This window comes from Heteronotia binoei, chromosome 1 (genome assembly GCF_032191835.1).
Source record: "Heteronotia binoei isolate CCM8104 ecotype False Entrance Well chromosome 1, APGP_CSIRO_Hbin_v1, whole genome shotgun sequence".
Classification (NCBI taxonomy): domain Eukaryota; kingdom Metazoa; phylum Chordata; class Lepidosauria; order Squamata; family Gekkonidae; genus Heteronotia; species Heteronotia binoei.
This window is the reverse complement of record NC_083223.1, coordinates 97,770,281-97,882,122: the sequence shown is the minus strand read 5'-3', so window position 1 is coordinate 97,882,122 and position 111,842 is coordinate 97,770,281. Positions and strand designations below refer to the sequence as shown.

At 44.0% G+C, this 111,842-nt stretch overlaps 3 protein-coding genes across 7 annotated transcripts; 2 read left to right on the top strand and 1 right to left on the bottom strand.

Moving 5' to 3' along the window:
- The first annotated feature begins 958 nt into the window (after positions 1 to 958).
- BEND3 (BEN domain containing 3) lies at positions 959 to 11,696 on the top strand. The gene is made up of 4 exons (XM_060237773.1): positions 959 to 1,250; positions 5,067 to 5,120; positions 8,409 to 8,614; positions 9,234 to 11,696. The coding sequence occupies exons 2-4, from the start codon at positions 5,078 to 5,080 to the stop codon at positions 11,481 to 11,483; spliced, it is 2,499 nt and encodes an 832-aa protein (XP_060093756.1). The 5' UTR covers positions 959 to 1,250; positions 5,067 to 5,077; the 3' UTR covers positions 11,484 to 11,696.
- A 6,580-nt stretch (positions 11,697 to 18,276) lies between these two features.
- MTRES1 (mitochondrial transcription rescue factor 1) lies at positions 18,277 to 72,150 on the bottom strand. Of its 5 annotated transcripts, none has more exons than XM_060237739.1 (4): positions 72,024 to 72,150; positions 27,639 to 28,073; positions 22,397 to 22,469; positions 18,277 to 18,526 (listed from the first exon to the last, which is right to left on the bottom strand). In XM_060237739.1, exons 2-4 carry the CDS (start codon positions 28,064 to 28,066, stop codon positions 18,350 to 18,352), a joined length of 678 nt encoding a protein of 225 aa, XP_060093722.1. In that variant the 5' UTR covers positions 28,067 to 28,073; positions 72,024 to 72,150; the 3' UTR covers positions 18,277 to 18,349. The 5 variants fall into 5 exon arrangements, with proteins under 5 accessions (XP_060093722.1, XP_060093730.1, XP_060093714.1 ...); XM_060237747.1 differs by lacking the exon at positions 72,024 to 72,150 and adding an exon at positions 71,394 to 71,416; XM_060237731.1 differs by lacking the exon at positions 72,024 to 72,150 and adding an exon at positions 65,531 to 65,611.
- A 66-nt stretch (positions 72,151 to 72,216) lies between these two features.
- On the top strand, positions 72,217 to 78,714 carry CD24 (CD24 molecule). Its single transcript, XM_060237760.1, has 2 exons — positions 72,217 to 72,389; positions 77,197 to 78,714. Exons 1-2 carry the CDS (start codon positions 72,228 to 72,230, stop codon positions 77,374 to 77,376), a joined length of 342 nt encoding a protein of 113 aa, XP_060093743.1. The 5' UTR covers positions 72,217 to 72,227; the 3' UTR covers positions 77,377 to 78,714.
- Positions 78,715 to 111,842: the final 33,128 nt, after the last annotated feature.

The following is a 111,842-nucleotide window of genomic DNA, read 5'->3' as shown; positions in this document are numbered from 1 at the left end:
CTGGTGCAGAGTGTGCAGCTGGAGACTTCTTGGGCCACCAACACGATGAAAGAGACAGACTTTGGGGTTAACAGGCTATGAAGGAGGGGAAAGTTAATTGTTTGGGCTTTAAAGATCACTGCTCTGAAGGTCTTGAATTCAGCGGGAGCTCACAGAAGCGCAGCTCCTGAACCTTTCTGATAGTTCCCCTTCCTCCTACCTACCTAGTCCATTGAATAGTAGGTGCAGCTGCATGACAATCCCTGGATGAGCTCCACCACCTATTTTTCTACAAAACGATCCCTGCTGCTCTGTTATGTTACTCAGATCTATGTTTGTGTTACCTATGAAGTGAAAAGTATTCCCTTTAAATTATTTCAAGATGCATTCCAAGTTCTGCCCTACAAAACCCACCAGTGAAGTTAGGCTAGCATACTAAGGTACACTGCCTCTGTTAACGGAATTAAATTATTACGGAGGAAGCGACTGAGAGATTTATTCTTGCGCTGTCTTAAATAGGTTGCCCTACAGGCGTGGAGACGTGCTTGTGGAAAGCATCATCGTCGGAAAGCGTGGCGACCGAGCACTAGTGGCAGGGTTGAACTTTTGACAGTCCGCCCATGTGCCGTGCCGGGGGTGGGGAGGCAACCGAGCCCTGGCTGACTCTCTCGAATCCGCATCCCAGGTTGAAAGCCGCATCCAGGGGCAGGCACGGACTCCGCATAGGACGAAAAATAAACAGTTGCACTGTTACGCGCGCCTTCTCTTCCCTCCCTCACGGAAATTCCGCCCTGCAGCCTCTCGACTCGTGCGGCCCAGCCGCCTCTCGAGGGGCCTGTGGGCGTGGGGAGAAGGCGAGGATGAAGGGGCGCAAGGCTCGCCCTATCGGGTTCACCAGGTATTGCCACGAGGAGGGGGCGGGGCTTACAGGGGGCGAGGGAAGGGGGGGGGTTGTGCGTGTGAAAAGGAGAGGCCGACACATTCGCGCGCGCTGTGGCGCCTCGACAGCCATCAGCCCGCCTCTCTCCCCCCCTCCCCATTCCCTGTCCCGGGTGGCCGCAGTGGTTCCTCAGGGCTCAGTGTCCTTGTGCGGAAATGACACACGGTCCCGTCACGTCACGCGAGAGCGCAGCGCGCGGACCCTCGCACACACAAAGAGCTAGGGGGAGGGGAGGACACGGGCGCAAGCCGCCGCAGCCGCGCGAAAAAATCACCCACCCGAGAATAGGTTCCACCACCCTCCTTTTCCACAGTGCCTAAGAAGGACCCAGGTAAGCGCACCCGCCCCCAAGTTCGTCTAGCTAGGGAATTCGGGCCCGGATATGCGGTCTGCGGCGATGATTCTCCCCACGTACTTTGGGGGTCGCCCTGCCTGTCTTCTTTTTCCCCTTTGTAGGCCCCTGTCCCTGGAGCCTGACGTCTGTTGGAACCGTTGCTGTGGTGCAGCTCGCGCGGAAGGGAGTGGAACGGATCGTTCTCTCACGGGCCCCCTTTTACCATCTGCCACATAGACTGGGGGAGGGGGGGAGAGATCCGGAAGATGCAGCTGCGACGGGCTCCTGGATTTCGCTACGAAACAAGGGTTTAGATCGTAACTCGTGCTGGCGCTTCAGTGGGCAGCAGCTGAGCCACGGCAGCCTTTCCTTCCTCGCAACACTTCACCACCTCCCCTCGTCTTTTCTTTCCTCCAAGCTCTTGTTGCCTAGAGACTGCTCTGGTTGCAACAGATTGGCATTTCGATTGTGGCGCGTCTCAGTCCCAGCATAGTTATTTCTTTAAACGACGGAGGAGCTGGCTTTTTAGTTCCTTTCCGCACCTGGCAAGTTACAATTCAGGCGTGAGTGGTGGCGGAGCGGGGGGAAGAATGAAGCGACCCCCACCCCGGTCCATTCTATTCTGGGGACAGCCGAGTGTGGCCACGTGATCCTGCGAATCAGAGTTGCCTCGAGCTGTTAGGAGCGGACTCAGTTCCCGCGCGCCCAGTGTCTTTCTCACCATGTTGGTCAATTCCGTGGCGTGGTTGCCTGCCTGACAAAGGTGAAGGGTGACGCTGCCGCTTTCAACTGGCCTGGGTCATCGGGCTGGGAAGGGGAGATTCCAAGTTAATCATCACGAAGTTCGTTTTTTCTTCCTTGGTGCATTCATATAGGCTTAGTGGTATAATCATTACTGTTAATTATTTCTAACGATGAAAACAAAATAGTTTAAATTGTGGTGACCGTTACCCATGAGCACATGCCACTGATACCTTAGTATTTCTTCACATCCATCCAAAACCATGCCCTATAAAACATTTACATCATTTTATCTTTGTTTTCAGTCATTGAGACTTATCTTGTTTGGAAGGTAGGTTGTGGACTTGATTGATTCTTACAAATGATTAGGGACAGTCATATTCTGCTGAGGCATGCACACAGCCAGCTAGTTGCTGTCAAACAAAAAGCTGTCACAGTGGTGCACTGTGTTTTTACAGCAAAGTAACAGTGCAGCAGCTCTTGTGGTTCTATTTGATAGCTGCAAGACAGAAAGGAGACTGGGCATGGAAGTACAACACTGCTATGTGACAGCTCTTGTGTCTAAGTGGCATTAATACACAGATTTTTTAGTGCATTTATCATTACTGGATATGTCAAGTCCCCAGATTTTGATTCTTGCATCTCTTATATGTAGACAAGAAACTTTCAGATTTTGTTTCAGAATTATGATGAAATCCAGGATATTATGAAGTGTATAACCTAGTATTTTTTTTTAACATGCAGTCTAAAATGGTGCCTACATGCCATGCTTACCATACCTTTAGGAAAGTTTTTTAGTACTCTCCGTGTTCCATGACAAATCTACTCTGGCCAAATGCTAAACTGATATTAGAAGTCATTGATTTGCTCTACATACCATAGATTTTGCTTTTTTATTTTTTCCCCATTTTGAAAGCTAGAACATACTACGCAAAGACTTCTAGAATAATGTTATGAATACCAATGCCAGATATCCACATTATCAAAAAAGCTTCCTGTTCTTAAAACTGCACCCTGGAACAGGAGTCCCCAACCTGCAGGCCCCTTTGGAATTCGGTCACAGGATGGTGGATGCAGTCACAACATGACTGCTTCAGGAAGCACATCCAGCCACTAAATAGCTGCCCTAGGAGGCATATCCACATCCAGAGAAGAAGCCCAAGTACACTCAGAGCAGTGAGAGAATAAAACCAACACTGTAGTGGTGGCTGCCACTGAAACAGTGTTACTGTAGTTTACACAGTCAATCAGATCTTCGCAGGCAGAGCAGAAGCCTACCTGGGCAAGAACTCCTGGCCCCACCCACTTTCAAAAAACACTTGACCCCAAGAAAAGTGTTGATGGGTACCATGGTGCCACAGGCACATTGGGAACCCCTGTTCTAAAGCACAAGAGTAGTGCTGGATCACGCTATCATTGTCTATTATCTGTCCAATGTTGACATATATCAGTTAGATCACTATACAGTACAGAGTTGTGTCCTTTACATGGACAATGACTATACCAAGTTTGGTCCTCAGAAAGGAGTATGTTTTACTAAGGCTGTACATACAATGTATAAATCAGGCAAAGCTGCACATATCGCAAAATGAGAATCTGTAATAGGCTCTAAAATTCCAGTGTCTGAAATAATTAGGAAGCTAATACAGGATTGTAGATTAAGTTCATAATTTGTTTATAGTGCTAAAAGATTTGTATTGGAGACCAGATGTTCCATTCTTGTTAACAAATTCTGCTACCTGACTATCCAGCTCCTTGATATGTGGGTGGCATTTGGATTGGGTAAGAATTTGCTGCTTTTGTCACATCCATCACTTATGTGCCACCCTTGAAGAACCAATATCAATTGCCTTGCTTGCATTTTACATATATATTCTGTTACCTGCCAAGGAGGGGAAAGGGACTGAAATAGTGTGAAAATAACCTATTTCTGAAGTTTTTCCTAATGCCACAGTTATAAATAAAAATTAATGATACTGAAGGCCTTCAGATTGTCAGATCATCTCTAAGAAATTATAAATATCGCATGATATGCAGTGTTAGTTCTTGACTACATAGGTTTATGCAGGAAGTATATTTTCAGGTGTACCTGGATAGCCCTGGGCAGTCCAATCTTATCAGATCTTAAAAGCTAAGCATGATCTGGGAGACTGCCAAGGAAGTCCAAGGTTGCTGCACAAAGGCAGGCAATGGTAAACCAGTCTGAACATCTCTTGCCTTGAAAACTGTATGAGGTCACCGTAAGTCAGCTGTGACTTGATGGCACTTTCCACCACCATATTTTCATGTAGAAATTTGAAGTTTGACAAATGGGAGAGCTTTGAATGAGAATCCTAATTTATTTCAGTAAGAGGACATATTTAGCAAGAACAAAATATGTGCTGTACATTTAAATGGTCAAAGTGCATCTTTGTAAAAGCAACAGGACTGTAATTAGTGCTTAAATTATGTCTACCCTGCTCTTATTGTCTTCAACTTTTTAAATCCTATTTTCTACATTGTTTATGTTGTATCATGTCTGATGCATTTTTCTTTTGCATTATTTTTCTAATTTAGTAATCCTAGTACTATTGCATTGTTTATATTGTGACCCATCTTAATTTTCAGTGAGAAATATGACTATAAATATCATAAATATTGTGCTGAAGGTCAACTTTTTTTTAAAGAACAAATGTGGGGTCAGGAACAGCCACTGTTCACTAGTTCACAAATTCTTTTGTAATTAGAATTTTGTATTATGTGAAAATTTTACATATTATTGTTGCTGATCCTAGAAAGATTTCAAACTATCACAATGCATTTTTTCAAACAGCCTATGATGTTTTCTGTCCCCTTAAGAAAACCAGTACTAGACTCAGATTACTGATTTCAATAAGTTTACTCCGGGGGAAGGAAGAGTAGAGGTGTACCTGTATTCAGACCCATTCCCAACATGGAAGTAAATGTGCTGCATCCCGTGTTTTTTAGCCCGTGTACCAGAGATACATTTGGGCAAGTGGCTACATAGTAACATTTGAGACCCATATCTTCTGCTTAGGCTTATTTTCCTTTTTCTCCTTTCTTTTAATGTAGGAGAACAGAATATGAATTCAGCTGAATTATTTGATGTTGAAAACAATGATGAAGGTAATGTTTCACTATAAAACAGCATTTCTGATGAGACCGAAAGATTTATTAATACAGTCTCTATACAGTCTATAACAGGGGTGTCAAACTCATGAGGGCAGAATCTGACATAAATGAGACCATGTTGGGCCGGGCCATGTGTGTACCTATTTAAGATTTGGTAGCAGAAATGTAAACTTTATAAAGAACACAGACAAACACAATTACAGATTTTTTAAAAAACTTATAACATTAGCACTTGTTGGTCTTAAAGGTGCTTTCTTTGTATTTTTCCCATGAGATCCTGGGAGCTAGGCAAAGGATGTTCTGGCTCTTTTCTTCCTTCCATGGGGGACCAGGAGGAGGAGGAGCCTCAGCTCATAGAAGGAAGAGAGGCTTGGCTCAGCTCTGCTGTGCGATTGAGAGAGCCTGGCAAAGCAAGCTCTCCCTCACCCCTTCCTCCCTAAGGGAGGAGCCTCAGCCAATGGAGAAAATAGAAGTTTTGCTCTGTAGCTCCTGTGTGATTGAGCAAGCCTCGCAAAGCAAGCTATTACATAGAAGGAAGCAAGAGAGAAGGAAAAGGAAGCCCCTGGGGGGGACTACATTAGGTCTGACCTGCTTAAAGAGCATCGGGATTGGTGGGCTCCAACGTTGGCTTCCCTTTTCTCATATATCGACGAGACAGCAAACATGCCAGCCGACTGGGGCTGGGCAATTATTGTGCCCATTTACAAAAGAGGGGGTCATGAACTCCCCGCGAACTATAGGCCAATTAGTTTGCTTAGTGCTATTAGCAAACTGTATGCCTTACATCTGAGGGACAAACTTACGGCCTGGATGGATTCACAAGGCATTATTGCCGATGTTCAGGCTGCCTTCTGCCCTGGAAGATCCCACCTTGACCAGACTTTGGTGCTGCAATTTCTGGTTGATAAATATTTGGCCACAAAGGGCTCCAGACTCTTTGCAGCCTTTGTCGACTTTAAGGCTGCCTTTGATCTGATACCCAGATCCAGGTTATGGGACAAGCTTGCAGCTTCGTCTATTGACAGACGGCTGTTGTTGCTAATGGTTAGCCTTTATAGCAACTCGGGCATCAGGATAAGATGCTCATCTCAAGGCCATCTAACCCAACCAATTTTAGTGAACAAGGGTGTCAGACAGGGTTGTGTGCTCGCCCCCTTGCTTTTCAATTTCTACATAAACTCACTTCTAACCTCCTTTAATGATTTGGCTTTACATCCTCCCAAGCTCGCCGATCGGCATATTCCAGTTTTAGCGTATGCTGACGATGTGCTTATACTATCCAGGACGCAGATTGGTATGCGAAGGGCCCTTCGCCATCTAACCCAGACCAGTCTGCAGGAAAAGTTGGAAATTAATCTAGATAAAACCAAGGTTTTAGTCTTCACCAAACGTTTCAAGGCTCATTGCTGGTTTCTAAATGGTAAACCCATTGAGCAAGTTAAAATTATTAAATACCTGGGGGTGATTTTTCATTATCAGGGAAAGCGTGTGGCTCATAAGAACTATGTTGCACAATCTGCGCAAAGAACAGCTGATGCCATCTACCGTTTTTACATCTCTAAAGGGGCCAAATTCTTGCCTGCAGCACTAAGGCTGCATACTGCAAAGACCAGGGTCCAGTTGCTCTATGGCGCTGAAATTGGCCCTTATTCAACCACCAAGCCGTTGGAGATAGTACAAACCAAACTCTTGCGCAAGCTTCTGTCCGTTCCCAGTTGTGTGCCAAACACTGCCATCAGGTTGGAATCTGGCGTCCCAAGCATCGAGACGTCTATGTGGTTAAACACCCTTTGTTACTTTTTGAGGGTTCTCTCAAAGCCAGGTGGCCTTCCCCATCTGATTTTCTTCGACTCTTTTGTGGGAACTTGGGAGAAAAGGTGTCTAGATTATTTTAGACTCTGTGATCTCTCCCCTGAGTCCCTAGCAATGATGGAACTGAGGGATGCGAAAGAACTTTTGCGCCTGAGGTTGGTTGAGCTGGAACTGAGATCTGCTAGAGCTAGTCTTTCTGCGCACATTTTCTTAGGGAAGCAAGCTGAAGTACTGTCCCCAGCCAGGTATCTTTTCAACATCACTATCCCAAAATATCGGATAGCTTTCTCAAAAGCACGACTTAACGCACTTTTCTCTTCGGTGCTTTTGGGACGTTACGCTGGGTACCCATATCTGGAAAGATTGTGCCCCTGTAATTGCAATGAGGTCGAAACAACTCTCCACATCGTTTTGCGGTGTCCAAATTACAATGACTTGAGGGCAAGATTAATCTCTCCAATTCTCGGGCCCTTGGCGGGCAGGCCGGAGGATGAGCAGATTGCCTTCCTCCTGTCTGACACTCACTCTGATGTTTCAACTAAGATTGCCCGTTTCTGTTATGTTGCTCAGTTGGAAAGGAGGGAAATTGAGAATGTAAATCTTGGCTATGATTTTTAACAATATGTGTAATAGTTGGCGTAAGGAACTTTGTGTAAGAGGTGATGGGTTTGTTTTTATGATTTTGTTTCTGTTTATATTAAGCTGGTCGGATGACCGTGAATAAAGTACTACTAAGGAAAAGGAAGCAGTTGACAGCCAGTTGCTTGGGGGCCTGATAGGAGCCCTCCAGGGGCCTGATTTGGCCCCCAGGCAGCATGTTTGACACCCCTGGTCTATAACGATATATTTTGATAAACGTATTGTAACAAATACAAAAAGGTTTGGACATAATTATATGTATATACATCATTGTCCACTCATTTCTGGTCTGTATGTTAAATCTGATTGTGTCTTGTTATCTTCCTGGTGCAAGAACAGTACAGTACAACCATTTAGTTCTCACTATAGAGAACTACAGGTCAGCATTTTAGTAAGTGAGGATGGGTTTATTTAGGCATAGAGAAACTGCAGTATTGAGTAGTTAGTTTTGCTAGGATCACACCTTGTCCTAATCTTTGGCACTTGATTTTGATTCCTTAGTGAACAGTATATATGATACATGTAACAAGGTATATAATATGATTATGTAACAAGGTAATATAAGAATATCTATATGGCAGCAAACCAACGTGGTGTAATGTCAGACTAGAATTTGAGAGATCCAAGTTTGAATCCCCACTCGCAGTGGAAGCTTTCTGGGTGACCATGGGCCAATTATACACACTAATTTACTTCAGTGTTGTGAAGATAAAATGGAGAAGCAGAGAAAGTTGCATGCCACATTGGGGAGAAGGTGGGGTTTAAATTAACTGAAATAAATAGCCTAATATATTGATTTATTAACTTTTGTTCTCACTTTTCTTTTATCAGTTATTAAAAATATCATGAAAGTAGAAGCAGACAAAGAAGATGAAGTTTTAGATTGTTCTGTGATCTCAAGATCTGAAAAAAACTCACTAGATGGTTTAGTGTCCTGCCTACAAGAAACCAACAAACGAAAACGAACTTCATTTGGTTGTGATGGTTCAGTAAGCCAAGAAACTTTAACTGTGAAGAAAAGAGGCCTTACACAAGAGGTGATTCCATTACATTCAGTATTTTACTTACATTTGTGTATTTTGCCCTCAAGATGGCTAGCAAATATAATTATTCTGACCTAGTTAATCATTGCTGTGAAATATTCCATTCCTACTAGTTTTGGAAGGCAGCATTTTAGTGATGAATATATGATGGAGAATAGACAGTGGACATACTCAAATAAGTATAAAAATTGCATGATGACATCTCCAAAAAAACACAGAGAATCATTATTGTGGTGATTACAATCCTATTTATGTTGTATTAATGAACAAGATGATTTCAGATTCAGTCAAGGAATTGTACAGTAATTACAGGGAATTGAAGGAAGAGCCAGATGTGACACTCAGTTTTCTTGAAAAACTTAATGAACAATCTCCTTCCATACATACATTTAAGGCTGTAATTAAACCTGTTGAGAAAATTTTGCTACATAGTAAGAAACCAAAATTGCTGTTGAAATAATGCTCTAATATCAATACGTTGAATTTGATCAATGCATCTATTATTTATTCACTGCTCAAAATCAGGTAATTCATGTTTTGTAATTCCATTATAGCAAATAAGCAACTTGTTTAAAAATTAACTACCATATCAATGCTTTTTTTTCATTGAAAGGGGCTTCTTTCAAGCATGAAGACTAGAGATGGGTCACCTACTCAGGAAGATGTTGAGCAGCCAAACAAAAATAATACTCCTAATGTAACATGGCTTTGTGAAGAAGCTGCCTCAAATAATACAGTCATGCCATCATATAAAAAACCTCTTTATGGGATATCTCACAAAATTACAGAGAAGAAGAATTTGCCTGGAACAGAACAGTTCATTTCCTATGAGATGTTTGAAAAAGTTAATCCTAGCAGTCCATCCAATCTTCGGACTTTGAACGAGCAACGAAAAAGAGAGAGTAATTCTATTACAGCTGCTCCGTCAGAGTCTGATCCAAACATATATGCTTTGATACAAAAAATGTTCTACACACTGAATACCTTAAATTCCAACATGACTCAACTTCACAGCAAAGTAGACTTGTTATCATTAGAAGTCAGTAGAATTAAAAAGCATGTCAGCCCCACAGACACTGTAGCAGAATTCAGGCCACCTCCTGAGTATCAGCTGACTGCCTCAGAACTCAAGCAAATCATGGATCAGAGTACATCTGCTGGAGATTTGGCTTGTCGTTTACTAGTGCAGCTTTTCCCAGAACTCTTCAGTGAGGATGAGTTAAATAGGATCTGTAGTACCTGTGGATGTCTTAACAAAAAGAAACTTGAGTCACTACATCTGCAACTTATCCAAAATTATGTAGAAGTTTGTTATCCTTCTGTGAATAATCCTGTTGTTTGGCAGGCAGAGTGCTTGCCTCAGGTCAATGACTTTTTCAATAGTTTTTGGGCTCAAAGGGACATGGAAAATAGTCAGTCCTCTGGTTTTTATGATACTGATCAGGTTACTGATGGCAAGGAGGAGGAAGAAGTTCTACCTGTGGACAGAAGTAGTTCCATTGCCTCAGAATGGGTTTTTGATGCTCAGGACCTAAATGAATTTTTAGATGAAGCTTCTTCTCCTGGAGAATTCTGTGTATTTTTGCTACACAGATTGTTCCCTGAACTCTTTGATCACAGAAAGTTGGCTGAGAGGTACAGTTGTTATGGAGAAAGTGGGAAACAAGAGCTTGACCCTCAACGACTGCAAGTAATCCGCAGGTACACAGAAATTTACTTTCCTTCTATGCAGGAGAGGAAAGCCTGGTTACAGCATTGTGTTCAACGAATAAATGATGAACTTGAAAGCATGTCCATGGATGACAGTGAGAGTGAACAGATGAGAGATGGTTGCTATGATTCTTATAGTTTGCCTGATGATGTTTCTGTTATAAAAGTGGAAGATAATTTTGAGTATGAAAGGCCAGGTAGAAGGTCAAAAAAGATTTGGCTTGTGCCTATAGACTTTGATAAACTTGACATCCCTCTCCCTGATTTTGATGTTTCTATCCCAGACTATCTGTTAAGCAAAGAACAGCTTAAGAATATATATGAAAGCAGCTTGTCTATAGGCAATTTTGCTTCTCGATTACTTGTTCATTTATTTCCTGAATTGTTTACTCATGAAAATTTAAGGAAGCAATATAATTGTAGTGGATCTTTGGGCAAGAAACAACTTGACCCAGTTAGGATTAAATTAATTCGACACTATGTGCAAATGCTATACCCAAGAGCTAAAAATGACAGAGTGTGGACACTGGAATTTGTTGGGAAACTTGATGAGAGATGTCGTCGCAGAGATACTGAGCAGAGGCGTTCATACCAATTGCAGCGAAAAGTTCACATGCCAGGACCTGAAAGGAGAGAATTTCTGACCTATGCAATAAACCCAGAAAGATTTAAAGAAGAATTTGAAGGACCGCCATTGCCTCCAGAAAGAAGCAACAAAGATTTTTGCAAGATACCACTTGAGGAACTTGTTGTTCCTCCTCCAGACTTTCCTGTGCCTTCTTTATATCTGCTGTCTGATAAAGAAGTAAGAGAGATAGTACAGCAGAGCCTTTCAGTTGGTAACTTTGCTGCCAGACTTCTAGTAAGGCTTTTTCCAGAGCTTTTTACTTCAGATAATCTCAGACTGCAATACAACCATTCAGGGGCTTGTAATAAAAAGCAGCTCGATCCAGTCAGGCTGAGACTAATCCGTCATTATGTTGAAGCTGTTTATCCTGTTGAGAAAATGGATGAAGTGTGGCATTATGAATGTATACCGAGTATCGATGAAAGATGCAGACGTCCCAATAGAAAAAAGTGTGACATACTGAAAAAAGCCAAGAAAGCAAAAAGTAATGGGATTGTTAAAGTTTCCAAAGATGTTGACCACTGATTTTTAAAAAACAAGTCTTTTGTTGTTGTTTGAGAGGCCAATGTTATGTTTTAGATCCAACACTTCTCAGTATATTCGCTTAACAGTACGGCAGTTGACAACTAAGATTGTTACATATATTGGAAAGGGCAGTGCAGTAGCTTCATTGGGAGAAAAGAGGTAAGGTACAATCCTGTGGAAATGTCTGCTAAATTAATGACTATTGTGCGAGAACACATTGTGTTCATTGCAATAGTACCGTTATTTTCTTCTTGCATTGTATGCAGATAAAATGATTAAATGGATGCATCAATTAAATGATTTTCATCAGTGGAAATAATCATAGCTATAATACCACTTTTAAATTTTATAATTGATTTTATCATGTCTTGTGTTCTTTGGCAGTTTACAGCACCTGTTAAATCAGTTATTTGAAATTAATTTTTATAGTCTTTCAAACTTGTAATCTTTGAAGTACCAGTTTGAAAAAAGTGGTATATCAGAGTTTGTGACAATGATAACTTCCTTGAATTTGTTTGAACAATGAGAGTGAAAATATTACAAAATCAATGAACAGAAGAATTATACTTTTGACAGTTTTCTATGTTGTAGATGAATTACTGTAAAAAGACTATGACCATGGACTTATTTAATGTGCGTTTATGTTAAAATTGTAGTACTGATACTTCAGGTTTTATTCATAAATTATTTCATTGTCTCAGTGTGACCTCTTGCTATAAGTACTACTGGTATGAGTCGAGATTGTAAAACAGAATCCTGCCCTGTATCAGTAGAGCTATGGTGCTATTACTTGTTACCATCACTACTTATAAAAATACTTGAATCAAGGAATGTAGAAACACATTTAACCCCATATTTTTGTTAGTAATATGACTGCTGCCTTTCAAAGGTTTAAAATATTAAATATGACATGTATCTATATTGATTTCTTTTGAATATATAGCAAGAATTTAATCCATTTTATGTACATTTATATTTATATCTTCAAATACAATGCATCCCATATTATATTATGGAAAATATTGATATTTCTTTAATCATTGTAATTAATAACTGAGGTTAAGGTGACTGAAATGCCATCAATCATGGTACATCTTTAATTACATCCAAACTCCATAATCCTTTTTCTGAATTTCCTTGAAAAGCATTGCATCTCATCAAGGTTTCATTTTCTTAAGTAATCATGAGATTGTTATTAAAGAGGAATAACATTGATCTGTCCTAAACCAGTGTTTTTCACAGGCACTGAGTTTTTGATATGCTCATGGAGCTTTCCCCTGCTGAGATGTCCTTATTCAGATCAGTAGAAGGCAGCCAGTAGATGGACCAGTGGTCTCCTCCATTATAGACTTACAGATATGCAGTAGCTCCACTAAGTAATGAGCATTTGAGCAAGATGACTAGGTCACTTTACCCAAGACACCACTCATTCCTAGTTTGACTTTATTTCAATATATATTAGTAACCGAAACACTGAGAGCATTTTAATGTATATTTGTTGAATATACAGCATCTTTACATAGATATCCCTCCTTTCTGTTCCAAGAAGCCAGGTTCTGTTAAGACTGACAGTAGATCATAACACTCATTTTTCCTCATGTGTTAGGAGCATTTTGCAAGAATGCAGAATTCATGAATGTACTACCTGCATCCTAATCAGCTCCAAGAGAGTATTTTACCAAAGAAACTGAACATGTCTGAATGTCCCCCTTTAATTTTAATGTACAGTTAGTAAAATGAATGTATCAACTGAATGATTATACTTGTTCTAACAGTCAAAGTACAATACAACATATGTAAGTTTGTAGTTTGCTTTGTCTCTGAATGAGTAGCTATCAAGAATATAATACTTGAATTTTTATCCATGTTTTCTAAGAAGCTCAGTAGGAAAGAAAAGGACTTTTAAAAGAAGACAATTTTGTTTACGGTCCCTTCACCAGGGTTTGTGAAATGCTGCAATAAAAAGTTCTGTAATGAAACTTGGTTGTGAAAAAGCTACAAGTTTAGTACTTTCAGTATGTGGTAATATTAGTTCTATTCCGAAGTTCATATTTGAAACAAATTTTTATTTTCTGCCAAAGAAAGTATGCAAAAAGGTGCATGTTTTGCAAAAAAATATCCAAAAAGATGACAAAGTGGACAGTTGAAAAAGGGTACTAATAGAACAAGATTTTTGCTTCGTTTTTAACCCTTCTTCTCTTCCCAATGAAGATCCAAAGTGGTTTGCACATTCTCTCCTCCATTTTATCCTCGCAACAATCCTGTTGGTTATCCTGAATAAGTCACTTCTCCAAAGTTACCCAGCAAGCTTTTGTGTTAGACTGGAATTCAAACTTGGATCTTCTGGATTCTAGTTTGACACCCTAACCACTATACCAAGTTGACTCGTGCATGTTTCAGTTTAGCACTGTCAGGCAGTATTTAATCATTCACTTGAATATGGGGAGACACTATATACTAGCAGTGGCTAAATTTGCTTAATGTAAGAGCCACATAGAATAAACATCAGATGTTTGAGAGCTGCAATATATGAACAAATATTACACACACGTCTTTATTAAAACTTAATACTTTCTATGGACAGGAAGATAACTATATATGTATGCACTTTACAACATGACCATACTAGAAGGAGACTTCTTAAAAAATAAAAGCTTGAAATAAGTCACCATAAGACTTATAGCATAGCGAAAGGTTAGGCAATTTTTTTTGCAGCAGAACTAAACACACATGTACCATATAAATCATTGAATTCTGCACCATCTTCTTTAATTCCATCACCTCTTCCAGTGGCTCCCTCAGCTCTTGAGCTCTCTTTCCCAGCTCTAGGTGACCTCTGTGGTAGAGGAGGAGAACTTGCAAGCCTGCCTATTTTCCCCTCCTTCCCCACTTCACACACAGCAGAAATAGTTGCCTGCCTATGAGTCAGCACACAGAGGTTTACTGAGGTCCTGATGCTACTTGAGAATAAGCCTGCATTAAATTTCTCCTTGACTTCCAGGAGCCACACAATGTGTGTGAAAGAGCCATGTGACTCTCGAGCTGCATTTTGGCCACCCCTGCTATTTACATACATCCTTTTGTACACATTGATCTGTTGAAGTTTACAGAGAGTGCTGCAAGTTGTATATATGCATCTGGGAGCCAGTTCACAGTCCACATAGTTTTTATGTCTCTCACAACTATATAACCTGGCTCCCTGGCTACAGTCAGTTTCCCAGAAGGGATTTCCCTGTGTAGCAACTGTAACAGTGAAATCACCACTAGTAAGTTCTAACTGTATCCAAACCATGACATAATATTCTGTGTCCTTCATGTGACTGTGGCATGCATGAGGCTTAAAGACAGTTTGCATGACCCTATGTTGAGCTCTTCAGCCACTTTGATGCTGCCAGAAATCTCCTGCCTGTAGCAACCAAGTTTTATATTATTATATGCTTCATGTTTTTTATTTCTTTGCTTTTCTCCCTAATCAGGACCAAAAACAGATAATCATATTTTCCCCCCTTCTCCACTTTATAACCATTTTGTGAGGTAGAGTAAGCAGATTTTCATATTTCTTTTGTTGTACACTTACATAAAGCTTAATCAGTGTTAACCATCAATAAGTATAAGAAAAGCCCTGGTAGATCAGACCAGTAGTTTATAGTTCAGTATCCTATTTGCCACATTGGCCATCTGATACAGCTCCGTTTGGTGGTTTGTAATAAACAGCCACAGTACTATCATGACTACCCACTTGAATTTTTGTGCAGAGGTACATATTTTTGTCATACGCAGCATGTGTTCTTCTGGAACTACTTACATATAATCCTTCAATAGCTACATTCTAGTCACTGGAATTGTGTCTGTCACCAGGACGCACCTGTGAGGGGGCAGTACTTTAAACAGTCATTTGGAAATTAAAAATTCTTTGATGAAATTAAAGCAACACAATAACACTAAAAGTTTTACTTGGTTCCTCACAGGGCACAGCCTTCATTCTCTAGTCTAATGGATATATTGAGGTTAATTTATTTGTTACAGGCTCAGAGTGAAATGTATTTCCCAACCAATAAAGGGCAAAACATTAAACGTTTATTTCAAAATAACCTGATAACTCTAGATCTGATTGAATAGATACACAGAATGTTGACATATCCCACAGAAATCAATCCTGTTTAAGCATACATGTAATTGTCATTCCTATTTAACCTAAGCTGACCTTAAGAAAAAGTTAAATTCAAAGTTTCTTACCCAGAGCTTTGCCTGTTAAGGGGAAATTCCACTGAGAGATTCTGGGGCCATAGGGTGTGACCAGCTTACAAAGCTGCTATTACATAGATCAACACATGACTTTACTGAACCTTTTGATTCATGCTTTCTAAAGGTATGATATGATGTTCCTCTGAGCATACTCCAATAGACACTCTTTTCACGATAGCATTTTTTCACTAAACAACTGTGGCATTGTTCCTTGTGCTGAAAACTAGTTTGGCAAATCAGCCTTTTGCAACTCATTCTAACAATGAGCAAATACATCCTTCATTTTGGGTTGGTTGTTCAAGTCTGAAGAAAAGTGTAGCTTTTAAAGGAAACATGAAAATTTCTCTAAGCAAGACACAGTCAAGACTTGCAGGTCTTAACATATCTATAAATTCTGGATATGAACTGTATAACATACATGATTAATATTAATACTTTTCACTGGTTTTTTTCTGTAATATTATGAGGGTGTTTCTGGGAGCTTATTTGCTCCAATATGTCACAAACACAGGCGTTTTTCTTCCCTAGCATTACTTATCAGGAATGGTAGGAGTGCTTATTTGCATACAAAGGCAGTTTCATTTATTAAAGAATCCCTTGGATATGCTGGCTGTTGCTTCAGCAGCTCAGTGACCAGGCAACATGTGAAGAGATAGCTTCCTCAAAGCAATTGCTGAGTAAATTCACTATAATATGCCAAAATTACCTCAACACTTTTATTCAAAAAGACAAAAAAGACTATCCCCCTCAGATCCAATTGACAATGACTGAAAAAAGGACATAATAAAGAAAATCAAAATATGTAATTCATTACTTTAGATATTAAATACTACTTACTTTCAGGATCTTATTCTACATCCCCCCGCAAAAGCAAATTGTGTTCTGGGGCAACCAGGGATGATCAGTAAGAAAATTATACATGAAAAGTGTATTTCTGTGTAAGACTGTTTGCTCCCCGTTTACCTTGCAATGCACATATGAAGGGGAGAGCTGGGTGTTCTCTGAGGTGTATTCTCAATTTACATGGGATCATGGAGAGAAGTCTCACAGAACAAACCAACATCTTGCACAAAAACAGAGTACATATTCTATATGTCTCGGAATCACTAACCACACTGAAATTCAATGACAGATGTCATAGGGATAATCAGCAGATAAATGTGTGGAAAGCATTTACTAAATCTTAACTGTAATTTGACTCTGGCTCACAGTTTCCTGATATTTTTAGATGATGACCCTGTATTAAACTCAGGATTCTAATAGTAAAATAGTAACAGTTAAAATAAATCTCTTATTGTGTCTATCATTATCAGAAACGTTTTTTTTTTAAATGAGCAGCTTTCTAGCCATAAAATCACAAATCTTTGATGGAGGATCCATTTGTATTTGAAACAGTTTAGCTAGGTTTTATTAAATTAGTATTAATACAGAGATTTCATTAGTACAAGGCAACATGTCATCTGAAGTCACGGTTTTATTGATGAAAGTTCCTATTACTACAAACCAAAGTTCATATTTTCATGATGACAAACAACACTTACCTTTAAAACTGGGATTTATTTTGTTTCCCTAAGCTTAAGCGTTATTTGTCCTTTTCATGCTAACTGGTTGCCAAGCTTACACTTCTTATGGAAGCACAGAGGACTCTACAGAGGTTTTCTTAAGCTGCATGTTGAAATTAGTGCATGACAGATAACAAGTTGTCAACGTATGACTGCAGTGGTTTTGGATTTAGCAGGACAAAAGCAATGCACTCCGATACAGAGCTTTGTGCGTATTCCAATAAGCACAAACATTTCTGTGCATATGAGCAGCTGTACTTCTATGGAGATCATTACTCCATGCGTGTAAGGATGTGTAAGCAAAACTGCTTTTTTTGTTGCTGAATAGGGTAAATTCACACACGAGTTTCATGTTCCTAGTGGAACACACATATACAGGGTTCTAAACCAAGGTGCATGTCTTCAAAATTTTTAATACAGGGTGCCACTAAGCTAAATTTTGTCTTGCGCTTTGGAGTTTCTGAAGCAAATAATTTGCCTGTGGCAGTATGTTTTCTCCCTTCTTTCTCAATTTTACCATACAAGCAAAGGAACAGCAGTGGCCACAGACTCAGTTCCATTTCACCTTAATATCTCACAACGTGTACAAGGAAATTCAGTGGAGAAACCAGCACTATAAATCAAAGACGTACAAATGGAAAAATGTAATGTCAAGCCACCTCGTACTTTCTCTTTTTAGGGACCAGCCTTCTGAAGCAACTAACTACAAGATAGCACACAAAAAACAGGGGTAAGAAAGGTCAGATTTTTCCCTATGAAAATTAAGATTAGCTTTTGTTATTTAAATAATATCAAAGACTGCTTCTAAAATTAACTTACCCTTCTGTTTCATATATTTTCTCATTTTGGGACAGCCACCTAAGAACAGTGCTTTGCCACCTTGGCATGACACAAAAACAACATGAAGTGAGATATACAGTAAAGAAGATTGCATACCATCACAGACCCATTTTTTTTAAAGTTAAAAAAAACGCACACAATCTTGCTTAACCAAATTTCATCATATATTATAAAACAAATATGGTTGTTCATAAAGTTCTTCTTCATGCAAATCTTAGTTCATTTAAATACATCCTGCTTGGGCACCTTTAAGTTTCGCCAGCGCCTCAATATCACTTTGTATTTTTCATTGTCATTCTTTTCTGAGGCTTTTCTTAAGACAACTCTCATAACTACTGCAGTTTCTGTTTCCTTGTCCTCTCCAATTATGAGGTCTAGTGTGTCACCAACTTTTACCTAATGAAAGAGAGGGGGGGAAATGAAACAATCAGCTATATTTCTCATAAGACATAACTTCTGGTTCCCAGTCCTCCTCCCCTGTTATTGTTGTACTTTGGAACAGAAGCTCTCAGTACAGCTGCATAACATCTGCCATGACTGGAATGCTGCAACCACAGCTCTTACCATGGAAGCATACACAGACGTGGTGGGCATGTCTTGTTGAAAGTTCATCTAGCAAGGGCAGCCAGTGAAATATCTGAATTAGACTCGTAAACTTAGTGACCCAAAATTCTGCGGAACCTTCAAGGTAACAAGCACTTTTATTCTGGCCACAGGATTTTGTAGGCCTAGAGCTCACTTTGTCAAATAGCTCTAGTTTGCCAAAGTGTTTATTATAATAAAAGTGTTACCTTGCGTCTGCACAGTGCTGGATATTGTGCTATTACCATGTTACAGAAACCTTTGCAACTGAATTTACTTGTCCATATAGGAAACCAAGGTAGATTGTGAAGACTTCTAGGACAATTTCAATAAATTAAGTAAGAAACAATATGGCAAATGACATTCAATGTAGGTAAGTGTAAGGTGATGCAAACTAGAACAAAAATTCTTAACTTTAAATATATGCTGACAGAGCCCGAACTGACTAAGACTGAAACAGATCTTGGAGTTGTAGCACACAGCTTGATGAAAATGTTGACCAAGTCTGCAGCAGCAGGGGGAAAGGCAAACACCGTGCTGGGGATATTAGGAAAGTAATTGAAAATAAAAAGGCAATACTGTAATATTCCTGAAGACCTGTATAGATATATGATGCAACCTCATTTGACCACACCATCAGGGCTTCCTTTGTAGAAAAAGCCCAGCAGGAGCTTATTTGCATATTAGGCCACACCCTGACGTTAGCATGGCTTGGTCCTGCGAGCCCAGCCAGTGAGCTGCAGGCTTGGTACACTTCTACTTCGATTAGCATAAACTCTACTGTAGCTATTTGTAGGACTGCAGCCCAGTCATTACTGTAATTATTGAATCTTGCCCAACTCCTTAATAACAGAACAACAGAACATCAGCAAGTTTACTTCTCTAGGTTAATAACTGATCATCAAAGTAGGAAGCAGGCATGCAATATACCAAGGATAGGTGTTTCACCTCACACACAGGGGAAACACACATTTGAAATAAAACAGCTTGCAATTCTATGCACAGTTTCCAGGGAATAAAACCCAAACACAAGTGAGACTTATTTCTGAGCAAGCACACTAGGGGGCTACATAAAGGTTTATGACCTTTCAACACAAGAACCAGTCCTGCTGCAAAAGGTTCAACACCCTGGACTCATTTCGACTACTCACATGGCTAGGCAAAGACTAGGTACCCTTGCGCACCTCTCTCCCTCATACCTGTTCCAGAGGCGGCAGGCGCAGCTAAGAGCAAGATGAGGCACTCCCCTCAGGCCTTCCCTAATGCCTGACCCAGGCAAAGAGGAAAGGGGAGGGGACCGTCCAGGAGAAGAACCCTATCCTCGTTTCTCCTCATTGGGCCCTTAGAACTTACTCCTTTTGGTCACGTCGAAGACTTTGCCATTGACCCCCTGCTTCATACAGAGCAGGGAAGAAGTCTGGCTTGCTGCACACCCCTCCCCTTTCACTCAGTTTGCCCCAGTGCCTATGGAGCTGACAGGCTGCCAATACCACAAGCGCCACCAGCGTCATGATCAATAGCATGCCACTTCCCCAGAGCCAGCCTTCCCCTCCTCCTCACTCAGTCCTTAGCTTCCCATCCCCATTGTCCACCATCACTGCCCAGTCAGCACCTGCTTGAAGTCCGCCCCAGTGAGCCAGGCTTCAGGAGGCCGCTGTCACAGTGCGGCTCGGCCCCGTGAGCCCAGCTGGTGAGCTGGGCTCCAGGACGCTACCACCACAGCACAGCTCAGCCTGCTATGTGTTGCTGGCCTGGGAGCACATGGCTGCCTTCTTCTGCTGGAGCCCTGGCCATCCCAGGCAGAGCTGAACGCTCGTGGGCTCCAGCACAAAAAAAGCCCTGCACACCACACTGTGTACAGTACTGGTCACCAAATCTTGAAAAGCATACTGCAGAGCTGGAAAAAGTACAGAAGAGGGCAACCAAAATGATTAAAGGACTGGAGCACTTTCTCTATGAGGAAAGGGTAAAAGAGTCTTGGGCCTTACAGTTTAGAAAAGAAACAACTAAGGGAGGCAGCATAAAAGGGGTGATAAAATTATTCATAGGATGTGGCTTCAGAGATATTTTTCTCCCTGTCCCAAAATACTAGAACTCAATGGACCCGGTGAAGCTGATGGACAATACATTCAGAACAGAAGAAAGGATAGTTTTAAAGGGCTAGATAGGGGTATCAAGTGTGCAGTCCGAGGGCCAAATCAGGCCCCCAGTGGGTTTCTATCAGGCCCAGGAGCAACTCACTATCATTTGCTTTCTTCTGCATCACAGCTTACTTTGCCAGGCTTGCTCAATCTATGTTCTCTATTGCTTACCAGCACATGAAGCAACATGTACAAAAGCTTGCAATGCCCAGCCATTTAATGTTTTCCCCTGGGCCTTAGTCTCAAAGCATTGACCATGGGATTTCTGTAATGAATGTCAATCAATCAAAAGTAGGTTTGCAAGTATGGCACAGGAGTGGTAATTTTTGTTTATTTTATGTTCTTCTATTTTCTTTAACTTCTTATTAGGCTCTCTTATCTCTATTTCTGGCTTCCTGTATTTCTACTGTATTTCTATGGTGCTTAATGATTGCAATGAGTCTCTGTTTTATATCTTATCTAATTCCTTTCCATAGGTCTGTTAACTGTATAGCAGTATTAGATCATTCTCTTTTTTTGTGAGACTATTTAACTTAATTTATTGATATTTGCTTTGTTACTTACATAATATCCATCTGCACATTTCCAAAATTTGACTTATTCAGTTTGTTGTAAACCTTTGAAATTTCAATAAACTTTTAAATTTTTTAAAAGGTTTGCAACTTACAGACACACACCTGAACAACACTTTAAAAGTATACTCAAGCACAGACACTGTCTCCAGATTTTGATGCAATAATTCACAGAAAGAGGTGTCAGTTATCAGAAACTGTTAAATAAAATACTTTAAGAATGCTAATCTTTTAAGCGTATTTTAAGTTTTTTAAAAAAATCTTTAATTTTGTTTGTCTGTGTCCTTTATAAAGTTTTTATCTCTGCTACCTGGCATTGCATTTTATAACATACATGGCCTGGCCCAACAAGGTCTCATTTATGTCAGATCTGGCCCTCATAACAATTAAGTTTGACACCCCTGAGTTAGACAGTATCACAGGCCAAGATGAATAAAGGGAACTTTCATAATACAGTCAAGTTTTGAATAACAGTGTTTGAAGGCAACATCAGAAGGCCTCAGCCTCTATGTCTTTCTGCTGGCCCTCAGGGGAACCAGTTGGTCACTGTGTGGAAGAGAATGCTGGATTACATGGACCACATGTCTGATCCAGCAAGGCTCTTATGTTCTTATGAAAATCCAGTTGTAAATAACTGATGCAGCACAGTGATATCCAAAGATGTGTGGGTGCAATTTTATATCTTGATCGTGTTTCAAGACTATTGTTGTTTGCTACAAAACACAAATGCAGCTACCAACTGGAATTTGTTATGCTTGACTAAGTTATCTTGCATGACAAAAGCTGTAGGGGGCCAGTAAAATCTGTCATCCTGAAAATTATGCTTCTTATGCAATGTTATTATTCTCTTGATGTAAGTAGTATGTATTTATTTGGGCACAAATCTTTGCAATTTCAAGAAAGTGAGATCATCCCAAAGATTTAAGATGCAAAATAATTTAAGATGCAAAATATATTTCTCAAGAACCTACCGCTCTGCTTTTCTTCCACAGCTTCTCTCCATTTAGTCTTAGTTCACCATTGTAGAATGCATCTTCCACTTTGCTTTGGGGGAAAAATAATTCTTTTCATATATACATATATGCCTTACATAATATTACTATTCCTATCTATATAAGCAAGAAGACAGGCAGCTAGTAAAACATCCCACCATCTAAACATATGCATATGAAACATGTATCTAGGTTGGTATTCCTGGCATACTAAGATCCTACTGCTGTTCTGTGATCTAATATCCATTGGTGTTGTACATGAACAACTACAATAATAGTTTCACACAGGAGGCGCATTTCTTAAGCAAAGTAAGGCTTCAGTCCTCTGCACTTACTTTAGATTTAGTCCTGCTGACTTACTTCTGAGTACCACGTTAACCTCTACACCCCAGGATCCAGCTGTTATACTTACTACAGTATTTAATTAAACAGTTCGCTTTACCAAATAAATAAATGGAACACAAACATGTTCTTAAGACTAATCATAAAATTAATTTCACAATTATGGTTAAAAATTAAACAATTTTATAGCAGGTTTTCATATATAATTCTACAGATAAATAAAAAATAAAATCCTGACAATTTCAGTTTATGACTATTTCAGTATTCTTTGCAAGCATAACAGCAGGATAGCACTAAAACTATGAACCCTGATCCAGCTGTCCCTTGAACACATGAAAGTTCCCATGCGCACAAGGACTCTCCCATTCACTTTAATGAAAGGGGAAAACTCACTATGCACACAAAGTACTACAGGAACTTAATGGAGACACATGCTCATGTAAGAAATCACTGTATTTATCAGACTGCCTGCAAAGTTTAGCCTGAAGTTACAGCAGCTGAAAGCTGAGCACCGTGAAATTCTTCACTGAGTTCTGCAATGCAGAGTTTGTTTTTAAAAATATCTTCTATCTAATGCAAATAAGCCTGTTTATATTTTGTTTTTTTACTAATGCGGGTATATCATTCTTTTCCCTGGGCCAAGAGCCAAAAATTGACATATTGGTGTCAGGTAAGGTGGCAAAACTTCGTTTTTCTGAAAGTTATATATCTATATATTATCTTTTGATGAGATAGGTAGCTTACCACATTTGTATAAGGTTTAATGCATTTGGTACATTCCTGTCAACTGCCAAACTGGTCACGCCTACCTATGAACTTACTTGTACTTTGCAGTTAAACCTCACTACTCAGAAGGTTATTTCAGTGATGATGAACATAGGCCCGGTGCTAGGGATCCCTGCGCCCCTAGGCCGGACTGCGATCATCTGCCCCCCTCTGTTATTTTAGCGTGCACAAAACGCGCGCACCGGTGACATCACAATGATGTCACTGTCACCCCCCTCAACTTTGCCGAGGACTTCCGAGCCTCAGGAGACCCCAGCAAAGTCTGGAAGGGCAGCGGGCTCTGCCCCCCCTCCAGTGGGGGAGGGCCCCCAGTGCCGAATCTCAGGCAGGGGAAAGAGCTGGCTCAGGGCCTCCTCTTCACTCTCGGACTGCCTTTCCTGCAGGGAAGGCAGCCCAAGAGTGAAGCTGAGCTGCCTCTTTCCTCCACCCAAGTCTCGAGCGGGGGAAAGAGCTGGTACAGGGGCTTGTCCTCACTCTCGGGCTGTCTTCCTTGCAGGAGAGGCAGCCCAGAAGCGAAGCCGAACTGCCTCTTTCCTCTGCCCAAGTTTTGGGAGGGGGAAAGAGGCAGAGCTGCTGGCATGTGGGGAGAGGGCACCTTGCAGCACCATGAAGGCCATGCGGCGCCCGAGGCGACCGCCTACATGGCCTACTCCCATGCACCGGGCCTGGATGAACAATAAAATGGCTTGGAAATATACTAGACTAGCAATAAGGCCCATGGGAGCGGCAGAGGGGGCGCTACTGGAGGGGGGGCGCCAAATTGGGTATGGAGTCCATTCTATTCTATGGGTCCATAAAATAGAATGGGTCCAGAAGGGGGCATCATTTTTTAATTTCCCAAACCACGCCCCCCAAACAGCATTTAGCATATGCATGAGCTTGTGACATGATCTGGGTTTTTCACCTGGCAAGGTTGCATGATGGTATACCACAGAGTATGCACCTCAAGGCAGTCATCTTCTGTAGGGGGATTTATGACATCAGCTTTCTATCTTCTCTCCCTCTCTGCAGCCACTACCTAGGAAAAGTACACTCTTTCTCCAGCGTGGAGCAAAGCAGGAAAGAAGCAACCTCAGAGGGTATAATGACACACTCTGCAAAGCAGCCATTTTCCCCAAAGGAAGCACTGTAGTAATGGAATGTAAACAAAAAATCCGTAATAATTACAAAGAATCTTGCTATTGTCCCAGGTAAATCTGATTCCCAGTGCCTGGGGTGCTCAGTTCTGAGGAGCTGTTTGAAATATCCAATAGGTTGTGCCAAGGAAAATAACAGGAGCTCCTCCCTAGACTGAAGTTGGGAACAGAAGCGAAGTAGTGATGCTTATCTAGCATCAATTTCCTCAATTCTTTCCAGTAGCAGCTCCAAAAAGTAGGTGGGTAAGGTGCTGGTTGGACTGAAGCACTCGTATGCATTCTACTTCATTCAGTCTCATCTTCATGCTCCAGGCTTTACTGTAGAATTACAGCCTGATGAAGGGTCGAAATGGATTTTTACCTGGGACATCCATTGCTGTGATTTTTGCTGCATGTTTAAATCCAAGTTTTGTAGTTCAGCATTGTATACGCATGTACTGCATGCTTTAACAACAACAATAACAGCAAGGTTCTTTGTAATTATTAGTGGATTTTTGTTTACACTTCATTACTAGTGCTTTTTCAGTATTTACATACTATTTAACACTGTGTAGCCATTTATTTGTTATACATTTTCTCCAGAGGAGCTGATCTCTGCCATCTGGAGAGCAGTTGTAATTCTGAGCGATTCCTGAGCCCTTACCTGGAGATTGGCAACATTGGTTCCCCAAGAGGAAATGGAAGAGTGTGGAGTCTATGGCATTGTAGTTGTCTGAGGTCCCACCACTCCTCAAACTCTACCTTCTCCAGGCTCCACCCTTCAAATCTCCAGGAATTTCCCAACCTGGAGTTAGCAAACCTATCTCCTCAGCCAACCATCAGCCTAACTTTATCTGTCCCTCTGACTTCAGCTATCCATTTCCTCCAGTTTGGCGTAGTGGTTAAGTGTGCGGACTCTTATCTGGGAAAACCAGGTTTGATTCCCCACTCCTTCATACGTACCTGCTGATGTGATCCTGGATCAGCCACAAGTTTTCTCAGAAGTGTTCTGCTCAAGAGCAGTTCTGGGAGAGCTCTCTCAGCCTCACCTACCTCACAGGGTGTCTGTTGTGGGGATGGGAATGGAAAGGAGATTGTAAGTTGCTCTGAGACTCCTTTGGGTAGTGAAGGGTGGAGTATAAATCCAATCTCTTCTTCCCTCCTCCCTGCAGTCTCTACCTAGGAAAAGGACAGTCTTTCTCCACAGTGAGAGCCAAAGTATCTGACATCATTTTCCTCTCCCCTTTTTGATCTGCACAACAACCCTGTGAGGTAAGTTAGGCTGGAAGTCTGTGACTAGTCTGAAATCACCCAGTAAGCTTCCACAGCAAGAACCTGGGTCTGGCAGACCCTGCTCTGAAGCACTAACTCCTATGCCACACTGGCTGTCATAGGGGGGCTGCTGCTGAACAGGTCTAGGGTAACCAACCTCCAGGTGGGACCTGAAGATCTCCTGGGATCATAACTGAACTCCAGACAACAGATCTCTCTCCCCCTGGAGAAAATAACTGCTTTGGAGGATGGTCTCTATGACATACTATTCAGCTGAGGCCTCTCCCTTTACTGAGAGAAGCAAGCTTGGTTGCCTAGCAACAGCCACTGCCTAGAAGCTTCCCCAGTGGCCCAATCCTCATCTGTCCTGGCGTGAGGCTGAGGGGAGGAGCGAGTGACAGGAAAGAAGCAGCTGCCATGGCCTTGTCTGGCTTTAATTTCTGATTGTATGAATGTATGCCTACTTTTGTATGCTGTTCATTATATGACACAATACAATATACTTAATTTTGTATAAACTATTCAAGAGTGTGTGTCTTGCACAATATTTTTTATATTTTTGTACAGAAAGTGGGTAGGCAACAGCAGGTAGAAGAAAGCAGTGCACTCAACCAATGGAACACAACGGAACTTGGGTGGTGGCTGATAAGCCTATGGCTGATGGAATGTGAACCACAGCCGATGGGAGAGCTGGAAAATGCTAATATGCTTGGAAATATATATATATATGATGTTAGCAGTTGTGAAATAATGATGTCAGATTTTAAAATAAAACATATGCATACTGAACAGATGTGGAACACATAAAATTTACAGGTGATTCTTTTCAGGACCAAAAAATTATCTATTATCCAGTTACATTGGATAATAATTATCAAAATAACATAAAACATGGATCTGTTCTCATGAACCTAACTGAGGCACAGCAAAAATAATTTCTTCATGCTGTGGATCGTTAAGGGAAAAGAATAAACTACACTTATCTAATATACTTTAAGGGACTATCCGGATTAGATCAAGTGCCATATGCCATTAACCTTATTAAAATGTATCAGACTTTTTCTTATGGTAATGTATAGTCATGTATAGTCATTATTAGTATTATTTATGTAAAGGTAATGTATAGTCATTATTAGTATTATTTATTTGCAGCGGAATTTATTAGTTTTCCAACAGAACTACAAAATTTGAAATTGGTCACTTGGTTAATGAGTTACGGCTCAAATTAGGAAAGGTAGGAAAAACCTGCTTAGGCCATCTTGATGACATTATAAAAAGTGTAAGCTACCAATCAGAATGGGTTATCACATCAAAATATAACAAACAGGCATACGCCTTTCAGAAAAACATAAAGGAGTTTTGCACCTTACCTGACACCAACATCCAGCCAGGCCCACAGATTATTTAACCAATCAGTCAAGTTTGGTAGGGATTTTTTCTTTAAATCATTAAATCAAGTTAAATTCTATAATTTCAGATTCTAATTAATTCTATAAATTCAGAATGCTGCCTAAAATGACAATCATAATTGTTATGGAATCCAAAACAAGCAGAATAAAATATGCACAATCTATATATCAATTTCCCAAGTGTGGCCTCATCTGCAGATACCCATTACCCCAAACAGATTTTTCTGCAAACTTGGTTGACACCCCCCCCACCCCGTTTGCAGAAAAATTTGAAATCTTTTAAAAGTTTATACTTACTTTCTTGCAATATCTAGACCAGCTTTCATGATTACATCAAATCTAAATGACGTTACTACTTTCTCAAGATCTTTGTAGTCCTTCACTTTAGTGGGATCATCTTCAAACTCATCCTCTGAATCACTTCTCTCATCTTCATCCTCATCCTCCTCTTGTTCAGTTTGTTTCATATTCTTCTGAGAACTTTTGTCACTTTTGAATCGTACAGAAATTCTTGGTGTACATATGAATAATGGTATAAAAAACGCATGGCGTTTAATGGGAGAAACAAATAAATGTTTTGGGATGATTGCTGTAACTGGTTGATAGCTTGCAGAGTAGATACATCTCTTCCATGGTGCACATAATTTATAAGGTGAACGATCCAAGAGCCCAAGCCAAGCCTTTAGATTTCTAAAAGTGCAAAGGGGCAGCCTGCAACCCGTCATAATGCACCTGTAACAAAAGATAATATACTGTGTTAGGCTCAACAGTGAACAGTAATTTTCTCAGTTAACTAAAAGTAGCATCACTGTGCAGCTGACAACACTACTAGAAGTAAGATCTCCTCACGTACACAGATGAATTTAAGACTGTCAAAAAAATAATGCCAAGGGATGTGTTACCATCAACATTACAGCTATCAACCACAGAGCACCATCCACAGGATGCAAGCAGTTTTCAAAATTAATGAGATTTGAAAGCACTTATCTTTTACTGAATTATGCTCAACGGTATGACTTCTGCACTGACTCCTATGATTGGTTTTCATCTGAAAATGGTTAGTGCACAAGTCTCATCCACACAAATTGCTCGCAGACATGTCATGGCTGTCCAGAGGTCAGCCAATGCAGCCCATTCTCAACACTGATGTTTCTCTTTCACAGGCCAGTGTTTATAGACAGCCTAAAAACCCCATAACAGCTTCTTATCAACACCAGTGGGCCACCTAACAGATGTACAAACCCGGGGGTCAGACTCCACAGCAGACTAAGCTTCCAGCTTGGTTCCCACATACAATCAGACAAGGTTTGGATATATACCCCACCCTTCATTCTGAGTCTCAGAGCGGCTTACAATCTCCTTCCCTTCTCTCTCCACAACAAACACCCTGTTAAGTAGGTGGGGCTGAGAGAGCTCTGAGAGAACTGCTCTTGAGCAGAACAGCTCTGAGAACTGTGACTGGCCCAAGGTCACCCAGCTGACTACACATGGAGGAGTGGGGAATCTTAACTACTATAAACTGGCTAATAACCTAATAACATCAGCTATACCCCTTTAGATTAATCTACTCGCTCATCTTTCAGCGTGATATATACCATTACCTGTCAACACAGCCATTCTGCTCTCTACACAGGCCAAACAGAATAAATAGACTCAAATCTCACATTAAGCATCACAATATTCCAAAGCCAGTGGGAAAACATTCCTATTGCCAGACCACTCTACTGCTGTGCTGACCTGACAGTCACTACCCAGCAAAAAAATAACTTCAAAAGGAGAATCCAGGTAAAATTGCTGAATTGATAACCAAGAGGTTTCATACTAGCCCTTCCCCCAACAAAAGAATCTGGGATTTTTCTTTCACTTACAGGTGTTGACTATCTTAACAAATAATGGACTTGCCACTCACTATAGGTGTTGTGTAGCATAACTAGTGAATGGGCTCTTTATTTATCTTGATTAGATTATCAATTCTACAGTTATATTTCATCCTGTATTTTCATAGCCCTTGCTGTTTGTTTTTATTTATACCTTATAATTAAATTGCTGCATACTCGTGGCATATGAAGCAGGTACTAACTCACAAAAACTCATGCTGGAATAAATTTGTAGGTACCACACAGAGATGCCAGTCTCCTGGTGACCCCCCAGACCTGGTGACCCCCCCAGAATTACACATTATCTCCAGACTACAGAAATGCGATCCCCTGGAGAAAATGGGTGCTTTGAAGGGTGGACTCTATGGCATTGTACCCCACTGAGACCTCTGCCTCTCCAGGTTCCACCCCCAAATTTCCAGGAGATGGCAGCCCTTACTTCCTGCCTTCCCACCAGCGGTGACCAGGCAACCGTATTCTACCAGATGGCTCTTATGTTTCCTTCCTCCTAGTTCTACCCAAAACTAGATTATGCTGCAGTTTTGTGCCACCATAAATCGAGATTGGCATTGCAAGGGTTAAAGTGATGTGTTAGTGCGTTAAATGTTGTATTTTTCTATATTGCGCTGTTCGATTTTAATGGAGGCAGATGTAGATATACCTAATACTGGGGGTTTACTGTTCAATCCTATGCATGCAAAGTCCCACTGGATTCCTACAAATCTGAAACACGCCTATAAAGGACTATCTGAGACAGCTCCACGAAGCCCAGCATTATTTATTCCTAGTATGTAGGCCCGTACGAATCCATGGGGAAGGGGCTGTCATTAAGCTGAATATAATATACTCACGAGTAAATGCGCCTAGATTAGAATAACAGGCAAACTCGTGTAATTTGTTAACATAGGAGACTATAAACTGCTACACGCTAAGCAACCCCAGGTACGCAGAAGTCTCTAAGATGAAACGTGGTTTGGATCCGTTGGCCGGGTAAACGCTGCAGAACGTGCAGGGGGTGAGCGATCCCCTCCCCCGTCGCAGCTCTACCGGCGCCAGAAGTGGCAGGCCCTCCTCGCGACCCCAGCCTCTTTCCTCAGGCAGCGAAAGCGTTTCGGTGAGCACCTGGTCCCTGCTCGCGCCTTGCGCCCACCCTGCACAGCGCACCACGCTACCTTCCTCGGCTCGGCGCTCCCAACCCCGGCCTTGCTCTGCACCCTGATCCGGGCCTGTCCTTTCCACCTTCCTCGTAGCCTAGTGGCAAGGAGTAGTGGAGGCGGAGCCGCGTTCCTCTGCCGAAACCAGCCCCCTCTGCTGGGGAAAAGCGACCTGGAGGACTCTGTAGCATAGTCTTGAACAGCTTCTCTGATGCCTGAATTGCAGAGGCACACTTACTTGAGCAATTCCTCAGTTAAGGGGGGACCAATACAAGCACAAACAGATCCGGATGGTAGGCAATCCTAAACATTCTAAGAGCCGGTAAGCTGCAGTGATTTAAGTACTGGATCAAGCCGACAACTGTGTTGTGCAGAGAAAAGTTAGCCTTGAAGACTGACACAAGCTGCAAAGCCTGAGCTTCCTTTTAATTCCTTCCTTTCCCCCGTCTCTGTGTTGTGCAAACTGCAAAGCCTGAGCTCCATTTCCCTTCCTTTCTCCCCCCCATCTCTGTGTTATGCAGATAAAAGCTAGGCTTGAAGACTGGCACAGGCTGCAAAGCTGCCTCTGTGTTGTGCAGAGAGGAGCTGGGCTGCCTCTCCTTCCTTCTCCCCCTCCCTCCCAGTGTTTGAGAAAAAAACTGGAGTTTGCTGGCATTTTAGACCCATGAAATGTTCTTCAAGGTATGAGCTTTCATGTGCCTTGCGTTATGTTCTTTTGGGGAGATTTCCCCGGGAGGCCTAGGCAGCAATGAAGGGGGGGGGGATATTTTTTTCAGCCAGGAGGGGCAGGGAATGGGCATTCCAGTAGCTTTTTTTTTTTTTAACCAAACAACCCCTTGGCAAAATTGTTGCTGGCTGCAGCCATCTGATGGAAAGGCTTTTGTCCCTCTTTCTTTCTTTCTTTCTTTCTTTCTTTCTTTCTTTCTTTCTTTCTTTCTTTCTTTCTTTCTTTCTTTCTTTCTTTCTTTCTTTCTTTCTTTCTTTCCCTGCAAGTGATGCTCTGTCTGTGTTCTTGGTGCTGGGGAGCGGGGAAAAGCAACAGTGGGAGGGCTTCCAGTGTCCTGGCCCCACTGGTGGCATTCTGGTGCTTTTGGGGCATTGTGTGAGAGAATTTCGGACTGGATAGTCCACTGGCCTGATCCAACATGGCTTCTCTTATGTTCTTTCTTTCCATGTCTTTCTTTTCCTTTCCTTCCATTTCATTCTTTCCCTTTCTCTCTCTCTCTTTCTTTCTTTCTTTCTTTCTTTCTTTCTTTCTTTCTTTCTTTCTTTCTTTCTTTCTTTCTTTCTTTCTTTCCTTCCTTCCTTCCATTTTTACTGGATGAAACTTTTCTGTTCATCATACTGTTGTTGCAGACATAGGAGCTCTGCCAATGAAAAGTTGGCACCCCCAGTTGTAGCCAGCTAACTTTTCTATGAGATTTCTGTGTGAATGAGTAAGAGTGAGAGATGTGGGGCAGAAAGAGATTATTGCTGCTGTATATCTCAACAGCACTGGAAGTGATGGTACAATGAACTTGGCACCATTTTACTGGTCCTGCTTTTAACAGCTGTCTGACACCAAAATTAAACTTCTCCTGTAGATATTAAAAAGGTTGAAGGAAGTTCACTGGCTAAATATCTGCACAACAGGTTGCTTTTAAAGACAGGGGAAATACAGCCAGTAAAAAGCTGCAAGCCCCTCATAAATATCCTTTTTGGGATAACTGCAGAAAAGCTTGTGTGAACTTCATATAACTTGAAATTAATTCATTAATTGCAGCACAATTCTCTGCTACCTTTCACAGCAATTTCCCACTGTTTCAGCCAAGGAAAAGTATAAAAAATAGCTGTCAAAAGATTTTCTTGAAACCAAGCAAGCTTGCTTGTAACTTGAGGCAGGGTTCCAGTAGTAGCAGCTGAAGGAAGGGCCTACTAAATGCATCAGGGTGGCATTGAGCTGCCAGGGCCCACTGTCTAAATACGTCAGGGTGGCATTGAGCTGCCAGGGCCCAGTGTGGGTGGTACACAGTGCTACCATTCCTGATGGCAATGGCAACAGCACTCCCAACTGCATACACTGGCCAGTGCTGTTGAGGAAGGGGTGTGTAGGTGGTGCAGGCAATTGAACATGAGCAGTAGGAGTGCTTGCAAGCTGGAGAAGAACACACAAACAGATAGGTGCATGCAGGTGAGAGGGTGGAAAGAGAGGCCTCTGGGAATGTATGAAAAAGTTGCAGACCGCCCACTTTCCACCCCCATTTTGGCTCAGCATGAGTTTCAGAGAGATTTTTCTGAAAATGAAGTTACTTCAGAAGAAGAGGCAGGTTTGGAAGTGATATCACAGGAAGAGGTGGAGTTTTGGTTCAGTGTGCCCCGGAAGTGACATCACTTGGCCCTTGACCTGGAAGTGACACCACAGGAAATGACATGATTCCTGTCTCCCAGCTCCACCCCCAAAGTCTCCTGGCCCCACCCCCGAATTTTAGTGGGCCATGAAGGAAAAGTGTAAAAATAACTGGGCCACGGAGGGAAAAAGTTTGAGAAACCCTGGTCTACAAAACTATAGTCTTCCCCTGAGAAATAACTATAACTCCAATGAGGTAGTGCAAGAATAGAGACAGCCATTATAGTGGTCAGTATTAACCTACTTATATAGAAAGCCTAGGTGAATATCCCCATTCTACAAAGAAAATGTGCTGGGTGAACTTGGTCTGAACACACGCTTTCAGCTTAATCCACCTCATGGGCTTATTGTTATTCCTCATCTAAATAATTTATATTGCTTTCCTACTGAGAAAGACTGGATCATGAAGGCATGGATACAGTGAAAAGGAGGAGGCAAACTCAGTTGCGCCCTAGAGATCCCTGGTATAATGAGCCAACAAAACTCTCTCTCTCATGAAGCAAAAAGCTCATACCTTGAATAAAACTTTGTTAAAAGTGTTTTCTTTGTATATGATTGAGGGAACTAGGCAAAGGAAGCTCTGGCTCTTTTCCTCTCTCCCCAGGGAACAAGGAGGGGGAAGAGCCTCAGCCAATAGAAGGAAGAGAAGCTTGGCTCAGTAGCTTTGCTTTGCAATTGAGAGCCTGGCAAAGTAAGATCTCTCTCTCTTCCTGCGCAAGGGAAGAGCCTCAGCCAGTGGAGAAAATAGAGGCTTTGCTATGTAGCTCCTGTGTGATTGAGCAAGCTTGGCAAAGCAAGCTGTGACACAGAAGGAAGCAAGAGAGAGGGAGAAAGAAGCAGACTTGCTTGTAGGCCTGATAGGAGCCCTTTGGGGGCCTGATTTGGCTCCCAGGCTGCAGGTTTGACACCCCTGCCTAACAGGGTTGGTGTGAGGAAAAAGTAGAAAGAACCAAATCATCTATGCCATCCTGGTCTTAGACCATTTGATATATAGCCTATGAGTATGCAGGGTCACAGCTTCTCTGTTTCATGCACAAACCAGTTATGACAAAGCAACTGAAAGCCAGGTCAGCAAAATAACAAAATAACTCAGTGTAGATTATGTCCTAAAGCATGCATACTTGGCAGTTAGCAGTAGTTTGTATTCAAGTCTGTAGACTGATTGTCACATGCATCTATACTGTACACCACTGTTACTGCGTCCCCACAAACACCTGAACATTATATTCAAATTAATATGGAGAATTAGCTTGCATGTTTGTGTATGGTGCAGATACCCAGCATCTTTTACCTAGAGAGGTGGTTGTGAGTCGCAAGTTTTTCCATAGGAAAAGGATGGCAGAGACCTGACTTAAATGGAATAGAGCAGGGGTGGCCAACGGTAGCTCTCCAGATGTTTGTTGCCTACAACTCCCATCAGCCCCAGCCATTGGCCATGCTGGCTGGGGCTGATGGGAGTTGTAGGCAACAAACATCTGGAGAGCTACCGTTGGCCATCCCTTGGATAGAGTTTATTGGGGGAGTTGATATAATAATGTCTGGGGGGGAAATCAAATACTACCAATATTAAATCAAAACACAAACACATTCCTTATACTAATTTACATAGCAGCAACAACCAAACACTCAGCAGAGCTATTCCAAACTGGAGCAGAAATTACTATTTGAGCTGTAGTTTGGAAAGTAAAGGGGAAAATAGATGGCGTGGGAGAGCAAAGATTACCTGCCCTATTCTGTGAAGAAATCAGATGGAAAGACAGTAAGTGTGTGTTGGAAATCTGTTGCAGTTCCAGTGGTATCAAGGATCAAACTCCAATTACTGATTCTAAAGCCAAGCCAGTTATTTTATTTTTGGCCCATAGCATAAAAATGGGTCCTTTTTAAGAAACAAAAGATTATGACAGAGGATAAAGGAATACTTGAGAGGTAAGCAACTAATCAGGAGAAAACTATAGAACTGACTAAACAGCACCAGGGAAGAGTAACAGGAAGGGAAGTTTTTGATTGAATTATAATTCAGGATTACGAAACTGAATACATGAAGCTGAGCCATATATTCTGTAGGGGCTTTGGGGAGAATGGGAAGATTTGAATAGGAGGCTCCAGGCTGTCACAAGGCACTTAGCATTTGAATTGTGCGTGTTAATGGCCTGTAACTGCATATCATGTGGGCGTGGAGCAGGCGTCCCTGGGGATGTATGTGTGGGGGGAGGTATTTGTGAACTGCCTGTATTGTGTAGGGGGTAAGAAAAGATGATCCTGGAGATCCCTTCCAACTCCATGATTCTGTGTAAAAGACAATACAAAAAGAAGGATCTTTATCTTCTAGCCTGGCATGGCTTAATTGCTGCATTTCTTTTGGCACTCCCTGAATTCTTCCAGAAAGTCTTCCTTGAAAGACTTTGCTGTGGTCATCCCAAGATCCTCTGCTGTGTTCACAGCCACAAGGTTCTCTGTGAGACACAAAATGTGGCAGTTGCTCTCCCATGTTCTTTGTGTGCCTTATAGGACTTGCTCACAATGTTACAAGCTAGGAGGGAAGGGTGCAGATGAAAGAGAGGGGCTGGCAATGCAACCACATCTCTCACCCACTTAATGACACAACAGTGATGACTCTGGGCCAAATATATGAACTGCCTCCATTAAAAAGTACTGTTTCTGAGCAATTTAAAATGTGATTTGCTATATTTTTATTTACAACAAAAATGGCATTAAGGTTAAGTATATGTAAAATAAAGTACCTAAGACAAAGGTCAGGCACACATCTGGATGCTCACACAACCATGGTGGAAATAACTTTCTCCTGATCTCTATCCCAGGCTAGCAATTGGTGGAATGTGTCTAAACTTTGAGGTTTACACTTACCTATTACAGCAGCTGAAAATATAGTTCTAGTGCCAGCTTATACTGCATCATAATATATAGGGGGGATGCAGATGTGCCCTAGACAGTGTTCCCTCGCAGCTGAGTTAGTGTGAGCTAGCTCACAGTTTTTTAGCCTCCAGCTCACACATTTTTGTCTTAAAAAGGTAAAGGTAAAGGTAGTTCCTTGTGCAAGCACCAGTCGTTTCCGACTTTGGGGTGATGTCGCATCACAACATTTTTATGGCAGACTTTTTACGAGGTGGTTTGCCATTGCCTTCCCCAGTCATCTACACTTTCCCCCCAGCAAGCTGGGTACTCATTTTACCATCCTCGGAAGGATGGAAGGCTGAGTCAACCTTGAGCCGGCTATATGAACCCAGCTTCCGCCAGGATCGAACTCAGGTTGTGAGCAGAGCTTGGACTGCAGTACTGCTGTTTACCACTCCGCGCCATGGGGCTCTTTGTCTTCATTCAGGAAAAATGTCCCCAAGAGCCAACTAATTTATGCAGTAGCTCATAACTTTAATGCCAGTAGCTCACAAAGTATAATTTTTGCTCACAAGACACAGCTTAGAGGGAGTATTGGCCCTAAACTCACCTCCAAGTGGTTGCTGGCAGGCCTGGTCCCTATGAGTCCTCCCTCAAAGGCCAGAAGAGTTTTGGAAAGAGCCCTGCCCCTTCCCCATGCTTTTTGCTGGCAGAAACTGTGATTTGAAGGCTGGCAATATTGCTGTGATTACTTAGCAATGGCCATTGAGGGCATTTGTCTCTTAAAGCTCTAAGTGCTGCTTCTATTATTTTGGATGTCTGGGGTTGTTTGTTTGTTTTAACCATGTGTTTTTGGTTTAAAATTTTCAGATTTTTCTGCAAATCTGGGGCTTTTTAAAATTTGCAAAAAGATCTGTCTTGGCTGTTCATGGCTCCAGTCTCCAGATTTAAGTATGCATGGCCATGTTGAGAATTAAATATATTAATGATGATATCAGCCTCCAAGTTTTTTAGAAAATTTGAACAGGACTTTGTACAATTGGCTGCAGAGCAGTCATCTGACTTCCTGAACTATAAAGTGAGAAGCTTGCATAAACCAAGTGCCCTGCTTATTAAAACTGTTCACATTAAATTAAATCAGGAGGGATAATTTTCCCACAGTGACTCGCAAATGATTTTTATGACCTACTTCATTATCTGGCAGTGAAGATTCAGAAGATTTTTAATATTAGTTGTTACTGACAAATGCCTTTCAGTATGTACCAATTTTTCCATGTTTTTATAGCTAGCTAGTGCTGTATTGTGTGTCTTCCTATTCAGAAAATTTCCAGATCCTATTACAAAGATCAAAAATGTAACTCAAAATGGATATACTTCAGAATTTCCATTTTTGAAATACAAACATTGATCCCTGATTGTTTTGGGGAGGGTTATTAAATTCATATTGTTAAAAAGTTGAAGCAATTGGAAAATCTACAGTAATCTGTTACAAAGGCATTTCCTAAATGGTTAACTGTAACCCGTTTTATATTCATTTAATTATCATCACATCCCCTCAAAAATCCGGTAATTGACATTTTGTAATGATTCTGAGAACTGTAAAATCTGCACATCTGAATGTCCTTGGACAATAAAAAATATACAGCTGAAGTACAGGTGTATAAGAGCCCCCTACTTCTCTATTGTTACCTAGAAACGCAGTAGAAATGAAGAAATGCATGGTTCAAGTAGGGCTGGCATGTGGGAGTTAGCCAGGTAGGTGGCTGCCTAGGTGCCATCTGGCCTACAGGGATACTGCTGGGTGTCCCCTCCCCCCACCCCGAAGCTCTCGGTGCAGACCTGGGAAGGTGAGAATGGTCAGATGGTGTGTCGGTGAGTGCTCTCCTCCAAGCCTGCCTTCCCTTGCAAGGGAAGGCAGGCACCCTGCCTGGCCACTCTTGCTGTGAAGGTGAAAGCGGATGAGTCGGACATCAGCATGTGCACACTTCCGAGCCCACCTTCCCTCACAAGCGAAGGTAGGCTCAGAGGAGTATAAACACCAATACCTTGCCCGGCTGCTTTCGCCTTCAAGGTGAGAGTAACCAGGTGGGGTGTCAGTGTGTGTGCTCCTCTGAGCCTGCCTTTGAGAGCATGCCCTGCCCTGCCTCTTTTGTCTTTGAAGCCCCCCGGCCCCACCCTTGCCTTCCTGGGTCTGCCCGGGGTGGGGGCAGCAGCAGGGCCTAGGGTGCCAGGAAGTCTGTAGCCAACCCTAGATTCAAGTTTTGTTTAAGTTATAGATAAGCCTGGAATGCTGATACAATCTTCTGTCTTGCCAGTCAGACCTAGCTGTGTGTTAACCCTTAAAGATGTTACTTCAGCGTACGTCTGGCTTTCTCAACTAAATCTGTGTCCCACAGAATCGTATGTAAGAGACACTTTTTCAGAACTACATTTCTGTGGATTCCTTGTTTGGGATTCATGACAGTGAAATATACTTGAAAATGATATAAACTGGGAGGGTGGATATGCTATTTAAGAAAATAAAACCCCAGATGGATTGGACCTTTCTGAGGTTGACTAGGTAGATGCCCAGAAGGCTCAAATGGAGAGAGACACAGAAACCATAGCCTCCCCATTGTCTCCAGCAACTGACATTCAGAAGTAATCTACTAGTACAGAGATTGGTTTGGAGTTTCTGGCTGCAGTGCATATGAAGCTGCTGGATTGTGCTTCAGATTTGACAGATCGCTCCCTGTACCTGTCACCCCACCTCCCGTGGCTATTCTCATGCTGCTCATCTTTGTTTCTTTTTCCTCATTTAGTATGACAGAAGGGTGCCTGCCTACCATTTCTGTTCATCTGCTGCCTGCTAGATTTTCTAACTGCATATGAACATGCTGGCCCAGCATTCATGTCAGTCTAGACAGTGAACAGCCCAGATTTCTGGCCACCCTTGATTTAACTAGCTAATGTTTCAAAGATAGACATTTCAGTACCACTGAAGTGTCATTTTTCTGGATCACGAGGCAAAAAGAACATCTAAATTGTTGTGAATGGTTTTTGTTTTAAACAAAATACCAACCACAGATGCATTCTGCAACCTATCCCATCTCCACAGAAGTTGGTACAAAGAGTGCATCAGTTAATGCAGCTGTTTTTGAATGTAGTCAGTGAAGCAAGCAAATATTAAATAATATCTAATGTGCCATTAAAGAACAGAGACCTTTAAAAGATCACAAGTAACAGCCTTGTTAATTTCTGTGAGCCAAAATCACATTAAATTCATCCACTTATTTATTTTTTTTTAATTTCAGTCTCTGAATTATTCAACCTTCTTGAGAAATGGTTTGCATATTCTTTATTTGCTTGGCTTACTTTTCCTACATTTAAGACAACTTTTTCCTCTCCATTTTCCAGCAGAATGTTTTATTAATCACTTTTTTCTTGTAATAGGCTAAAGTATTTCATAACTGCCACAGACAGTTGTTCCTGTGTGCTTTGCCTTTGATGTCTTGCCCTGGGGGCTTATCTTGCTAACATTAAGCAGGTGGTGAATGCAGAGGAAAAAAGGAAATAGCAATCAAATTAACTGCTAGTTATTTTTAATATCCTTATTAGCTATGACAGATACACATTCCATCAGCAAATGTTAATTAGTTTGAATTATTTGCTTACTTTTGTATTCTCCAGAGTTTTGCTTCTGATTAATTGCTTTATTACTTGGAGGAGGATGTTCCTATGCCAAATTAACAGTGCCTAATTTTGTAGATATATACTAGAGTAGACTAATGTGATTAGTTTCCAAGGGAAAAGAATAGGGGTGCTTCCCCCCCACACCATCTGTATGTTCAAGAACTGTTGTTTAGGTGTAATGTAATGCAAATATTCCTGTATAAAAGACCTACTGAACACAGTGGGACTTACTCTTAAGTATGTATAAGATCAGGCAGAGCATGTTAATATTTATATGAATTTTACTCTTAAGTTTATTGCTGTTTTGTTGTTGTCTTCATTTATCCCTTGTCTTTTTCTCCAATGAGGACCAAATGGTCTGGAGACCAATCCCTATGAGGACATGGGAATGTTCAGTTTGGAGAAGAGGAGGTTGAGGGGGGGACATGATTGCACTCTTGAAGTATTTGAAGGGCTGTCACTTAGAGGAGGGAAGGGAACCGTTCCTGTTAGCAGGAGACTAGAGGATTCACAATAATGGGTTTAAATTAGGGGTGGGAAGATACCAACTGGATATCAGGAAAACCATTTTTACAGTAAGAGTTGTTCAATAGTGGAATCAGCTGCTGAGAGAGGTGGTGAGCTCCCCCTCACTGGCAGACTTTAAGCAACAGCCAGACAAACACTTGTCAGGGATGCTCTAGGGGCTGATCCTGCATTGATTAGGGGGTTGGACTAAATGGCCTGAACTCTGTGGTACTATGATTCCATGACAAAGGTCACCCAGTAGATGTTGCTTACATAGACTTCCAGAAAGTTTTTTTTATAAAGTTCCTCATCGAAGGCTTCTAAGTAAACTCAGCAGTCATGGGATAAGAAGAGAAGTCCTCTTGTGGATCAAACACTGGTTAATTAACAGGAAACAGAGTGAATATAAATGGGAAATTTTCACAGTGGAAGGTGATAAGCAGTGGGGTACCAAAGGGCACTAGGTGTAGTGCTTTTTAACTTGTTCATTAATGCTTTGGAGTTGGGAGTAAGCAGTGAAGTGGCTAAGTTTGCAGTTCAGGGCAGTGAGGATCAGGGAGGACAGTGAGGTGCTCCAAAAGGATTTCTCAAGGCTGGGCAAGTGGGCATCAATGTGGCAAATGAGGTTTAACGTGGGCAAGTGCCAAGTAATACGCATTGGAGAAAAAAAATTCTAATTATAAATATACATTGATGGGGTCCAAACTGGCAGTAACTGACCAGGAGAGAGATCTTGAAGTCATAGTGGATAACTCACTGAACACTGTCGATTCCGTATGTGACTGCATTTTTTTTTTTTTAAAGGCAAATGCTATGCTGGGTATTATTAGGAAAGGGACTGAAAACAAATCAGGCAGTATCATAATGCCCCAGTATAAATCTATGGTGCAGCCTCATTTGGAATTCCGGTCACCACACCTCAAAAAAGATATTATAGAGTTGGGAAAAGTGCAGAAAAGGGCAATTAAAATAATTAAGAGGATGGAACACCTTCCCTATGAATAAAAGTTAAAGCGGTTATGGCTTTTTAGCTTGGAGAAACAATGTTTGAGGGATGACATGATAGAGGTTTACAAAATTATGCATGAGATAGAGAAGGTAGAAAGAAGTACTTTTCTTTCTTTCTTACAATACAAGAACTTGTGGACACTCAATGAAATTAATGAGCAATAGGCTTAGAACAGATCAAAGGAAGTACTTCTTCATTCAAAGAGTAATTAACACATGTATTCACTGCTGCAGGAGGGACTGGATAAACATATTGGGTAGAGGTCCATGAGCAGCTATTAGCCACAATGTACAGATGGAACACTTATGTCAGGGGCAGTGATGCTCTGTATTCTTGACGTTTGAGGGGCAGCAGCGGGAGGGCTCCTGGAATTCTGGCCCTGCTGGTGGACCTTGAAATAAAGTGAGTTCAGCCAGCTCTGAATCCTGAAGCCTGGAAGAACTAGCCAATCAGTATGCTAGGCATGTAACAACTTGTAACAAAGGATGCAAATGAAGGATTCTGGAATGAGCCATAGGAGTAACTGCAGCTTACTAAAGGGGGTGTGAAATGTAGATGTTCCAAAGCTCTGCTCCTGTGAGCTCCTACCCAAAATGAGGCCTGAGTCCAGGTATATAATGTGTATCTGGTCACCATTGTCTACATGTTGGTTCACTTTCTCCAAGTACTCCAGAAGGCTGGTGATGCAAGACTTCCCTTTGCATAAGCCGTGCTGATTTTCCCTCAGCAGGCTTTGTCCCTCTATGTGCCTAAAATTCTCTCTTTGATTACAATTTCTACTAATTCGCCTGGGACAGTTGTTAGGCTGACTGGCCTGTATGTCCTAGTTCCCCTCTAGATTTCTTATGTTTCTTTGTTCTTGAATTTGTATGCTTTATACCAGGAGTCCCCAACCCCCGGGCCGGTACCGGTCCATGGCCCATCAGTAACCGGGCCTCCAGCCTTGCTGTCCCCCCCCCCCCGTGGCGCCTCCTCCTCCCTCCGTTTTTACGATGTTAAGCTGGGGAAAGCGCCTTTCAGGCTCTTTAAAAGCTCACTCCCTTCCCTGGCAGCAGCTGCAAGCAACCACTGAACAAGCAGCATTACCCTTGCCTCTGGAGTGCCACTTGTTCAGCAGGTCACTAGCCACCGCAATTTACCCCACAGATCAGCTGATTGGTGGTGTGTATGTAAGCTTTTGAAGAGCCCAGAAGGCACTTTCCCCAGCTTAACATCGTACAAACTGAGGGAGGAGAAGGTGCCGTGGGGGGGGGGGGCGGCGAGGCTGTGCAGTGCATGGCGAAGGAGAGGCCAAATTCAGCTCCTCCACCATGCTGACCCTGGGGCAGCGGTGGGTGGGCAGGCCGATTTCTGGTGCCAAAAATGTTGGGGACCACTGCTTTATACCACAGACCAGGATATAAGGGTCGATAGTGAGCTTTGACTCACAGAAGATTATACCCTAGAAAATTGTGTTGGTCTTTAAGGCATAACTTGTCTTGAATTTTTACTTCTGCAGACTATCCACAGCTACCCACTAGCCACAGGCTCTAAAATCTGTGAGTTTTACTTCCACAGATGCCATAGTCCTTAAAGAACAATGCTCTCCCCATTCCCTTTCACATCCCAGCTTTAGTAGTGCCTGAGGTGGTAGGGCAAGAACATCCCATGTTGATATGGTGTATGGAAATACACAAAGCAAGCAATGTGTCATGCCTGCCCCTGCTGACTCGGAGCAGGCGCCTGCTTCAGACCCAGCCCCTGCTGTGCAGATGCCTTTACCAACATCGGACGTAAGTCCCGAAGGAGCAAGCCAGCAGCAGGGGCCACCTGGAACCGATCAGGCTACACCAAGCACTAGCTCATCCCCTCCTGAATCACCACCACCTGGAGACCGGCTACGCGAGAGGAGACGGCTGGAGTTCAGGAACAGGCGTAGAGAGGCACGCAGGCGTGCTAGGAGGGATCTGAGCCCAGAATACTAACAAGCTAATTAGCCAGCACAGTATATCTGGAATCCTGGCCTCAGTACAAACTGTGCTGGCAACAAATGATCACCCTCGGACGTGACCGCGCCCTGCACCCTCTTGCCTGCTGAGCAAACCTGTCTGTTCCCGACCCAGCTTGACTTTTGGACTGGACACTGGACCCTGCTTTGACTCTGCGACTTGGCTAAGTACTTTGGATATATTCGGCTTGCTTTCCCCGGTTATTGGCCCTTTGCATTCCTGACACCGTGCTTTGCTACTCCCTTCGGCTGGACTGATTTATGGTGAAGACCAATTAGGACTGTTAAGATAACGCTTGAGCTCCCTTTGCAAGCACTACAGACGGCAGCCCGCGTCTTGGCCGATTGCCAGGGCAACAGAAGCTGCCCGTCGCTGCCTGCAGGTCTGGGTCGTGACAGCTTGCCAGCACCCAAAACTCACCAGGCACACCCATGACTGACCCAGCGGCAGGAGGCGCGGACCCCCTGCCGGGGCTCCTAGACCAGGTGCAGCAGCTGACACAGGCTGTAATTACCCTCCAGCAACAGACTGCGTCCAATGCCATGGCCTTGGCTGCTGCCGCCGCTCCCCGCTCTCGCTGCCCGGTGAGCGTCCCTGAGAAATTTGCTGGAAGCCTGGAGGAGTTCCCTGCCTTCCTCGCCCAGTGTGAACTGTACATGGAGATAAGGCAGGGCGACTTCCCTACAGACAAGACCAAAGTCTGCTTTATCTTGAGCCTGCTTAAAGGGCCAGCGGCCAAATGGGCCACTCCTCTGCTACTCGAGCCCTCACCGCTGCTAGCAGACTATAACCGGTTCAAGGCACACTTCACGGCTGCCTATGCCAACCCTGTGCGTGCTGAGACGGCTAATCGCAAGATACGGGCTTTGCACCAAGGCCAAAACTCTGTGTCTCATTATACCACAGAGTTCCAGTTGTTGGCTCAAGACCTGGCCTGGAATGAAGCTGCCTTGGTGGACCAATATACTGAGGGTCTCTCTGATGCTGTCCTGGATGAACTAGCACGCAGTGACCGCCCAGCTGCCCTCCAAGACCTGATCCTGTTGTGCCTACGCATCGATGGGCGGCTGCAAGGTCGACGCCAGAGGCAGAAGAGGGGCGCTACTCCAACCAGAGTTCCCACGGCGGCTCCCGTTTCAGGCACCCCAGCTCTACCGCCGGCTGTAGAACCCATGCAGCTGGGCGTCGCCCGCCCTCGCCTGACACCCGAGGAAAAGAACCGACGGCGCACCCACAACCTGTGCCTGTATTGTGGTGGAGACGGGCATTTTGCAAGCTCCTGTCCGGCCAAACCGAAGCGCCCCACAAGCTCCGCTGCCTCGGTAAAAGGCCAGCCCCAGGTCTAGTTGGATCGCCTGACCTGGGGCACTTCTTGAGGTCCTCCAGCTCCGTCCACCCACCACCCACCCCGTTCCTGGTCCCGATTCGTCTGCAACTCCCTGACGACCGGTGGATCTTCGTCCATGCCATGTTGGACTCAGGGGCTGCCTGCTGCTACATGGACAACCACTTTGCCAAGGAGCATGGTGTCCCTGTCCGGGAAAAGAAGACTCCTACACTGGTCGAGGCAGTGGATGGCCGTCTGCTGCGCTCTGGACCCGTCTGCCACGAGACTCTACCACTCGTTTTATGGGTCCAGCAGCACCAAGGGAAACAGACCTTTGACTTGGCCCGCATGCCCCGTTTCCCTGTCATCCTAGGCCTGTCCTGGCTGCAGGCCCACAACCCCCGTGTGGACTGGGTGCAACACGAACTGAGCTTTTCGGGTGCCCTCGCGCCCTGCTCCACGCTACCACCCGCCTCGGCTCCTGTGCCGTCTGCCAATCAACCTGGCTCCCCACTCACCACCAGCCTCCTGGGGGCCGCCACCGCATTACCAGCTCCTTATCAGGAGTTCGCGGACGTCTTCAACGAGAAGGAAGCAGACCAGCTTCCCCCACATCGGCCCTACGATTGCGCCATCGACCTGATACCCGGCGCCCCGCTACCAGCAGGCCGCCTTGACCCTATGGTGGACCCGGAACTGGCTGCCCTCCGGGAGTACTTGGAAAAGAACTTGGCCCGAGGGTTCATTCGACCCTCCACCTCACCCTTGTCCTCACCTGTCCTATTCGTCAAAAAGAAGACCGGGGACTTGCGGCTCTGCAACGACTACAGAGCCCTCAACAAGATTACCATTCGGAACCGCTACCCGCTTCCACTGATCCCAGAGCTCCTCGACCGCGTCAAAGGGGCCACGATCTACACCAAGCTCGACCTTCGAGGGGCCTACAACTTGGTTCGTATCAAAGCCGGGGATGAGTGGAAGACCGCCTTTGGCACCAGGTATGGCCAGTACGAACACCTGGTTATGCCCTTTGGGCTCACCAATGCCCCTGCCGTGTTCCAACGATTCATGAATGACGTGTTCCGCGACCTACTAGACCGGTTCCTGATCATTTACCTGGATGACATTTTAGTCTACTCCACTTCCGAGCAGGAGCACGTCCAACACGTCCGCCAGGTGCTACAGCGACTCCGAGCCCATCGCCTGTATGCCAAGCTGGAGAAATGCGCCTTCCACCTCCAGTCCGTCGAGTTCCTGGGGCACATCATTTCCCCCCAAGGAACCCAGATGGATCCGCGGAAAGTTGACGCCATCCTTCAGTGGCAGGCCCCGCAAAATCGGAAGGACGTCCAGCGCCTCCTGGGCTTCACCAATTATTACAGGCAATTCATCGCAGGCTACGCCGACCTGACCAAGCCCTTGACCAGACTCCTCCGACCTAAGGAGCCCTTTCGGTGGACCCCAGAAGCCGACCAGGCTTTCCGCCACCTCAAGCATAGTTTTTCCTCAAGTCCCCTCCTGCGGTACCCTGACCCCTGCTTGCCCTTCATGGTAGAAGCAGACGCCTCCAATGTGGCCCTCGGAGCCGTGCTCTCCCAGCGGGACGATTCCAGCCAGCCGTGGCAACCCTGCGCCTACTACTCCCGGCAGCTCTCCGCCGCCGAACGCAACTACACCATATGGGAGAGGGAGCTCTTGGCTATCAAGGTGGCTTTTGAGGTGTTGCGTCACCACCTTGAGGGAGCCAGACATCCGGTCCAAGTCTTCACAGACCTTGCAGTGGCTGCCTTCCTTTCTCCAAGATCGGGGACAAAGGGTGGTGATAGGGGAGGAAGCATCCCAGAGGCACCCCCTTAGTTGCGGGGTGCCGCAGGGAGCGGTCCTATCCCCGATGTTATTTAATATCTATATGCGCCCCCTTGCCCAGATAGTCAGGAGGTATGGACTGGGTTGCCATCAATATGCGGATGACACCCAGCTCTACCTAATGATGGGTGGCCAGTCTGACTGTACCCCGGAAAATCTAGACCTGGCATTACAAGCCGTGGCCTCCTGGCTCAGACTGAGTCGGCTGAAATTGAATCCGACGAAGACGGAGGTTCTCTACCTGGGTCGGGGCGGTCCGGGGAGAGAGATCCAGCTGCCGGCCCTTGACGGGGTGCCACTAATACCGGTCCCCAAGGTCAAGAGCTTAGGCGTGCTCCTCGAGTCCTCCCTTACAATGGAGGCTCAGGTGGCAGCCACTGTTAGATCTGCCTTTTTCCATCTTCGGCAAGCACGGCAGCTGGCCCCTTACCTGGACCGCAGCGACCTAGCGACGGTAATCCATGCTACGGTCACCTCAAGAATAGATCACTGTAATGCTCTCTACATGGGGCTACCCCTGACGCTAACCCGGAGACTACAACTAGTGCAGAACGCTGCGGCACGGCTGTTAATGGGGCTACCACGACGGGAGCACATTCGGCCAGTGCTGAGAGAGCTACACTGGTTGCCTGTTGTGTTCCGAGTTCGCTTCAAGGTGTTGGTATTAACCTTTAAAGCCCTTTATGGTCAGGGACCTGCCTATCTACGGGACCGCCTTTCCCCATATATCCCCCAGAGAGCACTGCGATCAGGGACAAAAAATCTGCTGTCTGCCCCTGGCCCAAAAGAAGCCAGGCTATCCGCAACAAGATCTAGGGCCTTCTCGGTGGCAGCACCAGAACTCTGGAACACCCTCCCAGAAGCTATAAGGGCCCTGCGGGATTTGTCGGCGTTCCGCAGGGCCTGTAAGACCGAACTGTTTAGGCAGGCTTTTCTGGTTGACTGAAAATGGGCTGCCACCGGACATCCTACAGAAGCTGGCGGTCATAGTCAGAACCCAATACCGCCAGACTAGATTGAGATAGCGTACTAGTTTTTAACTTGATAAATGTTTTATGGTTTTATATGTTTTATGGATTTGATTGTTTTTATGATACTGTAAGCCGCCCTGAGTCCGCTTGCGGAGAGGGCGGGATATAAATGTAAAGTAATAAATAAATAAATAAATAAATAAGACCACCGCAACTTGGAACACTTGCAGACCACCCGCCGGCTGAACCAGCGGCAGATCCGGTGGTCCCTGTTCTTTTCACGGTTCAACTTTACCATTGCCTACGTCCCGCACTCTCAGAACCAAAAAGCCGACGCTCTGTCCCGTCGGCCGGACTATAGCACCTCTAGTGCTACCGAAGCCCCCAAGGCAAGCATCCTGCCACCTTCGGTCTTTGCTGCCACTCTGACCGCACCCGCCTTCGTGGCGGAGATACAGGCCAGTCAAGACACCGACCCTTGGGCTCAGAAACACCTGCAGGAACCGCAGCAAGACCCTGCCGGAGAACTATCCACCCGGGATGGGCTGCTCTACCATCGGGAGCAGTTGTACGTCCCTCCCGGGCCCCTCCGTTCCCGCATCCTCCGTCTTGCCCACGATGCACCCCTGGCTGGCCACTTCGGGCAACACAAGACAGCTCACCTACTAACCCGAGACTTCTGGTGGCCTCGCGTCCGAGCAGACGTTAGTCGGTACGTGGCTTCTTGTGAGGTCTGCCGCCGAGCCAAAAGCGTACCGGCCAAGCCCTCCGGTCTCCTACAGCCTCTGCCTACTCCCGCCGGCCCCTGGGACGTGGTGTCCATGGACTTCATCGTAGACCTACCACGATCCCAGGGCCATACCTGCATTTTCGTTGTGGTGGACCTGTTCACCAAAATGGCCCACTTCGTCCCCTGCGCCAAAGTACCGTCAGGGCCGGAAACTGCCCAGCTATACCTAAACCACGTCTTCCACCTGCACGGGTTGCCCACGCAGGTCATCTCGGATCGGGGCCCGCAATTTACCTCCCGCTTTTGGCAAGCCTTCCAGCACGGTTTGGGGACGGAGCTTCACTTGTCTTCCGCCTACCATCCCCAGACCGACGGGCAGACAGAGCGGACCAACGCCACCCTGGAGCAGTACTTGCGCTGTTATACCAGCTATCAACAGGACAACTGGGCCTCTCTGCTACCCCTGGCAGAGTTCGCGTATAACAACGCAGTACACAGCTCCACGCAAACCACACCGTTTGCGGCCAACTACGGACTGCACCCCCGGTTCTTCCCTCCGCTTGGCCCACCCGCCAATGTCCCCGCGGCCGACAACCGGATCGAGGAACTCCACGCACTCCACGATCTCCTGCGCACCCAGCTCCAACGCGCCAAAGACGCCTACAAACTGGCCGCAGATCGGCATCGCCAGGGCGGAGCCCCCCTCAAGGTCGGGGATTCCGTCTGGCTCTCGACCCGGTACCTCCGGACTCCTGGCCGATCCGCCAAGCTGACCGCTCGCTTCATCGGCCCATTCCCCATCGAGGCGCAAATCAACCCAGTGGCGTTCCGCCTACGCCTCCCCGCCCACCTTCGGATCCACCCAGTGTTCCACCGTTCCCTCCTCCAACCAGTGGCAACGCCGGACCCGAACAGGGACGAACCACCACCGCCTCCGCCACCGGTTGTGGTGGACGATGAGGAAGAGTTCGAGGTCCGTCAGATCCTAGACTCCCGGCTGCACCGAGGACAGCTCCAGTACCTGGTGGACTGGGAAGGCTACCCTCCCGAGGATCGTTTCTGGGAACCGGCTACCCACCTGCATACCCCTGACCTGCTCCGGCAATTCCACGAGGCCTACCCAAATAAGCCAGGCGGCTTGGATGAGGGGGGGCCTGAGGGGGGGGATAGTGTCATGCCTGCCCCTGCTGACTCGGAGCAGGTGCCTGCTTCAGACCCAGCCCCTGCTGTGCAGATGCCTTTACCAACATCGGACGTAAGTCCTGAAGGAGCAAGCCAGCAGCAGGGGCCACCTGGAACCGATCAGGCTACACCAAGCACTAGCTCATCCCCTCCTGAATCACCACCACCTGGAGACCGGCTACGCGAGAGGAGACGGCTGGAGTTCAGGAACAGGCGTAGAGAGGCACGCAGGCGTGCTAGGAGGGATCTGAGCCCAGAATACTAACAAGCTAATTAGCCAGCACAGTATATCTGGAATCCTGGCCTCAGTACAAACTGTGCTGGCAACAAATGATCACCCTCGGACGTGACCGCGCCCTGCACCCTCTTGCCTGCTGAGCAAACCTGTCTGTTCCCGACCCGGCTTGACTTTTGGACTGGACACTGGACCCTGCTTTGACTCTGCGACTTGGCTAAGTACTTTGGATATATTCGGCTTGCTTTCCCCGGTTATTGACCCTTTGCATTCCTGACACCGTGCTTTGCTACTCCCTTCGGCTGGACTGATTTATGGTGAAGACCAATTAGGACTGTTAAGATAACGCTTGAGCTCCCTTTGCAAGCACTACAGACGGCAGCCCGCGTCTTGGCCGATTGCCGGGGCAACAGAAGCTGCCCGTCGCTGCCTGCAGGTCTGGGTCGTGACACAATGTTTTTTGGCTATCATTGTACTTAATCCTATTTGTAAACACATCATATGATGGTGGGCAAACTACATCTGCTCTAATTGTCCAACATTTGCTGTTTCTACATGGAGGTTTGTCTTTGCCTTGGTTTCCAAACTGGAGCCCCCTTTTCTGGAACTTCCACATGTTGTTGGGTTATAATCATACTATTTCCAGGCTTTCCTTATCATCAGTATGCTCTTTCCCAAACCTGCTTTAACCTGAGCCTTTTGGGAAGAATGTTATCCTTCTTGAATTGGACTTGGCAACCCTAGTGAAAGGTCCATCCCCAATGCACATCCTCTGCCTTCACAGAACTGGTGAACACAACACAGAGAATCTTCACTATGTAGGAGTCAAAACATTTTATCCAGTCAAAAATGATAAAACAGACAACACATCTAAAATTAAATTTAAAATTAGAGCCCCTGATCAAATTAAAACCCACCAATAAAGTTTATGAGCCAGCCATAGACTGTGGATTGTTGACATACTGATTGATGGAATATTAAGCTATTTCTGTTACCTGCCTTTGGTGATCTGTTCTGGAGTAAATAATTTTATACAGATTTGTTTGTTAAATATCGTGCATAGTTTGTCATTCTGTATTGCTTACTTTACTATGTATCTCACTTCTTGGTTGTTATGGACTAGCAGGATACCTCCCTACCCCCACTATTTTTACAGCCCAAGTGAGACAATGTAAGTCTGCTGAGAGGCCTTGCTTGCTGGTTTGTGTAAACCTGCTCTCTCTCTATCCCCCATCAATTTTTAACAAATTAAAGTACACCAATACTTAATGAGAACCAATATACAGAGCAAACAATACATCCAGATTGCAAATTAAAAATAAATGAAGAAAATGAACACAGTTATAACCGTTCCTTACTTAGCCAGTCATTTTAATAGCTCTCTTTTCTATTGTTCTTTGTGTACAGACTTCATAACAGGAAAACTGAGAAAAAATGTGGCACAGAAATGAAAGATACGTTGACGGGGGAAATGGTCTGTTTATAACCAGTTTGACAATGAAGACTGGTAATTCATCTTTCAAGGTGTGAGATGTACCTGGTAATTCATCTTTCAAAGTGTGAGATGTGTCTTAATTTTTTAAAAATAAAATGTTAATAGCACATTGTGCCCACTAGATAGCAGCACCTTACCATGCAGTGTTAAAGTGATAATGAGTGGGTGAAATCCAGCCATCTTTTTTGCTAATGTTTGATCAATGCTGCTGCTTATTACAGCCCCAGCTTTTGCCCATGTAGGTCTCATGATCCACCACATAATTTGAGGGTTAAAGGGAAACCCTCCCCTCCCCTGTAGAAAAGCTGATTGGAGCCAACCAGATATTTTGAATGATGACAAATTAACAACTCTCCATAAATGTTTGCTCAAGCAAATATCAGCAGATTTCAGCCAGAGCTCTGCCTGAGAAGTTGGATGAACACAGGGAAACATACTAAGTCCATAATGCCATTTTATAACAGCTTTCACAAAGTATATATTATTTTTTAAGGACCCGGCCATGATAATGTTCACACTTGTTGAATAGGAGTCATCATGCCTGTTTTTATCATTGTCAGCTGGTAAAGTCATCTACACAAATGTCTCCAAAGTTTTTATACTACATCTATGTCTTCCAGAGCGCAATGGAATCGTAGTCCTCTTCATAGGACACAGCCATAAATAGCTAATTTTGTGCCAAAATACAAAATTAGACTATACCATTTTTACAGTTGCATTTTTTGTGCTTTTGATGACATTTAGTATTAAACGACAGTAAACAAAATTAATGTCAGGAGTGTGGGGGCACCAAATTGGACTCCCCCCTCCCATTGCCCCAGGCAAGCACCTAATGTGTTTTTATTTTTAACGTCTGCTTACTGCCAGACAACCAAGAACATGGTTGTTGCCTAGCACTGATGATCTGAACTATTTTAACCGCTGCTGCTTCAAAATTTCTTTAATGACACAAAGCAATAAGTCATTATTCTTGAAACGAGCAGAGAGAGTGGCAGAGCAGGCAGCTAGGAACCAGAATTTCTCCATTTGAATTTCTCCATTCTCCTGTGCAAACAATATCCTATTCAGTTTGACCTGGTTATGTGCCAGGTATAGTGATAGGACATCAAAGAATTCTCTTTACTAACCCTCTCAATTATAAGTCTACAGTATCTCCTGAACATGAACTTTCCCTATATATGAGATATTTGTGGATACCCTTCTATACAGATATTATCTGATTATGGTATTCACCATAGGCGTCAGCTGGATAGCACTTATTGCAGCACTGAGGAAGGCAGAAGCAGAAATGCATTTGGTATTCTGTTTATTTTATTCTTTAACCAATCTAAAATGTGTTAGTAATTGTTCTGTATGAATTAGTTTTATGGTTTATTTGCCATATTGGAAAGGGGGACTCACGAACAAAAGAGCAGTTTTTTAATGGTTTGTGTGGTGTACTGATTATTATTTTGATGTAATTAATATGTGTGTCTTAGGAATGAATGAATGTTTTTATTTGTGGTCAAAGAGTAGGCAGGAGCCTCCCTGCCACCGCTGCCCCCCTCTGCTGCCACCCCCTGCGGCACTGCAATGCAGTGCCATGCTCCATCCCACCCCCCCAGGTGCCACGTTGAGACAATTATTTGCATTAATTTTGCTGGCCTGAATCATTCTCCCTTGGCGGAGCACTGCTTTTTAAGGTGATAATTTTTTATGGCCCGCGAATGATGTTATAAATATCCATATGGCCCTTGGCAGAAAAAAGGTTCCTCACCCCTGCTGTAATCAAATAAAGGGAGCTATGATCACTGCAACCACGTGTCTGCTATGCATTGAACCCACTATATTATAGTAAATATCCTTCCCTCCCACAATCCTTACCATACAGCACATCCAAGGCCCAGATCTTATAGAGTAGCAAAGCCAGGCAAGCTTTGCTACTTACCCTTGACTTATTTTCCACTGCTACAAGTGGACAGTGGGTAGCAGAAACTGTAGGGTTGCCAGCCCCCTGCTGGAGGCAGGTGATCCCCTAGGCTTTGCCCCCTCACCAATGATTAGCTGGTAGGCAGAGGGATTTAGCAGGAGGTAGACCCAATCTCTATTATTGGCAATATGACAATGTTAATTCCAACAGCATATTGGCACTATCACAGCGATGCTCTGGTAGTTGGGCAAAAACTCTGTCGTAGAAATCATTTTTACCACAGAGTTTTTGCCCAAATACCAGAGTGTTGCTGTCCCAGTGTGATTACTTCAGTTCCAGTGTGTATCAGAAGTGACATTGCCAGTGACAGCCTGGGCCTCCCACCCCTGGTATGTTCCCTACCTATTGCCAGGAGGGACCTGGCAACCCTATACCCTTGTGATTGGTCAATAAATTCCAAAAGAATCCATTATCTAGTTCTGTCAATCTTTCCTTATTTTAATATGCCTCCCTCTCTTTCTATAGCTTCCCATTGGGCAGCCAGAAAACAGCCTGGGCTCTTAAGAAGAATGGGCGGGGGATCTCTAGCTTGAGTGTAGGGAACATCATGGAGGCAAGATGACTATGTTTGATTAAGGAGAGAGCTGACAGCTTGCAAGCCTTACATTGCTAATAAGTTCAGTAAGGCTTTTGTTTTTCCTTTTCCTGTAAAGAAGATTAACTGCAAGAAGCTGAACTGGACTTCACTGGGCACTTCCCCTTTTGTCCTAATGCATCAGCTGCTCCAGCTTGGTTGGCTCAATTTTGATTTATAGAAATGATCTGTTTTCTTAATGGCATGGTGGTTTGGGATAGCAGATGCATATTTTATATGTTTTTTTCCTGCATACATCACTTTATGCACTCTTGTTACTGGTCTTCCATAGAATCTCTTCTACCAGGGTATAAGGAAGAGGTATTGCAGTTGCCCTGATTTGTCTTGGCCAGGTTAGCCAGATCTCATCAGATCTCTGAAGCTAAGCAGGTTCAGTCCCAATTAGTATTGGTCAGTATGCAAAGGTGGGCAATGACAAACTACCTCAGATGGTCTCTTGGCTTAAAACCCCTACAGAATCACTGTAAATCAGCTGTGACTTGATAGCAGTGTGTGTGTGCATAAATATGTAGCAGTAGTCCAGCTGAGGACAAACACGGAAGCAACTTCAAGCAGCTACACTGGTAAATGTGCAACACATAGACTGGTGATCATTAATGCATAGCTGAGCACTGGGGTAAAATGGTAATTAAAGTGATTTAAATGTAGGTTGATTTTATTTTGTAGTTATATTTGTCTGCACAATACAGGGTTGCCAAGTCCAATTCAAGAAATATCTGGGGACTTTGGGGGTGGAGCCAGGAGACATTGGGGTGGAGCCAAGATCAAGGCTGTGACAAGCATAATTGAACTCCAAAGGGAGTTCTGGCCATCACATTTAAAGGGACGGCATACCTCTTCAATTCCTTCCTTCCATAGGAAATAATGAAGGATAGGGGCACCTTCTTTTGGGGCTCATAGAATTGGACCCCCTGTCCAATCTTTTTGAAACTTGAGGGGTATTTTGGGGAGAGGCACTAGATGCTATACTGAAAATTTGGTGCCTCTACCCCAAAGAATAGCCCCCCCAGAGCCCCAGATACCTGTGGATCAATTCGCCATGATTTTCTATGGGAATAAATCTCCATAGAGAATAATAGAGCTCCCAGCAGACATTTCTCTCCCCCCCCCCCCTGCTTTCTGACAACCCTGAAGCGGGGGGAGGGCCTCCAAATCGGGGGATCCCCTGCCCCCACCTGGGGATTGGCAACCCTAGCACAATATAGCTAAAACTCTGGACTACTCTGTTCACTCATTCTGTAAAGACGAGTCCTAAACCATGAGATGGCTTTTGAACCAGTTATTGAAAGTCATGGTTTTGAAAATCAACATATTTGAAAGCAGAACTGCAGAATTAGTAAACTGGCAAGTTATATGTGATTAGCAATATTTATGACTAGCAGCCCAACTGCAAGTGTGCTTTCCTCTTAAATGAACTTGCTGCCTTCAATGAGACTAGTTGGGGTGCTTTTAGTAGTATTGCCAGCTGGCCATAAGAAAAATTGTCTGCTTCCTTAATAGTGGCTTAATATGTGGAAATGGGCAGCTGAAGCTTTTCATGGTATAGAGAGGTTAATAACATCCCATTAAACCTCTCTTAAAGGGACAGGATATTTTTCCCTAGGCCTGTTGGCAACTCTGGTGCTTAGGCCTCAAAAATCAATAGCATGTAATCAGGAGAAAACTGTTATGTACCATGGCTAAGAATAATTTACTGGGAGTGCCATTGGATAAAATGGGACTTACTTCTGCACAGAACCACTTAATTTTGCTCTTGTCACTTTTTGAGTACAGAAAACTAGCGTAACAGGGAGAAGGCTCGGTTAGAAAAAGAAATGACAAAGTCCAGAGTAAATTTATAGAGACTAGAGAGATGCTTTACTATTCAAAGTGACATAAAACTATGGTAAAGAATCACAATTACCTCACACCACTCAGTCTAGCCTAAATATGACATACCAGACAGTTTTCCTTCAAACTGAAGGGCAATACAGCTTTGCAATGGTGTATTTAGCCACAAATTCCAGAAATGTAATGTGCACTCAGAGATACATCAAGTAATGTACAGCTGATCTGCATCACTTTAAGTGCAGTAAAAGTCTTAAAGCTGTCTGAGACTCAAGGCAGACCACTGCCACATCGAGCATTATAACTATCATTCAGAGAAGTTTCAAGCCACTCCCACGATGGAAATCATGACATGTGGGAGACGCACAGCAAAAAGCAGAAAACACAAAATGAGATGGCATGGCACCCTTTATATAGATCAAAAATCCCTAACTAGTAAGCACAGCTCCACAAATGGCTTCTGAAAAAGCAGTGTCCAACAAGGTCTCTCCAGCATAGCATTTACCAGAAGAAGCAAATGCAGCCACTAGTTCACTATCGTAGGGCAGCCATTCCCCTTCCTTCAGAGAAGTCTTTTATCCCACAGTCTTAACTGAAGGACATATTGCTGTTGCAGGCACATCACATTTTGGTAGCATTCAAATTATAGTATTTCATTGATATGGAATTATGATTCTGCATTTCTTGCCACCCTCACCCTGGCTAGTATTATCATTGTGATTCTGTATGGGCAGGGATTGCACAAATTCATCAGAATAATATCTTTAAGTTAGGTTGATAGTAGGCTAGGAGTGAAAGAAGGAAGTGCTGGTTCAAACTGTGCATACGCAACTGGTGGAACTGATAGCAAAAAAAACATAGTGATGAGCAGCGTTCCCTCAAAGATGAATTAGTGTGAGCTAGCTCACAACTTTTTAGCCTCCAGCTCACACATTTTTGTTTTAGCTCAGGAAAAATGGCCCCCAGGCACACTAATTTATGCAGTAGCTCACAACTTTAATGCCACTAGCTCACAAAGTAGAATTTTTGCTCTCATGACTCCACAGCTTAGAGGTAGCATTGTGAGTACTAGCTTAATGGCTGTTAAAAGAATTAGGCACATTCAAGGAGAATGATTGATATCCTACCACTCAGTTCCAAAAGCAGAAAGGAGCAATGTCTGCTGATTATTTTTAATGTATTTATTTATTTACATTATTCTCATTGAGACTCAAGTTGGATTACAGTGTAAGACAATGCAATCATATATCATGAAACTTTCAACAAAGAATACAATTGGACTAGGAGGACAGCTATGACGAACCTAAGCAGTATAATAAAAAGTAGAGACATCACCCTGCCAAGAAAAGTCCGTATAGTCAAAGCTATGGTATTCTCAGTAGTAATGTATGGCTGTGAGACTAGGACCATAAGGAAGGCCGAGTACAGAAGAATAGATGCTTTTGAGCTGTGGTGCTGGAGAAGAATCTTGAGAATCCCTTGGACTGCAAGAAAATCAAATCAGTCAATTCTAAAGGAAATCAACCCTGACTGTTCCCTGGAAGGTCAGATGCTGAAGCTGAAGCTCAAATACTTTGGCCACCAAATGAGAAGGAAGCAGTAACTGGAGAAGATCCTGATGCTGGGAAAGACAGAAGGCAAAAGAAGAAGGGGACAGTAAAAGATGCGATGGCTGGACAGCATTACTGATGTAACACAAATTTGAGCAGACTTTGGAGGATGGTGGAAGTCAAGAGGGCCTGGCGTGACTTGGTCCATGGAGTCACAAAGAGTCGGACTCGACTGCACAACTGAACAACACAAAATTTAGAAACAGTGCAAAAAAACACATATGTCATAAACATGAAAAAAAATAACCCAAAACAGAAAACAATGAGCTCAAGCAAGATATAATACATATAAGCAGCGGAATAGTTTACAATCGTGTTCCCTTTATAAAGGTGCTCTCCATTCCATTATACTACAGTGTTACTCCCTCCTACTTCAGTCTCTTACTTTACTGTTCCTTAGGAACTAATGACCCCCAGGAACAAAATTGGCAGAGCTTTAAGAGGGCTCAGCAGATGGGGAAACAGGAAAGTCCTGTTGCATGATTCAATTAGTGGATATGATTGGATACAAACCATTGTGTCTATCAATGGTGGTTAGTCATAATAGAGCCTCCATGCTCAGAGGCAAAATACACCTGGATTATGGGGAGAAAAAGAAGGGGGAGTCCATCTCCTTCATGCCCTTTCTTGTGACCTCCCAGAAGTTGGTTAGTATTAAAAACCAAATCATACACTAAATGAACCTTAATCTGATCTAGCAAGACAGTTCTTACATTCTTAACATATAGGTGGTTTGTCCAGTCAGATGGAAAAGCTCAGACACCCCTCAGAAAATGAGGAGGCCCACTGGAGAATAAATATATTTTTTTAAGTCCATCTTTTTCATCTCACAGAATCCTTCACCTGGAAACAAGCTGTAGCAGCATCATGTGTCCAAGTTACTCTCCTGAGGCCACCGGCAGCTTCATCCTGATGGGAATCAGTGCCCTGCCACTAGGACAGTGGTTATAAAGAATGAGGTTATAAAACACTGAAAAAATGGAAGCAGTAAAGCACATAATGAGAAGAGGAGCTATGCAAACTAGGACACTTCAGAGACAATGCACGTCCTGGAACAATATATGAGGAAATGATTCCAGTACTGTGAATGTCCTGGAACAATATATGAGGTAATTCTACTGAGTCACAAGAAAGAACAAAAGAAGGCAACTTCCTTCAAGATCCTGTCAGAACTCAGTTGGTCTTTCACTCAAGTTTGCCACACCCCAGGACCAGAAAGAAATGGCAAAAATGTATTTGAAAGGTTATTCTCAAGGTCTAAGAATGAAAAGAATTCAACTTGCCTGGGATTGACATAATTATCATCTATACTAGGAATAAGGCCCATTGCAGAGAAAAATACAATGGGCTCTGGAAAGAGGCGCTGGGCCCCCACATCCCTGCTGTCTTCCCAGCCACCCAAGTGAAGACATTCACTCCCCCCGACCCTTGGTGTCTCTTCCTTTCAACCACCTCTTCCTTTCAAGTACCCCCATACCCTTAGCACCCCCCACTATTCCTGCCACCCATGACATTCAGTGATCCCCACCCTTGCTGTCTTACCACCCACCAACCCTTGGCATTCATTCACTTCCCCAGCCTTGCTGTCTTCTCACCCACTCTGCAGCTGAAAAAAATGCTGACTCCCCCTCCCCACACATGTGTGTGTCCCCATGTCTTTGGTGGCTCAAAGCCCTGACACAGGCCCAGAATGGAGATAACAAAGAATAATTATGGGGGAGGGGCTATGGGGGGCATGACAATGATCATACAGACCAAAGCAGCTTACATTATTCTTCTTTTCCCCTTTGATCCGCAAAACAACCCTGTGAGGTAGGTTATGTTGAAAGTCTGTGACTGGTCCGAAATCACCCAGTCAGCTTCCACAGCAAGAACCTGGGTCTGGCAGACCCTGCTCTGAAGCACAAACTCCTATGCCACACTGGCTGTCATAGGGAGACTACTGCTCCCTCAAAGGCCAAAATAGGCTTTTACTGACAGAACCAAGCTTGGAATACTATGGTTGCCTAGCAATAGCCATTGAAGGGAAATGGAGGACCTGGAGGGACTAGCTAATTGGACACAAAGACAGCTTCCCCAGACTGGCTGCCCAGGCAGCAATAACAGCCTTTTCATGTGGCCCAGAGGGAAGAAGAAAAAAAGCATTGACCATAGGGTCCTGCTAAGACTTAGCAGCATCTAATACTGGCATGCATAGGAAGTAAGGTTACCAAGTCCTCTTCATCCCCCAAGAGGGGACAGTCGTGTGCGCAGCGTGTGACGCAATGATGTCGCCCGGAAGTGACATCATCAAAATGGCGGAGATTCTGTAGTGGAGTTTAAAGAGGGCATAGGGGTTGTTTGATTCACTCTGGCAGCTTGCTGCTGTCCAACAACAGCCACCCCATGAAAACTAGTGCAATATAGTGGATAGAATTTGAACGTGAGACCTAGAATCCCCATTCTGCAATGGGAAGTAATGGGGTGACCTGAAGTCAGTTACACATTCTCAGTGTAACATGCCTTACAAGGTGGTTGTGAGGATAAAAGTAGGAACGGAGAATGAAGTAACCTGCTTTGGTCCCCATTGTGGAGAAAGGCAGGGTATAAATGTTGTAAATAAATAAAATGGTGCTGGTAAAAAAGTAGATTGTGGGTGGGTAAGAATGGAGAAGGAAGTAGGGAAAGGTGAGGATATGGGAATTGCTAAGCTGCAGGAAAGAAGAAATAGCGTGGAGAGAAGATGTAAAACAAAGTGAAGTGCCCCCTGCAAGTCCTTGCCAATACCTCTAGAGCAAATGGGTCCCACTCAGCTGCTACTATGCAACTGGGCCATAGTTTTTCTAGAGAGAGGATGCCAGGGGGAGGAAAGGAAGGAAAGCTGAAGATGAGGGGACATATAAAGGTAAATTGGCTGGTGGGTAAAAAAGAGAGAAGGAAATAGGAAAAGGGGAAAGGCTATGGTGGCTTTCATGAAAGGGAAAGAGGATGTAGTGAACTTCGCCCCTTAAATCTCCAGAAATTTCCTAACATGGAGTTGGCAACCCTATCTCTTTATCTGCCCCTGACTTCAGCTTTTCATTGCCTCCTCCCTCTTTGCAGTCTCTACATAAGAAAAGGACAATCTTTCTGCACAGGGCGGGGGGGGGGGAAGCAGTTTACATCAATCTCCTCTCCCCGCTTTGATCTGCACCACAACCCTATGAGGTAGGTGAGTGGTCTGAAATCACCCAGTCAGCTTCCGCAGCAAGAACCTGGATTTGGCAGACCCTGCTCTGAATTCCTAACCCCTATGCCCTCTTTAAACTCCACCAACCTGGAGAATCTCCAGGAATTCCCACCAACCTGGAACCAACAGCCCTAGTCAGGACCGGCCCCAATGAGTTCTCCCTAAGAGGCCTTTAGTGATACTTTTCAGAGCAACACTCTCTTTCTGATGACATTGACTTCAATCTCTCTCTGTCTCTCACCTTCCCTCCCTATCTGTCTCTCTCTGTATCTGGACGCCATTTCCCCTCCTGTCACTGGGTGTTTCCTTCTGAGAGGAAGATAAGGAGGAGTCCTCAGCCAATCAAGAGAAAGCCTTCTGTCCTCCTCCTCCCTCCCTCAGCCAATTGTAGGAAGGCTTTCTCTATGGCTCTTTCCCTCCTCCTCCATCCCTCAGCCAGTCAAGGGAAGGCTTTTTTTCTCTCCTCTGCAAATAAGTATGACAGGCAGCTTAGCCAACTGGAGAGCAGGGAGAGGCAGCAACTGCCAGAACCAAAGCTGATTGCCTTTTACTGACAGAATCAGCTTGGTTGACTAGCAACAAGCTTGGTTACTTTTTACTGAGAGAAGAAGAGGAGGAGGAGGAGGAAGAGGAAAAAGAAACAGAAGAAGAAGAAACTGGATTTATATCCGTCCCTTCACTCTGAATCTCAGAGTCTCAGAGTGGTCACAATCTCCTTTACCTTCCTCCCCCACAACAAACATCCTGTGAGGTGGGTGGGGCTGAGTGAGCTCTCACAGAAGCTGCCCTTTCAAGGACAACTCTTGCAAGTGCTATAGCTGACCCAAGGCCATTCCAGCAGCTGCAAGTGGAGGCGTGGGGAATCAAACCGGCTTCTCCCACATAAGAGTCCATGCACTTAACCATTACACCAAACTGGCTTAACCACCTAACCACTACACCAAACAGAAGCAAGACTAGTTGCCTAGCAGCACCTGTCTCGCAGTTCCCCAGAGGGCCAATCCTTGTCTGTCCTGGGGCCACCAATGTGTGGGGGAAGCAGAGTCAGCCAATGTCACACAATTAGTGCCAAAGGTTTGATAAGCCAAAGGTTGATGCGCTTCAGTCCCACCCAAGGAGGGAGCTCAGATTTGTCAAGACAAAAGGTGAATTATATAAAAGATAATCATATTGTCCAGTCCATCTTGGAAATACCAAACAGGTTTTGCAGTACTTGTTACAGGAACAAACTCTATTGGAAATACCAAACAGGTTTTGCAGTACTTGTTACAGGAACAAACTCTATTGTTGTAAGAGGGTTTAACTTACATAGAACTTTCCATCAGATAGAAAAAACTTCTTTACCGTGAGTGGGTGTTTTCTCATTCCTATCTCTTTCCTGCTTTCTCTTCTGTATCTGAGTAAGATAGCCAGCCTGTTAAATTTTTCTGGCCTTCCTGTTCCAACCTACTATGCACTAATATTATTGTTTGAGTGAGGCAGAGGAATGTATGTTACATAGCATCCTTCAGTGAGAAGTGATCCATCAGTGAATGCATATCTAGGCAGAAGTGCCATTATTTATTCATTTACAGCAGGGGTGGCCAACGGTAGCTCTCCAGATGTTTTTTGCTATCAGCCCCAGCCAGCATGGCCAATGGCTGGAGCTGATAGGAGTTGTAGGCAAAAACATCTGGAGAGCTACCGTTGGCCACCCCTGATCTACAGGAGTTTTTTTAAAAGCAAGAATGCACAGGAATGCATTCTGGCTGGCTTGGTGCCAGGGGTGTGGCCTAACATGCAAATGAATTCCTGCTGGGCTTTTTCTACAAAAAAACCCACCTGTTCATCTAGTACTTCAACCCTAATCTGAAATCTGTCCTCACATCAAATCTGCAATGCAGGACCTTAAAGTTTCCATTTTACCATTAGGAAATAGAGGATTTTTAGATGCCACAACAAGCTGTTCCTAGAATATAGATTTGAATTTTAAAATGGTTCTGGCTTTTCCACATTTCCAGAGAACAAACTCTGCAGCACTGTAGCATTATGTGTAAATTGTTAGGTGAGCCTTAGGGGAGAAATTACTCTAGCCATTAAGAAAAATTCCTGATTTTAAGTTTGAATCCTCCTTTAAAAAAACCAAACAAAACACCATTTCCATCCTGCCTGTTAGACTCAAAGTGTGGAATACTGCTACAGCCAAGTTGCAAGGATGTTAATGGGGGGGGGGGGGGGCAGAGTGCGTGCACACACCTGGAAGTCATGGTGACCTCTAGTGACTGATCCCTACTGGAGGGATGGAGGATATTCAGAGAGGTGGCTGAATAAAGCCTTCCCCTGTCCACCCAAGTGCTGGTATTCCTTTGAGGTCACCCATCCAAATACTAGCCAGGGCTGACCCTGCTTAGCTTCCAAAATCTGATGAGATCGGGCTTGCCTGAGCTATTCAGGTCAGGGCACAAGGATGTTAATTATTGTAATCCAATTAACAAAATTAAAACAGATTAGAATACACAGATTACAAATCTAAAAGCACTCAAGATTTAAAACACATGAATTAAAGCACACCAATCAACAAAACTCATAATCATATCACAGCTGAAACAATGTACCCTCTACTAGGATAAGGGTCCTTGGCCATGGAGGACTTTAAACATAATAAAGAAAATGCTTTTGATTCACATCCAACTCAACCAGCATTTTAAACTGGGCTTGGAAGAAAATAGGCAGCCAGAGCAGTTGATGAAGCACCAGCGTTCTGTGTTCCAAGCAGCTGACCAAGAAAGAAGTTATGCAGCTATATTTTGGATCAGCTGGAGCTTCTAGGACATCTTTGAAGGCAGTCCCACATACAGGATTCCAGTCTGGAGGTTGTGGTAGTATGTATCAGTTCAGTCAGCTCAGCAAGATCTTGAGCTAGATATAATTGAAAGAAGTGTCTTCTAGCAACAGCACTGAGCTGTTTATCCATTAACCAGGCTGGGTCCATGAGCACACCCAAGCCCTTAATTTGGTCTGATATGGAAAGCTTAACCCTGTTTGGTAAATTAACACCAGCCAAACATTCTGCCTTCCCAGCTAGCATCAATTTGATCTTGTCTGGATGAAGCTTCAGTTTTTACATCCTCAGCCACTTAATCATAGCTTCAAGACACTGGCTGAGGACCTTCACAGCTGCCTCTGGAGGCTTAGTCTAACTTGGTGTCATCAGCATATTGATGATAACTGACTCCAAAGTTTATGATTATCTCAAACAATGGTTTTAGATAGAGATTAAAGAACACTGGGGATTAAATAGACTCTTCAGTTACTGCACACATCAGGTGCCAAATAGCTGACCTGGCTCTACTACAGCAGCTTTTGGTTTACTTCAAGAAAGAAGCAGGAAAAACCAGTGAGAACAATCACTTTTATCCCAAACATGGGTTGAATCTGACCCACCAACATATTATGGTCAAATGGATCAAACGTCTCTGATAGATCTAGCATATTAGTAGTGATAGACTGCCCTTACAAAGTGCTGTTTCAGCCCCCAAATCCTGACTGAAAGCCAGACTGAAATGACCCAAGGGTGGATATTTCATTCAGAAAAGTCTGCAGTATGCCTACTTAGATAGGAGTAAATCCAATTGACCTGAGTGGACTTCTTCAGAATAAAAAAGCATGAGATCAGCTGCATGGCTGATAAAGAGTCACCATCAAATAAAGGCTCAACCGTAGTGGCAAATCTGAGAATTTTCATTGGTTGGATGTGGCCTACATAGGATTGGTTTGCACTGTCTCTGGCATAGGGTTGCCAAATCCAACCCCAGAAATATCTGGGGACTTTGGGGGTGGAGCCAGGAGACACTGGGGTGGAGTTAGGGGGAGGAAGGGAAACGGCGCCGGGGAGCGTGGCCAGCCGCCCCATCTCAGAGGAGCAGCCACGGCGAGCGGAGAAGAGGCGGCAGCGGCGCGGCGGCCTCGCCCGCTCCGCCTCTGGCGTGGAATCGGAGGGGGGGTGGAGGTGGGCCGGGGGCATGGTGAGCCACGAGTCCGGGTCCTAGAAGGGCCCGGATTCGCAGCTCGCCATGCTCCTGGCCTGCCTCTGCCCTCCCCTGGTTTTGCCTGCGCTGCTGCCGCCTCTTGGCTGCTCCTCCGAGATGGGCTCAGCCTGGGCCCATCTCGGAGGAGCAGCTGCAGTGGGCGGGGAGGGGGCAGCGGTGGCGCAGCGGCCTCGCCCGCTCCAGGATGGGGCGGCTCGCCATGCTCCCTGGTGCCGTTTCCCCCCTCCCCCGCTTCCGTTTTTTTGGGGGCACGGGGGAAGAGGGTGGAAATCCTGGGGTCCCCTGCCAGGGCGGGAGTGTTGGGAAGCCTACTCTGGCATGCCATTGGCTGATTCTGCTCTCTCCTGCCCACTGCCAGCCCCATCAGGCAAGAACCCCACCAGATCTTTGAACGAGATAGTTGTCTGCTGACAGGTTCTCCTGGGGGCTTACTGATCACTACAGCCTCTCCTAAGGGCCTGTTGTAGGAAGTCCAGGGCAGTCCGTCTTTCTCCTCCCCCCCCCAAACAATGCTACTGCAAAGTAAACAGTGAAACAAACAGTAAAACTATGAGAGACATGTTTATGAGACAAAACAGTAGCAGTTCCTTCTCTTCACCTGATACATAAGGAATGTTCATTCACAGCAGGGAGAAGCCAGTTCCACAGCAGCAATAAAACAGGCTGCCCCTTTCCATTTGCAAATCCTCTTCACACTTTCTATTCAAATCAGGCTACAGTGGGCTCATATGATAGAATGGACTCTGAGGGAGAGGGCTGTGGAAACTGATTGTAACTGGTCCAAAATCACCCAGACTTTTAGTCTAACTTGCCTCACGAGGTTGCTATTTATATCAAAGAGGGGAGAGGAGAATGATGTAAGCTGCATTGGTTCCCCACACAATGTGAAGACAGACTGTCCTTTTCCTATGTAGAGGCTACAGGGAGGGGGAAAGGCAATAACAGAAGGAGACAGGGTTGCCAACTTCAGATTAGGAAATTCCTGGAGATTTAAGGGGTGGAGCTTGGAGAGGGTGGAGTTTGAGGAGGGATAGGACCTCAGACTGGTACAATGCCATTTCCTACTGGGGAACCACTGGAGATCACTCAGATTTACACATGGGTGTTTGTAGAAAAAGCCCAGCAGGAACTAATTTGCATATTAGGCCACATCTCGTGATATCACTGTTGTTTCATATTTGTTTCATATTAGGCCACACCCCCTGATACCAAGCCAGCCGAAACTGCACTCCTGCTCAAAAAAGCCCTGGATTTACAACTGCTCTCTAGATGGCTGAGATTAGCTCCCCTTGAGGTAGCGGCGGGGGGGGGGGGGGAGTCAATGCCTTAACTTGGATGGGTGGGAAGACAGCAAGGATGGTGCGCACTTGCCCAGAGCCTCCTTTTAGAACCTGTTGTATTTTTCTTCACAATGAGCCTTACTCCTAGTATATGCATATTGGGTGAAACCACTGGTGAACTCAATGAGACTTACTCCAAAGTACATATAGGTTCAAGCTGGGAAACCTCTTCACAAAGATCAAAAGGGGAGTGGAGTTGACACAGAAACATACCAGACAGCTGACTCATGACAATGTCAACAACAAATCCACATTGCATTATTTATGAAATTAATGACACACACTGTTCCCTACATAGGATACGCTAACATATGAAGCAGCCCTAACATTTCTCCTCCTTCTGTCACGCAGTTACCATACCTGAGGAACTGCCAGTGATCTAAAGCCACAATCCTGTGTGTTGAGATAAATGAGGAAGTACTATCAAAGATAGAGGGATTTGTTTCTGAGTAGTATGCAGGGGATTGTGTTGTAAAAGAACAAAAGGACTGCTATGGGAAGACTGTAAAATATATTGGAACAAAGCTATTAAAACAACACCTTTCATTGGAATTAGAAGATCTTGAGGTGAAAAGTATGTGAAGACACATTCCTAAAATTGCCAGCTCTTTGGGGCGGGGAAAAGGGGGAGAGAGAGCCTGGCTACTTCCTGTGTGGTTAATGCAGCTTGAGCCTGAGTCTCCACAGCATAAAGAAAATTATTGTTGTCTCACATGCTAATACATGTATATAAAGCAGATGTTTAACTTACAGGAGGAGGAACCCTTAAAACAGCTGGCATCCCCACAGATTCTAGCCAGCAGATGCACAGCTGCACTGTGTTTAGAGTTGTTAACTGCATGGAAAATAAAAAGTCTGTCCTTTTAATAGAGGCTTAGTGACATGTTATCTACTAAGTGATGTTATATACCATGAAAAGCTTCTGTTGCCCAATTCCACATATTAAGGCTATAGAGACAGAACATTTTCTCCAGGCCTATTGGCAACCCTAAATCTCTTCCAGCTGTAACTGCTAACCATTTGTCAACAAAAGCTCAGTGTAATGATCTCCACATTTTATAAAAACAGATGCCAGCTGCTAATTCCATATTCATTTAAGCAGAATATGAAATATACAATAAATTTCTAGATACAGACACCTTCTGTTTAAGGTTTAATGTACAGAACTGGGGCTAGTTGAAGCTTACAGAGTTATACTAGACTTAGGGTTGCCAACAAGCTGGAGGAAAAAATACCCTTTCCCCTTTAATAGAGGTCAATACGTGGAAATTGGGTGGGTGAAGCTTCATATGGCATGGAGGTAAATAGCATCACCTGGTAAACACTGTTAAGGGGGCAGGGTATTCTTTGTTCAGCCTGTTGGCAACACTGCTATGACTGGGGAGGCCTCCTTCAGGGCAAACAGACAGGACTAAGGTGATGTATTTACATCAGTCTGTAAAAGGGATTTGCATGTGTGCAGCTCCAAGTTGCATAGAGCCCATGGGGGGAAAGGATTTCAATCATAGTCATTTTTTCCAAATTTGGAAGCACTGTTTTGCATTTAAAAGGGAAATGGGGATGTTTAAAAATATTTTCTCCCTTTAGAATGCTAACAGAAACTTGAGTAGCTCAGTTTTGATTAGCATATCCGAGTAGGGGTTGAAAGGCTGAATCCCCAGTTGCGCCCATGAGTGCCACTTGTGAAGATCCCTGGTCTTTTTTTCCCATGCCTTCCATAAAGCTTCATGCCTTTGCCATAAAGCTTGCTGAGTGACTTTGGACTGGGTTTTTTTGGGGTGGAGGGGAGGCAACTTGCCTCCAGAGTCAGAAAAAGAAGACTGCAGATTTATACCCCGCCCTTCTCTCTGAATCAGAGACTCAGAATGGCTTACAATCTCCTATATCTTCTCCCCCCACAACAGACACCCTGTGAGCTGGGTGGGGCTGAGAGGGCTCTCACAGCAGCTGCCCTTTTCAAGGACAACTCTTGCAATAGCTATGGTGAACACAAGGCCATTCCAGCAAGTGGAGGAGTGGGGAATTGTTAGAGTTTAGGCATACGATTAGCAGAGTAACGTGGAGAGAACCACAAATAACAGCCAGACACACGGTTTAGCTTAAGAATAAAAGTAGTTTACTAATGAGGAAAAGGTATGACTTGGATTTCTAGAAAACAAAGAAGGATTCAATATCCTATCTAGCTTCTAGACTACATCTCGACTCTCTCGAGTCCTAACTTCAAATGCATGGAGATCTAAGGACTTAACACAAAGGGCAATAAAACTGACCAAATGTTTTCCCCTAGACCACCACCCAAATATATGGATTAGCCTATTAGGGCTCTCCCTCAATGGTCACTATGCATATTGACACCTAGCCTTGGTGGGAAGTACGTGCAAACATTCTCATTGGCTCTACCTACTCACTGGCTAAACATCAGCATGCATATACAAACACTTAATTAACTCATGACAACAGGAAGTGAAATTGCATCAAAAACCCAACAGGAATCAAACCCGATTCTCCCAGATAACAGTCCACACACTTAATCACTACACCAAACTGGCTCCCCCACTGCCCCAAGCTCAGAAGGGGAGGGGCCATACAAAAATGTGATCCACAGATCCCCATGCCAGGCATAATGTATAAAATCAATACTAGAAAAGGTGCCACAGATAAAACTATGTGGGGAATTCAGGGCTCAGTGCTTGCTCCTATCACAATGGGCAATACCCAGAAATGATCACATGTTCTACTCAATCAATACATCTGTTATTAATTTGCCTACTTCCCCACCTTTTACTATATGAGTTTCCTTTTTTATGGAATGATAGCTAATAGTAACAGAGATTTTTGGACAGAAAAATCTGGAAAGCAATCTGTGGTAGTTGGTTCAGTCTGTGATTTACAATCCAAAGAATTCTTGCTGTCTTGTTCCTGCTTTTTTTGCTAAACCGTGCCCCAATATTATCACACAGTTTAGATCAGGAGATAGAATAGTGGGCTTGGGGAAGAGAGCAGCTGAGAGAACTATTACACAAAGAAGGAAATACTTCTTCACAAAATTAGTAATTAAACTGGGAATTCACCACTAGTGGACATAGCATAGGTGGCTTTAAAATGAGATTAGACAGGTTCATGTAGGATAGGTACATCAGTGGCTACTAACCACGGACTGTGGTCAGACTCCACGCTTGGTGAGATCTGGCTGTGCCTCCAGTTACAGTTTTTGTGTGTAATGGGATGTTTTGCAGACATCTCACCCTGAACCAGCTTCACCACATGCTCACCGATTGTTGCAGCATCCTTTTTCTGTTTGTTAGTCTTTCATGCATATGCATAAGCATGTATCTGAAACTCTGTTCCTTTTGACAGCTCCATAATCTTTCTACCAAGTACTGCAGCCTCCTTTACATTGCTTCTCTTCCTTGGAATACATGGAATACATGTAAGCAGTAAGCATCATGCAGCTTTACACAAGAGCAGACCCATCAACTTCAGTACATTTACCATTGTGTCATTCATGGAATGCTCTCCAACAGCAATCCTTTTTCTGATAACACAGTTTGCATGGGGGAAAGTGGGATGGGGAGTAGGGTTGCCAGCTACCTGCCAATATGGAGTCTAAAGGAACAAGATGTGTTGGGGGGGCACTGTCAATCAAAAACAACTCCCCCAGGGAGGTTCTTATCCTAACAGAGTGTTGGGTGCAGAAAGGTACAAGCACTGATTCAGAAACCTGGGGTGAAGATCTGCTTATGCTCACATCACTATCTGTTTGGGTTTTTTAAAATATCGGAATGGAAGGTTCACACTTTCCAACCGCCTTGAGTGCACAACAAGGGAATTTACACATCTGGAAATGCAGAGTGAAAGTGCTGACATCCGTAAAGACTGGACTTTCCCTTGTGCCTAAGAACTCTGATTCAAATGCAGGTCAGAACGGGGTGCCAACAACTGGGGAACAGGAGGCAAATGTCACTGCCTGATTGTACACTTTAAATGCCGAGGACACAGCAGTGACATTGAAAACTGCTTGTCTGACTACAGCCATGGAGACTGAAGGGAGCCTGCATATTCAGAGGCAGCAACCCTCTGAAACCTGGCACCAGGAAGCAACATCAGCCTCTGTGCTCAAACCATGCAATGACAAGCAGACAGATCTGGTAGTAGTTATGCAGTGGACTTGGAGGCCCCAGCTGCTCCTTCTGGTTGCCCCCCCCCAGTTGGAAAAACACCATGGTTATCCCAATTTCACCACATCAAGGCGAAGTGTTAAGTAGCATTAGAAGAAAAAGAGGCAGACTAAAATCATTAAGCCAAAACTTAAACAGGACAACATGACATTACTAAATTGTACAGAAATAAAGGATTAAATAAATTAAAGATAGATTAAATACACAAAAAATAAAGAATTAAACAGCAGGGTACAAAACAAAATAAAAACCAAACCATTAATAATCATAAACAGATATTATCACCTGATATCAGGCAAGCAAACTGGGGGAAAACAGTTCAGGGTAACAATTAGGGTGCCACAGTTGAAAAGGCCCTGTGATCCTTTTTTCACTGTTCTGTCTTAATGCCACTGAAAGTGTCACCTGTTGAATTTTTACCATTTACCACTGAGAGCCAGTTTGGTGTAGTGGTTAAGTGTGTGAACTCTAATCTGGAGAATCAGGTTTGATTCCCTATACCCAAGACATTCATATCGGTATCCTCTTGGAGACAAGCTGCCTCTTGCACCATGAGTATCCTCTGCTTGCTAGAGAGCACTGAAAGAGGTAAAATACAATGCCCATCTACAAGAAACCAAAGGGATTTCAAGCAGGACCACCCACAATGATCCAACATGAAAAAATATAGTATTTTCATTAGCCTCACAATGTATGTGAAGCTTTTCAGGTGACAATGCTACTATTGAAAGCTTCCAACAGAGGCCCTTTCCAACTTTGCTATCTGAGATCATTCCAGCTAGGGATGACAGAGACAAGCTTATCTAGCTATTGTATTTTTTAATACAAACAAACAAAACCCATTTTCCTCCCGGGGCAACAGAAACTTGGATCCTGAGCACTCCACTGAAAGACTAGGTTTGCCCTTTCTTAGGGGGAAGAACAGATTGTGTCAACCTGGAGAGCAGAAAAGGGTCAGATCTAATGAGAAGGCAACAAATTAACACTATTTGCAATTCTAAAGCAAAGAAGCCACTTGGCTCTTTTCCTACTCCTAAGCATGCTCCTACAGCATGATGAGGCAGAAGCTAAAACAGGCACTGCTAAAATGCGAGACCATACCTCTTTACTCTAGGACAGGTTAATACAGAAGGAATGCTAGTATTACTCAGACTCCTTCTTGTCTCAAACTGAGAACCACTAATGCCAGTTAGAATTCACACTGCCACCTTGAGGCACACACAGAAAGAGACCACCTTTTTATCTGCCTAACACCGAAGGGTACTGATCCCCCGCCCTTCAAAAATTGCAGGACAAACAGAAAGTCAAGAAGATTGGATTGTTCCCAGAACTGGGATGCAATGATGGAGAACACTCTGCTTATTCAGTTTCTACCAGATGTTGAGATTAAAGCACTGAACGTCTGCTGTGAAAAGGTGCTCATTAACCAAAAGGATGATAAAAATGTGTTACAGAATAATTAGTGTTAAACTTGAATATGAATTCTTGAGAGGTTCACCTTAAAGGATCCCATGTTCATTCTTTCCCCACCTATTTGGAACAGTGTCTTTTAAACAGATAAAAATTCACCAGATGAAGTTTTCCTTGTCATGGAGGGAAAAGGCTATATGCCAGATTTCTTACTGTTATGCCGCTAGAAAAAAAACACTGGAAGTTAAAGCAAAGCCACCAAAGATACTTCCAAATATCAAAATCCAGTTTCTTATCAAGATACCATGAGGAAGACTACCCAGTCCTCTGCAATGAATTAGACTCTTGCTGGGCTGGGGGGCGGGGCCTGTATACACAATCATTTTAGAAGGGGGCATAAAAATGGCAAGGATATTTCCAACGATTACTGGAAGAACTAGAACTATTACAACATCCACGAGAGCATTTTCTAGGCCCAAAGTAGTCATGAAAACAAAGCTAACCAGAGGACAGGCTCAGTTCTGACTCAGTGGAAGGGTCTCTGCTTTGCATACAGATAGTCCCAGGTTCAATCCTCAGCATCTCCAATTAACACGCCCCCTCCCTGCCTGAGGCCCTGAGTAGATGATACTGACCTTGATGAACCAATGATCGGATCCAGTATAAGAAAGCTTCATGTGTAAACATGAGTTTGTGTGTTCCTTCAAGCCAAAATATTTCCACCACTGGTGCTTGATTTCTAAAATGGATGCCAAGACTTCAGTTGTTTGGAAAGCCTTAAAGAACCAGCCCATGCAACATAGATGCATAGAGAGTAATACATAGATGTATGGGGACTTATGAAGGCAACGCACTCTGCACATGATCAAAGACCCTTGCTATTTTTTGGATTGTTTTCTGTGTTGCATGACTGAATTCTAATAATTGGTGCTAGTTTTAGTGGGTGGACTTTAACTCCCTGAATCAACTTCCTTGATAGCTTTCCAGGTGTTCTTTGAGTGGGGAGGGAGAACAATCGGTGCTCTAACTAACAGTAGTACTTAGGGACTATTATCTTGAATTGAGGGATTAATTTGAGACAGGGTTTAACAAGCACCCAAAATATCAGTGATCCAGCTTGGAAAAATCTGATTTAGCAAAAAGCACCTCTGAGGAGCAGGCGTGTAGAGTTCTTTCTTTCTCCCTACTAAATAATTACCGCCCAGCAGCACTACAGATCTGGAATAAGACAAAACAGTCCAGATTTACAGAGTCGGCCCTGATACCTCTCACTGAGAAATATTTTCCTCTCCAGCCGAACGCCTTTCCCACACCTATCTGATCTTGCCAAACGGAGCTGAAGGCGGCGGGCCCAGAAGGGCTGAGAGAAGCCGGCAGGGGTTAACAGCAAAGAGAGGCGGGGGTAACCGATGCGATGGGTGGGGAAGAGGCAGCCGGGGTCTCCGGGCCGCCCCGCCCCGCCCCTCGGCATGCTCATAAAAGCCCCGCACAGCTTCCTCCCCAGCGCATCGCAGGAGCAGTTTCGGAGGGTAACGGGGAACGCTGCTGTAGGACGATCCGAGATGGGGACGGCGCTGGCTGCGCGGCTCGGCCTGGGGCTCTTGCTTCTGGCGCTTCTCTTGCCCACTCAGGTGAGCCTTGGAAGCGCGGAGCTGGGTAGGCTTAGGGGGGAGCCGTAACTTCGAAGCGAGCCCCCAGTGATCCTACGTTGCCGTCTCTTCCCGTGAGGGTTGTTAGTGGCTGTCTGCAGCGCGTGCAGTCAGCGTCTGGGCAGCCGTTTCTCTCGGGACCAGCAGCTTGTGGGGATTCCAGCCGCTTCAGGATACTTTCCTGGACTCGCTTTATCTTTTCTGCGGCGCGAATTGGTGGCGTCGAAACGGGCTAGTTTGGATTCCCGGGGAAAGGTGCAGGTGATTTGAAAGCGGTCCCTCGCGCCCCTCAAAAGCGCTTGAGCACGCGCGCGCACCCCACCACCTTAATGGCCGGGGACGATTTTTACTCTTCCTGACTTTTGCATCCTTTGTCTGAGGAGAATGGCTGGTTTTCCTCTCCGAGTGTGCTTTGAATGAGTGTAGCACCGGAGTTTAAAGCGGACTGCCAGCTCTTTTTGCTTTGGAGTAGGGGTGGCCAAACAGTGGCATGTGGCTTTCACACATACTGTGTGGCTCTTGAAGCCCCCACCACCCCATCGGCTGGCTTGGAGAAGGCATTTTAAATCACTTCTCCGAGCCAAGCCAGCCAGTGGTTTGGAGACTGCATTTAAAGTTAAAGTTGCTTTCTTTTCACCTCGCACCATGCTCCATCAGATTTGCTGCCTTCCTTGCTTCCTGTCTTACAGCTCTCAAACATCTGACATTTATTCTATGTGGCTCTTATGTTAAGCAAGCTTGGCCACCCCTTCTCTAGAGTAAAGCCAAAGCTGCACAACCACTGGTCGTGCCGACGCTTAAGCACGCGGGCCGCGCAAAGCACTTGATACCAGAATAAAGATGGCTAACTTCCATCTCTGAGAGTTTTGGGGGAGCTCAAAGCCAGCCGCGTCTCCAGCAATTCGACTCGGACAAAATAAAAGAGCAGCTGGCTGGGTGGAGTGGGTAACAGAAGTAATAATCAGCCCCCTCATTCCTTCTTACACGTTGGGTAGTTTTCAAAATCAGTGTCCAGTGAGGTAGGAGTTCAGTGGAGAATGAAGAGTGAGGCTAGCTTTTCAGCATATACTCTTCAGGGTGCTGCTCTTCGTGGCTTTTTTACACAAGCTGAAAACAGAGCTGGTTCTGTGTATGCCCCCTGTACCCAAGACGTTCATATCGCTGCTTTGGAGGCAAGCTGCCTTTTGCACCAGGAGTACTTGCTGGAGAGTTGCCTTTTGCACTACTAGTGCTTGCTAGAGAGCACTGGAAGAGGTAAAATGCAATGTCCATCTGCAGCAGACCTTGGCTATATAGCCCCAAAGGGGTTTGAAGCAGGAACCTGAGGAGTCTTTCAGAGGCATTGGTATGCTCAGCACAGCCCCCTTCAGTACACTCCCCCCCACAATGAATTTTGAAAGCCTCTTTGTTTCAAATTCAAGCCAGTCAAGTTTCACAGGACTTGTCTTTTTTTTTCTTTAGAAATGTAGCTATTAGCTTGTCAGAGAAATAATATGGCTTTAAAAAACCCTCTAAAGTGCATTTATGTTCTAGTATCTGTAACAAGCATATGCTATCGAAATTGGATGAGTCATATTTTTCCCTTCCCTTCCCCTCCCCTCGCTATTTTGGCATTAAGAGGGATGTGATAATATGGAAATCAAAGGAGACAGCTTGCTGTAGAGTCTCAGGTCTGGTTTGGAGGAACAACAGGTAAACGGGAGCAGAATCATAGAGTTGGTACCTCCAGGGTCATCTAGTCCAACCCCATGCACAATGCAGGAAATTCACAAATACTTCTGCCCCAACACCCAGTGACATCTGGTTCACACCCAAAAGATAACAAAACAAAAAAAACCCTCCAGAACCAATAGGCCACTCAGAATAGGGGTTTTAAATGATTAATATATTATGAGATTGGGATAGTCTACCCTATCTTAGAGGTAACTAAATATCTAAGTTTTTAAAAATAAAACTTCTCAGTGGAAAAAAGTCTGAAGGGTGTAGGGCAGCAAATGAGAGTCAAGGGAAGTAGCAGCTGGTCTTGGAGTGCAGGATTTTTCTCTTATGCCACGCATCCTTCCCACAGAAGAATTTGTCAAAATCATTAGCCTAACAGATGTTATAGAGGATATGCTGCCTTTTGCACAATGAGTACCCTCTGCTTGTTCCTCTGTAATGGTGAAATGTGAAACCCTTCTTATGCTCAGCAAAACAACCTTAAACAAGATTCTTGTGTTGTCTTTTAAAGATTTTTATTACAGTGTAAGCTTCTTGTGGACCTGCTTCCGTGGACAGAGTGAGGAATGCTTGCATTTAAAGAGGTTGCTGTAACCTTGTGCAGGATTCCCAGAACCCCTTCAGATCCTCTGCTCTTTGGGGAAGGACTGCTGCTATCTGAGAGGGTTAACTCTCAGTGGCCCCTGACTCTTCTAGGGCTGTCAGCCCTATGTCTCAGCTGCCAATGTGTGACTAATGGAAGAAGTCCCTTCTCTGCCCAAGAGGAAGAACCACACCTAGCAGAGCAATTGCTTCCCCCTGCTTAACTTTCCCCATATGTGAAGTAGTGTGAATTGAGCACCTGTGGAATAAGATTAATCTACAGAGAGTGTTGGGTGAGGGAAAATATTCTTTTAAAACATTTGTTTTAGGCATACATTGACAAATGAGGAGCATTTGGGAAGGGAAATACTGAACTTGGAGACAAAAATGTAAGTTTGGTTAGCTCAAAACAGTAAGGCTTTCTGGTCTTCAGTGCCTGCCTTATAGGTGGGCCAAGCATGCCAAGATTTGCAGCTGAAAGAACATTCTTGCAAGCTGATATCAGGAACCCTGAGGGCTAGAGATGTGGACGGCAACAAGCTAGTCAAGTCCCATTGAAAAGGAATGTGAACTGCCTTAACTGTAGAACTCGTTTCAAATATTCAATAACAGATATTATCTTAGGAGTTGCAGCCTGAGGCTAGAAAGATATCTGCGGTTACTTGATTTGCTCTTATCCTAGATGCATTAGTTTGGATTCAGAGTTCAAGTTCAGTAGCACCTTTTAAGATCAACAAAGTTTTATTCAGAATGTAAGCTTTCGTATGCATGCCCACTTCATCAGACAAGTTTCACTGGAAGTAGTGGAGTGTCTAGGTATGGGGTGAATGGGGATGAAATTGGTTTGCATTTGTGCCAATATGTAGGAAGAATATGAAGCCTACCTGTACAGTTTATTTCACTGTGGACCCTAGCAGAAAACATCACTTTCAAACTGAATCTTGTCCATTAAAAATTCCACCCAGTAGCTAGACTACCAAAAGCTTCTCAAACAGCTGCCAAGTCTCATATTTGATTCTGATATAGTTTTCTAGGGTAAAAGTCTGCAAACGGACTGAAACTTTACATAAACTATTACTCCATAAATGTAACTTTAACAGATTCTCAACTAAACTGTGCTGAGTTGGGGGTGGGGAAATAGTAGGGGAATGGTATCTGGGTACAATTTAAAAGTTCTCTGTGTTCCTTATGTCTAATCCTACCTGGTTTGTGACTCAAAAGAATTCTAAAATATGTATCAGGCTGGAGATGGGTAACACTTCTCCAATATCTAGTGATCTGAAAAAAGATCTCTGCTTCTGTTGTACGTGCTCATCCATATTATGTCACTGTTTGATTGTTTTCAAAAGCCTGTAAAACCTGTTCTACAAAAAGTGATAAGACAAGAGCCCTGTGTGCATGCCCTGGGAGCAAAATCTCTCTGCTTCTAACGTTTGTCTTGTTATGAAGCATCTTGCTGTACTAAGATAGGGGGGGAAAAGAACAGAATCTGCTCATAACCGTGTTTTCAACTTAATGGCCGTTCTGTTCACATATCAGAAGATTATCTCCTAAGGCAGGCTTTCAGCAACTTTATCTTTTTTTATATTAAAATAAGATAAAGTAGGCCCATTGTCTAATCAAAGGACAAAGAAGTTGTACCTGGTTGAGTAAAGCCAAATGCTTTGCTGGAACATTGTAATTGCTACCTGTTAGTTACTTGGGCTCAGTAAAATGAGGCTAAGAATTAACTACAGATCAGCTATGGATACCGGCTTCCAAATGGAGCCTGGAGATCTCTTGCTTTTATGATTGATAAGCTGCCCTAGAAAAAATGGCTGACTTGAAGGGTGGACTTTATTGCATTGTACCATGCTGAGGCCCCTCCCCTCTCCCAGCTTCACCCCCAAAGTCTCCAGGTATTTTTCCAACACAGACCTGGCAACCCTAAGATCAACTCATGAATATTTGTTCATTACTTTGGGTGTCACCAAAGCAGTGTTAACACAGGAATCCAGTAGCATCTTGTTTCAGCATGACATTTTGTGAGTCAGCGTTTACTTCAGCACAGTTCAAAAAGCATAACTTAACTTGCAGTCTACATAGTTCTCAACGCATACTAAAGGTGCTGGAGGATCTCTGTTTAACCCATGGAGGAAAGAGCTGATAATTAGTTAGGAAACCTTACTACATGCACAAAAGAGTAACTTCTTATAGTTTTTCTGGTGCTCCTGGAGAAGTTGCCTGAACCATATTTGGTCTTGTCCCTTGAATTCTCTGCTCTGTTTTCCCTGCCAAGTTACGGACTTGGGAACAGATCTTATTGAAGAGGCATTAGGGCATGTAGATAGTAGGAAAACTGTCCCTGTGAGCTGATGAAATAAAGATGGACACAAATAACGGTGGGTAGTACAATGTGCTTGAAGTCCTTATAGAGAGGTGTATAGTTAAGTAGCAAAGCATTGCAATAATTGTGGTTTCACAGTCTTTCTCTTTCATGCATATTTAGACAGGTGGTGAGAATTCAACTGCTGCAACTCCCTTGCTCAGCAATTCAAGTTCAACTTCTTCTGTGCCATTGAGCACACTGAACAATACCAATACCAACACTACCAAGGGACATGGAAATGCCCTTCAATCAACTGCTGGCCTCCTCATTTTTTCGCTTTCTCTTCTATATATTTGCTAAGAGGCTCTGACTGGAAAACTCTTGCTATTCCCAACCCAGTTCCCTTTTTCATCTAAGATGGCTAGACTTTCAGAACCCAGCATGAGAAAAGAACCACAGAATGCCTATCCCAGTACACTGCAGTTGATGCTCTGGTCCAGTCACTGGTACCAATCCAATCTACAAAGTTTCTGATCTGCGGCCATCTTCCCTGAAAACAATTTGACAACTGAGAGCCAGAAGGTAATTAATCAACGTAAGTCTTCAACAGCTGGAACTGAAAATATGAAACGAGAAGTACAGCTTGACTAGCCATGGATAATACTTCCTCTGTGAAAAATGCTAGATGATACATAGTTCAGGATGCTATGCAAAATAAGGACTCTAATTTGAAAATGAAGTAAAGCCTCTAAGCTTATAAAACCACTAGAAGATACGACAGCTGACGTGATCTCTGATTCTATATTGAAGGATGTACCCAGCAGTAACCGAGTTCCATCCAATGGCTCACTATGGTGGAATTGCCAGGACGCTTCAGTTCCAACAGATTTTTGTTTTAAGCCTCTGTTTAATGTGTGGCTGTTCTAGCTGAGCCTATGTAGTTTGTTGGCAGACTTATTTTATTTACTGTGGTATTTCAGATTTCCATTTTATTAAAGCTGTTATCAATGAAACAATGTGCCAGCAAAACAAGGTGTTGAAAGACCTCCCAAGAGTTTATATAAAATGTTAGCAAGGAACCTCCACTAAAGCTTGAGAACAGGTGTTCATTTTTCCTTTCTTCCTGGCAACTTACTTGCAAAATCTGAGTAATTTAAGATGTCAGTTTTAATTTGATGCAGTTTGTAAAATCTCATACATAATCGTTCATCTTGATTTTTTTGATACTGTGTTGTGACAGGGAACTGAAGAAAATCTCTCTGTCAGACTGAGGGGACTAAATCTGAAATCAAGAGTCTTAAATGCTTATCTAATTAAATTGACTGACACAAACTTCCCACAATTTGTTTCTAGATGAATGTCTAAAGCTGGCATTATGATGAAGGTTCAAATACACAGATCTTCTGAAAATTAAAGATTTGTTGACACGATGATGGGTATATCTTGTCCATACAAAGTCTTGTTGGATTACTATGTGTTAACTGCTTTAAACAGAATCTGTCTTCTGATTTGTCAGCCACTCAAACTTAACCCAAGCATTGTGAAATATCTGTATGGCAAAACTTGATAGAATATTATGGGAAGTACGTGTGCACTTTGTATTCCAGTGCACTGTTTGATTTTTTTTTTGTGTGTGGCAATGTAGCCATGCTTTGAGTTCAACTGGACAAATTGTAAATAATAAAAAACTGATATAAAGATTGTGTAGCTGAGCTTCTTTTCCAGTCTGTTCTTCAAGATTTTTTTTGCCAAATGTAAACCAGAACGTGTACAAAGAAAGTCAGTGCTTGTACTTAAGAGTTGGACAGAAAAGGAATCCAAGTAGCTTTTTCTGGTTGTGGCTGTAACTGTGATCTTCCACTTAGGGGTGATGACTGGGTTTTGGGTTGGGGTGGGGGGGCCACCAAGGAAGTCCAGGGTTGCAGTGCAGAGGGAGGAAGTGGCAAACCCTTGCTGTTTTTCTCTTGCCTTGAAAATCCTATTGAGGGTGGGTGGGTGCCATATGTCAGCTGTGATTTCACAGTGCTTTCCACCACCATAAATACGGTGTTTAAGGGTTCAGTATGACCGGAGAATGGGTTATATTTTGTGAAAACTGAGATTTGCACCTCTATGGCTTTTAATATTAAAGATATAAGTAATTTATCTGTTCTAGCCCTTGGCTTGGAAAAATAATCCGGTAAACTGGGAAGAATGTATTTTAATCACAGGACAATGGAATCGCTGAAGAAATGAGAATGCCAGGGAGAACAAGACAGTAGAATTGGTAGGGCCTACACATTTAATATTTACTTCTATGTTAAGTAGAATAACTAGCACTGTCTCACTACAAATGTGCCGTGTGATTTTACAGGTTTTTATACTGGAGCTTATCTGTTTATTAAAGCGTAATAATTGTGTCTGAGCGATGGCATTGCAGCACTTTGATAACACTGATGAATCAAAAAAATCAAACCTTTCAGTAATCATTCTTCAAACTAAAAGATCTCTGATCATAAGCAAAATGTTACATTCTGTAAATTGGTGAAGACAGCCAGAAAAGCACCTGCTGCTTGTGAAGCCGCTAGTTTAAGTCTCTGTGTGTGTGAGACACACACACACACACAGATTATGCCTTTAATTGATTGATGGGGGTCTGAACTGGCAGTGCTTGACCACGGAAAAGATCCTGGGGTCTCAGTGAAAACATCTCAGTACTAAGCAGGCATTAAAATGATAAAAGCAATGCAATTGCCTATTAGGAAAGGATGAAAATGAAACAACCAGCAGTGTAAACTATGATGTGACTTCTGTGTACAGTTCTGGTTGTCCCATCAAAGAAGGGATACTATAGAGCTGGAAAAGTTCAGAAAAGGCGGTGGGAACACTTCTCCTGCAAGGAAAGAGTTTGGGGCTTTTCTATTTAGAAAAGGGAGACTGTGCTAAAAGTTTATAAAACTGCATAGTATGGAACAAGAGGACTTAAATGCTACAATTCACGACTGCTCAATGAAAATGATTCAGACAAAAGAAAATATTTCTTCACATATCACAAAAAAGCTGATTTGTGGAAGTTGCTGCCATGGAATGGTGATCGTCAACACCCCCCCCCTTTTGCCTTTAAGTCACAGCCAATGAATGGCAACCTTGTGGGGTTTTCAAGGTGAGTGATGTTCAGAAGTGGTTTGCCGTTGCCTGCCTCCATGTCATGATCCTAGTATGGCTTAGTGGTCTCCCTTCAAATACTAGTCAAGGCCAACCCTGCTTTAGCTTCTGAGATCAGGTTAGCCTGTTAACTTCAAAACGGTTGAAGCAAATTCCTGGAGAGCCTTCAACTGCTAATAACAATGATGGCTGAATGGGAGCAAGATATTCAATGACAGGATCCTGCTTAATGCCAGTTGATGGGCAGCAGCAATCCAGAAGGTTTTGTTCCTGTGCACCAGCTGTAGGATGCCTGGCCAGCAACGATGGGAAATGGGAGATGTTCTGAGCCACCAGTGGTAGTCTTATTTTAGGAACCGTAAGAAAACAAAACAAAAACAATCTCCCTATTTATTAGGGAACAGCTATGATTAAGGCCATGAATCTTAAATACCCATGATGAAATTGCTTTCCATTTCTCCAAAAATAAAGAATGTCTACTGTCCAGAAATTACTATCAAAACATTTGGAATGAAGGGATTTATCACAAGAAATAAAGCAAAGATTCTTAAGTGTTTTATTTGCTTTTGGCCTCAAGAATAAGTCCCATAAGGTGGCTGGTAATAAAGTGCAATCAAAATACAATTTAAAGCAATTGGTTATTGAAAACACCAGCAGCATAAACCAGCCTTTTGAAGTATCACAGCTGACCCACTGAGGTCTTCCTGGAACAAGATATAACAGCATCAGACTTTGCAACCAGGTCTCTCTACTTTAATTTCAAGGTTTCTAAATTTACAGAGAGAATGGTTCTAAAGAGGACTCCTGAAAACTATGTTTTAGTAATTTGAGCAGACTTTCCCAGCCTTGATTCCCTCCCCCCAAAGCATTTTCTCATGAGAGTTGTCTTGACTCTTGCCTATAGCCCCATTGATTCTAAGCACTCTGTTTGCATATATTTATTGAAGTCACCTCACTCCACAGTTCAGGTTACATAAAGTCCTTTAGTAAGCTTGACAATGGAACGTTTGTGTTCCAAGAGCTACTGCATGTATTTAAAAATGCATACTTTAAAGTCATTTTTGCCAGTGTCTGCATTTTGCTTCCTTTCAGACTTCTAAGTATTCAGACTTCTATATATAACTGAAATAGTTCCTGAAATAAACAGCATTCTGTAACTGAGCTGGGATGGGAACAATTGTCAGTCTTTCTCTTTGAAGAAGTGTACGCGCACGTGAAGGCTTATACCTTGAATAAAATGTTAGTCTTAAAGGTGCCATTGGACTCAAACCTTGATTGGCTGCTTCAGACCAACACAGTACTCACCTGGATCTCTCTTTGCCAGGCAAGGTAATGTTGAATAGGACCTCTTTCTTATGCACATTGCTTTTATAAATTTGCCATTTATTTGATTCACTTTACATCTGCCTGCTACAATTCAGTATTGTACAGAAGGTAGTTATTTAAATCTCCCATTTTGTTTCCCATAACTGAAACATAGCATTAAGTAGGTAATGCTTTCAGCCCCTTACTAGTTGTATTTTGAAGCCTTGAGAAGTAATTGGAACTCCAATTCACTTATCAGTGTCTGATTAGCCAAGTGAAACCCTCAGCTTCCTGCTCATGAATGCATAATTTGTCTGGTTTAGTCTTCATCAACAGGCTCTTAACGAATGACTGGAGACTGCAAAGGAAATATGATTGATTCTATATAACTCAGCCAATTTTCTAAGCATTTAATTCCTACACAAATGACAATTTGAGTCCTTTAGAGACCAGTAATAACACTGTTGCATCATTCATGCAGCATATAAATGAATATATATATAAAATGTTAATATTTCTTGCTTGGCAAATTCTAGTTTTAGATATGCAAAGATAAAAGGGGAAAATTAGACAAGCTTTGTTTAAAAGGAATATACTAAATATTAATATTTCAGTGATCCATCTTGTATCAGGCACTGGAATGAAAACTTTTTAGCTTAACCAGAAAACTACTTAGAATTCCAGTTGTGTGGTGAACTTGTCAGGCCACAAACCCTCTGGCCCCCAGGCTTCTGTATGAAAGACATTCAACATGATTGTTTGTGCTTGCTTTAGAACCCAATTTGGTTTGGTTTCCTTACAAAGAACCCATTTTCCTTTGTCTCCTTTTAATATATTGAATATTGATGGCAAGTTGTGTGCCAACCCGAATACAACTGCGAAGGCTGCATGCCTTGATAGGCTGTACTTGCTTGTGGAAACAGAATTACCTTTATGATACCTACATGATCATAGATCTTCCGCTTTCCATATACAACAGAAAAACCATGAGTGCATAGTTCTCCAGAGTTATGCTGCGAGTATGATGACCTATCATCAATCCACACTTTTGCAGTTCACTCAGAAAGCAGTATTTATTTAAATGTATATTCCAGCCTCCCCACAATCAGGCTGAGGGTGGATTACAACAAAAGTACATTCAAGCGCTCAGTCCAGGACCCAATTGGCAGTGTGTTTATGTTACCAAGACCAGAGAGTCCAAAACCATTACGGAATGACGCAAACAGATAATTACCAGAATATAGTCTATGTAATTCCATGTAATATAATTTTAAAAGTGTTTCTTTCATGATTCATGGGACGGTATGTATAGGGAAGGACTGTGGTAAGGGGCTTGCTGTTGGTACCAGGCATGGAGAAATAATTCTTGGGTCTTGCACCTGCTGAAGAAAATAGATACATCTTTCTGGTTGGGCTAAATCACATATGCAAAACTCAGTTTTATGCCTTTATATTTATATAAAAAAAGAATACAAGAGCCCCATAGAAGGATCATCCCAAGATTATTGCTGATTGTGGTTGATCAAAAATTTTCTGTTCTGGTTACTTTTTAAGGGATCAAGATCTAATCAAGAAGTTATTTTCTCACTTCTCACTTTAATGAGATTTTAATTTTCTTTCCTTTTACAACTGTGCCTATAAGTTTAAGTTTAATTTGATTTATATCCTGCTCTCCCCGCCAAGGTGGGCTCAGGCCGGCTTACAACAGATCGTAGAATAATGATCACAATCATAAAATCAATAAAATCAGTAAAATCATTAAACAATATAAATTAAAAACAGTATACAGTTGGTGCTAGATTAGATGTTACTCATTCTCAAGATGACAGTTGTTCCAGGATTCTTCAAGGATTCTCCTACAGTCAAATGTGAAAGGCTTGCCAGAAGAGAATGGTCTTGCAGGACTTGTGGAACTGATCGATGTCCTGCAAGGCCCTAACCTCTTCCAGGAGTTGGTTCCACCAGGAAGGGGCTGCCACTGAAAAGGCCTGATCCCTGGTGGTCGACAGTCTTGCCTCCCTCAGCCCAGGGATCACTAGGAGATGTTGGGATCTTTCTGGGGAATGTGTGGGGACAGACAGTCCCTCAGGTATACGGATCCTCGGCCATATAGGGCTTTAAAGGTAATAACCAGCCCTTTGTAATGAATCTGGTACACTATTGGTAACCAGTGCAGTTCCTGCAGTGCTGGCTGTATGTGCTCCCACTTGGGCCGCCCCAATAGCAGCCTAGCAGCCGCGTTCTGCACTAGCTGAAGTTTCTGGATTTGTGACAAAGGCAGCCCCAAGTAGAGAGCATTACAGTAGTCCAGTCTTGAGGTGACCGTGGCATGAATCACAGTTGCCAGGTCGCCATGGTCAAGGAAAGGAACCAATTGTTTCGCCCGCCTAAGGTGAATGAAGGCGGATTTCGCAATTGCTGCTATCTGGGCCTCCATCGTCAGGGAAGCCTCCAATAGCACCCCCAAACTTTTGGCCTTGGACGCCATTGTCAATGGTGCCCATTAAAAGTTGGCAAGGGGATTCCCTGCCCAGGCAACCGCAACTCAGGCAAAGGACCTCTGTCTTTGTCGGATTCAGCTTCAGTCGGCTCAGCTTAAGCCAACCAGGCACAGCTTTCAGCGCCTGATCTAGGCTTTCTGGGACATCGTCAGGTTGGCTGTCCATCAGTAGATAGAGCTGGGTGTCATCAGCGTACTGATGGCAACCCAGCCCAAACCTCCAGACAATTTGTGCAAGGGGTCACATGTAGAAAACAACATTGGGGATAGAACCGCCCCCTGAGGCACACTGCAATTAAGCGGGTGTCTCTGGGACGACTCTTCCTCCCAGTTGAGATCAGAATAGTTGAGATCATATCCCTGGGAATGCTGGAGGGGAGAGAACATTCCTCGGCTTATCAACTGCTATCCTGGCTCTGTATGGCTCCTCCAGAGAGGCTTCTGTCCAGCACAATGACTTAGCTGAGGCAGGCATTCAGAATCCAGACATTTGCTTAGTTTGCCTCAGGGATCATGACTATTTTGGCTGTATACCATCCCCAGACATTTCTGAGCTAGAAAGAGTTTCCTATTGGAAACAAGTGAAGGGCAGCTCTGCCCCATCAGAGCAATGGAAGGCTGCCATAAAACCCTAAAGAATCTGGCTCACTGTTAACTCCTGGGCATCTAGTAATTTGGGATGTAATACTTCAGAGGTGAACTGTGGTTTGGCTTCTTGCCTTCCTTCAAGCTATTATATTACCCACACAGTGAATAGTCTTAGGCAGGTCATTCTCCTGTGTTCAGGATTAGTCTGTAATTGGAGGAGGATGCCAATGACCAAGACATTTACCACTCTCAGGTGGCAAAATTGTTTCTCCTCTCTGTTAAACAGTTGGCTTGAATATCACTAAGCTGTGCGCTTTTGTTCAACCAGGACATGACAGAAGAGAAGTTACTAGCCATTTCTAACAATTTATTTTATTTATGCCATTTATAGTCCACCTTTCTCACTTGGATTCAAGTCAGATTACACAGAGCGAGTCAATGCAGTTTCTAAATGTAAAAGTTCAAATAATGGTATAGATTCTGGGACAAGTTTTTGCAGGGCTAGAGAACACCAGAAGTGGCTAGAGAGCCCTGCTCAAACAGTAGCCGAACTTCAGCTACTTTCCAAGAGCTGATGGGTCTAGGGTTGCCAAGTCCAATTCAAGAAATATCTGGGGACTTTGGGGCGGAGCCATAAGCAAGGTTGTGACAAGCATAACTGAACTCCAAAGGGAGTTCTGGCCATCACATTTAAAGGAACCGCACACCTTTTAAGTGCCTTCCCTACATTAGAAATAATGAAGGATAAGGGCACCTTCTTTTGGGGCTTATAGAATTGGACTCCCTGGTCCAATCTTTTTGAAACTTGGAGAGCATTTTGAGGAGAGTCATCAGATGCTATGCTGAAATTTGGTGCCTCTACCTCAAAAAACAGCTCCTCCAGAGCCAAAATTCCCGCAGATCAATTCTCCGTTATACCCTATGAGAATTGATCTCCATAGGGAATAATGAAGTGCCCAGCAGACATTTCCCTCCTCCCGCCATTTCTGATGACTCTGAAACGGGGGATTGGCATCTCTGCTCATGAGTTGCTGAACTTCCAACTTCTTCAAAGTAACACAGAGCAACCAAAAATTCAAGTTTACCTTTCCTATGCAAACAACCTCTGAAAAGATTGTGCAACCAACGGAGGGTCTGGGCTGCTTTCACAGTCACTGCAAGCAGCCATTTTGTTTTGCCTGTTGCTCCCTGCCCCCATTCAGCCTTAAAGACACAGACACACCATCCCAAGTGGAGTCTGAAGCCTCAGGAGGTGGAAAGGCACACGACGGCTGTGGGGGTGGGACTTACCCCCGCCAGCCAGCTGACTGGGAGGGGGAAGGAGCCTGGGAAAGCAGAAGAACCCCCACTGGGACCTGGGGATTGGCAAGCCTAGATGGGTCAGATTCTTGATGGTCTGAAGTATGATCTATAGAGATCACTATCATCCTTAGCATTCTTTAGGACACTTGCCTTTATACTTGGTTGTGCTAGCACTGAGGAGTGCCAGGCTAATGGCCACTCTTACCAAATAAGCAGCAGTCCAGATTGAGATCCATTACTTGTGATACCAGGTAGACCAAGCTAGACAGGATGAGGGGAGGCACATAGGGCCCTGCTCATTCACATGTTAGACAATGGGTAAGATTTTCTAAAAAAGAAAATGTAGTGTGTGGATGGGAGGACCTTCTCCCCTGAAGTCTGCCCTTTCCTCTCATTTGCCTTGCTGTTCTCCATTGTTTTAAGCCGCTGGAAGAAAAATATGTTTCAAACAATGGAGTGCAGTTAGGTGCGGAAATCAGGGAACAAGGATTAACATCCCTTCTGCAGAAAGAAAAGCCATCCCCAAGCTTGCTTTACTTGGAAATGAGTGGCAAATGAGACATGTGTAAGTCCAGTTTGACCCCTGTCATGTCCAATGCAATGAGACATCTGTGAATGCAAGAAGTACACAATCAAGGTTTCTCACATAGAAACCACATGCGCACAACATACAAATACACATGTGCACTTGCCACATGTGGGCATGTATTGTAGGCTCTATGGAAGCTCTGTCCATGTGGTTGGGAATAATCTATACAAGTAAGTTGAAGCCTGAACAATTTGCAGCCCTGTCTGAACATAGTCACTTTGCCTATGTGTGACAAGCGCATGAAGTAGGACCAGAATGCTAGCTCCTGCAGGGTTCACAACTCTGGCTTCACAAAATTCCTGGAAACCTAGGGGTAATGCCTGGAGAAGATCGAGTTTGCAGATGGGAGGGAGCTCAGCAAGGATGTGATACCATACAGTCCATCCCCCATTGCTTGATGGAAGTTTTATAGCAGGGTAGACGTTGTAGCTCCAAAGTAGTGTGCACACTCACCAGCAGAGGTTGGTACTATTCACATTTTTATTTTCAATATATATATACATAGTCCTTATAGTCAATCATAGTTCTTATCGACAAACTGCTTCGCCAGACACCTGATACCACAATGGCACACACTGGCAAGTATATAACAGACTTATATACAGAGTTATGTGTCCTTTTACCCAATCAGCACAGACATGCTGAGTCACTGAAGCACCACCTGCAGGCTGATGCAATATGTCCAGTCATGTGATCTTTACCTGTCAGATAGATCAACATGATCTGTCTACAAGTTTGTATCAACATGATCTGTCTACAAGTTGCTATCTTGTTAAGGCACTTCATATGCTGCCATTGCTAACATTTCCTCTGGGAATTGGATAAGCATACGGAGCAGAGGTCCATCAGTGGCTATTAGCCACAGCTTATTGTTGGAACTCTCTGTCTGGGGCAGTGATGCGCTGTATTCTTGTGCTTGGGGGGGGCACAGTGGAAGGGCTTCTAGCCCCACTGGTGGGCCTCTTGATGGCACTTGGGTTTTTTGGCCACTGTGTGACAACATGGTTTCTCTAAGTTCTTATCTCTGTAGGCTGGAGTTCCATTGCAATTCCAGGACAACACCAGGCCCTACCTGGAGGCTGGCAATCCAAGGCTCTTGCTTTATGTATGATAGCTTTGTCCATGAGTATGTTGTGTATATATGGGGCTTGAAGATATGTGCAAAACAAAGTCAGCAAGACAAATGTAAAAGAACCATTATTACAGAGGAATAGGAGGGATGAAAAAGATGAGATTAACTAGTAGCAGACAGCAAAGAAAATATGATGGTTTATAAAAGGTTTTGTGAAACAAGCAGAAATCAGGGAGGGATTTAAAGTATATTAGAATTTTCAAAACAAAATTTATATAGTCCTTTTATATTGTCCTGTTAATACTGGAACCAGAAGGCTCAAATGCAGACTCTACTCCATTACAAAAAGTATTCTTCCATTTTTAATTCTCCCTCACCAGTATAGAAAAGAGGTTTAAAACTTCTTGCTTCAGAGTATTCTTTTTTGCCACCAAAGCTGTCATAGAATATACTGGCTCTGGCGCTGTGGATTCGGTGACAAGTTAAGGTCACAACCTTCTTGCAGGTAGGTTGTGAGGCTCAAGGAAGCAGGTGGAGAAGAGGCTCTGATGGCAGATTTGGTTTTGGCTTTGCACAGAGGGCAAAAATTTGTTAACTGTGTAGCGGGTTAAATGTTATTTGATCCTTCACTAAATGGGTTTATGCACAAAAACTCATATTAGTATAAAAACCTGTTAGTCTTTAAGGTGCCACAAGACTCTTTGTGTGAGGCTGAGGTTTTTGTTTGAATGCAACCTCTGTCTAAGCCATTCTGTTTTACATAGTCTTTAGTTCTCTCCATAGTATCTCCCAGGCCTTTTTTTGTAGAAAAAGCCCAGCAGGAACTCATTTGCATATTAAGCCACACACTCCTGGCACCAAACCAGCCAGAACTGCATTTCTGTACGTTCCTGCTAAAAAAGCGCCCAGGTATCTCCAGACTCTGAATGGGCATATGTGGATTTCCCCTTTTCTTTCCTATTCTAATGACATGCCACCAGCCAAGTACAGCTTCCTTGCAGTTAATTTACAGCATCCTCATTTTCTTCAATATTTTTAGCTTCTTCTACTCATGACACTGAGACACAGAATTCTAACCCAATCTAAGACTGATTTTGTTCAATGTTGAGGGTCACAAAGGACTTGAGGGGGGAGGCAAAGCTGTATGAACCACAGATGTATTAAATTGATGTATTAAAATATTTTTAAAAATAACTCCCAGTCACATGGTTCGAAAGGAGGTGATCACTTTGTATATGCCGATCTGTCGAATGTACTGGATATGGTGGAAATATTTAGCATACTGTGCAGTATGACAGATCCCTGAATGAGGATGAGGATGATGGTGATGATATAAAAATAAAAGTTAGTTTATTAAATTTATACCCCGCCCTCCCCGCCAAGGCAGACTCAGGGCAGCTTACAATATTAGTCATAATAATAATAATAATAAAAGACTAACACATTGGTACCTCATAATAATAAATCAATTAATTAATAAAAACAATTTAAAACAGTTGGTGCTAATAACATTTTGGTGTTATTCAGTTACGATGACAACATCAGTACCACCAAGCCACCTCAATCCAGATGCCGCTGGAGGTCATCCACCAGGGTGATTAAAACTGTCTTCGTCCCATGGCCTGGACGGAAGCCAGACTGGTGGGAATCTAGGATGGAAGCGTCTTCCAGAAAGCTCTGTAACTGTAGCGCTACTGCCTTCTCAATAATTTTACCCAAAAAGGGCAAATTAGAGACTGGCTGGTAATGTGCCAATTTGGTTGGGTCTATAGTGGACTTTTTCATGAGAGGGTGGACCGCTGCTTCTTTAAGAGACGTTGGAAAAAGCTGTTCTGAGATCTCGGAAGTGCAAGATGGAGTGCAAGACTGTAAGATTAGTGTGACAACATATTGGGTGGTATGACAGATCCCTGGAGGATGATGATGTTATCAAAGTGCAGGCCCTAAAATAATATGACCTTGTTATTGTTGTTTTGATTTAATTAATTGCCCCGTCCTGGCCAAGGTCATGCTCTGGGTGCTTTACATCAAGTTCAGGTTTATTACAGTCATTGACCAGTACATTTCAATAATTTAAAACAACATTGAAATACATTGTAGAAAGTCCCAATGAGAACCTACATTGTAGGGCCCAAGTAGGAACCCATAATAACAATTGATAGTTTAAGGGTTAGGACTCCAAGGTAAAATAAATAAAATTACCATTTAAACCTTTAAAACATTTAAAATGTCACTTAAGAATTTGTTAAAAGGAAAAAGTTTGGCCTATTTGCCTCACTCTTTGCATTCCTTATAAACCTGGGAATAGAACCTTGTCACCTATCTTGTTATTCAGTGGTTCCTATCCAACAGAAGATTTTCTAGTTTAATTTTATTTGATCTGCCAGGAAACCTTTCCAACAGTGGGCTGATAATTTCCCTTCGGCTCACCGTATGAAACAAGCAATTGAAGAATATATGCTCCAAGGAATCTATCTCTGTCAGGAATCAAGGACAGAGCCTAAGTGCGTAAAGGGACCATTTATACCTCCCCTCTATTACAGTGGATTGCAGGGGCATACTTCTCACTAGTGATAGGTAGGCCTCAGGAGTAACTATGTATCTACTGTTTGCTGGAGAAAGATAGTCTGGGGAACTGAGAATATCTATTTTTCTCTCTGTATCTAGCACTCTCTACTTAATAGGTAATTTTGCTCAATCTATGCCAAGATTTAGAAGGGCTTGGGGGGAAAGACCCAGTTTCTCGATGGACATTTGGACCATGTGGAGCCAATCGCTCTGAAATTGGTCATGCAAAATAAGAGGGAATATCCCTTTAGGATTAATGCTGCCTGTTACCCATTTATACATAGAAAGAATACGAATTCTAGCCTCTACTCAAGTCATTCCTGTTTCCAAGCAAACCCAGGAGTTTGATGCATACTTGGGCACTTGAATTAGTGTTCTGAGGAATTTGGATTGAACTCTCTCAAGTAGGGAAAGGGAGGAGACTGAAGACCCCAGAAATGTTCCATAGGTTAGCTGGGCCAGCGCCTTAGCTTTAAACAAGTGAAGTGCATTCAGAACATTGTACCCCCCGCCCCATATCCAACGGAATTTCAGGATACTGTTAGCCAATTTCTCTCCTGCATTGGCAGCACTGCTATTATGAATTGTTTTGGAACCAGAAGCCTGCACTGCTATTCCCAGATATTTGAAGCTGGATACTTGTTCCAGCTTGTGTCCTCGAAACTCCCAGCACTTTGACCTTGTGTTTTTTCCAAAGGCCAGGACCTTAGTTTTCTGGTGGTTAATTCTGAGATGTTCAATAATATGGGGGCTAAAAGGCAACCCTGCCTGACTCGCCTGAATGTTTGAACAGGATCTGCCAGGTGCCCTAACTGACTGTACCTCACTCTGAGAACGCTCATGGATAGCCCAAATGAGAAACAGCAGGTATTTATCAGTTGTGGAAGCCTGTAATTTTTTCCATAGCCTGGCTCTGTAAACTGTGTCAAAGGCTGCTTTTAGGTTTACAAATACTGCATAGAGTAACGCTTTATCCTTTAGTAGTGCCATATTTTTCTATAAGGTGTTGGAGTATCAAAATATGATCAACCATGGACCTACCAGCTTGCTCTTCCACTAATATCTCTTCCTGTTCAAGCCAATCTGAAAATTTATTAACCAAGTGATTGGAGTATAACCTGCTTATGGTGCTTAGGAGGCTGATTGGTCTGTAAGATAGTCAGATACAGATGGTCTGTAAGATTGGTCAGAGAGTTGAACCATTTTATATTAGATGCCAGTTCTGTGCTTGTCCAGGGTAACCTGAGTCATTCAGCCAACTCCTAGAGAGAAGGACAGTTCATAAAAGTGGTTAGAGTCACAGCTGGGGAGCCCTGGGTTTAGATCCCCACTCTGTCATGAAGCTCATTCAGCCAGAGTAGGGGTAACAGATCCAACTCAGGGGTGGAGACTTTCCCATTCCCTAAAATAAACAAAAATACAACAGTGCAGTTCCCCTGAACACAGTCTTTATTTCCTCATCCTTACAGGGGTTCCTCAGCTGCTGCACTCCCACTAAATGAAAAGTGTGATTTGTCGTACCCCCACAAGTTCCTTGTCAGGCTTTGGTAGCATTTCCAAGCATAGCTTTTTTAAGGGTTTTAAACACACACACACACAGAGCAGCCAAAATAAACACAGTTTGCAAGCCTACTATTTTGTGATCTCACTGGGGCAATGCTATAAATTACTTTACTCACAGGAATTGCTTAATGTGCTTTATTTCAATCAGCTTCTTCAGATTAACACAGAAAAATGAAAGTAAGGAAGAGAGCAGTCTAGGGGGTGGAATTTTCCTCCATCCCATAATCAGGTTCTAGTTAACTCTTTACTACTATACACACAACTTATGAAACAAATGCAAAACAAAGGGACTGTGCTCTCTTCCTTTCTCACACACTCACCGGAAAGAGCCACCTGGCTCTGCCTGCTTGCCCCGCCCATGCAGCTTTCCTCCTCCTGAGATTTGATTCCCCATTCCTTCACATGCACCTTCTGATGTGACCTTAATCGGTCACAAATTCTCACAGAGTTGTTCCTTTCAACAGCAGTTTCTGTTAGAGCTCTCTCAGCTCCACCTACCTCACAGGGTGTCTGTTGTGGGGAAGGGAAGGGAAAGGAGATTGTAAACTGGTTTGAGGGTCCTTTGATTAGCAAAGGACAGATTATAAATCCAATCTCCTCCTCCTCTTCTTCTTTTCACACACACATTCCCAAACACAAAGAGTTTGCAAGCGTCATTTGAAATGTTCTACTGATACTTAAGGGCACATGATTGCTGTTGGGACAGGGTTTCCCACCACCAGCCAGCTGTCTGGCAGCAGGAAGGAGTCTGCAAAATTGGGGGATTCCACCCCCCCCCCCAGGGGCTGGCAAGCCTAAGCCCTGGACCAGTCACTCTCTCTCAGTCTAACCCATCTCATGGGATAAAATTTGAGGAGAAAATGAAGAGAGGAAACCTTGAGTTCTTTGATAGAAATGTGGGATTTCAAAAATCTCATACATATTCTTTGAGGTGGTCCTGTTCCAGTCAGTGAGACTTACTCCAGGGAGAGTGTGCATAGGACTGAAGATTCAGGACCTTTTAAAGCAATTAGTTTAATACAATAACTATGTAGTGACCTTTTCCAGCCATCCTCCATCCAGGTTGCACTTAACCAGGGGGCATATTGCACTTTCCCAGTTCTGAATGTATTCTGGTTTGTACCTAGGAAAACGTTATCCCCCACCCCCCACCCTTGGCTCTGGCAATTAAATTGGGTTGCAGGAGTGTAGTAGCCAGTGGGATGTCCCTATTGTGGCATAGTAGAGTACTGGTCTAAGACAAAATATACCAATATTCATTCTCCTACTCTGTCACCAGAGCTTGCTGGGTGACCTTGGGCCTGTCACACTCCCTCTCAGCCTATCCTATGCCTCAGGGTTGTTGTGAGGATAAAATCCTATCACATTGCTTTTTACATGTATCACCTTATTTGCATTGATTTACATTGTGTAATCTGTTTTGAGTCTCAATGAGAAAGGTGGACTATCAATAAAAATACTGTGCAGCTGGGATTGAATATGGAATGCTTGTACTCAGGGCTTTTTTTTTGAGCAGGAGTGCACAGGAACGTAGTTCCAGCCAGCTTGGTGTCAAGGGATGTGGCCTAATATGCAAACAAGGGTGACATCAGGGGGTTTGACCTATTATGCAAATAAGTTCCTGCTGGGCTTTTTTGGTAGTACCCAAACCCCAGCTTTTTAAAGGTAGAACAAAAAGTGTGAAGCAAAGCATCTTCCCTACCATCCCCCACAAGGGTTAATGGGAATGGTGATGGACCTGAGCTGACTTGGAGGTGTTGCTAATTGGCTCTCTGGCTTGCAGGCTTCTTCAGGGCTTTTTTTGTAGCAGGAATTCCTTTGCCACACACCCCTGATGTAGCCAATCCTCCTGGAGCTGTACTAAGAGCCCTGTTAGCTCTTGGAGGATTGGCTACATCAGGAGTGTGTGACCTAATATGCAAATGAGTCCCTGCTACAAAAAAGCCCTGCTTATCATCCTCAAAGCCAAAGATGGAAGACAGTTAATTGGTTTATCATGGGAACCTGTGATGGGAGGGGGGAGACTGGGAGAAGTGATTTAATCTTCCAGAAGTTCTGACTGGATGCCATCATTGACTGACATGCTGGGCCAGAAACTATAATTCAATTGTGGCTCTAGGGAGAAGTTTTTCCTCAACTATAGGCCCACATTATGACCTATAGACAATGCTGATTTGTGGCCTTCTTATTGAATTTAAGGCTGGTGCCACCTAATGCAGTTCTGCACATTGTTAGGTAGTTGAAGCTAGCTTTATTTCTGTTCTCTATGACTTCTGAGTAGTGTGTTGGCAATAATCTTTTATTAATATCTGTTAAATAAACTTAATATTATTTTATAAGCAGCAGTCTGGTTCTTGTGCACACTTGCCCTGGGGGCCAAAGGGTTTAGCCTCAGGCTTCCTTGATAAAAAAAGAAACAAAATCAGTATGTCAATACCTGTGTGGTATAGTAGCATAGGACTTGGGCGTAAGAAACCAAGATAAAAACACTGATTTTGACAGTTTGGGACAAATCACAGTCTCACCTAATTTGCCTGCACACGGTCTTTGTGTAACATAAATGCAGCTCTGAGGTTTGTGGAGGAAGACTAGAATGCACATGTTAATGTTACAAATAAAAGTAAATATGGTTTATTTGCCCTGAACTATTCTCTTGAAGTCTGCCTATAATTTCCCCAGTGATTCAATTCATTGCTCCTTCCCATCAGTCTCCCATCTCATCAGTTGTGCATCAGACTAAAGGGAAAAGCAAGACAACAAATGACTCAGTGGGGGGATGTAATTTGTGGGAACCTGAAACGAGACACTTATCTTTATGTTAACAGTAATTTCCTTTGGTTTCAAAACTGAGCTTTAATTGAAAGAAGAATGAAGAGAAATGCGTGAGACTAATGAGCAGCAAGATGATATGTGATCTCGTCAAACGATCTGTTGTGAAAGTTTTCTTTTGTATTTCTAAAGTGGGGCTTCACTATTTTAAAAAGCAATAGAATGCAGCAAAGCAGCCCTTCTTTCTCAGTGTGCTTATTATGGGAAACCAAAATGCTTTGAAAGCTCCAGTTCTCATCAGATCACCACCACAGCCAGCAAAATAACACCTATTCTTGTGATTGATAAGCCAGAATGATCTGGCCCTGGCAGTAGAGGGATTAGAAAATATATATGTTTATTTTGTATTAAATTCTCATCCAATAGAAAATTAAATCTTTTAGACTGGTCACAAAGGAGTTGTTTTGTTATCATAAATGTCAGCAGAGGCAGTTTTAGCCGCAGCTCCTAAAGACTAGGGAGCGGGGGGAGATCCTTTCTCTTTCTACTAAAGAATCTTAACATATTTTGGGCAGGAAAATATTCATAATGCCATCCAGACTGAAGCCAAACTTTTGCTTGTATGTTCATTTTTACATGGAGCTCTGAAATGTGAACTTTATGGAATCCTACCCTGCCAGAGACTGAAGCCTGGGCTCCCCTGGGTCCCCACTCTTTTTCTCTCTGAGCAGCCCCCAGCCCTGTGGATCCTCAAGGCTGAATGCACACAACTAAAAGAGACCTTTGTAAAAATATTTTATACTCCCAACAACAACCATGTATGGCAGGTTAGGCCAAGAAAGGGTGTGATTGATCCAAGGTTACGAGTGAACATTTGAACCTGAGTCATATCTCAGTTCAACAGAGTATGCATACACAGTGGAGAGTTTGGTCTCTTTTTCCAGCAGAGTGGCCATCTATACCTTATAAATAAATGCATCCAAAGCTGGTTTCCCTTTGAGGATGGTGCACTGCAAAACAACCCCACTCGGGGAATGTGTCTGTCTGTCTGTTTGTGAGAGCTGTGATAACGGGGTCTTTCAACCACACAAGCAACCCAGAGTGGAGCAGCAAGGTTTTTAAGCATACCACAGGGACATAGGAATAGTCTGCACATTGAGGACTGCCCCTCAGGTGCTATATAGTGTCACTATGGATACCACTGGAGGTGCAGCTCTTGGATGATGCAAAGCTGTTCTTCAGCATATCAGTGTCACAACAGGAGATCCAGGAGGGCACAGCTGCACTTGCTGCAGTCCCATGGAGCAGCACAATTTCTTAGACCCCACCCCCACTGCACAAGTGGAATGTGCACTGTTCCCGACCAATATGTGCTCTAGCAGCAGCAATATGCAGTCCTTTGATTTATTTTATTTCCCACCACAGCAGGACCCAAAGTGGCTCACACTAAACTGGCGTGAGAGTACAATAGAACACCACTAGAGCCTTCTCACACAACATGGCTCAAGTTGGACAAGTTATTGCTGCCACCCCCCCCCTCCCCAACAGAGGTTTTTTAGCACCTCAAACACTGGAAAGGCCTACCTCAGTCCTGGCTGGATTTCTCTCTCCTCTATCAATAACAGACTCCTGAGAAAAGGATATTGAAGCATCCATGGCAAAGGGGAGATTTGGGATTAAAATAATCATTACCAATCTGCAAAAAGAAACCACTGATCACCTCCACAAAGCTGGGAAACTAATAAAACATGGAAAGGAATCTTTATTGTTCAGTACACTTATTGATAAACTGAAGGTGAAGTGGATATGTACGGTATTACATTTTGTTCAACACAGTTTTATCTCTTATGGGTGGTTATAAGGACATCTTAAAATCTAGTTTGGCAGAAATGAGAAATTCCAGTTAATAAAAGCAAATATTACTTTTGTGTGCTAAAATACCTTAATATTTATTATATATATTGAGTTCGCATATTTCATTCATATGTGTGTGTATATATCTATAGATATCTATAGATATAGATTCAATTATTTCTTTTTACAATGACAAATCTAAAGTTAACTTCTTTTGTTTTCACAATTAAAATTCCCTCTGAGCTCTATATATCTTAGACTTGCCAGTGTTAATGAAAAATGAAACAGGGCATTCTGACATTAATCTCCACCTCTGCATTTGGCTTGGAGATATAATGCATGTCATCTACATCTATTTCTCGAAATTAGTATCACATATGTCAGTTTGAATAAGCCACAGTACTGTGAAATTGTCACCATTTAACATAAAATGTGACTCGTGATTTACATGTTATTCTCTGCTGTATCTGGGAAATGTAAATTCAGTTGTATCTTCAAAATCATTCAGTTTTGTTGTGCCTTAACTGTGGATCCTCTATTTACAGAAGTTTCAAATTATGCACTAGAGAACCTCTAATGTCAGAAGCTCAATGGTATGAAATCTCCAGAGTTTCTTGATTCACTTTGGGCTTGATGCAGTTGAAGACATATGATCGATGCATGGAGGAATCCTACAAAAGTGAAGGGGGTTTCATTTCATCCCCACTAGCAGGACCAAACAGGCTGCTGAAAAGCAGCAAAAAGGGGCACTGCACATTGATCCTTGGGCTCTCTCCATCATGCCACTAGACAATCAGCACTTCTATTGATTCCATTTATGGACAAGCCCTTTTAAACCACACCCCTAAAGCCCCTAGTGTGTTTATGGTCATTTCTACTGACCTGCATGTATGGGTATGCATCTGTTTGTATGAAAGAACCAATGTCTGTTCACTATATGTTGTGTCTTGCAATTCGATCCCTGAATTCACAACACAGCGCCTGTGCGTGAGCGCAGAAGTGACCAGTGGGAGACTGTAGGTCACTGGATGTAAGGACGTAAATACCCTCCGCCTATGAAGATCTGTGGTGGGAAGTTTAACTGGCCAGGATTAGACCTGGCCAGGTAAGAAGGAGATGTATATAATTGGGGACCCGGCCTCGCCATGTTCTCTTTGTGATGTACTCACCAATAAAGCATGTTGCCTTCTACAAGTCTAGTAACTCAGTACATTACACTGGCAATGAAGGTGGGATTCTAGCCAGGTAGTTTCCCCATCGGGAAATCGCCAACCTGGCTGGAGACGAAGAAGGCACACAGCCCAGAGAGGCAGAAGCGCCCCCCGCAACGGCAACCCCGAGCGGAACGATGGGCCACATCGCAGAGTTCGACCCTGCCAAACCTAAAAGGTGGGAGACCTATGCAGAGCGTGTCGACTGCTACCTACGGGCGAAAGTGATTATGGACAACAGCCAGAAGCGAGACATGCTCCTGAGTGTCTGCGGGGATGCCACATTCGAAATTGCCAAAGGTCTCTCCCGCAAAGGTCACCTTGAAAACGTACGAGGAGGTAGTCAAACTCCTGACTGGGCATTTCTTGCCCCAGCCATCCATCATCACTCGCCGATTCCTGTTCCACAAGAGAGATCAAGGGGTGGGAGAGACAGCCACCGTCTACCTAGCTGCTCTCCGCCAAATCACGGGACACTGCAGCTTCAACAAACTGGAGGAAGTCCTGAGGAATCGATTTGTCTGGGGCCTCCGGGACGAAAGGCTACAGCAAAAGTTTTTCACAAAGGAAGAGCTGACCCTCCAACTCGCCTTCAATGAAGCCACCGTGTTCGAGAGAGCCGCCAAGGCTCACTCCAGCCCTCAAGCGGAAGCCGTCCACCAGGAGGAGACGGCATCGGGCGACCCCGAGGAGGAAGAGGCATACCAGCTTCGCTGCTAACCAGGAAACGGGCCGAAATCTTTCACCTGGCCACGAGCTACAGAGAGGCCCGCCAGCACAAAGTGTGCCAGCTGTGGAGACCCACATGAGTGACGGGACTGCTCCTATCACAATGTTGACTGCAGGAACTGTGGAAAAGTGGGCCACATCGTGTGTGCTTGCAGGGCCAAAACCAACCGCAGGTGCCAATCCACTCACCATGACTTGATCGATGCTCACATGAAAGCATCGACCAGCATCCAGGTAATGAATTTGCCCCTAGCCACCCCGAATAAGGTCAAGGTGTCAGTCCAAATTGAGGGTGCTCCCTGCCTAATGGAGCTGGACTCAGGATCCTCCATCTCCATAATCTCGGAGGAGTCCCTAAGAAAACTCTGCCCCCATGGCAGGCCCCGGTTGCGGCCTGCTGATTTCATCCTGTGAGACTTCCAGAAAAACACCGTATGGATCCTGAGATGGGCCACTGTGAGGGTAGAATTCAAGAACTTTAAGGCTGTACTGGACATACTCATGATCAAGCGCCAGCTCACCACATTACTGGGGCTGGCCTGGTTTAGACCTCTGGGCATACAAATAGTCAGGGTGCAGCAGATACAAACGCACAATTTTGAAAATGTATGCCAGGAATTTCCAGAGGTATTTGATGGGTCCCTGGGATGCTACAAGGGGCCTCCCATTACCTTACAGCTCGACCCCCAAGTGAGACCAAGAAGGCTGAAGGCCAGGCGAGTTCCATTTGCTCTAAAACCAAAAATAGAAGAAGAGCTGGACCGCCTCGTGGCCCAGGAAGTGCTAGAGCCGGTGTCCTACATGGCATGGGAGACCCCCATAGTCACTCCCATGAAGCCAAATGGGGACGTGCGCATATGCACAGACTATAAATGCACAATAAATAAAGTGCTCCAGGACAACCCATACCCCGTCCCAGTGGTCAGCCATGCTTTCGCATCCTTAGCCAGCTCTAAGGTTTTTGGGAAGCTGGACCTGGCCCAAGCATACCATCAGCTGCCAGTGGATGCTGAGACAGCTGAGGCTCAAACAACAGTGACGCACAAGGGAGCTTTCAGGGTGTGGCGATTGCAATTTGGAGTTAGTGTGGCTCTGGGACTTTCAGAGCATAATAGACTCTCTTCTTAAAGAGATTCCCACAGTACAACCCTTTTTTGATGATGTTTTGATCGCCGCCCCAGACGCAGAGGAGTTCAGCTGTCATCTGCGAGAGGTACTCTGCCACTTTCAGTCAGCGGAACTTAAGGTGAAGCGGGAGAAGTACTCTCTTGGGGTACCCAGGGTGGAGTTCTTGGGGTTCACAATGGATGCCGCGGGAATACACCCGACGGCAGACAAGACCAGGGCGATAGTCCATGCCCCAGCCCCCATGTGCAAGGCAGAGCTGCAAAGTTTCATGGGACTCCTGAACTTTTATCATTCCTTCTTGCCCCACAAAGCTGCCCTCGCAGAACCCCTACATAGGCTCCTCGATAAACACACTTCGTGGGCCTGGGAAAAATAGCAGGTTGCCGCTTTTCAGGCGGTCAAGGACATCCTGGTTTCCAATGCCATGCTCCACCATTTTGATTAGTCCATTCCAGTGATTCTAGCCTGCAATGCTTCCCTGTACGGGGTGGGCACCGTCCCGGGGCACCAACTTCCAGACAGGAGGGAAGTCCCCGTGGCCTATTACTCTCGGATCCTGACCCCCGTGGAGCGAAACTATGCCCAAATAGACAAGGAGGCGTTGGCAATCGTGGTGGGCATGTACAAATTCATTGACTACTTCTACGGCAGGCATTTTACACTTGCCACAGACCACAAGGCGCTGCTGGGCCTCCTCGCCCTGGACTGCCAGACACCACAAATCCTGTCACAGCGCATCCTGAGGTGGAACCAATTCCTCAATTCATACATGTATAAGCTAGTCCACCGCCCCGGTAAAGCAATTGGACATGCAGACGCCCTCAGCCAACTTCCACTGCCCTCGATGGACCCCAACCCAGCCTCTGCCCACCACGTGATGCTACTGGAGACTCTACCGGAGAGGCCTCTCCACGCTGCTGCAGTAGCTCGGGCCATTGGCAGAGACCGCATCCTCGCACGTGTTTTCAACTGGGTGGGAAGTGGGTGGCCCACAGGCAAACTGGATTTCAGGACATTTGCATCCCACTGGGAAGAACTGTCCATACACAAAGGGTGCATTCTCTGGGGTAGCAGGGTGGTGGTTCCCCCCCCCACTTCGGAAGCAAGTGCTTGAAACCTTGCACGAGACACACCTGGGGATAGTGCGTATGAAAGCCCTGGCACATAGTTATGTGTGGTGGCCGGGGATGGATGAAGAGATAGAGCAGTGGGTTAGAAGGTGCCTACCCTACCAAGAGTCCCAGCCAGATCCGCCCAGCACCCCCATCCACCGTTGGGAGTCCAATCATGTGCCGTGGTCCTGGCTACACCTAGACTTCGCAGGGTCATATGAGGGCCAAATATTCCTTATCCTGGTGGACACCTACACGAAGTGGTTGGAGGTGATTCCCATAGCTTCAACCTCCACCATGGCCGCAGTCAGATCCCTACAAAGGGTCTTTTGCACCCACGGGATCCCCGAGACCTTAGTCACGGACAACGGGACCGCTTTTACCTCCCGGGACTTCCAGGAGTTTCTGAATAGGTACCTCATCCAGCACATACAGTCCGCTCCCTTCCATCCAGCCACCAACAGCCAAGCAGAGTGCATGGTGCACACCACCAAGGAGGCCCTGGGTCGCATGGTACAGGGGGATTGGGACCACCGCCTGGCAGCCTTCCTATTTGGGAACCGAATCACCCCCAACCTGGTCACCGGTATAAGCCCTGCAGAGCTGCTTATTGGGAGGAAGTTGACCACTAGGCTAGATAGGTTGCATCCAGACTGGGCCCCAGACCTCCGCAGCTCCCCTGAGACAAGAGAAGCTGCTAGGGGGTTCTTTCCAGGGGATCCGATCTATGCAAAGAACTTTGCAAGCAGGCGGGAGTGGTTACCAGCCTGGGTGTTGCGGGTCACCGGGTCCCGCTCTTATGAGGTTTTGTCAGAGGGGGGCCAGATCCTTAGGAGGCACATTGATCAGCTGCACTGCCGTACCTTGCTGGAAGAACAGGCAGAGACCGGGGGAGCAGGTAGCGGGGTAATAGCGGCAGCGCCACCAGAAGCCACCCAGCCAGTGCCGGCCATGCCGGCTCTGCAGGCAGAGGAGCCTAGCAGCAGCTGAAGCAACCCCTCCCCCGTGGGGGTGCAAGGAGAGGCCCCGGAGCAGCTGCAGGCACCGGACAGCACTCTTTTGGCTTCACCCCACAACGAGGAACCAGCAGCCCCCACAGCCACAGCAGCCGCTCCAGTTCCCCAGATAAAACCTAGGAGATCGAGTAGGGAACGAAGGGTACCAGTTTACTTGAAATACTATGTTTCTTGAACTGGGGAGGGGGAGGAGTGTTGTGTCTTGCAATTCGGTCCCTGAATTCACAACACAGCGTATGTGCGTGTGCGCAGAGGTAACCAGTGGGAGACCGCAGGTCACCGGATGTAGGGACGTAAATACCCTCGCCTATGAAGATCTGTGGTGGGAAGTTTAACTGGCCAGGATTGGACCCGGCCAGGTAAGAGGGTTGTTCCGGGAGATGTATATAATCGGGGACCTGGCCTCGCCATGTTCTCTTTGTGATGTACTTGCCAATAAAGCATGTTGCCTTCTACAAGTCTAGTAACTCAGTACATTACACTATACAAATGAAACCAGGGACCAGTGGTTGTATAAAGGTGGGGTAGGGTTGCCAGGTCTGTATTGGAAAATATCTGGAGGTGGATCTGGGAGAGGGTGGAGTTTGGGGATGGGAGGAGCCTCAGCATGGTCCACCCTTCAAAGCAGCCATTTTTTCCAGGGAGCTGATCTCTGCCAGCTAGAGATCAGTTATAAAACCAGGAGATCTCCAGGGCCCAAATGGAGACTGGCAACCTTAGATCACATATTCAGCTATACAACCATTAAATATAACATGTACAGTAAAAAAAAATCAAATGTACACTTTACCTGGATTGTATGTGCATTCACTCTAACTTCTGAACAGGGCAAGTGTGGAGAGGGAGCAAGGAGATTGAGCCTCCCCCCCACACCCCTGATTTGTTTCATAATGTCTAGTTCTCCAGACTAAGCATGCAAATAGAAGTCTTGTGTGGTTTTCTGTCTGTTTGCAAGATGAGCATCTTTGGCATAAAAATTTGGTGGATGGCCAAACTTACAATGATGGTTAAAAATCCATGTGTTTATATCAAGTCTACTGTATCTAGAGCCTACTGAATCCTCAAGTCATGTGATCCCTGCTGCTGTGATGGCACTGTTATGCCACAGAGTTAAGACAGCCATTCCCTCTGCTGGCGACCTGCCCTGGCTGGTGGAGGGAGTATGGTGCCTTAGCTCAGATGCCAGTTTGAAATTCTGAGCACCTTACAGAAGAGGAGGGGGGGAAGAAATCTTTATCAGGTTGTTCTCTGGAAATACTACATGTTAGAAGATGGTGCTGGTGGGATGTAATAAAACACAGGTGGTATAAGATCCTGGAGCCAGGGGTTTTACTGTCTCTCCATTGTGACTTAAGAGATGTTTTAGCTCATCATCCACTATCATCTTTCTGTGGGTCCTATCAGCTGTGAACTGGAGACCATAAGACAGGGTGGGGGCAAGGCATAAAATAAACCTCAGGGAAATGGGTTCAGTATTAAGTTTTCTAGAGAGAATAGCCACTATGAGAGTGTGTGTGTGTTCTGAATGCAAATCCATCTCTAAACCAGCATTCTGAACAGGTGCTGAAGACAGTGCTGTAGTAAAGTCTCAGAAATATTAAATGGCCTTGGCAAACATGGATTGTAACACTAAAAGCTCACTTGAGAGTTTTGTGATATGAGTAACAAGAAAGGGCAAATGTGGAGGATTTTAACATGGTTTCAGATTCAAGTTATTGCCAGAGGTTATGCTTGTATTTTTATGTTTGATGGACACTTACATTGTTCTTTGTTGAGGTCAGAACACAATAAGGAAAAATAAATCACTCAGTTGAACTGTGGAACGCAACAAAGAAACAGGAATGTGTTGATCCGAAGGAGGCAGACCTAAAATTTAAAAGGAAACAGAACAGACTGAAATTAGTTGTGTATATGATGCTACAATCACTCTGGAATATATTATGTACCTTCTCAGGTAATCAAACATGAAGAGAGGAAAGAGAATGTGACCTACCAAAGAGAGATAGCAAGCACCATAGGAACTATGGATTTTGGTTCTCTCGAACAACAATAAATGTTTAGATTTCAGGATAATACACACTACTTAGCATCTTAGTAGCTTTCTGATGAAACTTTTCCAAATTTTCCATGTCCTTTTAGAAATGTGGGGCCTAAAACTGAGCATGCTACTCCAGTTAATTTTTCACTAATGCTGAATTGAGTTTTATGATAAAACCTTTTTCAGTTCCTGGAAATCATGATCCAGGGCTCATTCAGATAAGTACAACTGTGGTGTGTACAACAAAATCTACTGGGTATAAGCAACTCAATCCAGTTTGTGTATAAATCTGGCTTGTCTGGTTTTGCTTTCTCTCCCTTCTCCCAGTGGGCAAGGCATTCCTTCCACAAAGATATCTCTTTGGTTAGTCAATTATGAAAGGTCACACTGCTCAGCAGTCCGTGGCTTGTGAATTCAGTCATTACAACAAACCACAGTTAGCCTTAGCCTTAATTTGTGGTTAACTAACCAACTTCAACTCCTATTTTAAGATTCCAATTTGACACTAAGTAGCAAACTCCAGTTTGCTGGATAGTCTGCATTCAAATGTCACAATTAAACATGATCAGTCCAGAGTTTATAAACAAAATGAGCTGAGGTTTATAAACCACAACTTAATCAGTTCTTGGATAACTGTAATACCTGAATGAAAAGAATTCAACAGACATCTGAATTCAGCCTAAATCCCATTGGTTTCTTGAGTTACTGCACCGAATTACTGAACCATTAGATCTCTTTTACTGTGTCATACAATCTTAAAGTCCTTCTCAGAAGCAGCACTGCATGCACTAAGATAATTAATTTGTTCTTGAACATTTGATCAGAAATAATTGTAAGACTTTTTCAAGTAGAAAGGGTTTGTATATGCACTGGAATTCTCTCTCTTCCTCAAGTAAGTACAAGACTTGGGTACTACAGGCTGAATTCTTTCCAGATCATACAAAAAGAAATTCTAAGCAGTATGTTCACAGAAGACCATGGAAAACCCAAAACTGTCCTGATGAGTAAGCAGTACAGTGAATAGTATCTGTCCATCCCATTGGAGAGAGAGCAACAAAGACAAAATAGTGAACATGGCACATTTTCATTGGTTCCCTTCTCATTATGAAATAATTTGTGTTTATTGCACCCATTACAGTGTGAGAATGGGAGCACCTACAAATTTATCTGTCAATATGGCTCCACTTCTTGATTTTCAAGTATAATTCTGTCCCATAGCTGCAGTTCTAGACAGAGTTTAATAGTCTTTTTGGAAAAGCAGTTTAAAGAGCAATCCTATCCAGGTCTACTCAGGTCTATTCAATTGGGCTTACTCCCAATAAGTGTTGTAAGGACTGCACTGTTGATGTTGGAAAATCTGCTGATGCTGCTACTAATGTTTTGCGTATTTACATGTAACAGCTCACATTCATCATTTTGACTGATGGCTATTTCAGCATAAACCCTTTCAGTCTACACATCATATCTGATTTGCTTCTCTGTTACAGAGACTTATTATCATTTCATTTGGGTGAAAATAACTGTCAGCTGCATTTTGCCTTTTCAGGACAAATATTTGTTAGGATTTGTAGATAGGAATTGCTATCTTTAAAATAACAGTTGTTCCAGGCCCCACCTGACTATGTTGTTCACTTCCAAATGGATGATTTTGACCCTTTCAAATAATGTTGGACTGAAACTTGGTAGAAGTAGGTTCAGACAGAATACTAGTTGCCTGGGAGGCAAACAGTGACTGCAGTGGTCATGGGACTGGGTAGGCCTGTTGCCATCCTACATCACTCATGGGATTCCTGGAATAATATAATATAAAATTTTATTTATATCCCGCCCTCCCCGCCTAGGCAGGCTCAGGGCGGCTAACAACATTTATAAACATACAATATAATAAATATAAGACTTTAAAATTAACATTATTTAAAAACCAGTCAGTGTACAATTAAAATTTATAACTTAATCTGACAGTGACGATAGTATTTTCGACGCTAATTTCTGTCAGTTTACATAGTTACATAGTAACACAGGTCCTTAGACAGAACCATATTGGCGGATCCCTTAGTTAACAACCTTAATTCAGCAGTCCGTATACGCTAGCTTGAAGAGGGTGGTCTTGCAGGCCCTGCAGAACTGATCAAGGCTCTGCAGGGCCCGCACCTCCTCCGGGAGCTGATTCCATAGGGAAGGGGCCGCGATTGAAAAGGCCCATGCTCGGGTGTTCTGAAGTTTAATCTCTTTCGGCCCAGGGATAGTCAGTTTATTTTTCCCGGCTGACCTCAGTGCTCTCTGGGGCTCATATGGGGAAAGACGGTCCCTCAGGTAGGCCGGTCCTCGGCCATATAGGGCTTTAAAGGTAGTGACCAGCACTTTGTACTGGACCCGGTATGTAATCGGCAGCCAGTGCAGTTCGCGTAGCCCCGGCCGTATATGCCCCCACCTCGGGAGTCCTAACAACAGCCTGGCCGCCGCGTTCTGCACTAGCTGCAGCCTCCAGGTCCGGCACAAAGGCAGCCCCAAGTAGAGGGCATTACAGTAGTCCAATCTTGAGGTGACCGTCGCGTGGATCACTGTTGCAAGGTCCCAATCCTCTAGGAAAGGGGCCAACTGCCTTGCCCGCCTTGGAAGCATCTAGCCTGCAACTGTTGGAAACAAAATGCTGGCTAGAAAAGCCCCTTGGTGTGATTCTTATACATGAAGCTTCCTTATGCCAAATTAGACAGTGGTCCATCAAAGAAAGTATTATGTACTCAGACTGATGAGCAATTCTCTGGGGTCGTTCATAGAGGTCTTCCACATCACCTTCTGATCGTTCTTTAACAGGAGATGCCAGGGTCTGAACCTGGCACCTTATGAATGCCAGACAGATGCACTATCACTGTGCCATGCCCCCTCCCCACAATTAAATTGAACTGGGGCTTTTGTCTACTCTGACCATCTGTAGCTTTCCAGAGTCTCAAGTTAAGGTCTTTCAGATCACCTGCTACCTGATTATTTTGAACTGGAGATTCCAGGGGCTGAAACTGGGGTCTTCTGCATACCAAGCAGAAGTTCTGCTCCAGAGCTACAGTCCCTCCTTCACATCCTCAAAGACCTAGCACTCATAGCCAGGAGTGTTCTGCATCAAAAGCATGGCAAATAGTCTTTTCTTTATTACTGAAATTATGGGAAAACTGTCTTTTACAACCCCTTGATTATTTTTTGATAGAACTATCAAAGGTTAGATAAGATTGCCATGGGGGATTCAGGTCCAGCCCATTGGCCAAGAGTTGGCACACCCTGTTCCAAGCAAACAAGGAAATGCTAAGAATTAAATTCTTGTATCCTGAAAGGTTCATCAACAATACATCCCTTATTTATAGCTTTGGCTCCAGGGCTCTCACAAAACTGAAGCAGCTTTGCTTTATCCAATTCTATTACATGAATAATTCGGCACGGGTATGAACTGGCTCATGAACTAAGGTTCATTATGAATTTTGACCTGTGAAGTGATGTCTGAGGAGGCTCTGCGATCACAAATTTTCATGAAGTTTTGGAGAGGTTCATGGCAGAGCAGACTGGCACAGAGCAATTAAACTGTTTACAGAATTCCAAGGCAACAGTGGGGGTGGAATTATTCAGCCTTGGAAATACCAAGTTAAGCCTTTCAAAGCTTAACTGGCTGCAAATAACAGAGTTCCCATTGGGGTCTATGGGCTCAGAAGGCTATATATTGAGTGAGCTCTCCTTCTTCTCCCTCCTGTTTGGTGTAGTGGTTAAGAGTAGGGTTGCCAAGTCTGACTCAAGAAATATCTGAAGACTTTGGGGGTGGATCCAGGAGCAAGGGTGTGACAAGCGCAATTGAACTTCGAAGGGAGTTTTGGTCATCACATTTAAAAGGACCACAATACTTTTAAATGCCTTCCCTCCATTTGGAATAATGAAGGATAGGGGCACATTCTTTAGGGGCTCATAGAATTGGACTCCCAGCCCAAACTTTTTGAAACTTGAGGGGGGTGGGTTTGAGGAAAGGCATCAGATGCTGTGCATTACTTGATATTACTATGGCATGGATCTAAGTGGTCTGATCAGCCATATCAAGGTAAAAAGATAAAGGTAGTCCCCTGTGCAAGCACCAGTCGTTTTTGACTCTGGGGTGATGTTGCTTTCACAATGTTTTCATGGTAGACTTTTTACAGGGTGGTTTGCTATTGCCTTCCCCAGTCACCTACACTTTCCCCCCAGCAAGCTGGGTACTCATTTTAGCGACCACAGAAGGATTGAAGGCTGAGCCAACCTGGAGCTGGCTTCCTGAACCAGCTTTCACTGGGAGCGAACTCAAGTTGTGAGCAGAGGGCTCTGACTGCAGTACTGCAGCTTTACCACTCTGCACCACAGGGTTCTTCATATCAAGGTAGGGGCCATCTAATTGGCTAGGCTGAGTTTGAAGGAAGTGTTCCTAGCAGCTGCATCAACTTGCTTCTGCAGCAATAATGTTGGATCCAATATAACCCCAAGACTTTTAACTTCATTGGCAAGGGTCAGCTGAATTCCATCAAAAGTGGGGATCCAACATTCTTCAAGATCTCCACCTTCCTAACCAGCATTTCCCTAGTACAAATTGTGCAAAATGAGACCATTTGCAGCATGTGGAGTAAGGGCTGGGGTGCTGGACTTGGACCTGGGAGCTGCAGGTTCAGAGCTTCAGTCTGCCATGAGGCTCACTGGGTGACCTTTTCCTACTTTTCCTCAGTCTTTTCTTCTGAGGGGAACAGTGCGCAACATGGCAAAAACAGAACATATAAGGAGGGTATGAAGTTCCAACCTAGGATCAGCATAGGGATAGTACATAAACACCTAGTTTCTTTAAATGAAACTAAGTCCTCAGGGCCAGATGAATTGCATCCAAGGGTTCTAAAAGAGCTTGCGGATGTAATTTCTGAGCCTCTGGCTATTATTTTTGAAAATTCTTGGAGAACAGGAGAGGTACCGGAAGATTGGAGGCTGGTGAATGTTGTCTCCATCTTCAAGAAGGGGAAAAAAGAGGATACGGGTAACTACTGACCTGTCAGCTTGACGTCAATACCTGGAAAAGTTTTAGAACAAATCATCGAACAGTCAGTCCTGGAACATTTAGAAAGAATGGATGTGATTACTAAGAGTCAGCATGGTTTTCTCAAGAACAAGTCATGTCAGACTAACCTGATCTCTTTTTTTCAGAAAGTGACTACCTTGCTAGATTGGGGAATGCTGAAGACTTCATTTATCTTGATTTCAGTAAGGCTTTTGATAAGGTTCCACATACTATCCTTGTTGACAAGTTGGTAAAATGTGGTTTGGATCCTGTTACTGTTAGGTGGATCTGTGACTGGCTGACAGATCGCACCCAAAAAGTACTTGTGAATGGTTCCTCATCCTATTGGAGAGAAGTGACAAGTGGAGTGCCTTAGGGATCTGTCCTGGGACCTGTTTTGTTCAACATCTTTATCAATGATTTTGATGAAGGAATAGAGGGGTTGCAAAAGCAGAAGAAGACAGAAACAGGATACAGGATGACCTTGACAGGCTGGAAAACTGGGCTAAAACCAATAAAATGAATTTTAACAGGAATAAATGTAAAGTTCTGCATTTAGGTAGGAAAAATCCAATGCATGGTTATAGAATGGGGGAGACTTGTCTTAGCAGTAGTATGTGCGAAAAGGATCTAGGGGTCTTAGAGAATCATATGTGGAACATGAGCCAACAGTGTGATGTGGTGGCTAAAAAGGCAAATGCAATTTTGGACTGTATCAACAGAAGTATAGTGTCCAGATCACGTGATGTGATGGTATCACTTTACTCTGCTCTGGTAAGACTTCATCTGGAGTATTGTGTTCAGTTTTGGGTACCGCAATTTAAGAAGGATATAGACAAGCTGGAACAGGTCCAGAGGAGGGTGATGAAGATAGTGAGGGGTCTGGAGACCAAGTCCTATGAGGAAAGGTTGAAGGAGCTGGGGATGTTTAGCCTGGAGAGGAGGCGGCTGAGAGGTGATATGATCACCATCTTCAAGTACTTGAAGGGCTGTCATAAAGAGGATGGTGTGGAATTGTTTTCTGTGGCCCCAGAAGGTAGGACCAGAACCAATGGGTTGAAATTAAATCAGAAGAGTTTCCGGCTCAACATTAGGAAGAACTTCCTGACCGTTAGAGCGATTCCTCAGTGGAACAGGCTTTCTTGGGAGGTGGCGGGCTTCTTCTTCCTTTTTAAACAGAGGCTAGATGGCCATCTGACAGCAATGAAGATCCTGTGAATTTAGGGGGAGGTGTTTGTGAGTTTCCTGCATTGTGCAGGAGGTTGGACTAGATGACCCTAGAGGTCCCTTCCAACTCTATGATTCTATGACCTTGAGCCAATCACTTTCTTTCAGACTAATTCACCAGGCAGGGTTGGTGTGAGGGAAAAATGGATAGAATTTTTTATGATTATCAGTACAGAACCGTTTGATGGAAAAAATTCAAGGATTGTTCTTAGCATGGAGTATGACAAGGAAGGGCATGTGGTGGGGCAGGAAATTGGGGTGGGGGCATCTTGCCTGGGGTGGCCAATGAATTCAAACTGGAGTATGACCGGAGTCTTTGAAATGGGCTGTTGCTCTTCGTGTAGGCTTTGGGTCTTCAAGTGAACTCTGTATGTCTTGCCAGCACTGACAGTTTTACCTGTTTACTCTAAACCCCACCTGTTGGGAATGGCATGAGGAACTTGGCAAGATGGTGTCTCCCCTCCCCTTCAGCACTAGTCTGCTGCTGTTATGGAAGCCAAGAGGTGGAAGGGCAAACCTTTTTGTTGAGATCCTATTGAGATGTGTCTGTCAGCATCAGAGAAGGGTGAATTAGAGTGGTGTGCACTCTAATTTACGTTAGACTTTTCTGAATCTATCCAGTTATCTTCCTTCCGCCACTCCTCTAATGAGTCATTTGCCCTTTTATGTAGCTGTTAGGGAATTCCCTCTAATCCGCCCCCCCCAAAAAAATGTTTTCCGCAATTCACATTAGTGAAATGGTCTGATAGAAGGAAAGGTCATTCTTAGAAATAAACGGTGTTCTCTGCCTTGTTCCTGTGTCATTGTTTGCAGATGACATGTTTGAGACATTAGTGCGCATAAGGATTTTTTTATTGCTCCCTCTCTTACTTAGCTTTTTAAATGGCTTCTAAATAGCAAACAAGGAAGTACATTGTTTTTCACTTGATACTGAATGTTTTGGATTCCTTGGTTCATAACAGCTGTGTTCATTTTACCTCTACTGCTCTGCTACCTTGGAAGGGGGAGAGACATAAGGGCAGCTCTAGCAGGTTCTTCTTTGTGGTGTGTGGCCAGCTTTGTGAGGATCATCAAGCACGTGTGTCAATGGATCCGCCTGTAGTCTTGCCACTGCCTTCGTGCTGTGCATGAACTACCATTAAAGCAGCATGTCTATTTATTTCTCTATTTTTTAATTTATTGAAAACCATAGATACTTATTTTTTAAGACACCTGAGAAACTACTCAAGGTATTGGAGGGGGGGGAGTATGCTGTTGAGACATGGGGTTGCCAGCCCTGGGTTGGTAGTATTTGGGGAGAAGAGGGATCTCAGCAGGGTACAATGCCATACAGTTCACCCTTCAAAGCAGCCATTTGCTCCAGTGGAACTGTAATAGTGGGAGATTACCAGGTGTCACCTGGAGGTTGGCAACCCTATTTAGATATGACATAGCCAATTAAGTACCCACTGTGGGTAGTTTCCCCCTTTACTTCAGAGTATCCATGCAGGCAGACTTGGGCCGCGATCACACTCACCATTAAATCCATCCCTAACCCATTGCTATTATACCCTGCAGCTTTTTTACAACGAATTTCCTGATCAGACATCCCTCCATCCTTCAGTTCTAAGCAGCGTTGGTCCCATCGTTGGTTGATCAGAGGTCTCAACTGGACCTCATTTTTTGAGATAGCATTGCACACTAGCGCAAACGCAGTACCGTGGATATCGTGCTTGGCTTTTTTTTTTAAAGGTGCCAGAAAAGGTGGGCGATCTGCCCCCCCCCCCCTATTTAAACACCCGGAAAGGAAGGGGAAGCCCAGGAGCTCTCTTTGCTGTCTCTCCGCCTGCTGGGGAGACAGCAAAGGTGGGTGATCTTCCTCCCCCCCATTTAAACACCCGGAAAGGAAGGGGAAGCCCAGGAGCTCTCTTTGCTTTCTCTCCGCCTGCCAGGGAGACAGCAAAGGTGGGTCCTCTTCCTCCCCTGGCAAGGAGACAGCAAAGGTGGGTGATCTGCCTCCCGCCCCATTTAGGGAAGGTCCCCTGTGCAAGCACCAGTCATTTTCGACTCTGGGGTGATGCTGTTTTC

Excerpts from the sequence above, each read along its gene's own strand:
- BEND3 (XM_060237773.1), top strand. The coding sequence starts at position 5,078 with ATGAATTCAGCTGAATTATTTGATGTTGAAAACAATGATGAAG. Across the intron at positions 5,121-8,408 it reads TGTTGAAAACAATGATGAAG|TTATTAAAAATATCATGAAA; the intron begins GTAATGTTTCAC and ends TTCTTTTATCAG. Across the intron at positions 8,615-9,233 it reads AAAGAGGCCTTACACAAGAG|GGGCTTCTTTCAAGCATGAA; the intron begins GTGATTCCATTA and ends TTTCATTGAAAG.
- MTRES1 (XM_060237712.1), bottom strand. Across the intron at positions 22,470-27,638 it reads GGTCTAGATATTGCAAGAAA|CAAAGTGGAAGATGCATTCT; the intron begins GTAAGTATAAAC and ends TTTCCCCCAAAG. Across the intron at positions 18,527-22,396 it reads TGTGGAAGAAAAGCAGAGCG|GTAAAAGTTGGTGACACACT; the intron begins GTAGGTTCTTGA and ends CTCTTTCATTAG.
- CD24 (XM_060237760.1), top strand. The coding sequence starts at position 72,228 with ATGCTCATAAAAGCCCCGCACAGCTTCCTCCCCAGCGCATCGCAGGAG. Across the intron at positions 72,390-77,196 it reads CGCTTCTCTTGCCCACTCAG|ACAGGTGGTGAGAATTCAAC; the intron begins GTGAGCCTTGGA and ends ATGCATATTTAG.